This window comes from Sinohyriopsis cumingii, unplaced genomic scaffold (assembly GCF_028554795.1).
Source record: "Sinohyriopsis cumingii isolate HCF-2022 unplaced genomic scaffold, ASM2855479v2 utg000972l, whole genome shotgun sequence".
Taxonomy (NCBI): domain Eukaryota; kingdom Metazoa; phylum Mollusca; class Bivalvia; order Unionida; family Unionidae; genus Sinohyriopsis; species Sinohyriopsis cumingii.
Window position 1 is genome coordinate 106,693 of NW_028315949.1, and position 144,179 is coordinate 250,871.

The window sequence follows — 144,179 nt, forward strand, 5'->3', positions numbered from 1 at the left end:
ATTTCAGAAAATGATGTTGTTTGCTACACCTGTAGCAATTTTATCCATAGGCTGGACACCTACTTTTTGCTTGTAGTTCGCCACATTTAACACAGATTAATAATCTTGAATCTTTTTTCATGTATGTCGGTTCCGCTTTCTTTGTGCAATTTTCGTTTCTCTTTTCGTCACTTTCATACCATGAACTTCTGATGCAGCTGCTTCATTTTGCATATTTTGAATCTGCTTTTATTATTCTTTATCTGCTCCATTATTATTTTGTAGCGTGTGAAGTGCGTGCTCAGCCATTTGACAACCTCATCATCAGCAAGGTGCAGAGCCGGCAGTCCACCGGGGAACTTTGTCAGTGGACAGTTGTCCACAATGTGTGACATGGTCTGAATAGCTCTGTAGCAACAGGAAGAGTTAGTGGCCTGGCCCCATCTTACAAGGTTGACTGCACAATAACTCTTTCCTGTCCGAACGCGATTCAGTGTGGTCCACAGATGACGTGGAAGGTTGAAGCCATGAGGGCAGACAGATGGCTCAGCTGGGAGGGAGCGGTTTGCAACATCCGTTGAAGACCACTTGGCACTCCATGCCGAAATAGCTGTGATATCCTCCGGCAACGGACCTAACCAGATTGGGCATCTCTAAGTCAAGCTGACTGCTGGATGTGAGGTGATGGCCATTAACAGTGGAAGTTTATCACTGGCATAGACCTTAGCCAACACTTTGGTGGTTGCTTCCTGGCGACGCAGCTGTGGAGAAGGAATGTTGCTTAGTACCGGCAGCCATGGTAAAGGAATAGGACATAGTGTTCCAGAGATTATGCGTATTGTTGTGTTGAGATGGACATCAATTAACTTAGTGTGGGCTGATCGTGCCCAGACAGGTGTGCAATACTCGGCTGTCGAATAACAGAGGGACAGTGCTGATGTCTTGAGTGTTTGAGTACTTGCGTCCCAGGTTGAACCAGTTAGTTTGCAGAGTAGGTTGTTTGGAATGCTAAGTTTTGCTGAAGATTACTTCAGGTGGTTGTAGAATGTCAGTGATCTGTTCAGAGTCACACCAAGGTATGTTGGTGTTGGGTCATGTTTTATTTGCTGCCCAAGGAGGAGGATGCAAAGTTCATTGTTCGCATTTGCATTGTTAAGGTGGAAGAAGCTGGAGAATGTCTTTGTTACGCTTGGCTGTAGATGCCATTTCTTGACGAAGTCCATCATATCGTCCAGGTCCTTGTGCAGTACCCCATCAAGCTCAGTAAATGAGCAACCTTTGGTCCTGAGAGCAATGTCATCTGCATGCACGAACGTGCGCGACTGTGTTACAAGTAAGTCATTGATATAGATATTGAACAAACTTGGCGAAAGAATAGATCCACATGGGAGTTAATTAGTCTGACGCCTCCACAAGCTGCAGCTCTCTCTGATGTACACTCAGAAGCGCATATTGCGAAGGAACAATTCAATAGTCTCAACTATCCAGAGCGGCGATACTCTGGAAATATTCAAAACCAGCTCTTCATGCCAGACCGTGTCATATTCCACTGTTAGATCCAGAAAAACAACTCCAGTTTTAAGGTTCCCGTGAAACCGGTTGTCAACAAATGTAATTCCTTGGAGAATCAGCTCTCCAGTACCTTAAAACAGGCTGAAATCATGGAGATCAGCCAATAACTCGCTGCATTGTTGGGATCTTTTCCAATCTTTGGGATCGTAATAATATTTGCCTGGAAGCACAAAGTCGGCATGCACTTTTCCCTAACAATCCGGGCGGTTTGTAGACATTAGTAATGTATACGTATCACGGCCGAATTTGGAATCAGGTGTTGATGAAATAAGATCAAAGCCTCCAATGGTGTATCGTTCTACTACCTGGTTCGATACGTGGTCTCCTGCAGGCTGATTATGTTAACATTATGACGGTTGGTTATAGTGCTGATCCTTGTTCGTGTAGCTGCTGAAAGACCATCGGTGTTAAGTTTAATTTCGTAGCGCAGGTCCGATGGAATGAAAGACAGCAGACATTGGCACGTAGGGGGCTTTTCTTGGTAGTGGCACGTAACCGGGATTTCTTGCTAAATTCGGTTTGCAAGTAGGATCATTCAGATTGCCAGTGCTTTTTGTAGTGTCAGTTGATCTTCTCGTAAAAGTCTTTCTTTTACGTTTTCAGAATTAGTCCCACAGACAATTCTATCTCTAATCATTTCATCCTGTAGAGTTTCAAATTTGCAGTGTTTTGCAATCAATTTAAAGTAATCTGCTTTTTTGATTCTTCGACTGCTCTGCATATAGCTAGTGCTTTTTGTAGTAGTGTCAGTTGATCTTCTCGTCAAAGTCTTTCTTTTGATTTGAACGTAATTGTTTAGCATTATGGTGTGCTCGTCTGTGTGTATTTCGGCGACAGTTTACAGTGAATAAAGATGCATTTATTCTGATCCGGATGATAAATCTGTGATCCATTGCACGTTGCATTGTTTACAGTACAGAAATGTCAGATACCCTATGACAAGAACTTCACCGTAAATTCGTCTTTGAAAGTATTTTAGATCAACATATAATGTATTATGATGTGGACACATTTTAATTTCAGTACTGTGTAACAAATGTATAAACTATATCGAAAGCAAATAATTGTGACCCGAGTCCAATACTGACCTAGACCGGTCATATAATGTGCCCTCTTTCCGCTTACTGATCATGCATAGAGGGGTATGCTCAGATCGGAAAATCACTCAGCCATTTCAGTCAGGTCGTGAAAAAGCCTCGGAAGAACCTGTAGAAATACACTTCGATAGGATGTGTTAGGTCATTCGCCGCTATCCACTTTGTCCAGTTCCTCCGCCATATTGTTCCAAGAGAAAGAAAGTAGTTCAGAATTTATTTCTCAATGACTAATAGCTACATATTAACTAAGATTAGAACAATGTTTCCTATATAGTGTCTACATTTGTCTTTTAGTACTGAATTTTCCACTGTGTCCATATCTTAACAAATCGTCTGTTAATCTGCAATGCCTTCATGTTGAAATTTAAATTCTTATCATAGGTTATAGTGCATATCTAAATCTATATCACCACTAAGATTAATGAGAAAGAGACTGCTCTAAAAATACAAGATTTGAAGATTTAGCTTCGCAACCTATCTAAACTTTACATGAAACTGATGAAAGTGAAAAGGAAAAAACGACTTACCTTGCTTTCATTTCCACAGTTTCCTTGAATATTGCTACAAAACATGAAACAGCTTCCGGTCTTCCATCGAGAATATAACACATAACCCCTTGTCAATGATTTGTCATTAACATATTTTTTCCTACAAAATGATTAAAATATCTCTGTAAACTTCCTCTATTGTAAACGCATGTATGGAACTGATGAAATGCACATTATAAAAATTGCCTAGCAACGGAACGCATATAATAGCAAAACCGGCCGTTAGATCGATTGATATCTATCCGCACAGTCATGCGATTTTTAGAGAAATAACGCACAATTTCGAGATTCCAAATTTTGAGGCGATATTCCAAGTTGTTGCCCAACATCGCATTTGAGAATATAGTCGATTCCCTACTTCATATGCTCTCTGAATTGCACTCTAAAATATACTGTAGAAATATTATAAACTTCCGAGAGAGTGACAGGCCTATGGTTAAGTTATTTGAGTTTGCAACATGCAAAATAGAGAGAATACTTCCATACATATGTGTTACTTTCAAGTACTGTGGCTGAAATTTCTTGGATAGCTATACTCGTGGATAGTGTACAAAATCTCAGCACACATATAATAGAAATGACTGATCCATGGGCTCAAAAAATCAGCCTGAATTGGTCTAAAGTACACCATCTTAATCAGCTATTAAAATGAGAAAAACTAATTTTTGCCAGACTAGACAATACCAGCTTCTGAAAGTGCCGTGAATGAATTGCAAAATATATGAAATGCAGAAATATTTCCAGAAAGCGAAAATGAACAAGCAGAGATAGCAGTTTTTGATAGCTGCATGTCTGAAGTAAGACCAAGCTGTGTTATCTATAACCCAAATTACACCCATTATATCATTCACCAAAATAAACTGAAGGAACAGTTCTTTAACAATACCTTAGATATATAAGGTCCTTATTAAACAGCATATTTAACAAGTGAGGAAATCCAGGCATTTTGTTTCTCATTTCAATTATACAAAATACGAAACTACAGAGTGTTAAGAAGGCGGAGTGCAACGCACTGGAACATACGAATCAGGGAACCGGACTATGAGAACTCGCATCGGACAGCACAGTAGCGCTAGACGAAATCAGAATTGGAACATTTCGACCTTTGCTATCGTAACGTATGTGATGCAATTCGCCAGAGGCGAATCACCAAGCACGTCAAATTGATGCGTATTCCTGTAACTACTTCCAAGGTTTCGTCACCACCGGATGGAAATGACTGAGCAATACTCAGATGGAGACACCCTCTTCACCGAGAGCAACGTTGCACGGTTATTTCCTTCAAGTCGATGTGACGGTAAAGACCGATGATATTCGTGTTGTCTCTTCAAGACTCACGGTACTGATTAAGCTTCTATATTAAACTTATGGAAACATCATGACATTTAAAAGCCATTAACTTTAACTTTAACTTTCTTAATGTTCGTCATCAAACCGATATTTTTCAGTATAGAAATACCTTTGATGTAAGCTTTTTATAGAGAAAAACATGAACCGTGGCATCGTTTGGATCTACATGTGTTTGAAATATGTGTTTTCAATAACGCAGCAAACATAAGGGGACTATGTGCAGTAACAAGTTTTCCAAGCTAAAGTCTGTAAATAAACCGAGTCTCCTTCAATAAAACATTGTCTTTATTTCTTTTCATTTGCACCTAGGAAAAGCTCTCAGAAGATTAATTGTACATTCATTTTACTTTCTTTATCGACCAATCCTTGCCAAACAAATCTACTCAAAGGAAAATTACAATAACATAGCTCAGATAGGTTGTTCGTTTTTGGTCCTTGGATATTGTACTACTTTACTGGGTCTGCTCAAAATAGATGTTTGCAAATTTTCATTATTATTGCTTGTACCTAAATTAAGGTGCGATTATTCAAGGAGCATTGTTTTATAAGTTGCATTAAAGTTTACAATGAATTTGTTCGTTTATTTTTCAAATTGTCAAAAAATAGTGAAATTAAGATGATGTAAATTGTAAAACGGCTGCCCATTGCGTTGAAGGAAGATTCAGTTAAGACGTTCTTAGGGTTTTCACCGTCTAAAATTAGAAAATGACTACGAGTTATATGGTCATATGGTGTCTCAGAGTGTAGTCTGAGAGGCAAATAGCATGTAGACCTCAAGATGCTTCGACGTTAATTATAGTGGTTAGAAAAGACTATTTATTACTGTCGTCATGGGGTGAAATCTTTTTGATGGACAGTAATATAATCTCCTCGGAGTAAAGCAGTTTTGATCCGCGATTATTAGAGCAGTTGATAGAGTGGGTCATTTGCTGTGTAACGGGATCATGAGTGTCGTCTAAGGGATGTGTTATCGCTATAATGCTCTCTCTCTCTCTCTCTCTCTCTGTTCTTAAATACGCGAAGCAATCATAATTGCTTTGGCCAAGTATGCCGGAAAGTTGTATCATTTGCACCTCAACTACGTGTGCACTGTTGCATAACGGTCATGCAAATTCACAGTCATCCCTTTGTTAAAACTTAAAAACAAACAGTGATTGTAGTAACCTAGCTTTCAATGCTAAAGATGTTGTGCAAGTTTTGGCATTGTGCACCGTACAGACAAAGCAAGCAAGACACCCTTCAACACTACTTCCTGTTCCTTCGTTCATGGCACAGACCTTCATATCTGTATCCAAATAAAAGCGCGCAAGACAAATAATGTTGGGTTCAGTTTCATTGTATGCTTCACGCAATGTTTCACTTGCGTCCTCTTATTCTAAAGTGCGAATTCAGTTCTTATATCTAACCTGTGGCGTTCTGTCGTATTGGGGTGGGGTTCTCCCAATATAATTTAATTAAATTAAATTGAAAGTTCCACCCTGGCTCGTTAGGTTAGAAAGTTAAATTAGTGATGATGTAGATTTACAGCTCTGAGCCCCCAGTCAGCAATGCCGACGGTTAAATTATAGAGAACACGAAGATGAAATTCAATCAATAACAATTTAATAAATGTGATAATTTAAAAACGATAACTTCCAATCACTCGTCTTTCCCTCGACCAAGTGACAGCCTAATTCATCCCGTGATTTACAGTGTGAGTTCGATTTTCCCCCTGTCCTTGCATCTACTCATCTATTTCTTCCCGCTGATTCCTTCCTTCTTTCCGTTCCTCTAACTCCTCCTTTGTTTCCCTCTCTACTATCTCCTCCTCCAACTTCTCCTTTCTTCTCCTTTCCCTCTCTATTATCTCCTCCAATTCCGCTCCCAGACTTCAACTTCACCTTTCTTCTCCTTCCCTCCTTTCCTCCGTCTCTCTATCTGAGACTACGGGACCAAACTTTAACTGGTCTGTCCCTCAAAGCTTCCTGTGAAAAACCACAAGGCGTTAACAAATGTTTTATCGAACCTCACCTCACACTATAACGACAATTAACCATCAGATAGCTGTCACTGTTTCGGCCACGCATGCATACACATCGAAATTCCCACACACTTCTTGCAGGGTAAACAATGGCGTAATAACACAGTATCAGCGAATTGTTATACAGACATCAATACATTGCGTCACGTCAGTATATACACATATATATTTAATCTCATCGTACTACAATCTGACAAAGTCAGACGCATGTCTGTACATTACAAATATTCAACAATGGCAAAATCTATAATCATATGAACATATGTGTTAGCCTACTATAAAATACCCACATAGTAAATTACAATATTAACTCTTACGACGGCTGGCAAGCTATATAATTCTTTACAAATATCAACTCATTTCTTCAAAATAGGCAAACATATTAACAAAACAAAGTAATTCTTCGTACTACGATTCTAGTACTAATAAAGTATACATACGACCTACAATTAAAATGCAGTCGCATTCCACAAAGACCGAACAAATATCTACTGACCTTTTGAAGCTTTCTGTACTTAGAATTTCCCGCTCTAAGATTTTCCCGCAAAATAACGAATGTCTATTCGGAGTTACGCAAACCTCTTCTCTGGGTAATTTCTCTCAGCGAACTAACTTTTGCCGGAAAACTCAGGGATATCATTCTACCCAAATCAAGGTCTCCCCCCATCTCGATTCTGATTGGGTGGCGCTGTGCCCCTGTCCAATCGTCTTAGCGGCCAGTTCAACCTGTCTGTCTGTTTGCAGGGGAAAGAAGTTAGGACACTCCCACTTCTTCAGGCAATTTCTTTTGATCTTGGAAACATTTCGACACCTAGGTGATAACTGGCTATCGGGCGCCTCGCAACTCCGATGTCCGGTTTTTCGATTCTGGCCACAACAATCTTACGTAACTGATTAGTGCTAGCCTTCGGCAATGTTCGACATCAAACAATGACCCGTCAGAATTACCTTGATTATACATGTTTCAAACTGGGCTACTCTGGGTCGGGGTAAACATGACATAACCCATAATGACCGTAACATATTGATAGCGGCCTCTAAGCTTGCAAAATAAGCTATGATACAATGGGTTTGTCTCCTATAATAGTTAGATATTGATGTTTGAACAATATCATAATATTATCTGAATGTTAAGTTTAATATCGAGGGATACGATCACATTCCGCACCATAAATGAATATATCGGTTTTATAAATGTGATGCTGTTACAGAATGCCATTTTGTTTGTGAGTGTAGGGTTTTTAAAGTGAATCGTAAATTGCATTTACTTACATATTTGTTTGCAAAACCTTCAGAGAATACTTTTATGTCTTCACTGCAAAGCAGGAACCAACGTACAATGAACAAAAATGCCTTAATTTTGGCACTTAAGTATATATAAAGGTACTACATGATTCGTGTAATGTAAACAAATGACGAATAAAATGACTTAGGTCATTATTGTCTGTGTAAGTTTATTTTTTTTTCTCTCTTTGTCACGTGCTTGTTATTTTTTAGCTACCCCTCAAATTACAATGTACGTTTTATTCAATGAGCCTAAATATAGATGGGAACAATCAAGAAACTTCTAATACTTTTCATGAATAATAACGATATGGGTCATTATATGATTTGTAAATCATTTTTTTAATATTCAAGTGTTTATTGTTTGAAAATGTTAGGTGTAGTATGTAAGTATGTATTATATGTATTATGTATGATAGTGGCCTCCATTGCCCCAGTAACGACAAAATGTATTATTATTATATATATATATATATATATATATAGAGAGAGAGAGAGAGAGAGAGAGAGAGAGAGAAGAATGCAAAAGGATCCTATATAGGACATTAATGTATGACCATATAAATAACAACAATGAAATATAAATAAATATATATAAATAAATATATATATATATATATATATATATATATATATATATATATATATATATATATATATACACACACTTGATGTCTCTAGTACTGCCTGTCACCAATGGCATTACCAAAAATTGGAATACAGTAGTATTTACTTTTTCCACACATCTATAATAATAATAATAATAATAATAATAATAATAATCAACATCATTATCGACTCTTAAGCTCTACTCCCTGTCTTGTTTTTTCCTGACGAGCGAAAGCACATGCTCTGAATCTGCAGCGTACAGTGCCTTCAAGACCTTTCCCAGCAATGTTTTTTATTTTATTTCCCAAGACACCTGTCAGAATGGAAAGACTCTGATTCTCTCACAAACCCTTATATCGGCTTTCTGTGTTTGCAACAATGATTCCACCGATGTTAATTTTTGTGCTTTGCTCTTTCCGAATGTTTTGGCGTTTGAAGGTGTCGTTCAAGATTTGTTCTGTCATCGCATGCAATCTTTATATCTGCATCACAAACACTACATTACATTGTAATCCACTTAGTTCAAGACGTTGGTAACTACTGATTACATTTATGAAAAAAGTATTTTGTTTCTTCTATAATTGTGATTTATCCACTGATTCACTGTACTATGACATTTATTGAAACAGAAAAACCCTGCTCTTATATTTATTTTTCAATTTTTATGAAGCACACATGTAGTTGAGTTTCACCATTTGGAGAATGGAAATATTCCATATCCTCTGAATATGATTCCCTGTAGATCAAATAGAAATACATTAACTGGTAGTGAAGGCGAAACTAAAGACAGTAAAATACAAATGGAGATAACAGGAGCAGATGTATGGAGCAATTATTCATAATTCCAGAAATAAATGATCAGAAATTATGAAACTCTTGGAAATCATGTTAGTTTTGAATGCATCTACACGCAATGTGGACAAGGGTTAAGTCTGATGAGCTAAATCAAAATTATAAAGTCAAGAAGAACAAAAACCACGACAGACTTCAAATACTTATGTGAACTCTACTGATACAGTCAAAAACTGGGATATTGGTAAAGCAAATATAAACTGTTTGATATCAGGAACGGGAGGAAATATCTTTTTAGTTAAATGAAATCCGAATTTGAGTAAGCAAAGACACATATATTGTTTGAAAACACTGTAAAGCATGAACTATTTTAGTCCCTGGTACTAATTTACATAAGGACATAGCGAAAGACTACCTAACAAGTAGCTGCTGAAATAATGAAATATGAACAAGGTCGGAATTATAAGATCATCCAACAATCAAGAAATGTACAGCATTTTTGAAAGCTCATCATCTATCTTTACACTAAGTTTCACAGCTTCAGTTTCTCTGTTTGGCGTTCATCATCATACTGTAGAGAGTCATAGCTCCACTTTCAGAAACACGAACACCAAACTACTAGATTTATGATGGCTGCCTCAGAATGTTCCAGAGGGCATTTGGAGAATAAATTCAAGACGATGTCTAAATAGACTTCGGTGTCGAGAAAGAACGGTTGTGTTTACATTTGAAGGAAATGGAGACTGTTTTACATTACAACAGAAAATGGAAGGTTTTGGCATCTGCAGGATGTGCAGAGAGCCGGTAGGCTTAGTCCACCTGGTAAATATTTTCTCCAACAATCATAGTGCGATGGTCATCGAGCGCAATTAATAGTATTACATAGATGATAATAAATGAGTCACAATATCTATCAAATAATTTAATAGCTCCTTTTATTTGGTCATAGGGAAAATGCTATTTCATATGAGATATACCACTTACCTTCTCTCAAGCACGAATTGTTTTGTTTTTCATGCATATAAGTATAACTATAATGAAACAGTATGGATACTGTTGCACACGTGCGCTATTTCAAAGAGTACTGACGTGGTTTTGTGACTAAAACAAGGTATTTTTGCATCCCAAATGATCTAAAAAGCGTACACCCAAACAATCGACATCGCTCTTTTGAGATCTTATAATATAAGCCTATAGTAAATTACTGGAAATTCAAATTCGATCAAAAACAACACAAATTTTTGCATTTAGACAGTCTGGTACTATTGTTCAAACTTCACTGAAGGTCTTGTTTGATTTTTCTCAGTACAGAAAATGATCTCCTGCAGATGGATTTCTGGAAGAGCGTGTCAAACATAACGGGTGGTGTTGCTATGTCGATAGATGTGCACACCAAAATGTTTGATCTCGAGACGGTGTTTGCAATGTGTACAACAAATAAAATGATCTCCCTTGTGGCTGCACTTCACAAGATAAAAATTCCGTTAAAGTAATTCTAAACTTAATTTTGCTGGGTATTTCTCACCGTGTAGATGTCCTATCCTTCCTTGAATCACAGCTGAGATTCAACAGTTAGCCTCAATAAATCACATTAATACAAAAATAACTAAAACAAAATAATTGCGTTTTGCATTTTATATACTGAGTAAAATCCGAGTTCGAAAGAAACATTGCTGATGATCACGATCCTGCAAACAACGTTAAAAAATGGTTTAAACATTCTCATTCAGAGCAATTATATGTAATAGTTTTAGATTTGCATCTTTTTCATTTACGCAAGTTCACAAGAAGTTTGTTGTTTCCTTTAATGCACTTCACCCTTGCAAATTAGCTTAACTATTTCTCCCACAGCAGTCTTCAAAGGACTTAAAATGGCATTGTCTGTGCTATTCTCAGCCAGTAAGTAATCTATGAAAAGGTCGTTGCCTATCGCCGACTGCCCTACCTTTTGATGCATCTGTGATGATATGTTGTATAAATTGGCCGGGGGGTAGTTTTACATTGCATCTATGCAGGACTGTTTACTGTTTATCCAAACGACATGCTAGGTATATATATATATATATATATATATATATATATATATATATATATATATATATTCTTTTTGATGAAAATCATGTATTTCAAACCTCGACTATATCGGTGAATTTAAGTGTAAAACAATCATGTTTCTCAAATGACACATTATGTTATGGCAGGTATGCTGTTGCAAAAACAAATGTGAACTTAAATGATTTTTTAAAATTTTGATAATTTAGAACATAGATGGTAGCGGTCAGGATTTATATACTTTTTAAATTTTGGGCATTTACAGCACTTATTAAGAGTTTTCATATAAAGTTGAGAAATTAGAATTATCAGGTTATGGTGGTCACCCATTAAATTGCATGCTCCTTAGCTGTCAGCTGAGTTACAGTAGCCAATCGAAAGTGTTCTTTTGGAGCTAATATTACTAAAGACGCAGGATAAATCTTACAGAGCGAAAATACAGGTGAGAGGATTTAGCTGCTTCTAAATGGTATAACTTTACAAGGATTTAATTACTGATGTTATGTAGATATTTTAGAGAGGAAATGGAGACTGGAGGATGGGTAGTCTACTGTTTAAAAATAATTCAAGTAATGGCATGTTAGACAGAAATGAAAATTTAAACGTTGATTCAGTCTGAAACATGATTGCAATTAATGAAATCAAGAGTATTTGAATGTGGTCATGTTTTTGTATATTCCGCAAGTCTCCTTACAACCTCGTGTTTACCATGTTTCTGTACAACGGAGTACCTTGTTGTCACTCTGGAAGTGAAATGTCAGATATGATTTTGATTAGATTTCCAATATACGCATACATGATCAAGACCTCGGGTGGTTTCGATCATCAAAGTGATCACACATTTGGTGATATATTGTCCCATAGTCTCATATAACTACCGTGTACGCCTGACAACGTTTCTAATGTAATGCGATACAATTTCGGAATTATTTTGGTATTTTGAAATAATATATTCTTTAATGGACAGCCAGTTTGTCAAATATTGATATCACAGTGAAATAACATTTTTTTAGAAGAAATACAAACTTTATGAACTTTGCACTTGTTTTGATCAAACTGTGTAAGGGTTGATGAGTAGTGGCGGGTGTTTGCGTGCAAAGTTGAAATGTTTATTTGCTTGCTTTTACTATTGTTTTATTATGTAACAAACCTTAGATCGTGATAAATGCAAAGTCGAACATGACACTTCAGTTTAAGCTCAGTTAGTCTCTATTTTACTTCTCTCTTCAAATGGCGAAAGAAACAATCAATGCTTTATGTCGAATGGAAAGTGATACAACTTTTTGATGCGTCTTTTTATCGAGATGTGTTATTGTAATATACAACAACTGCTATAGTGATACCAGGGGAAATTCATGTAATGAATAGCATTGATACGGTACATCATCTTACCCTATCACGACACTTACACAGAACTGTGGTTAGAAATTAAAAGAACAACAAAGTGCGCCACGTCATCGTTGCTTTGAACCGGTTATATGTTTCATCATTTTCGACCTCTTGGCAACGTTTCACACAACAACGTAGGCACGATATTTCCTTAAGTTTTTGTGTACCACATTCGTAAGTGATTACATGTGTTTCACTAAAGCGAATTGCGTACGTGTTTATTTTTATAAGTTTCATTTACATTTTTATGTAACTTTATAGTAAGCCCGAGGCAGGCGTAAGTGGCAAGACTTTGATGAGAATGAGAGTGACAGGGTGAGAGAGGGTCAAGTTGTGAGCTTCGCCCTAACGTTACAGTATATACCATCTGGTGGGACCTTCTCTTACAAAGGTATTTGAAAACATATTGCTTAAACGATTTTTGTAATAAAATATGTAAACATTAATATGGGTATGATACAATTTACTTTGTTGATTAACCCAAGAAAATAAACAAGTGATACATTAAGTCATAAATTTTAATAACATTCAGTTAACAAATTGCAACAAATTACCGTTTAAAAAGAAATATCACGATGAGGAAGTGGTGATATTCACGAATTGTTTAGGGTGTTTTAACGCAGATTTAACAAGTTTAGCCATATCGCTACGATGTCTGCAGTGTGGCAGTTTATAGTGATTTTTGGCACTGGGGTGATATGCAGCACTATTTATATATTTATCGTGTACAGTGTGTGCTCAGCCATCTCACAGTGGCATGATCAGCAAGGTACAGAGCCTGTAGTCTACCGGGGAACATTGTCAGTGGACAGTTATTCATAATGTGTGACATAGTCTGTAGAACTCCACAGCAAAACGATGAGTCAGTGGCCTGGCCTCATCGGACAATGTTGACTGCACAATGACCCTGTCTTGTCCAAATGCGGTTCAGCGTGGTCCTCAGATGACGTAGAAGGTTTATATTCAAAAACGTGTTCCATGGAATGTGATATATAATTAATTGACTTTGGTAAATATATAAATAAAACTGAGACAAAATATAAACCATTAGACTAAGTTCTTTTCAGATGCTTCCATTCGTTATGTATACAATTCATTTCCTGCGTGTTTACCTATGACGATGTCAACATTTCCAATCCTATTGTAATAGCAGCCGTTTTTTTTAAGATGTTGATAGGCTCGACATGGTGGTCAGAATAACTGGTGAAAGAAGAAATATGGAAAACCCATTTAAAAACCATTGATCCACGGTAATCTACTTTCAGCTTTCTCACACACGCACATGGTCAAACCCGAGTCTCGAACTCACGCGGAGAAAGGTAAGATGACAGTGTTCAGTATATTTTTGCCTTACTCTTTTCCTAATAATTGTCATTTGCTTGTGTCATTTGCAGAATAAATGTTAATGTTTTAGTACAAGTCTATATGATTTCTCATTTTATAATTAAATTGTATATTTGTTTCAGCCAAGACATTTATTCGTCTTGACCCTTTCTTTTTTATATGGCTTTTAATTGCCATTTGATCTTAATATGCATATTTGTTTCACGGGTGCTAGTTTACAAAGATAATGTTAACATTAATAACACAAAAAACACAAGAAAGAGGAAAATGCATCTTTCACGACAGCCATGTGAAATGTGTAAACAGTAAATGATACTGCTAATGACCTGACAATCTAATCAGGCCATATGCGCATGCATACAAATATTTTAGTAAAAGGTTCTTGCGCACTGTTGCCAAAATGTTCTCGAGAGAGACAGACTTACAGAAGTACGGACGTAAGTATGGGCTGGATGAAATCAAAATGTCCTCCCTGATTGAATTAGATAAGTGAACTTTGATTAACTTGTTTATATATATATATATATATATATATATATATATATATATATATATATATATATATATATATATATGTGTGTGTGTGTGTGTGTGTGTGTGTGTGTGTGTGTACCTATATGGATCAGACTTTATTGCTAATGAGTTATCTTTATGACTGTTTTCAGTGGACGACATATGCGTTTTACAAAAATAGTGTTTCGTAGTAAACGTTTCAGAACTTGTAGACCATAGTGGAAGATAAAACTACTTCTTGTGTATATAGATCTGAATTTAATACATTCAGACATGAACCTAATATTTAATCAAAATTTAGTTCTTTGCATATATGTATTTTTTAAGCAAATACAATTCTAAGAAGCTAGTTTTTTATATAATTAAAAAGATATTAATCAGATACAGTGATTAATTGAACGTAATCCTGTGATGACTGAATATACGAAGTATTTGTGTGTATGTGTGTCTGAGGAAAACAAAGTTCATTTTGAGACGATCCCCGATGTAAAGAAACGATCTACATCCGTCTTTATATAAGGTTTGAAGAGCTATGCACACTTGCATTCATGTATTTAAGGAAATTAAAGTCGATGAATAGAGTCATTATATAACTCATGTGATATGGAGAAATCAGGAAGTCTGGCTTAGCTGTTTCGTTCAACATGTAAGTGAACGTATATTTATATTTATCGACTTCTAGCTCGACAATCTCTCTCTCTATCTCTCTCTCTCTCTCTCACACACTCAGAGGCAGAGGCACGCGATTTATTTAATCAAGGTATTTAGTTCTATTTCTGAGGGGGAATTGAGTACTTATTTTCCCTATCGGAGTTATCTTCCTCTTCGTCCTATCAAGCTGGTGCCTTAATATATTTTGCCGTGTTATTATTCACCTCCCATACAAAAGAGTAGCTTAAGCAAAAGTTTTTCTTAGACTTCAGAAATGTGAAATACACATACGAAATAGCATAAGATTTTATTGCGATTAAAACGTACAAAAATCCTATATGTACACTTGTGCTGCTTCGTGAAAAAGAGCACAGGACATCACATTTCGGCGTATTAAAGAAAGCCTATGGCATCGAAAGGAATGATTGCGACGTCTATGTAAATACTTTCGCTGTTTCTTCAATGTGTGCAGTCTGCCTTAAACATATGAATTTATCATACAGCCACTGTGTTATTTAGATTTATACAGGCTTTATTGGTATTTTAAAGCACATGAACGCATGGAGGTTATTTAATGCTGTAGCAACTGGAGTAAAGTACCTTGCTAGAGAACATACCATGGTGGTAAACCCAGGTTGATCCGGTGTTAGGACTCGAATCCACGTCCTTTTGTCACGAGTATGAGACTCTAACTATTTAAATGTATATATCCATATCATATTTCCCAATATTGCATTCCTTTAATAACACATAGTGACATAATTAACGATATCACGAAGACATATGAAGGGAAGACATAATGAAAAAGTCATCTTAATGTAATTTCAAGTCAGTTTTTGTGCTAATTTTACGGTTTTTATAGAATAAACTTTGTATTTTTATTATGTGATACATATACCGTGTTGGTACATTTGCGATTATTTTAAATGAAATTTATGAATATTTTACGATGAGATTTGCTTCGTAAACTCTAATTCAATCTATTTCCAAAACCCGACAGAGAGAGAGAGAGAGACAGAGAAAAGATCGGAAGTTCAATCCTCTTGAAAGAGGTGTCACATGTTGATGTTGCAAATACAGCTACATGTTGGGGAATCTTGGCATGCGAGAGTACTCGGGATTGAGCTGTAAAGACAAAAGTCTGTTTGAGCTTCTGGCCAGCAAAACTGGTGTCAGCCCATGGCTGGGGCTTTATATACCAGTTTCTTAAGACAACGCCAAATATGGCGCGCGCCTAGCTCTTTGCGAAGGCCAGAATCTCAAGTGAGGCTTCGTAGTCTCTTACAGATTATCGTCTAGATCTATGTAAGTCATTAGACAGACAATTCTACAACGTCAGCGCGATTAGTAATAGCTTATGATTTTTTTAGGTTTCCGCAATGCGATACTTTACATGTAGTTTTTTTGTGTGCCGACTTTAGGATACAAGGGAAATGTATCATAAGGGCACAATCTGTATTAAGTAGTATATAATTGTAATACCGAAATAAATGGATTCAATCTCAATATATTTTAATAGAAATTTACTTTAAATATAATTTATCAACTTACTTTTAATACCATTTAGAGAAAATTTCAATCTTGTTACTTGTACTAAAACGTTCTGTCCTAATATTACTCTCCAGTTCATTTGCGCCGAGTCCTCGAGGCTCGAGAGAAAAAGAAATTACATTCATAAATAGAATGTAAAAGGTGACGGATCAAAACATACAATAATAAACAAAAATAAAACAATGTGAGAAATACTGTAAGTTCAAAAATACATTAGAAAAACACTGCAAATACCGAGTAACATAAAAAATATACAATGAGGAAAACAATGCAAGTATTCAGTAAAATATCAAAGGTACAATGAGAAAAAAAAACACTGCAAAGTACTCAGTAAAATGAAAAAAAAATACAATAAAGAGTAGTTTTGCAAAATATTTAATAAATTTCCAAATGCAATGAATAGAACATTTACCAATATCGGATAAAATTTTTAAAAAAAATACAATAAAAAGATCATGGTACGACATTAAATAAAAAGTTGCAGGAAAAGATGACCAGTAGGGTTTTAAAATATTTCAATAAAATTCTACGAAATCTACTTCTACAGCTGGGCTTATGAAATAATTATGACACTAATATCAGCATACATTTCTTGTTCACTTTATTTTACTTTATGTATGTTTATATTTCTATTTTTTTTCACTTTGGTTTTGTATCGGCAGAACATATCAATGGATGTCTACGGTTATTGTGTTGATGCTGATATAGTTGAATTGAGGCTGAGAGATGGTGAGGGAATTATCTAAAACAAATTACTAGATGGCTGTTAAGTGCGTAGAAATAATATCGAAGAGATAAACTGATTATAATGATGTGGATTAAGACTTTCCAAAATTATTTAATGCATGAGGCAACAAATATTTTAATTTGAAAAAAAAATCTAGAATGTGTGATACGATGCGGTAATATGCCAGGTAAACCAAGTAACTGTGTAACGTGTGTTCATGATGCATTCATTAAAACTGGAATTAATAATTCGTCTTAAAGGTCCGGACGAAATTGGGATACGTAGCGAATTATATAGGTCACAATCTTTATGTGTTGCTAAATATTACCTAAACAGTAATGCGGATCCCTTGGCGTTATTGAATAACATATATAATAGGTAGATACGATCGTTTCGATTTGATTTATAGATTCCGTAAAAACATGCGGTGGAATCGGTATAGCAGGTAACTTGCCTGCTGCCGTGTGACTAATTTGCTGAGACTCAACAATTTGAGCAGCAATCATTTCTTCCATTCTCTAATACTTTTCACGCATGTTTTCGACAGTGACGAGCATCGCTTGCTCTAAAAATGGTAACGTTTTCGACTTTTGACCAATAGCCGTTACACGTTGTGTTTCTTTTTTAATTTTAAAAATCGATTATTGACCTGTTGGGTATAGGAGGAGACATCACCTCCATATCGAACAATAGCACCGATAATTTATTATTATTCTATTGCGTCAGCATATTTATGTGACTTGCTAATGTTGCAACGTTTCTCATTGTTAACATTCCAAATAGGTATTTACCTATTTTATTAATGAAGGGCACAACTTATCTCTGTGACACATGTTAAAGTTGAAAAGCACCTTTCTGAAATTAATTCTTTCAATAACAAGATTGTTTTATTAAACTGTACATTCATTATAAGACGTATTGCATTTAGCTGTGAAAGACAATATTCGATAAATTCAACTGAACAATTTCGTGAGAGTCTGATGTAAAAGTATGAATCCACTTATAGACTGAACCATACAATAGTGAGAGAGGCTAAAGATAACTCATAGTTCAAATTGTTTTTGTTCTGATAGTGCGGACCCTGAATTCAGAGTTAAAAAGAAACACAATCCTACGAACCGAATCCATATTCCATCCATACCTTAAAGAGAAAGAAAAGATCTAAGAGATTTGGCGCCAGAAAGAAGAAAAAGAAATAGAAGGTATGAGGAAAGAATGGAATGGAGGAGGATGTGACTATCTCTCCCGTAAACAAAGGAATTCCCTTCAGAATTTCTTATTGAATTCAATGACGAAATATTCGACCTAGTCGTTTGCGACGTGTATTCGATTGTGTGTGTGTGTGTGTTCTGTGAAATGCTTATTTTAATGCCTGCGAAACATTCTCCATTGGTTGCCATGATGGCGTGGATCCATCGGTCCACTTAACCAGGTAATGTTTCTTTCCAGAAATCCATTTGGATTTTAAAAGTTTATCAACTGAGTACCATTCCGAACTGTTGTCAGCTGGTGCGTCACCATTGCTCGTTTCATCATGTCGTGGCTGAGTCGACTGAGGGACTGTGTTAGCTGCATGCGGGGTTGGCGGTCGATAATCTGTAGGGTCTTTATAATACATAAGCCTGTTGGCATGTACAAGTGATTTCATTTCTTTATTGTCGGAACAACGGCGTAATCTGAAGGTGTTATTCGGACCTAATTGAATGATGTAATACGGACCCTCCCATCGTGGGTAAAGCTTTTTTGATAATCCTACCGGTATGTGTGCGGTTTGTAGGTGTACATAATCTCCAACGCGAAAGGGCGGTTTCTTTGCTTTCTGGCCAAACCTCTGTTTCGTTGTGTCTTGCGTTTCGCAGGTGTTTGCTTTAGTTAATTCTTGAACTATGTTTAATCTTTAAATTAACTGATATATATATTGTTGTGTTTGTTTCTGGACAGTCTCTCGAGGTGTAAGAGACACATCTAAAGGTAAAGTCATTTCCTTACCCAATACTATGTAATAGGGCGAATAACCAGTTGAGTTGAGAGCTGGACTCATTCGGAATGCCATCATTATGCTGGGCAATAACGACGGCCAATCATCTTGTTGTTTACTACAGTAAGCACGAAGCGATTGACTAATGGTGATGTTTTTTCGTTCGCACGCGGCATTAGTTTGAGGGTGATATGAACTGGTATGGTGACGTGTTACTTGAAATAGTTCACAGAGTGCTAATACAATTTGGGACATGAAGTTTCGTCTACGATCACTGACAAGAGTTCGCGGTGCGCCATAACGTGTGAATATTTCATTATACAAAACACTCGCGATGTCCGTTGCTGTCTGAGTACGTAAGGGAAAGGCTTCACACCAATGTGACAAACTATCTGTCACCAATAAGATATACTGGTAGCCTTCCTTACATTTTGGCATGCACAACATGTCCATGTGCAACTAGGAAATACGTCTTCCGGAGGCAATGGGTGCAATGGGGCCTTTCGAGCATTTGTGTCCCATTTAATGAGTTGACATTGAGAGCATGATGTAATGTAGTCATAAACATTTTGATACATTTTAGGCCAAAAGTATTTTTGTTTGATAGCTTGACATGTTTTTTGGACACCTAAATGACAACCTCCTGCTTTTGAATCGTGATAAGACAGAAGAACATCTTATCTTAAATATGTTGGTAGGGCAACTTGTTTTATGAGTTGATCTGAGGAAGTTTTGTGTTTTGCTCGAGGCTGGAAAAAAATGATGTAAGACACCATTGACAAGTTCATACTGACTTGCTTCATACGAAATGGCTGTTGCGCGATGAGTATTTTCTGGTAATATTCCTTGCTCTAAGTAAACATACATGTCCTTGAAATCAGGGCACTCGCGCTGAAATTGAACAATATCTGGTAGTTCTGGAGGAGAATCACTGAGTGTGGTGTCATTTGTGTGTACTGCGGATAGAGTTGGAGTATCTTCGTTAGTGTAGTAAAATGCAATTTCTGTTAATTCTTTTTGAATACTGTGAACTGCTGGCTCTGATTGAGTAGTCTGTGTGTCTATGTAATCTGGAGATTTCTTCGCTTCTCTGTGAGTGTTATCAATTTGTTCGTAGTGTCGACGTGAGAGTTCGTCAGCATTTGTGTTTTTATGTCCTGGAGTGTATATGACGTCAAAGTCGTATTCTTGCAAGCGAAGTGACCAACGAATTAGTCTACCTGATGTGTGTTTAACTGTCTTAAGCCCCACTAATGCTTTGTGATCTGTAATGACAGTGAATTTCTGATGTGATAGGTAAACATGATATGTTCTGATACCTTCCAAAACAGCTAAACATTCTTGTTCTGTAACTGACCATCGTTTTTGGGCGTCTGATAAAGCTCTACCACCGTAAGCTATAACATGTTCTTTGTCATCTGTCCCTATTTGAGACAGAATATATCCTAGAACGGTGCCGTTAGCATCACATGTGAGCCTAAATGGTTTGTTAAAGACAGGATAAGCCAAGATAGGCGTTGAAGTCAAAGCTGTCTTAAGAGTTTCAAATGCCTTTTGACACTTATCTGTCCAATGAAATGCACTGTCTTTTGTCAACAATTTATTTAACGGTGTTGCTATGGTAGAATAACCGTGAACAAATTTTCTGTAGTAGTTGCACAAACCTAGAAAACTCCTAACATTTTTCGGTGTTTTAGGAACAGGAAATTGTGTAACTGTATTTATTTTAGATTCATCTACCTTGATACCTTTTGTTGAGAATTTATGGCCAAGATAAACAATTTCAGATGCTGCAAATACACATTTTGACGGCTTAAGTGTCAAGTTTCATAGATGTAATCGGCCAAATATAAGGTCTCTATGTTTGAGGTGTTCTTCAAATGAGTTGGAAAAACTAATTATGTCATCTATGTATGCAAGACATGTTGACCACGGTATCCCTCTAAGAACATGACTTAAAAGAACACAATAGGTGGCGGGGGCATTTCTGAGTCCATACGGCATTACATTCCATTCGTAAAGACCACGTGATGTTATAAAAGCGCTTTTATGTTTTGATAATGGGTCCATAGAAATTTGCCAAAATGCTGAATTTAAATCTAAAGTACTGAAAAGACATGGCTGAGTTTGTCCAACTGCATCGATGACGTGTTCTAATCAAGGAAGAGGGAAGGTCATCGGTTGTGTCACCTGATTAAGTTTCCTATAATCAATAGCAAAACGATAGTCACCATTTTTTGTTTTGACCAATACAACTGGGGATGCATAACTAGATGAACTGGGTTCAATTAATTGATGTTCTAATAATTCCTCAACCTGTCTATCAATTTCCTTATTGATGTGTGGTGCCGCACGATAAAGTTGACAACGAACTGGCATAGAGTCACCTGTTTCTATTCGGTGCGTGAATACATTAGTATTGCCTAACTCATTTAAGCTCACTGCGAAAACATCCCTATGTTGATTTAAAAATGAGTGAAGTTCCTGTTTTTGGTTTTCTGTCAAATCTGAAGAGTGTAAATCACAATTAATTGGTTCGCGTGATTTGCTAGGCTGTGTATTCATGATATTAGGTGTGTCATTCCTATCAAGAGTGTACTCATTAATGGTAAATATTGTTTGTGGGTGTAGTACATCGACGCATGCTAATACTGTATTGGCACGTACATGCATAGTCATTGGAGTTGGGTTGATAATTTGTAAAAAGTTCTTTTTAGAAACTGTTAAAAGTGTTCTAGCTGGAATAATTGTAGAGTTTGACCTACTGTAAGTCGGTTCTAGTAAAACAGGTGTTCCCTTGGGAATTTTACAGATACTTACTGCAATAGTACCAACTGAGTTAGGTCGGATCATTGTGTGTTTCGTGGCGCGTGCCAAACCACCCTGGTTAGGAATCAAATTTATGGTTACAGTATCGTCTAACAATGAGAGCGTTTGTGTATCTAGATTCACGATAGCTTTGTGTTTAGTCAAAAAATCAATACCTAGAATAATCCAATGATTTAAATTAGATATAACATAGAATGAATGAGAGAAGCGTATGCCTGCTATTTTCAAATTGAGTTGAACCAGACCTGAAACACTATGACGTTCACCACCGGCTCATACAGTTTTGGAAATATTTGATGGTTTGTTGTGACTTGAATTCAAACCTACGCGGTAAAGAAATTTTTCATTAATTGCTGAGATATTTACGCCTGAATCAACAAGTGCTTTAGTTATCTTGTCTCTCACGTAGGTAGGAATGCGATTTTTATGAATTGGCACTACCAAGCTAACTTGGGGCTGTTGAGTTCGCTTGTGGCAAGATTGTGTCCCTTTATTTGGCTCGAATTCATATTGGTGTTGTGATGAGAAGCATACTCGTGAAAAATGACATGTTTTATGATAAGAGTAACACTGTTTATTTTGTGCACGACATACGCGACGTGATGTACAGAGTCTACCACATCCAAGACAGTATTTTTGGGTACGACTATGTGGTTGTGACTGGTAGCGCGCACCATGAGGTAACTGATATGTGTAGTTATCGTGAGAATAGTGTACTGAGCTGCAGGAAAATGTTGGAATTTTGGCTGGCTGGTAAGACAAATTATGATGTTGAGACCGAAATGGTTCTTTATTGACATGTACAAAGATTGAGAGAATGAATTGTTTTCTATGTTCTGCTCTGAGTTGACTGCCTTAATTCCATCTTTAAGTTGTTTAAGTTCCTCTAAAATTCAGTTAAGTATAGGCCAATCATAGGTATCAGTAGTGGCAATAGATTTCTCTGCTAAATTTGCGGCTTGACGTAAATAGTCCATATTTTATTTTTATTTTTATTCAGTACAATTTCTCTAATGGCTGGTTTTAAACCTTGCACTGCGACTGCTAACTATATTTGATTTGGGATAGTTTGGTTATTAAGACGACTTAGATAGTTCATAACCATTTCAGAAGACTCTTGGCGAGTTTGTAAAATTGATAAATCTAAAATGATATCGTCAGTGTGAAACCTGGATGTAAATGCAGCTACTAGATTAGACCAGATATTTATAACGGTATCAGGTAGTGATTCATACCATATTAAAGCATGCTGCTGAAGATGAAAGGGAAAAGCATTTAGAACTTTATCTTCTGATAGTTCATAAAACTTAGCCCATCGTATAAAATGATCTAACCATTTAACAGGATTCTGAGATTTGTCACCTTTAAAAATATCTAATGTGATAACAGACATACCTGTATGTGAGAATCTGATGTTTCCAAAGACAAAATGTACTCCAAGAAAACGGTCTATAGCATTATGAGTCGCTTTAACTCAGAGTGTTCTAGGCACTGACAGTATCTGTTATGTCCAATTAGTTTTCCAAGTAAGAGTTCTGTTAGGATTCTTTAGAACTGGCGGAGGTCACTGAGGGCTGCTACTGCTGAACTTGTGTTATGTGGGGCTGTATTCGGTAGTCGTCTGCTTAATGTACTAGCTTTAGTTTTCAATCGTTGTCTACGTAGTATCAAGGGAATCATAGTCGAATGGAGTGTAAGTCACTGGAACTGACGTGCGTTGGTAATGGCGTACACAACGTTACTGGGAAGTTGCGGTTAGTTGCTGGACATTCAAACAGAAGCAAAGTAGAATGAACCAAGGATCGGCCATGTGGGTAGATTAGTGCTGTAGCTGTTCTATGCGAGGCAGCTGCATACATAAGCAACATGAGGTCTGCTAGTCGTAAAGGTTTTGGTGCGAGTCTCTCTCGTGAATCATCATTATGCGGAGTGACACTTTATCTATGTTTTCCACTTCATTTTATTCTCCACCAACTTTTACGATGTGGGATTTTCCGCCGGCTTTTACGAGAAGATTTGCTTCGTAAACTCTAATTCAATCTGTTTCCAAAACCCGAGAGAGAGAGAGAGAGAGAGAGAGAGAGAGAGAGAGAGAGAGAGAGAGAAAGAACGGAAGTTCAATCCTCTTGAAAGAGGTGTCACATTTTGATGTTGCAAATACAGCTACATGTTGGGGAATCTTGGCATGCGAGAGTACTCGGGATTGAGCTGTATAAGACAAAAGTCTGTTTGAGCTTCTGGCCAGCAAAACTGGTGTCAGCTCGTGGCTGGGGCTTTATACACCAGTTTCTTAAGACAACGCCAAATATGGCGCGCGCCTAGCTCTTTGCGAAGGCCAGAATCTCAAGTGAGGCTTCGTAGTCTCTTACAGATTATCGTCTAGATCTATGTACGTCATTAGACAGACAATTCTACAACGTCAGCGCGATTAGTAATAGCTTATGACTTTTTTAGGTTTCCGCAATGCGGTACTTTACATGTAGTTTTTTTGTGTGCCGACTTTAGGATACAAGGGAAATGTATCATAAAGGAACAATCTGTATTAAGTAGTATATAATTGTAATACCGAAATAAATGGATTCAATCTCAATATATTTTAATAGAAATTTACTTTAAATATAATTTATCAACTTACTTTTAATACCATTTAGAGAAAATTTCAATCTTGTTACTTGCAATAAAAATTCTGTCCTAATAAATAAGTTGAATATTTTCAATCTTTTGAGAGTCTTTAATAATTAAACTCGTTATTTTTATGAATTTCAATTGAAATAAGCTGTTGTGTAAAATCTTCCCTATTTGTTCCGACTATTTTGCATGTCATTGTAATCCTTCATTTAAATATTATTGTGTTACGAAAGAGATGATTCATGTTTCCTATGAGACACTTGCCAATTTGTTACTCATTTCATCCCTATTACACAGTCCTATGACATAGATAGTTGAGTAGAGTATCAGTGAGCAGGCTGCTTCTGGTTCTGTTATCGTCACCTTGTCAAATAGATTAAATAGTTTGACGAAGTTAAATATTCTTCTCCCTCGGCATTGTAACCACATGCCTCCACACACGTACTTGCTTACAAATTGCAGGCATTCAAAAACAGGCAATCAGAGAGAGAAAGAGTATTTATAATTATTTACGGTATTGCGTCCTGATAATAACCATGATATACTTTATTGTTAATGATTAATTGACTGTATTGCCTACAAATCCTACGTCCAGAGAGAATCATACAGATATTACTAATTAGCTGGTGTTCATTTGATTTCTGAAAAAGTTTTTGAATTTCTCTAATTTTTCCAGTAACAAGTCAGTCGCAAAATAAAACAATTGTAAGTTTGAAACAAATGTTCATAGGAAACCTACCGGTCTCTCAACGATTCCAGTAATAAATCCCCTTAGGACAGAAACCCACTAACATGGATGGACAAAAACCCCTAGGACAATTGTCATTCAGGGGGGAGGACAAACGCCTCTTGATCTTTAATAGTTACAACATTATGCATTCCCATTGCTCATTTTCATAGAACTGTTTATGCATTTGCTCAAGATTGTAATAATTTATTTATTGTACCTATTTTTGTTATTATATACAATGGTTTCCTTTGCACTCATTATAAATTTTTATAGTGTGTAATCTAGTTTGTATCTTGTGTAAAGACAACGAAACAATTTAATAACATTATTTTATATATCTTTACTTATTAAACATAATAAGTAAATTTGTTGAACCTATCTGTATATCTCATATTAGACTACAAATCTTTACTAAACAAAATAATCCAACACGCATTATTGTAATCATCTTAATACCTATTTAAATACACAATATCTTACAAATGAACAGATTTAAATTGCATGTCACTGATACAAACCATATGGTTCCAACAAATGTAGGTGTATATTGATGACAGACTAAAAGTATATTGCATAGTGCTAGCTTGCTATTGATAGGTGTTATTGGAACGAAAGTACTCCCACATGATACCTTTTGTTACTTTCACATTCAGTTAGTGATGTGGTCGTATTCGTATATGTTGTAGTAGGAAACAATATCCCGACGATCCCAAAGTTGCTCTGGGCAAATAACAATCATTTTTTTACTTTGTTCTAGGCTACATATTTTTGTAGAAGGAAGAAATTACCTATTTATCATACCTAGAGCGCAGAATTATGTACGATCTATAAATAGATGCTTACATACGTGTAGACAAATACCATTAATATAACTATTAGTAAATATATTTACGAGATTAGGCCTTTTCATATTGTACAGATCGATCAGATTGTACTTAAAGAATCAAGTTAATTGATATTGGATGAGTTAGGTCGCATTAATAGGTATTTTGAAATATTAAACTGAGTAGTACGATCTGTCACGTGAGGTATATTCCAGCATAGTCGTATTAGACACATTAAATATGTATATAAGGAGAGAACGGGGCATTCAGATTTCGTTCTTCTTTTTGTAATTATTCTTTCTTTTTTTTTGGTGTTTCTATTTTAAAATCAAGTATGCAGCCGTGTTTTATCCTGTACTTAGATGTTATATGAGACGAAAAGCATTTGTTTGCATTGTGCAGTGGAAATAGAAGATGCTTATTGGAATATATTATTTTGTAACTATTGCGAAGGTGTTTTAGACAACGCCATTTTGACAATGTCACGATTCTCGGCGAACTAGCACATCTTCGGTTCTGCAATTTGTACGGAACTTTTTAATTTGGAATTTGATTCACTTCATAATACCTTAAGTTGATCTTACATTTTCATTTACAACTTTGATAATTAAAGTAATTGTTAAGATTTACAAACCTTGTTGCTTTTGCTTCTTTCTGTTAGTAACATAATGACAATAGAGTCGTATCAGGGTGAAATTAACTCTATATGGCTGACTCCACTGCCTGTGGTGGATTGTTTCACACATTTGACTCAAAAGTATCCATCCTGAAATAAGGCTACTGATAATCTATATAGAGTAAAATAAAAGCAGAGGTGTATTCATGAATATTTATTCAGCCGATTTGTCTTCACTATAATACAATATTAATGTTTTAAAAAGTGGGAGATATAATGTACTTTAATGCCATGGAACTCACAACAAAGGAACCATTTGCAAATGTATGATACACGATATCTGTTGAATAGGAAACATGTATGTATCAATTCCGAAAACAAAGCCGTGAAAAATAAAACAAATATAAAAATATGGAAAAATTTTAAGAATACACAGTAAAGACAAGGATTGTTGAACAGTGGTAGCACGTCACTGCATTCTAATAGAACGTGTACAGTAATATACATGTGTAACCTGCACCTCTTTGTATCATCAGAAGGGTTGAGCTTTCGACTGCAATACCTCAAAACATGGTTTAACTATATCGAAGACTTTTTTCATTCTTTAACGAACCATATTTCACTAACACAAACACTAACACAAATACATCCAGCCTCCATCAGTTTCCATTTACAGGTTAGAAACTAAGCATCATTGATTGATGCATGTTCAAAAGTAGGATAAATCACTCAAAAAGTACTTAAAGAAGAATCGTAACAACAGAACGACGATGAACTGGCTAAACATGTAAGTACTCGATAGGTACATCCTTTTTACATTATTTCATATCTTATACGCACTTATATACTACATTTATATATATATATATATATATATATATATATATATATATATATATATATATATATATATATATATATATATATATATACATGTATAGGAAGAGAAAGATTTTCAAGACGGTTACCATGATGACCATATTGAACGTCAGATTGTCACCATTTTTATTTATGACCAACTAGACTTGATAAACCCTTGTTTTAGTAAAACTCATATGCTTATGTGACCATTTTATTCATTAGAAGTAATAGGAAGATTTTCAGGCTAGCATACATGGCGCCTTTTTCGTTTTGGCTTATCTAGATATCATCCGATGTCTTGCGGTGAACACCCGAGTTCATATGTCTTTCCATTTATCAGGAACAGCGATAATATTATTGCAAAAATGATAATTGATTGTTCTGGCCGTACTGGATGTCTGGGCGGCAGCATTAAGAATGAAGTAGACCTCATAGGAAAGCTTTTGGCCAATACCCTAAGATTAATGTGAGTGTAAAATATCATCCCAAGCCTTGAAGTAGCAAAAATAAAATTTGTTTAACTGATGGGCAATTGGCGGTCGTGTTGTCCTATAACCTTTCCTGGCCTAGTACCATTCGAACTAAAGGACTAGATAACACATGCTTCAAAATTCGAATTGATGTTCATATTCCTTTTCCAATATTGCCATTTTTGCAGATGATGGGCTGTTTAGGCATGGGGATATTCTTATAGCAAAAAGTGGGTGTTGGTGAGCATGCGGCAGGGGTAGGTAAGGGTCATATTCATGATTTGAAATTGGAATATAACTGTTATAACTTGTTGATAGATTGGCAGATGATCTACATGTGAAGACAGATTTAAAATATATATTATGTGAGAAGAAGCTATTTAAAAAAGAATAAAATCAATGACACCAGCACGCGAGTAGCAAATCAACAATTTTGTGACACATAATCGCCTCACCTCTCACCATTAATGCATTCGCCAAGGATGTCAGCAGTGATCAGAAAAAATATGTGCTAAGTGGTTTTCAGTCTTGTTTCTGTTAGAAATAACCACACACATGAAGTAGACTCCGAATTATAGTGTGTTATGAGTATTGTTCAAATATATGATTAATATGTACTATATAATCATGTGAATTATTAGTTAGTAGTAGTAGTGCAAACAACAAGTTTATGCTATACTCGATTTTCTCTACTCGAATCTCCCCGATTCGATGCTCACGTGTATAATCTGACTCACGTTTTGTTGATAAGATAATCACTACAAGAAATAACTATCCCTCTAAGGGACTGGCACTCTTTTGTACAAACATTATTTCCAGAAGTCTAACATAGCTTAGTCTTTTTAGCTGCTGAGTGATGCGAGAATCTCATATTCTTGAGCAATAATAGTATTTGCACATTTCACGCTGTGCTGGCTATAATAGACGTCAGATTGGCAGCTGGGTCAACTAGAAGTCTTTCCGTGAAAATATCACCGCATCTTGATCATCTGTTGTTCAAGCATTTAGGCAGCCATATATATATATATATATATATATATATATATATATATATATATATATATATATATATATATATATATATATATATATATATATATATATATATATATATATCATATGATAATTATATGATATTAAATTAACAGTTTAGAAAATATTGATATTGTATTCACTTTTACGTTTCCTATTTTCTTAATAAAATCATGCAAAATGATGTTTGGTGCATTCAAAAGGATTAATCACGTTGAAACGTAATCACCTCATGTTCCAATGGTGAGAAAAACATTATAACATTTTTTAAACTGTTAGACTTGACTGAAAATTGAGATAACTTTTCACCTCATCCCATTCAGATGGTCTTTATGACTGATGATCTTTATATAAGATGTTTATATAGTAGAAAGACTTATCAGAGTCTGGCTTGTGCTTGACATGAGACTCATGATTTTTCCAGTATAGAGTCTTGACTGATTAAGGTATGTTCACATAGAAGTTTTGAAATAGCTTTCAGAAGATCTAATGGGATGGTATGTTGTTTATCATCTATCCCTTTCTTAGGAGTAGTTTGTAATCGCTAATATCACTTTGAAGTTAAATTTCTTAGTTTATTTTTAATAAACATGATTGAAAAACCAATAGTGAAACCAACAAGCTTTGGTCATGACATATTAAGCAAAGAAATTTTGGTACCTTAATGATATGGTCAAAAGGTTTCGAAATCGTAAAATGGAAAACCTTCAGCCTTTTTTGAATTTGCATGGAAAAAGCACGAAAATTTAATGGGATACAGCCAAGAAGGTAGGCAAGATTATGATAACCTCACAAAACTTATATTGACTGAAGACTTCAAAAACTGTATCAAAAGTGACGTCAGAACCCATCTTGTGAGAAAAGATTGAAACTATAGAGAAAAAGGCACCTAGTACAGCTGATTAAAATAAATAAATCTTCCACTCATCAGGTTTTTAATTAAAACAAACTAATCCAGTCTCAAGCTAGTATTCGAGTATTTCCATGTCTCAAACTGGTAAACTATTAGATAAATTCCTGATAAGACCGATCAGAAATCATTATCTCCCCCTAAGTGCACATATATATGGTAAGTAGAAAGGGAATATTATTTATAATTGCTGTGGGTTGAAATTTATGCACTTTTTAATACGTGGAGTCTGTCTAGAGGACTATGAACTTCACAGGGTGTATAGACTGGACAACTACCTCGAGGGATAGACTGAGTTGCTGCCTTGAATATGGCTCTTTGGAAGCGGTGGTATGATTCCTTGATTGGGATGCAGCGAAATGATATGATGACTATGCTACGCTCCAGTATGTGAGTGTACTTCATCCAATCTGCTTTGCGGAAGTTTCAGCGCCGCTGTGAAGAGCTGTGTACAGCATTGCATTCATATTCATCGATAAGTGGAACACAATGACAGTCAGTGTTAGCATCCGATGTCAATTGGTCTAACATCCCGTCGGCAAATTCCCCAACCTTATCAGCACAGTCATAATCCATCAAGTTTACACTAATAAAGCTGATCTAGTTCATCGATCTAAATTTCATTTCCGCATCTAACAACACCAATATTGTATATATGAATGATACTTGAGTAGTTTCGTCTATAGTCCTATATATTGTTGATGGCTCACCACTATGGGCATTATTGATAAATATTGACGTTGCATCCAGTTACCACTAAAACAGGCTGAGAAAACTACAGAATATATCAAGTTATCAACTGAAGTTTAAAGGTAAACTTAGTTTCAATCCTATCTTGAAGACAGACAAAAAGAATTTTTTGTTTTTGATAAACTTTTAGAGGAGAAACTACCCTCAAGTCACGTGTTCTACAAGGGCATTCTTGGGTCATTATTTTTTATGTCAAATATTTATATACTTAACTATCGACCACTACTATATTCACATATGAAATGACATTATATAATACCGTATCAGCTAATCAAGAGCTTGGCACTAAATTAAATGAGTATTTAAGGTAAACAACTGGTGCGGGCTCTTTGGTAGGAAGATATATGCAGCCAAGTCAAACGCAATCAACATAGGTATTCAATGCAAAACAAAGTAAACTGAGAAAGAAATCTTCAAAGTCATGCTGATAGCATATATTTTGATAGTATCTTGGTTTGGAAAGTTGACTAAGAAAACTTCGAAGTCGTGCACAATAGGAAATATTTTGATAGTATCATCAGCTGGAAAGCTGATAAAGTCATTAAAAAATGAACACTCTCCCTCATTTCTTGAACAGAATCAAATAGTTTCTTCTTTAAGAAGGGAGAAGACATTCTAATACGTCTATACTGTACATCAATCTACATCTAGTTTATTGCTGTTCTGTGTAATAGTGATGTAGAAAATCACACTGCTACACTTTTAAAAGACGACAGCTAGGATTATTATTGATAGTAATGTAGATACACCATGATCAACTATTTGGTTGGCTGGCTCCTGATTGTCCTATAAGTATTTAAAATTTTGTGGAAAATGTACATTTGTTTGAATTAAGATTCATTTTAAACAAATATTTATATTAACTTAAACCAAACTCTAAGTCTTATAAGAAGACATTTCCTTCTTCAAGAGCCAAACCATGGAATTACATTCTGTTTTTCTAAAAGAATCTGACTCATCCAATGGCTTTACAAAAACAATCATTTTTACGATTTTGTATGCTTCCCTATTATTTATCTTTTCTACAGTGTACTTTTGTAAACTCGTCTGTAATACCTTGTACAGGCTCATTAACATTCTTGATATGAATCCTGAAAATATTCACCTGTAATGCATTGCACGTATTATATAGCAGTAGAAGATCAATTGTCTAGATTTTGAAAGCTTTGTTGCATAAAGACGTATAAACTTGTAAATATTTTGCGTCGTATACATGTAACTGTATGAACAATGGCTTCTTAACAAAAGAGCTTCTGTGACTAAAGTCATTATTATCATTTTTATTATTATTATTATTATTATTATTATTATTATTAACCTATGAAGCTATCTATAATATTAGGCATCAATCTACTCGTGTTTCTTGCTTTTAGTAAAAGTGATGATGGTTTCGGTTTCATAAATGATTAAAACATTTGATATAGCCAGATCTTATTCTAGTGGAAGTGTTCAAGCTTTGCGGGACTCGTCAACCTGGTGTAAGGACTAGGTAGGACTATGCTATATGCTGCGGCATGATGCTCAAGTGCTAGACCACTATAAACTGCCATACTGCAGACATCGTAACGATATGACTGAAAAATTGTTAAAGCTACGTTAAAAATCTCAAACATAAACACACTAGGCACACAAAATTGTACTTGCTGTACTGTGAAAAGAAAGAAACAATATCTTACTGTATCAGTAATGTTGAAGATAATTAGGATCTGAAGCACTTCCTGCTTTGAACAGTTTTTGTTACACTTTCGATGTCGCTCATAGATGTTGCTTGATATGTTTAACCAGTGTTGCATTAACTATATAAATTTTTCTGTGAAATCAACGTTTGGGTCATTCTTTCCTTTTAATCTCACCTCATTTAAAGGACGACTGATTTGTAGTCAGAAACTTTAAAGCTATGATGAAAAGTTTTGATCTCCTATAACTCCTTCAGCACTTCGAAAAAAAAACATCCACTATTTGGTCTAAACTCTTCATATTGCAACAACAAGGTCACAATTATCAGTGTTTTGTGTGCACCTTAGACTCGATGCGCCTCACATATGATTGCACTGGTTGCGATGACTGCTGGAACAGTTCAGGTCCCCAGAAGACTGGTTCTGACCTGATTCTGTAAAATGATGATTGAACATGTAAATGTATCATTTCCTTCTTCTTTAATCTATATTTTTCAACTCTGTTAATTTTTATATGGTTTGATTTCAGCACTAAAACTATATGTGCAGTAGACGGATTACAAGGCTTATTTTTGTCCTACCACCAGTCTAATCACTTGTATGTTAAAGCCAAGCATGTACTACTAATAGCTAGCCCATGTTTTTATTATGCGTAAATCACAAGCTTCACTTTGCACACGAAGTTTTCAGCTTTCGAAATCAGTACAATAAGTACATGATGTTCAAAAAGGTAAGGCATATACGGGGGTAAATACTAAATATTTACTAGTCTTTGAAAAACCTGAAAATAAAATATCCCACAATTTCAGCTACATTGTACACCAAACTTTGATGATGGCTTGCACATTTGTGGAGAAAAGTCACGTATGTTGCCTGTGCTTAAAAGCAATGGTCTAAAATGAGTGAATTAAAGACAATTAGTTTAAATATAACTTGTAATCTACATTATTTGTTTTCAACAAAATTCATAAATGCATGCGCATGATCCTTTTAAATTTCAAGGTAACTATGATATATTGGTCGGTGCTGTTATATTGTATCCTAGTGCCTATACATAATAAAACAAAAACATTCTTGAACTTTTATGAAACATTATTCTTTTGCCTGAACTCAATTTCATGGATTGTTTAATAAACGTATCTATTCTTTCTTTGTTGGGTTTTATAATTTGTGCTTTTTGCAAAATATAGCGACCACAAAATCAATAAAATATGGGACCTACAATATTCACTTTATTCATAATATACTGTTCTTCATACACTTGGTTTTGATTCTAGTTCTAGTTATGTGTCAGGAACAGCAGAGTTTTATACCAGCATTGAAAGGTTACAACCAAAAAAGAATATGTCTATAATCTATCATTCAACTATATGTTAGCACAATTTCGTTATCGCTACTCCAACCTTACTACTATTAGGATTGCCATGCACCTTCGCACAGACATTCATCATATGATATAAATGGTCCTACATGAAAATGGTTCCACTCAGATATCCAGTATGAGCACCTCAGTGGTAATCTTGAAAATCTTCTTTCACTATTTCTTCCGAAGTAGTGAAGCAAGGACAGGCTACTGAAGTCATATCAACGTGGGGTTTTTGCTCTTACACATTTTATGATGCCAAGCTGGTTGTAAATGAAAATGGTGCTGATCTGACACCCAATATGGCTGCCAACGTGAAAATATTACTAATCATTCTTTTCCTGAATGGAAAATCATATTTACATGGGGTTTTCACCAAAAGAATTCTTATGATGTTTGGTTTTAACATAGATGTAATTTGTGATGATCTGAGGTCCAATATGGCCACTACTGTAGTCAATGCTGAAAATGTTCTTACTTCTCTTCATTGGATGCTTACATTGACAGGCAGGTTTGACTAGAAGACTTCTTTTGATATCTTGTTTGTCTGACATGAAGATGCTGCTGATATAATGTTCAATTTGGCCGCCAAGGCAACATCTTGAAAATCGAATAATTATTCCACCTGAATGTAATGTCGTATTTGTCATGATGTTTTCACCAGAAGACTTGTATGATGTCTGATTGGTCCTAAATGAAAATGGTGCTGATCTGATGTCTAAGATAATTGCAACTATGGCTAGCTTGACGATCTTATTATCACTACTTCACCTGAATGAAAGTTCTTATCAGCATGGTGTTTTCACGAAAATACTTCTTACAATGTTTTTGTGATCCTAAACAAAAATGATTCAATCTGACTTCCAATATGTAGCCATTTTGAAAATCTTCTTTTCTTTTATCCTTTTAAATGGAAAGACATTTGACATAGGGCTTTATTAGAAGAGATGGTATGGTGTATCGCTGGTTCTAAATCAAAATGACAAACACTCAATATGGTCTCAATGGTGGCGCTCTTGAAAATATCACACCACTTTCCAAGTGGATGGCTGTATGAAAATGGGGTTTTCAACATTAGACTTTTGTGATAACTAGTTGGTCCTAAATTAACATTTTGCTAGTTCTACATCCTGTATTATTTCGACGAGTGCTGTACTGAAAATCTTGTCACATCCCCAATTGAATCACTAAGCATGCCCAGTGGCAATGATACCACCTTTCAGTAGAGTCCAGCATCTGTTGGATGGATAACAATTTGTAGAGGTCTTGTTTTCAAGTTATTTCTTCGTTGCAAATGGTTTAAGTTTTTCATAACACATTCCATTCTGTTCTGTCATTTTAATACCGTTTGTGACAAATGGTAGAAACTTGGAAACTTGTTCCCTACTTTTCTGCAGTTTTAGGCTAATGATTTTTTTTGACAGATCTATGAAACGTTTACTGCTCATTCCTTTCCAGTAACTCCAAAGCTCTGTCACAAAAATAAGTCAGCTTATATCATTATAAGTCGTTGATGATTTTGAGATTATAAATAAACTAATTTGTACAATTTTCAGTTTTTATAAAATTCAGTTATTTGTATTATCGAAATGCAGCTCCGATTTCCCATCATTTACCAAAGTTGAGGTACCTAAGAGCTTGGAATAGAAGGTCATACAAAAACATGATTTGGTCATTTGAAGTGAAGTAATCAAACGAGCCATTGATTATTTATTGTTAGACCATGTCATTTCAGTATCTCATAGTCACACTGTGTTGCGTTTAAGAAATTTAAAACAAAACAAAATGTACGCATAGGTCATTACTACTATGTATTGCTTAACTATCAAAACTACTAGTAAAACTTTTGTGACTAAGGAGGAATACAAATATGTTACTATAAAAAGTGGAGGAGCTTTCTGCATGCTTGCCAGCTTTTTGGCAATGTACATGTGTTTAAGAATCCAAATACTTAAAGTCATCATTAAAGGAAGATCTGGATGCAATAATCTCCTTAGAATCTGTGTTCTCACCAAATCAGGTCCGAAAGCAAAGATCACTTTGCTCTGTATTGATAGTAAGACATTCTCCCATACATATTAAAGTATTAAAATTGAAAGCAAAACTCTGAGAGTTTTGCAAATTTGCTCATTAAAGTGGATAGTAGATATATGGAAAAAGAAATTTTATATTTTGGAATACGTTTTGATGCAACGTTTTGCAAGAAAGATGTTATGTATGCCTACCATTTTGTAATTCCTGGTTAATGATTTGATCTTATTTTTTAAATGTTTTTAGTCATGGCTGTAATTGGTACAGAATATCTTTAGTTAGTTTTGCTTAATTGACCTGAATCTGTTAATTGCATAATATTGCAGGGATTCTATAATTAGATGCTTACGTATATATTGTAAGTATTATTGATAATCTGGATAATAATACTTAAATGGCACCTTCGGCTTAATTTCTCGTTGGCTATTGAGTTTAACCGTTTCTAGAATGATTCACTTGCTTTCAATTGGTTGATTAATAGCACAATCACGTTTGACGCACATTCAGTAGTGTATTCTGTCACGTGAGGGCTATTCGATAAACGATCGCAATAGACAGCGTATATAAAGAGAGAACTGAGCAATCACGTTCAGTCCGATTTTAGATTTTAGATTCTGCTTATATTTTATTCGAGAGGAAAAACATTTGTTTGGACTGTTCAGTGTTAATAGAACGTCCTCATTATTTAGACAATAATATTATCATGCAATTGATATATATTATTCGACTGAATTCTGGACTACACCATCTTGACAATGTCACGGTTCTTGGAGGACCAACACATTTCCGGTTTTGAAAATTGTGAGGAACTTTTCATTTATTTAGTGCTTTTAGAGATATTACCACTTTGTATTCACTTCATAATGCTGCAAGTTTCTCACAATTTTCTTTTATATCTTTGGGACATTAAATTGTTTTTTAAGTTTTAGGAAACTTGTTCATTTTGCATATGAAAACAGAGTCGTAACAAAGCTTACTTACATTTTTTATTGGTATATTTCAAAATACATCGAGGTATTTAGAAGTAAAATAGCAGAATCATCCCTGTACTTTGAAAACTGCTAGTTACTGGGGCTGAGTCATATGCTTTGGGTATCCTTGACAATGATTACATTTATTATACAGTTCTGAGTCAGGTTGAACAAAAAGTAAAAAGTAGGGCACATGTTAAATTTAAAACAAAAATAAACAAAATAGATCAGTCAAATTATAAAAATTCGAAGGTATACAATTTTTAATGACCAAATTTAAAACACCCTTGTCTAACATATGCAGTTTTCAGGGTAAAAGTTAATATTTGTATTCGGTAAATTAAAATAATTTGTGACACTCAAATTTATATGAATTACAATAGTTATACGTCTGTCTAATGATACATTCTGTGTTTTGTTATATGATCACATGTTTGACTCATATGTTATGGGAGAGTATCAAAAAGGAAACAGCTTTGAATTTTAAAATGCATGTTTTTTAATCATTTATTATTCTGCTGCATTTGTGTTATAATTCAGTAATTGTTGAAATAAACAATATCACCAGAGGGAATTAACCGGAAAAAGCTGAAATATATTGCATTAAAAATGACCACTAATTTAGAAGGACAGATAAGATGTGACTTGTCTATAGAGGTAAACGTCTTAGACCATTTGACCACGCTGTGTCGCCCGCTAATTGACTGAACATGTTACCACTTAATTGAAGTTACAATTGTGATTCGACTTTTAGCTCTAATGGTCATAGAATATAATATGTGACGCTTTTTTGTCCATTTTCTAGCAACCGTTGGGACATGTTTGTTATTGCTACTCCTCCTAACCTTATGGGGATTTCCGCACAACTTAAATATATTCCTCTCAAGGTTGATTGACGCTAAATAAAACAGGTGCTTTGTGGACATTAAGAAAAACTGCCATAGCAATTATCTTGAAAATTGTAATAACTAGGCGTATTAATATGTGGTTTTCACTTAAGGATTTCATTAAAATTTCTTTAAAATTTCAGCAAAGATTGGTCCTAAGTGAATATGTTATCCGTAAGACATCTGTCATGTCTGCTACATTAGACATCATATAAATGTTATTACTAATCTCCCTGTATATAGTTGGGAAGATGAAGGAATCTACCTGCCATTGTACAAGTACATGTAGACCGCTCCGGATACCTAGAGGTAAGAGCGTCCGCCTCGGATGTGGTAGGTCGTGAGTTCGATCCCTGGCGTAGTCATACCAAAGACTTACAAAATTGGTACTAACAGCTGCCTCGCTTGGCGCTCAGCATTAAGAGGTTAGTGTTAGGAATGGTCGGCCTGGTGGCAGGATAATGTGACTAGGTGGGACATCATGCTACATGTCTGCGACATGATGCCCTAGTGCTAAACATCACTATAAACTGTCACATTGCAGATGTCGTAGCGATATGACTGAAAAATTGTTAAAGCTACGTTAAAAATCCAAATCACACACACACACACACATACGTACATGTATATTCGCGGCTCAATCAAAAAGAGTGTCAACTTGAAAAGCTAGTGAGTGCTGCCTTTACAATTGAAATGATTATGGGGACAGATGCACTGGTAGAAAACTTGTAAACGGTCAACGGGGACCTTATGGAGCATTTTATTATCAAACGTTGGATACTCGAGTACCTGGGTACCCGTTCACAGCTCTACCCACAAGTGAACACTTTTTAATGAAGGAGGTTTGATAATTGACCTAATTGACCTTGTGGTCAACTCAAACATCCTTGCTTGTATTTCTGTAAATCTCTGAACTTATAAACACTTTGATGTTTGAAATTTGACGAAACTCTGTTTAATTTGTGTTTCAGTGAACAAGTTGATTATCCGCGCAGCGATATTGATTTTAAGGTCAATAGTTTCGATTTCGGTTTTTATCCGTACTATTTTTGTGCATGATAAAAGAAAAAGGCATGGATGAATAAAAATCATGAATCCCAATGTATACACAATCTGATGAATGCATTAAATGATAACCACTCCAGTAACTATGTAACAAAATTAAGATCCATAACCAAAGCATGCAGATGTTCAGCAGTCTTGCGATCAGTCCCCAGTATAAATTCATTGATAAATCTCAACCAAATAAATCCGTTGTTGCTTGCATATTCATACACCCCTAGAGTCCGTTTTATCCTTAAGCAAGGTCGTGGACATGTCCGAATCTTGTTCAGGATAAAGGTAGGTGTTTTTCTTTCCAATGGTCATGGGTCGTAACATCAGAGGAGGATATATACGATCATGTAGACGATATTATGATAAGCGAAATATTCTTATAATGTGTAAATGTTATATTGATATGTTTGGACAAACGACATCTTACGGTGTACTTGTTTTCATGGTATATTGCAAGTCTGAGTAAATATGTAGATGGAATGTCATAGAGATAATTTCAGTTATTATATTACAGACAGACAATCTTCAGCCTATTAACATATATTTAAAGTACACCCTTTAGCGCATTTTTCCTTTTGCAGTTCGGTGACATTAGAAAAATTACGATCTGATTGAATGTACTAAAAAATCGCAGAATAATTTGTGAAATCTCAGATACGCTGACTGTATCACTGATATGATCATGTTGTGATTTCCACTATAGAATCAGGACGCTAGCTCTACCCATAAATATCCAACACCCTACCTCTCTTGTGACCATCAGTCAAGCTCAAGGTCATTTGAATATAAATTAATCCTGTATCAGGCAGGGTAATAATCAATATATACTCCTTGAAATTTATTGTTCATATGAATATTACAAATCTGTTTTGCTTCAGAAAACTATTAGATGTAGAGAAATATTTGAACCAAGCTCACATTATTCTGGTGGAGAACGCTTTGTAGACTGCACAAAGGCTGTAATGTAATTGTGTCCACCTTTCATAGAATGAGAGTTATTGCAATGAATCTATAACCTGTATAGCTTGCATGATAGTTTATAATGAATATTTATGGCATGTGACTACATGCAGCTAGAAATTTGTTGGTCCAGCACAATATATGTATCTCATAAACTTTGTATATTTTAAATGCTGACTTTACATCTTATTAATTGTTGTTGCTTTTTCAAGGTGCATGGTAAATAAAAAGTGTTAGGAAGTTCTATGGAGGACTGAAAAAGCAAGACAAAAAAGCTGATGCAACAGCTCAGATAATTGGTCCGCATAAGTTTTAACTGTTTCGAGTCTCTGGGACATTGTGCTTGGTTTAGACATTTTTACGTTTTACACTGTTGATTAACCATTCTTTATGAGCATTTGGTTCTGTTCGTCACCACAAATGTTCATCGCTGATTTGTTGTTGATCGCAGATTTACATTACCTTAATATTTTCATCATGGTAACAAATGTTCAATATGTTTTGGGCCCTGAAGTAAGGAAAGTTATGATGTCGTACCAGAAAAGACCTTGGATACTTTGATGGTATATGATTTATATATATCTATATATATCTATATATATATATATATATATATATATATATATATATATATATATATATATATATATATATAAAAGAAGCTGACACTGTATTAAAAACATTTTTTACTTTTTTAATTTTAATTTATATATATTTTATAAACTTCTAAAAAAAATACCCGAGGTACTTAATATATTAATATTGGGAAGGTTTCTCTTCTTAGAGTTGTTCTTGTGATTCTTTATAATTGCGTATTTAGATTCTGTCACCTCTCTTCTAGTTCTTAATATTTTCATTTTTAAAAAGGGCTTTACATTCCTAATTTTTTGAAGAAATTCTCATATTTAAACGCTTAGCTCTTTCCCATTATATAGAACCATGACTGGATTTGGCAACAATGTTTGCAAACTAACATTTTGTTGGTTACAATTTGCAAATTACTAGCAAACAAGAGAACTAAAATTTTCTTGCAATTTATATTTTTGATGCACATTTAATTTTGCTTTCAACTATGAAAATATGACAACTATCAAGATGGTGTGTGTCCTAAGGAAATGGAAATTTGCTGCCATCATACAATCATGTAAACACGGTGCCTGTGACCACATAGTGGTATTGTGCTATGTACCATACCATGTTATATCTAGCCAAGTCTGTGAAAGTAAGTAAAAGTTAAATGTATATCCTCTCAGGTATGTAATAAGGAGTTGGAGGAGGGAGTGTATGTTGCAAAACTATGTATTTTGTTGAGACATTTATTAACTTAAGGGATTTTAAACAGTTATATATATATATATATATATATATATATATATATATATATATATATATATATATATATATATATATATATATATATATATATATATTTATATATATATATATATATATATATATATATATATATATATATATATATATATATATATGTAAATGATGGTAGACTATTAGTGTACACTAAAGTTAAGTGAGAGACGGATTCAGAATGAACAATTCCATAGTGCAACTCATTTGAAGTTAACCAGATCTTCAAAAATGTTAATGTGAAATGTTCAGCAGTTACTTGAACACGCGAGAAAACTGTTATTGCAATAATATAAAGTGCTTTTTACCACTAAGTTACGTGGGCAAAACTGTCAAAGCAGTACTATTATCCAGTTTTTATAGCACTATTTTGTGCTATTAGTTGCCGGTGTCCTTCTCAAATGTTATGTAAACCCCAGTATAGGAGTGGGGAGGACACTGACCACTTTATTTATCCTATGTGGGAGATAAATATTCATTTGTACATACATAAATGACACATGGGAACTAAATGTAAACACCAGCTGATCTCATAGCAAAAATTTACAGTAAAACTATGATCAAAAAGCATGATCTCTATACTTTTCTTGCTACATCCATTCGAATGCATGTTCTTAATTTGTTGCTGACACACACAGCTTGGGAAGCATTATTTCTTAAACTTTCGTAAATGCTTGACATTATCAAAGGAATTTATGAATGTTGTTTTTTGTTAGTTTTTTTTGCCAGTAATAAAGTGTATGTATCAGACATCAGGAATGTTTTAAAGGAAGCGTGTATTTATGTTTAGAAAATACTTTAAGTGTAAATTCTTACAAGAGTTCAAACGTTTGACCTCATAATATACACAAACAGTTTTCTATAAATGTCTATAGTTACATGGACTTGATATGATAATTAGCCATTTGATGCTATCAATAAAGAAGGATCTTCGAAAAAACAGCTGAGTCAGTGATTTAAGGACAGAAACGTTTAGAAAATAAACCAATCGGGTCAAACAAAATATGTGTGTATCTGGTCGGCCGATTGTCTCCGTTTCTCTTTGCCGAGCGTACCACTTGCCCACCCACACCCCACCCCGCCATGTCAAAATTAAATAATCATTAAACATTCCTGAAATTTATTAGTGTAGCTAATTGAGCTGGTGTAGCCAAGTACACGAAGCTTTTAGTGCAGTATATATACTAATCCTTATAAGATATATTACAAAGATACCTACCTACCCTAATTATAAAACCAGTGCTAGAGGAAACATACATATTTTTCCCTTATTAATTCAAATTTTATTTATACTTGCATATATGACTTTCCGTGACAGCATAGGAAAAACAGAGAATTGTATGTTTCATTATAATACCAAATCATGTACTGCTGCTTCTTAAATGGTCCTGTTCCAATCAATGATCCTCAGCGGTTCAGGCTGGTCAACCCATTTGACTTGACTTCAAGTCTTACTAAAATGGCCTTATATTAAAGACGTACAGAATAATAGCAAACATTATGAAAATACAGTTGTTTCAATCAACTTCAGATGCTGGTTTCTATGTGCTTGTTCCAATCCAGTTCATATTACATTCAACGGAGAGTATAGTAGAACCATTCTAACATCACAAACGTACCTCAGATGTTTTAATCTGATCATACTTGTGCATGCAAAATGCATGCATTATTATGTACTTTGTTATATAACATTTTCTAAAAATAAAGTAAAAAGAAAAACATCATGTTGAAGATGCAAACGACAATAACTCTTAAAAAAGTTTAAACAATCAGCACATAGGTATACAAAGAAATATTCAGATTCTTAGGCAAAAGGGGCAGCAAATTCAATAGTTCAACATCATGAGTTTATATGAATATATGGAATGTGGAATGAAGTTCTTGGTCTGAATCTTAAATGTTCTTGAAATTTGTTTTTGTTCATGAAATACAGTTAATGAGGTTAATTTAAAGAACAAATTAAGTACAGTACATCTAACAAGATTTTCCATATCCCCGCACGTTACGGGGGGTGGGGGGGTAGAGAGTGAGTGGAGAGGATTAGGCAAAAGAACAGAGAATAGCTCTGCATACAGTGCTTTCTCCTGGATTAACATAGTATGAGTGGACATGGTCTCGAAATATGGACGTGGTTTACCAATTATGACCCCAGCAAACATGCAATGAAGAGGTTCAGATGGGAAGAGAAACGCATTTATTAGCAATGTTATCTCTTTCAGGAACAATTTGCTTCCTTTTAATCCTGACAAAAGTTTAATATTTAGTTGATTATAAACATTTCTTAGTTATAATAAGAGATAATGTATAACACACAATGCTGGGACAAATTGTGGATAATATTAACATAGTGACAGTACCTCTGAAATTGTGCAATGAATCTAATGATTTTGTTTCAATTAATGTCCTCACTTCTGCTGCAGCTTACTTAATAAACGTTTTTAATGATCATATTAAGGTCATTGATATTGTACTCTGCACTGCAACGAACAATTTAAAAAAGAAAATTAATAACAAAATTGCTTTCGAACAATACTGAAGTGAAAAATTATTGCAAAGTTCCTATGGTTACCTAGTGCACTAGTTCTCATTAACGTAACGTACGATTTCGTCCTTATAGGGTAGTTGAAACTTGCGAAATCAATTTTTTTTCCTTTGCTGTATGAGCATTAATTAATAAATTTCCTGTATGCTAAATAAACGTGATTAAGATTTCGAATCATTATTTTACGTGGACTGTACTATATGTATCAATTATCACAGTAACCTTGTTCCTGCATTTGTATTGTCACAAATAGGTCGCAACGTGAAGGTTGACTTGTGGGGTACATGTTTTGAAAAAATGCTAAAAATAAAAACCTAGCACAATAGAAGCCATCAATGTGGCTTGTTTTCTGTTCAATTCACATGTTAAGTTCATGCGCAAACTGACAAACCTAAAAGCACAAAAGCAGCTCTTCCGCAGGTTTGTTGTTTATTTGTTGCCACTATGTTGGCAATAAGAAATGTACATGGGAATAAGTGAATTATACTGTACATGTATAACCACGAGTTATTCTATTATGTGATTCTCATAAAGGAAATGGATAACTATCAGCAAGGAAATCTTGTGAAATAGTCAAAGTTTTGCACTTATCTGTTTATCGTCCTCCATTCCTTGCATCGTTTAGATTAATTGTTTCAAATGGACAATGGTTTTGCTCACACTTCTTACAAAAATGTAATGTAATCTTTTGTTAGTAACAACGAGACCTACAACACTCAATCGTTCGGTCCCCTTTCTGTGGAACTATATTGTATATTGTATCAAAATTAATTCGAGGCTTTTACAAATTACCACAAACTTTGAAGCAACTCACTGAAATGAGATAATATATTCCCATTTGATCTATGTAATACCGGTATACGTCTTCTTTACCCGAGTAGCAATTACCATTTCCTTGAAATACTCGGTCAACTTAATTAAAATTTCTTTTCTGGAAGATTCGATGATCAGAATCAAGACTGTATCCTTAGCTTAAACAGAAGTAAACGTGTTTACAATTAATACTGATCCGAATGTGTATGGCACAATCCTAGAGAAATATTAGCTATGTGCTATATTGTTTACAAAATCAATCTCACTGGTCAGGTACACCATTAACTTGATTTTTGGACAAACGTAAAGTGCAAAATACAGATATACATAACATATAATCATGTATAAAAGCCAATAAAAATACTAATTAAATATGCATAAAAAATGCATTGACTTGAACAGTGTAAATGCATCGTGCTGTTTAACATGAAAAGTGATCCTTTAATACATGGACAATTAAATTACAGATTACATCCACTTTTGTTTAAAAATAAAACAACAGAAAATATTGAATTACTCTTAAATGCAAACCACGTAATGACCCAGTCACAAGACATGTACAAAACTTTTAATAAGTTCAATTCTGTCTGTATATGAACTGTACAGTTAAAGTGACTATCCGAATGGATATTTTGTATTGTGTCATTCGTCACAAGATAAATTTATTTCAAGTAATAAAATGGAACTGTCAGTGTCCTTTTAACTTCAAATCAGAGCAATGCAATGTTGCTAAGCATGTACCACCGTCCCCTATAGAAAAGTTACGGCCTCCCGCGAATAAAGACTTGACTTTAGCGGATTTACAGCATAATTAAAGCTATATATATATATATATATATATATATATATATATATATATATATATATATATATATATATATATATATATATATATATATATATATATATATATATATATATATTATCAACACTGTCATACAATATTCGCATTAGATGATTATGTCAATTTCAGGTTGCGAAAAGTGCGTTTCTGTCACATTAAGCCATCTTTATTGGCGAGTTGTACATAACAGTTACAATTATGGTCTTTTCATTAACAATAGAAGCATGTCAATACTAATCTGACAACAATATATTGCTAAAATGAAGAACGATGTGTACAATTGTAAAACCTGAGATGTTAAGATATTCTAATTTATAACACGTTTACACCATTTCGCATACCATGTGCATGCCTGTTTTATGATTTTTAAGGGAAAATATTAAAACAAAACTTTTTATCATGATAGCGAAAATAAGCAATCAACAATCATATTAAAAATGATGTGTGAATAACCTAATCGTAAAACAGATCGAATTGTTATAATTATGTCGATGCAGATATTAAAGTATGCAGTGTTCTTTGGGACTGTTTGAGCATTTGCCTATTGAGACAAAAACACATTCAATCTAATTTATGGATTAGTATTTGACATGTTTATGTGTGTACTGTACACTGCTTTGTGAGTAGTTATCATGGCTGAGTAGATCGTGTATGTGACTCTCTTGTTCATTTGCATTCAATGCAATAGAAATCACTAAACCAATTCGAAATAAACCAATTCGAAATAAATGTGGTTCATACTTCATGTACTAAATGCAAAAGGTGATAAATGACATCCATACAAAGTGTTTCTTCTCAGAATTATTCATGATTGTTTTGTACTATTTATGACAGAGATTCAAAGACTAACAAAAAATAAAATTTGATTGCTTTATGGTTAAAAATGATGATACAGATGATGTCATTACTGCAATTGATATGTAATTTATTTGCGCAAAAGTCATGTTAGAGAAATGTACTTTTATCATCCGTCATTTTATCCACAGAGAGAACGAGAGGAGAGGGGAAGAGAGATGGACATATTTGATTCGCAAAGTAGTATACCACATACAGAAACCTGTCAGATGCTATTCAAAGATTTCATGTTTTTGCTTTGTCTAAATGGCCAAATACTCCAACAATCACAAACAAGAAACTGCATAGAAATAATTATAAGATTTATATATATGTTTTGACTAAGTTATTAATACATCATTTTTTATATGATACAAATTTGTTGTTATATTGTTTCCTAAGTGAAATAAGCAAATAATAATATACATGTAAAGACGTCAATGCAACATGCCTTAAATTTGTTGAACATCTAAGATTCTACGGGTTATTATTGATTTCAATAATACGTTGATGTCAGATTAATTAGAAACAATTACCAAACTTCCTTTGTTAATGCCTAGATCATAATTGGTGCTGTTAAGTGCAAGACACTAGTATACGCCGAAATATGGTGGACCGGCTTTTTCTTACTCCTCTCCACTCTTTATATACCCCACTGCAACGAACAAATCACATGAGCCATACTCTACAAGAACTTGTAAAACTCGTGTGTCAGAGATGCTTATTACTTTTTCAGAAATAAAATAAATCTAGTCTAGCTATTGCAAAGTGGAAATCAAAGCTAATAATATGTATACATGTTTAGACACTTTATATGCCTCAAATTAATCGACCTCAATCATAATTTAATGACAATTTGAGAGGGACAGACACACTCACACGAACATGAAGTCGAGCTATTTTGTATAGTTCCAGACTCACGAGCAATACACATCACTAACTAGAAAGTCAAAACTCTTTCAAGACCTACCACACAGTAGGCAACAACCACAAATGTTGTTATGTCAGACTTGTGTTCTGCAAACTTTGTCAAACACCCCTGATCCACCCATGGGGCAGTTGAACCAAACATACTAATGCAATTGCAAATTAAAACTCCATAACGTTTCAGTCAGAGTGGTTCATTCTAGAATAATATTAATGTCCAACTAATTTGCACTTTCGATTTCCAATGAAAAGTCCAAACACATGATTTTCCTCTATCTAAGTAGAACATACAATACGTCTGCATAATTACAACAGGATCTCAATACGTGTGAATGACTCAAAAACTTGGAATGAATCTGATTGCTTAACTTTCCCCTTCTATATACCGTATATTGCGACTTAACTTCGCTCTAGACCCAACGTGACATCATACACTATTGATTTTGCGTCAATTAATAATATTCGCGTACATCACACAACTAAAGGGAAGCCACAGAATAATTCTGTAAACATAGATATCCCATCCGTCACAGATAAACGACCCCACGAACCCGGGTATACATTCGCAGCTTTAGTGGTATTCTTGTTATTTAAAGCTTGGAGATTTGGTGCCATCACCAGAATTAAAATTTTAATATTTGAAGTGGTTATTCTACATTCTATTTGCATAAATCCATGTGATACTGATGTGAAATTTTGACTGCTTTGAGAAAGTGGTTCTTAGATACCTTTGTAGTGGAATTTTCACCATTTTATTTTGGCATGCAGTAATAGTGTCATGGGGTTATTAATGCATAACGGAGAAGGGACATGCAATTAAGATGGTTTCTGAAGATATCGTTTTGAAAATAACTACACAAAAGTTTAAAATAGCATGCTGTGGTTCCACAGATCTCTTCAAATGAGCACATTTTCTTTTATAAGCCAAATATTGTGAAGGTGTGACATGATACGTACAATATCATACATTATTAATTTATCATCTGTCCTTTATTTACTTATGAAATGTGATAACGTTACGAGATTTATACATTTTCTACAAAAGCCTGCGTCTGTGGAGAACAAAGAACTGTCTGCTAAGTTACCAATCCTTTATTTTGGCGGAGGGAGAGTGGATCATCTTGGATGTTCGTTCAAACCAGAATTGTTTTCGATTACCAAAAACTAATTAATTCTTTTCAACTAATATACATGATTAAATAAGTTTTGTGTCCAAATGTTTAATTTTGGGGTGAAATATTCCAGTCCCCATCCTGTTTTGAAAATCAAATGGGCGGTCCTTGAATTTAATGTGACAAGGAAAACAATATCGGAACCCAGTATAACCTACAAATTAATATTACTCTTTTAATTTTTATTTTGTTTCAATTGTTAACCTAGTAAGCCTTACGTTTAAAGTATGTTTTATTAACCACGATATAATTTAATTTATTTCATAAAAAGTAGTCAAACGGTGTGACCAATTTAAAATGTTTCCCTTTATACTTTATAATTTAGTATCAATAAGATAGTGGTATATGGAATTACCTTGTTCATCTATGTCCATGCTGAAACTCCTATACAAATTCACTTATTAACAATAAAAGTTCAAAGTGGGTACACGTGCGATTAGAATGTGTTTACCGGATAGATAAACAGAAGGAGTTCATCTTTTTATTATTTTATTATATGAGAGATGCGATAACGTAAACGTTCAGTCTGTAAAACATTGATAAGCACCCAAGATCCCATTACATAATGAAATTGCTTGCTTATCCACAGCTCTGAAACTGCGCATAAATCTGATTTACATAAAGGAGAATACATTACTCTATTTAACTCTTTCTTCCCACGGGCGAAAGTAGTAGATAGCATTTTTTTATCACATAAATTAGTGTGAAAGTATAAACATCCACGCATGCCATTGATTCTTTAGATTATGATTTGTATTTTTCACATGACCATATTATCCGTCCATAAGCTTTACCGTTAGACTCGGAAAGCATGTACTACGTACGTCGAAGGTTGAACGTATTTAAACACGATTTTCAGCCTTTTCAGATCAAGCACAAGCTTAGTTTGAATTTTTTTAAAAACAAACTAAGGCAAAGCAACTTGTTTGAAAATGTATAGAGTAGTGATCCTTTCATTAACTCTCATTCTACCATGTAGTAACAAGCAAGTGAATTCCATTGGAACATTTAGGGAAGTAATACTGCAGTGTCGTCTATACAATCAAGGAGCATGTAGAAATAATATGATTTTGCTCATTCCAGACTGAGAATATCCTGTCGGAAGTTAAAGAAGACACAAAAGCTGCTCGTCAGATCGTAGACACAAAAGCTGAAGGTCCGATCAAAGAGTTGATTTTTCCCTCAGGGTGCGCACCAGGAAATGTGCCAACCAGTTCAGACAGAAGTTGACATGCAGGTGGAGATATTCAAAGACACAGAAAATAAGGAAAAGGAATTATATCATAGAAATCCAGTAGTACGTAGATTGCATAACAATTAGTATTCTTAATATGAAGTTTGGTAAATCAGTCATTTCCTATCGGGTTCATGCAGGTATGACATGATGTAACATCGCCTAGGTTCTGCTGATAAGCAGATACCCAACGCCACCACCGCATGACTGCAGTGGATTCAAAGTTTTTGATTGGCAATCGACTCTGACCCTACACCCCAACACAGATCTGTAAATATCATCAATAAGGTGGGAATGTTCAGATGAAACTCGAATTAACACTGTAGATGCTACTAATAATAGACGCAGGAAGTTTCTTTTCATCATCTAAGCATCAAAGGTCACAAACAAAAGCATATTTTATTGAGATCTCTGGGAATTTATATAGCTGCTTCTTCCATCAATCGTTTAAAGTGTGAACACATGTTTTCATTCCTAATTACAACAAATGTGGTAACCAAAAATATGTCGTAAGTTTCACAATTATAGGTAATTGCTAATTTTATTACGTAGACGTTTCAACTGATAATTAGATAAAAGTGCATGTTTCAGTGTTTCAATATTGTACAGAATCCATTCCCAAGCCCTCACCTAACTCCAAAGCCATGGCTCACTAAAGAACGTATAGAAAATATTAGACAACACTTCGAATCATAGTGAAAATGTAAGACTCGTCCAACTCCAGAAACTGTACGATTATGGAATGTAAAAGAACATCATTGGAAAAATATGATTCTACATTAAAATCTCATTCATCTGTAAAAAGAAAGCATAGGACAGGATAAGAAAAAAATTGTAAGGCAAAATACAACTCATTCAGACATCTAAAAAAAAAAAACTTCAATTCTAAACATGACATAGAAAATGTACTTGCTGATAGTGTCTCTAAAACTTCACTATTGTCTCATTCCTCAGCAGGCTTTCGTAGACTAAATAGCTAAAAAAGGACGATAGTCAAAATTTAAATCTATTAAGCTGATAACTCAGGAATATATAATCAGCCATTTTCACTTGAGGAGCTTATGGAAGCTTTGACTAAGGCCCATGATACGTCATCTGTGCCTGGCGAAAGATCTTACCAGTTTTTTTAAAGACAAACCACAACCATTATTACTCATTGTTTTGGTAATCTTCAGTGATATTTGGATTATCCTTAATGTACCAGAAACGTTGGAAATGAGCAACAGTAATACGATTCCCAAACCAGCTAAGGATAGAATAGATCCTGTCAACTAGAGTCCCATTGTTCAATTTTTTTGAAAAAAAATTCACAGAAGAGCGGAATAATGAATGACTACCACAATCTTCTCCAGAAGGCTGACTTCCCGATTTTATATCTAGCTTTCTGTAAACAAACAGTGAAGGGTATGCCTCAGGTCAGTATTTTATCGGTAACGCTTTTCAACATTAATGTTAATAGCACTGCGAAGTGTTTGGCTTCAGATGTGGATTGCTCCCTATATGTTGATAATTTCATAATAAGTTATCGTTCGAAGTATATGCATACAATTGAAAGACAACAACAAGAAAATATACACAAGATTGAAAATTGGGCCAATGCCAATGATTTCAGATTATGACTGTCAAATACATTATCCATGCATTTATGTAAGTTACGAAGACATCATGACGAACCTAAACTAGCGTTGGACTGGAAAACTTTACTAGTTGTCGAGGAACTGAAGTTGTTAGGTATTGTATACGACAGAAACGCACCTTTATTCCACACATCAAGGGTCTGAAAGCTAAATGTTTGACATTTCTAGATCTAATTAAAGTAGTAGCGTACGCTGCCTGAGTTGTTGATATTATTTTCAGCTTACATATAACTTTTATTCGATCCAAAGTGAACTATGTCTTTGGTGTTTATGCTTCAACCAGAATGTTATAATTAAAGGTACTTGACCCAATTCACCACCAAGGATGAGAATAGCTCTATGAGAATTTCGGACGATTACATGTAAAATTCCTTTCGCTGAGGCGGATGAGCCAAGTGTATCACATCGTAAAAAAATGTTTTCTATACAATATGCCCCCAAATATAGATCGAACCCTTTGAACCCTGCTTTTTGGCCTATAGCCCAGCCCAAATACAAAATGTTATACCAGAATCAACCAAATGCCTTACCCACCATTAGCATTAGAATACTATCCAGCTTTGACAATACATATTTGACCTTTCTAAAATCCAGAAGTCCATTTACGAAACACACCCGTGGTTACTCAAAAAATGTACTTTTGACGATACACGACAGAACAAACCAGAGACAAACCCTTCCATCTTTCACTTCTCTCATTAGAAATTTCTCAACGAAAATAATAATTACGCAATAATTTATACTCATGGGTCAAAGGATAAGGAAGAGGCTGTTTCAGTCTTCGTTAATGGAAATCACAAAAGCGGGGTTCGCTTGCCAGATGGCACATCGATTATTTTTCAGACGAAATCAGAGAAATAGACCTTGCACTGAAATATGTCGCTAGAAAGCAGACATTAAACTCCGTCACCTTCTCTGATTCACTTTCAGTATTTCACTCACTACAAAATACAAAGCTGGAAATCCATTACTGACTGATATTTTCATGACACATTCCAGACTGTGTACCTCATACAATATTGCATACTGTTATGTCCCAGCCTTATCATTATTAAATGTAATGAAAAAGCAGACGCGCTGCTGAAATGGCCATATTCCATCAGCCATGTGATTGAACACACATTACACTGATTGTAATCTTAATATTAAAAGTCTTTACTTAGTAAGTGGCAATCATTAGGGAATGGTGCAGTGAATATAAAACTTAATATAGTCTCATCAACTCTAGTCGACTCGGCTCCTTCCTACAGACCCGTCCTTACGCTGGAGGTAGTCATCGCAAGAATCAGAATCGGTAATGAATAATTCATTGTGAGGCTCTTTTTGGTGGATTCTTTCGATCTCCAACTCCAACCCACACGCGATCGTTACCACAATCTTCAATATATGAAGGAGCTTTTCGATAAAGAATACGTCTCTTGCATTTTAAATTTCTTTAAAGAAGTAAACATATATTCTAAAATATACCATTCCTGCATACACTTTGAACATTTTCACGTAACATATATACCAGTGGTTCCCAAAGTGGGTAATACCGCCCACCTGGGGGACGGTGGGATTATCGAGTGGAGAGTTAAGGCTGAATAAATATTGTTACTGGGTAAGGTAGCTGATGATAACTAAGGGGGTGATGGCCAGAAAACGTTTGGGAACCACTTATTTATACCGTTGTTTATCCCAATTAGCCTTTTTATCTACTGACTCATTGACTCGCGCCTTTTACATTCCAAGCTTACTGTTTCTGCATATAATACAGTAAGCAATAAATATCATCACGTGGGTCTGTAGGACATTTATGATGTGCATGTCTTTGACATTAATTGTATTAAGCATTCATTTTTATATCGTTTGCATAATTTCTATTTCACATCAATATTTTCCCATTGTTTACTTAATAAGGTTTGAAATAAAGAAATGTACTCATTTTTCCAGGAAAAAAAATTTCCAGAAGGAATTTGGCAAGGAGATGATGTTAATTTGAAACGAAATGAAGCTTCAGAGAGACATGCGAACAGGCCCATTTATTATATTAACCCGAATTCCGACGATCAATGTGCCACATATATGCTACAAGCATATGACATATATTGGCTGATATATATGCAGATATACATTTGGATAAGAAAGCTCGGTAAATGATTTTTGCAACCTCTTCAGCAATCATGTTCATCAAGTATATTAAATAGTATTGCATCAATGGATGATACATGAAACAGCTTAATAGCTTTATTTGGGGACAGGTAACATTTAGTCTCATATAAAATAAAATATGGTTGAAGGCAAACCTGGCTTTCACAACGTAACAGTTGACCATTCATTAATTGATCTCTTCACGCATTAAAATATGACTTGAATATATGACTTGAATGAATCAGCATGAACACTCTTGCAAATAAAATAATCTAAGACAATGATTTGTAAACTAATGATGTAATTTATGTTCGTACATGTTATGAAATTACTGCGTGTCTTTTGTTACACTCTTCAGATTATTCTGATCCAAGCAAGAGTAGCAGTTATTTCTTCAACAAGACTGACATATTTTGTATGGAAATTTAATCTTGATGTGTTGGATATAATAATGCATGATTCGTTTAAGAACCAAACACTGAACAAGATACTAAGTTATTTAGCTGAGAAATAAACACTGCTAAAAGTTAATGGTTATTATCAGTGATCATATTTGCAAGACAAATGTTTTGGGTTTTAGATTGTCAACAGCGATGCAGATGACATTTAATCTGCCCGTGCCATGTTCATCATGAAGTCGACATGGTGGCCAGAATGATTATGTAACTTTATCCGCAGTATTGTCTACAATAGACACTTAATGGAACTCACAGCAATATAAGTATTATATAATGGTGGTCCCCCATAATATATCGTGTGGTGCATACTTATCCGCTGTACCCAGTACTGTTTGATCTTTTAAAGCTGTATACTACAGTATGCTTTAAAATATTTACAGATTGGCTTGCTAAAATGCATTACCGTTTATGAGAGATGCAGGATAAACCTTTTTGGGCAACTCGTATGTGAATATATAGCTATTTCTAAACATAGCATTGTTTTATAATGATTTCAATTTCCATCGCTATGTCGATATTTAAGAGAGAGGGAGTCCCCTGAAACAACGTAAAATGCAAAACATTGACAATCTGCTACAAATTGAAAATATAAAGGTTGAAGCATTTGAAAAGGTGATTGCATAGACTAGTCATTTAATGAATCGAAGAGTATGTGAAATGTTATACTTTTATACCACCAGAAGAGAATGAAATAGGAGAAATTATCTTGTTCATCCATCCTTCCTTCTATGCATATTTCCATTTTTGTTCATTCTTCTTCTCAGAATTTATTTGTTCAAATAGTCCTGCAATTTATAATGGACTGCCATGAAACCTGATAAAGGTTATTGTCATTGGCTGAAGTTGTGTATGTCGATAAATCACTTGGCTCTGACTGCTCTTGCTTATATTGTTGCAATTTAGTAGTGTGGGTTAAAACAGTGTCTGACAGTATCTCATTCAAACAATTAGTTCTACAATTTGTCTAGCAGTTTTTATAGATTCATTTGAATCATTTTATATTATGTTTATCATCGAAAGATTCACACATATTGATAAATCCTTGCCTGCCTATGTCTTTCCTTAAGGTTATTGCCATTCCTAACTTCAGCTGAATGAAATGAATTGTCATAATTTTGTGAAGATACAGCAAAGTTTACACAATTTTTTGATTTGACATAGTCTCGATAAAATTTGTGTGGTTTACTATTTATGACACCTGCAAGCATGCTCTAAAGAGTTTCAGGGACATGACATGCTTATTTAATGTGCGATCCGATCACATGAAAACAAAACAGCAGCAGCTCTTCTGCAGGTATATTTTCTTTGCATTATGATGACAATAAACAATTTACTTGGGAATGAGAAATGACACGGACTTATCACAGGCTTGGCGCTGTTTGATTTTTAGAAAAAGGAAATCAGTGAGGGTACGAAAATCTTGTTAATACAGCTAATATTTAAAGTTTTTGCATTTATCATTTTCTGTCTTCCATTCCTTGCGTTAGTTAGATCACGTAAGCAAAGATTATATTTGAATGATGAGAGAAAGCTTGAAATAAGATTAATTATTTAAATGGGACAAGGTGCTTTCACTGAGCTACTCACAAAGGTGTAATTCAACCTATTGTTATTAACAATGAGATATACAACATTTGATCATTTGGCTCCCTTTCTGCAGAAATACCTAGTAACGGAATTAATTCATGCCTTTGTGCAATTTACCAACAGACATTATAAGTAGCAAAACTGTACAAAATATCAAGCCTTACCTGAATCTGGATAAATATTTATTGTGTGTAAATACTGAACATCAGGTGTAAAACGGTATATTTATATCACGAAGTAAACTTGAGCACCAGATGAAATTAATACGTTTTTCTATCTTTGGTCATTTTTCTATTGCATAATATGCAAAATACAGAAAATTGAGAGGAATCTCGTCAGAGGTATATCTATATCATAACTATTGTTACGTCGTTGTCTAAATTTCACATACACTATGGAATCTAAATCGCTACTGTGCAAGTTGTCATAATCAGTGGTAATTAACATTAGAAACACTTTTTGTACATTCTTTGGTAACGTAACAGCTTCTTAAGTACTCCATGACTCTCAAGCTTTCCTTACTTGGCAATATCACGCCAAAATAGATGTTAGTACAATGAAAGTTTGTTTATGATTTTGTTTTGAAACGTATTTCACCAAAATGCGTTTAAAAAGTAAACTAAAATGCTTATCAACATTTTAAAACAAAAATGTTATTTTTTCGATGCTCGACATGTCAACAGTTTAAGACGATCTTCAGAATTAAAATGTAAAAATACTCAACCTAGTAAAGATCTATGCATATTCAAAATTAATCGCGAAAAGTTTATAAGTAGTAAGGAAAATAATAATGTACAAGGCACTGTGTCAAGGAGGAAAAACAAAAAACAAAAAAGAAAGCAATTTTCCATCAGTACATGCAAACTTGTGACTCCGTGTCTGTTACACACTTGATCCACATTGTTACAGTAAAACTGTAGCTGTAAAGCTATATAACAGATGCAGAGACATTCTCAATATCATTCAGAGAAATTAGTTGATTTTTTAGGTTCACAATAATGAGATGCTGCAATAGTCACAAATAAGAAACTGGATACTTTAATATAAGCTTCAAAATAATTATAAGAAATGGATTAGTATTGCAATTATGTTATTGAAATATCATTTCCATATGATTTACTACTTTTTCCAAGAAGATTTGAACAATTTTAAATATAATCTTCCATAGAAACTTGAGTAAATACTATTATAAGTGTAGAGATAGTACTTTAATGCATAATATCCTAAATCTGACATTTGACAATTTTCCACATTTTAATGTATTATTCATGGCAGCAATCAATTGATTTCCTCTTAATTTTGAACTATGATCATACTTTCGCTGTTGATGGCGCGACCATGACTGGGGCAGCTGTTAAGTACAATGCACCAAGTCAGAAGGCTTTGTATGTTAGAAATGCGCCTTTCCGAAGCTGAAAGTACCATTATCTTTTGATGCAGACTTTGTAATATTGTAGACAATCGGCACAGCTTTGATTTTGTAGAACATCTGCTGAAGCCAAGTCTTTGTTACGGAGAAACCTTATAAATTTCCAAGGAGGCAGGGTGGGGTGGGTGGTTTTAAATGTTTGAAAACAATAACTTTGCATAGATGTGTAGGATAAGACATTATTCAATTCCTTATTTTACTTGAAACAAATGTAACTTGTGATGAAGGAAAAAACATGTCTCATTCGGAAAGAATGTTATAGCCCCATCAGTGAAATGATCAATCCCTTATAGTACACTTGATTAAATTTGTATATTTATCCTCACAAATGTGCCACTACTGTTTAATGACTTATCACATGGTTTATATTTCTGTGTTCATTCGTCTTTGTCTGTTTGTTTAGCTTCTTTCAAAGTGGAAGTGGTTGTCCTTTCGAATTTAATTGTCAGTATCTCAGAGGATTACGTTTCCTTTGTAACAGTAAGATAAATGTATGCTGTTCAAGAGAAGCTCTAGAAGGTTTGTTTCTCTTCAAGTCAGTGCATACGTTTGCCCAGATTTCTTTGAATAAAGTAGAAGGATAAGTTGATCAACGTTTTTTAAATGTATTTGAGCTAAAAATACAAGACTTATGAAAATACTTTCTTTTCCCAAATATGTGATTGTAGTAACGGTCACTGAATGCTCATTGATATTTGGTTTGAAATCACTCTTGACGTCTCATTCTTTCCATGGATGGTCTTCATTCATTGGCTGTTCACATATTGCAACTCAGTGGCACAGTTGCCATCAGAATACCTGCTAAGGTGTGCAGATGATTTGTAAGTATTTATTCCTCCGTGGTGGATTGGTGTGAAAGTGGAGTGTATTAGGTCGCCCACCGGGAATCAAATAATAATGTATTCTGTATTACAAGAAATGTTTGATATATCGTTGTTAAATTTAGGACATATTGCATAGAGCGCTTATTAATTAAAGATAAAGATATATATTAGCTAATCTTTTTATGAACAATATATTCTAAAGGTTCGGGCTTTCAATTATTTTAATATTTCTCAACTAAAAAGTTGATAGTGCGGTAGGTGTTTTACCTTGATGATTAGGCAAATTCATTTTGTCTGTATTTCCAGTCATTACTGCATGTAACATACATTTTGGTGTACGGTTTACATTTAGAATTAATATTCGACATGGATAGTTGTATGTGGTGCTTGCAATGGTTATTCCAGACTATTTTTCTTGGTTAATATGATGGAGAATGCTATCGAAGTAGTTTCTTTCGGCTCTTATCGAGTTTTAGCAGGACATACTGTTGTGGCTAGCTATGTATGCTAGTTGTCATGTGCACTGGAATGATTCATAACCCTAGACAACGTACTTCCTTGTGTATCACTTGCATACGACTTTAAATAGTAGTGATCAAAATCTGCCATTAGTAAAAGTTCAGAATAGAAATAATTGCATATTGACCCTAAGCTGATGGTGCAATATGCGACAGCCATGCTGGTACTATAAAAATATAGTGTTTTAATATCACTTTTTATTAATATAAAACGATTCATTCTTATCAGACAGCCAGTATAAATGTGGAAAAATACATATCATGCACGAGTTTTGACAATCAACATTTATTCTGTATATTACTCTGTCACCAAACATCGATATCTATTACTGCAAAACAGTTTAGCAGAATGTGATTGTGTTTGTGTGAAAGTAATTACTCTCAAACCAAGAAGTATTTGTATTTTGGAAAAAGACGTAACATGTACAAATTCAGAAGAGGTTATAATTAAAGGATTCATTTTCGCAACTGCGAGAGTAATTCAAAATGCTTATCCTAGCAAAACCTAGGGAAATGAATGCAGCAGTCCCTTTACTTTGTGCTTTGTCCAAGTGTCATTAGTTCTTTCTCTTTTACTTTGTCTTTTAATTCTAATGCATTGGACACAGGGTTCATACGGTCTATGATGGTCTTTGAGAGTCTGGGAAAAATAAGGTAGCATTTTCAAGACAATGACGGTTTAGGAAAATCGAGCAGATTAACCTGGAGGCTTTAAAAGCCTTTGAAAATTGAAATAAACCTAAACATTTTAATTTCTTCCCATAATCACAAATACAATTGTCCAAGATTGTTAGATACGGATGTAGTCGAGTTTTCCTGGTTTCTTTCTTTTGATGACCCATTCAGTTTTATTTCATCATTACATAACTTATACAAAAAATGTTAGCGAAAATAGTCTTGGAAATCTATGCTAGTGGTCTTTGAAAGTTTGGGAAAAGTCTTCGAATTTATCATTTCAGAATTATGTATGAACCCTGGGACTTTACCTTTCATCTAAGTCAGGAATGAATTGCAGTTTAAAATTTTTCAGTATAAGCATCATGATGAAAAGTTATAGATTCTCTTTATTTATAAATTGCAGAAGTGCTTGTCATTATAGGTGGTAAAGATGTAGCAGCTAAGGGCAAGAAAATGAAATTTGGACATCTGGTGAGTTGATTAATGAGTTTTAATAGCTAAGTAATTCTGAATTCAAGATTAGAAAGACTAACGTATTCTGATACAGCCCAACATCTTATTAAGTATCAATTCTTGCTTCCAACCAGTATCAGATTTACCTGACACAGTTTCTACTTGCATTGTAGCCATCTCTCATAAATAGTATTACGACTTTGTGATCTTAAAATAGGTAACAGAAAAAGCAGAAACAACAAGTTCAGTAAAATTCAACAAATAACTGATTTATTCAGAAAACAAAGTGAAGTAAATGCCAGTTAATGCTAAATATTATGTCCAAATGTATAGAGTGCGTAAAATGAATTCCATATCTTGAATGTGCCGAAGTACCAAAGGTCTTGAATATACTGATATACCAATAGTCTTGATGTATTACAATGATATAATTCAGTATGTCTTTGAATGAATTTACAATAAACTCAATGTTTAATCCAAAAATGTCAATGAGTGCTTTATAATTTTAATGAATAACTTTAATAATTCCTCTCAAAGTATATATAAACACAAGTAAAAATGTTTCCACAAACAACGATATCAAAAAAGGAATGAATAATTGCTTTCTTACGCTTCCTTATATATAGACTGATTTATAAAACAACACATTTCCGTCGACCTATGTCTTTTCCAACGGAAATTTCTATCAAATTCCTAAACAATATCAGAACTGGTTATTTAACATCCAGCAAAGAAACCTGACATATTGTTTTTTTCCGTTGTTCTGAACTCAAATCCAAGTAAACAGGTTGTTCAAAAATCATCTTTATCTTAAAGTACAATCTACAATCATGGACAAAACTTAGCTATATAATGTGGTTTACAAACGACCCTAGCAATCTACAATCACGGACAAAGATTAAGCACACAATATAAATATACATACCACCTTTCATCAAATGAAAGAAAGATTTATACAATAAGTATATACATCTCAATAATAATGCTTCAGTGCACTCTTGCTTAAATGTATGTATACTATAGAAAACTCATTCATATTACTGTAGAGTTCCTACCGCGGTCGTATATATACAGGTAAGTTTTCGTTGCATTTGTTTGTCATATCTAATTATTTGATTAATGTAAGCGACGCTTCACTCATTTTTTTCTAAGACGTATAAGCAAGCAGTTGGCCTTTCCTACGGGTACATTTTATTTGAATTGATATTTTAGCATCCTATTCGCAGGCATTAATAGCGATGTTTCAGGTACTTTTCCTGGGCAGGTCACATGCATCTTGCTGGGTAATTGTCATATTGCATACCTCTGCAGGAACACTCCAGAATGTATCAAGCAGGTCGCGTGCGGCTCTACACCTGTATATTTTGTCTGCTCCATTGTTTTTCTACGGGTTTATGCTATGGGCAAGACCAGACTGAGAACCAGTCTATACATGTAGTTTACTCTGGTAGTACTACGATAACTAAACGGGAAGACATAGATGCCCAACATGAGGAACGAGAATGTCGTCAGTTTGAACGCAAGGGTTCAATACCGTTTGACTTGATTGGAAGTAAGAGAGCAAACAACAGTCTCAGTTACCATCTTACATATCATTATTAAGGACCGCTTATGTGGATCAATATCCCGTACCCTATCTGAATCTCAAGAACTGGACAACTTCCTGATAGCCAAGATGATTATGTTCCATCACGACCAGATTGTACCATATATATCTGATCACAGTGGTCCATAATCACAATCAATCATACATTATCAGCCAACAGAAGAACGAGCTTTGTTAAGTTTCATGACATGCCACTAGGCATCTTCAGCATATCATATCCTGCTTAATGCCTCAGTATCCAAGAATCCATTTTATACAGGCACTCTTACGTACCAGTCTAACTTGTATAGTACCCCTATTGCATTTGCTATTTACCAAGTCCAGCTTGGTGCCTCAGTATGGAATAGGAGTTGTTTAATTTTGTTATCAAGCGATTGCCACCCTAACGGACCATATATTTAGCAACAGCTTGAAAGTGGTGGTATCTAATTCAAGACGTGTTACGGGTATAGTATGCTACAATTCTTGACATTCTTCTCCAGCTACTTCACGCATACGATGCGTCATCCTCAACGACTTTATTCAAAGATGACTATACTTGATCTTAAGTCCCCTTTTTTTTAAAATGATACTATGATGCGTGAAGACTCAGCCTTACGGGCATGGATTGAATGGTGGATTTCCGCCTACCGCCATCCGAGTTTTGCCATTCAATCCCTCTTCAACAACTGCTTGGTCTATAGTTCTACCATTAGTTAGTCAATGGCTGAAGGATGAATCTACCTTCAATTGCTTTCACAGCCTGGAAGAGTTGTTAACATTATGAGCTCCATAGCATACATCAATGCTTTTCGTGCAGATACCTTCCCTCAAACGTTAGGTGGTGGTTCAATAGTTCCTACACACCAGTTTTCCATTTGGATTGAAGCAATCAATCGAGATATCGGAACATTGGGGATGATCAAAAAGTCCTATGTATGCATTTATGGAACTTATTTTAATGACAAGCAGCAGTTGGTGCGCAGTGTCACGGCCATGGGTAAATCTTGAATTCAGTATATATTCCAATCTCTCAATACGCGGAATACAGTTCATCTTCTCCTGCCCCATTTACCACAGGATATACACGGGAGTCTGTTTCTTGAATGTTCGCATCTTGAACATAGTGGCCCAGCAAACTCTGGCCAAGGCAGCTACGAACTTATAACTGATAGAACAAGAAGTAGTACTTTCTGCCTCCACCTTTATTAAAACCATCATAAGGCCAAGCTACGCTCGCAACCTTTAACATCTAATTTCCTTTTTTAATGATCAGGTTGATAAAATAACAAGCCACCAAGGATTTTTTCCCTGTGATTTCAGCTACAGTTGAGGGATTTGTAAGGCAATCAAGAAAAAGATTCCCGTGATGTCCCTAGAAAATCGGCCTCTGTGAAGCTGTAATATCCAATTTAAAGTTCTCCATAACGAAAGTGGCCAAGAAGCTGAGAGCATCCTTATCTCAAAATGTTATCATCGTAGTGGCGACTTTATCACAGATCCTGGTTTTATGATGTGTCCAATCCTTATAAGTATCACTGTCAATGCACCACGTTCTCTGTCTAGAGTTCCCTAGAATGTGTCACATTTCGCTGCTCATAGTGCTCAGCTCACTCAATCATCTCATTTGTATGGATTGTACTATAGCAAACTCATTTTAATTTACAGTATAGCTTCCACCTGTTTTGATTACATACAGGTAGGCTTTCTATACATGCATTACTCGTATCATCCACTTCATAGTTACTATAGGGGCGTTTCAGTCATATTAGCTATAAAGGCATTCAAATATGGCCTTCTTACAGGTAAAACATTTGTTGATTTGATAATTTAGCCCCAACGTATTAATAGCAAGACTCTAATTCTCCACCTGTTCAGACCATGTGCACCCTTTTACAGTTGATTTTCATAGTGTTGCTCTGCAAAGATATTTCAAAGTTTATATATCGTGTGCTCCGTTTCTGTCTTACATATTTAGACCATAGATAAGACCAGGCTGACAACCATGCTACAAGTGTAGCTTACTCTAATTGTCATTCTGTGAAAGCAGACTTGCATATTATAGAAAGAAGGCAATGGGCGGCAATTATGTGGGTACTGAAGGGGAAGGCATAGAAGCTTATGATGCGCGACGATGACATTATCAGCCAAATGTAGTGAGTCAAGTACTTTACAGGTAGCACAAGAGAGGTTGGTTTAACAACCATTATCCAGAAGCGTATAAAAATGGCAAAATGTTCCCTTGTCAATTTAGATCTTCAAGACTCAGCCTTACAAACCTGGACTGAAGAAGTTGCTCACATATTCTCTGAAAGGTTCTTTCGTCCTCATTCCTCTACACCACCTCTTCTTAACTTAATGACATTTTGGGCTGCTTACACATCATTACAAGCCCAAAGACCTCGTTTCCCTCCATGACAACCTCCCAAATGTAAATGATGCTACTGAATGGGGCAGATTTGCCATGACACAATATGGACCTGATAAATGGTTTCAGGTATCATGTTCAGTGCAAGTCCTTTCTAGCCGATGATTCCTTCAACTTAAGTTGTGGCACCCTTCACTTGGTTACCAACCTGAGCACAATCAATTTGGTTCATGATGATTGGAACAAGGGGTTCTATTCAATCAGTATGGACTTTAAAGATGCGTGGCCGAACATCTGCACTTTAAATGCTTTGAGGATGTTCCTGCACTTCGCATACAAACACTATATTCTTCTAAAACAAGAAATGAGTTATATCTTGGAGCAAGACACATTGTTATGTATATTTGATTTAATTTATATTGATTTAATATAATTATTTGTTTCTCTTAACTTTTTTATTCAATTGCATGATAATGTAATGTAACTTTATTTACTGGATTTGATATTTTCCAGAAATTCAGTTCAGTTTGACCTGACTATATTTCGTAAACACTAATAATAGAAACTTTGCATCTAATGCTGACCTAGTTCTTGACCTTGATTCAGAAATAAGTGACAGTTGAAGTAAACAACTCTTTTAAAATTATTTCACAGAGTAATGTTCATAAAGTGAAATCGAGGCCATACTGGTTTTTCCAGTGAATTGACCCACATCCGGGAATCTGTTTCCGTCGTAGCTAGATTTATTATTGATGTATTGAGAAACAATAGTCATTATGTGCCTTAATACTTGAGAACTTAAAGTGGTTTATGTTGTGACCAATTTTTTGGGCTAATTATTTTGTTTTCTTTAAATTATTTGGATTCCAAGAGACTTAGGTTTCCCTGGAAAATCTTGTGCTCTAAATTAATTCTTTTACAAGGACAGTTATCTAAACTTACAAAGAATTCAATCACTGGAATATTGTTTTCTATGATTCAACAAAAAGACTGTTGACAGATCAGTACGACGCTGACCACAGCATACGTCATCGCCTTCCTTTTTGGACTTCATCGGGATTCAAACTCAGTTTCATAATGACTTTTTACTACTAGGACTTCTATTTTTTAATTTTTTTAAATTCTTGGATTATTTTTGGATTTGGTTCGAAAAACCATAAGTTCTTTTTCTAATTTTCCCTTGTTTTTCTAAAGATATAACTTATTTGTTAAATTGTACAAAGCTTGTTGTCTTCACTCTTTTCCTGTTGCGTTTTGAACGAGCCTAAACGTAACAGTATCACTTATCATTCTTTTTCTGATCTCAGCCTCGTTGTTGATTTTTTTAAAAGTTTGGCCATGTAAGTATTAAATCCAACATTCAAGTAAATGGAGTAAGTCTCCCTCAGGAATAGTGGATTCTTTACATGTACTTAAACAAAATCCATCCACCAAAGAATTCCTTCAACTGCTGGCTTTGTCAACGCAGAAGTGGACGTCTTAGTCCTAGATCACATTCTTTATGGGGCTTCAATTATATTGTTTCTGTGGTCCAAATGGAGACGAAAGCTTTGACCGTTAGATTAACTTTGACAGTCTGTAGAATATGTGGTTCCATCTCAAAGGCTGAGAAACCTCACTGGTTTTGCATGGGTGAAATCTCTTCAGTCATGATCTATAAACACAGAAATCTGAGGCAGGGTGTGTGTGCAAATCTCATTCTATATTTATGGGACAACAATGGAGTGTGGTCCCCACAGGTTAATTATTTACATGTCAACATGCGTGACAAGAAAACCGTTCCAAAAGCTTTTCATTGGTGGCTGGAAAACCTATATGGGAATGGAGTTCTTATCCTCTCTGACAACTCTGCTGTGGCCATATCTCAAATGACAGAGTGGAACCAAGTCAACAGACCTTTGTAATTTGTTTTTACTTTTCTAACGTGGTGTCTTCAAGGAAATATCAATGCCCACGTTTGACGTATCCTAGGCTGGATAATGTATTAGAAGACTTGTCCTGAAAGAATCGATTAGTGGAAACATAATGGTCTCTTCGTTCTTCGTTTTTCACTCACTAAGTGCCCCAAAGATACTAATTGTTTTGGTTCAGTCAGGAACGCAAGAAATATCCTCTAAGGATGAAGTTATGCCCCTCTGCTATGCATCAATATTAATCATGATATAGAACTACGATATGATACATTATCGATAGGCATTAAGTTGTTGTCCTTTTCATCTTTAAAAGTTGTGTCTGCAGTAGCTGGTGCTGTTTTAGATGTTTTAGATGTATTGACATATTCTTTGTATTTACAGTATGCAGATAACAGACAGAAATTCACGTGTCATCCACTCTCCTTCATGACAAGCTTTTATACCAATGAAATCACTTCCACACAAATGCCATGTTGTCAGTAATTTTAATTCAACCTTTTAGGCCTTGCCAGACTGCTCTATTTGATCAGATGCAGTACTCATGGTGGCCACCAACACCTTTGTTTTACACTGCTGAATGCCCTAAAAACACCTTTACTTAAATTTGGAAGGCATTTCTCTATTAGCTTCAAAATAGAAGAAATAGAGCAACTTCCACTTGCAAGTAAAATCCTGTCTACACCGAATCTGAGTGTGGGAGCAGAGATGACTAAGAATCGTATCCTTCACTTTCTACTTACTGCAGATGCAAAACAACTGTAGTGGCCAAGGTCGGAATCAAACAGTTTTCACAACTGTGGTGTGGAAATCACTCGTGCTAGATGATCCTCCACCTTAAAGGTGAACGACGGTAATGGAATATATTCTCGCAATGTTGTGCATGTGAACACTCTATACAACTGCAGGCATGCACAAATCAGTAGCTAACTTCCTATGACTCTTGGACAAGAAAGAGCATCTGTCACAATTCAAACCTATTGTTGCATGATAACCAGTCGAAAGTGATACCAAAGAAGAGAACATATCGGACAAAGCAAGACCTACCAAATCGTCAGTCGAAATATGATTACACATATTCAATGACATTGATTCATTGGCCATGTAGACTCCGTCATGAGTGTTAACCTGGCTAACAATGTACTATTTGCACCACTCTTGAGAACTTCATTGGTTTATCTCTCATATATAACCTGCCTCCTCACTGCTTTGACAAAAAGCATGCAGAATCAACAAATACATACCTATTAGTGTATCCGTCTAGACACAGTTCACGCCTGCCGGGTCAGCATCATTCATTACGGCCCCTGAATTCACTACCAGTAACGGGCGACCATTAGTTCCTAATGAGACTTTGCTATTACATTCTTGTTTATTAAGGACACTACATTTCACTATTATGTACAGGACCCAGTACATGCTCTGAACAATGATACTTAAGGAAAAGAGAACAATTGTGTCCAGGGAGATCACGCGTCTTAACCCTCACAGAAGGAAATCATGATATATCAACACAGACACTTCATCCTGGATCCACATATTGGAAAATAATCACAAACAAAATGAATATGTTATGTATCTCGGCTGACAAAGCTAAGGCATTTCTTGCCACAAGCTCTGCAGCTGAGTGAAACTGTTCATAAGCTCTTACTATATTATCCATGCTGTGGGATAGAGATCTGAGATTTTATCTCAGAGATCCTTCAACTTTAAAGGCTCAAGTGATCTGGCGGGATATATAACCGTGGCGCCACAGGTTACCTTCTCGGCTCATTCAACAGCTTCATAAGGATGCAGATTCACAATGTTTGCTGGATTTGCGTAAGGGAAATATGTTTCCCTTTCAAAACTGCTCCACGACATATGGTGTTTCTTTTCCTGCTAGGTTATCAACGAGAAGTCTCACCTACATTAGAAGACTGTATATGGTCTCTAAAGGGTATGGGGATGTATCTACCTCCACCTCTTGCCTATGCTCCTAAGGTATTATGATCAATAAAAATTGAGATGAAACCAATTTCCTTTTAGCTTAAGTGTTTTGATTAGTGAGGGCTGGATTTGTGATGCAGAAGTAGTTCACCTAAGGTAATATGTGTAATTATTATCAAAGAAACATATTTTAGTAGACACATTTGATTGGGTTTAATGCCATTTGTTGGCACAGGATAGGCTATACGCGTCGGCCAGTATATCTGATGGAGGAAGAACCTAGATAAATCCTGGGAATAACCACCAACCCATGTGAAGCTACTAGCATATTCACATACCCACATTGGCCAAGCCTGAGACTCGACCCACGAGAGCAGACGTGAGATGTCGGTGATCTGTAAGGGCTCGCGCCTTAGACCACTTGGCCATCAGAGACCCCTGTTTTAGTTATGTAATACGTTTTAGTTTCTGTTGCAAACATTCACTCACCTGTCCCATTTTAATATCCTGTTCTCTTCATTCAGTTCAGAGAGGATAGTACCCATATGTGATCTGTGATGCATGTGCTAGGCAGGGATATTGATCGTTTCAGTTCTAACACCTTCCAATATTAAATGGAATAATGGGTCATGTAGAGTCATGTATTATGGAAGTAGGACTATGCATCCAGAAACGTTAGGCAATGCAATATAAGCAGTTAAGTATTAAATAATTAAGATTAGTTTACCATACCAACCTACCCCCTACAATTGTTTTAATGTTACTAACTGTTTATAATTATATAAATGCATTTCATATATTAAGGGCAATTGTTCACAAATTAAGTTCAGTTGTTATCTTATATTTTAGCTTTTATAATAGAACCCATTTCGGCCACTGCTATTCTGCTGAAATAGTTCCAGATTTAATAACCATTATTAATCCCATTATCCTGATCCTCTAGTTTTCCAGTAGCTGGACCTAAACTGTTTACCTCTGTTAAACAGATGAATCTTAATAAACAGCAACAAACAAACAATTGTCAGTGGGAATTGAGTTAGAAAGCATGATTCAGTAATGGCTACATTTGCTTCCCGTTCAGTGCAAATTTGCATCAATTAATATCAAATGTAAATTATAATAAGTAATTATATAGTTGAACCTGTCTTGAAAGACCACTTTAATGACAGACTTCAAGTCTTGAGGGACCAGATTCTCAATGCACATATTTATTAATTTATATAAAGCTTTGACATGAGAGATCACCAGTCTTGAAAAATCATGCTTTTTAGCTCTACTGGACGTAGACCAGAAGCGTTTATGGTATAGCCTGAAAGGATGCTCTTATCTGCATGGGGTTTTTGCAAATACAATTCTGATGCTGTTTATATGGTTTTAAATGAGAACAATGTTGATTTTCATTCGTATGGCAACCACTGTGGCTATCTTGTTTGAATTAAATTCAGTGTTTCGTTCAGTCAGTATGATAAATTTAAAATAAAAATGTAATAAAATCTGCAGTAATATATTACCGTACTGTACAAGATCAACAAATTTGTGATCAGGGAATGACTGAATATGTCTTCCACACCTGTTTTATACCTGTTGAATTAACATTACATCTTTACACTTATCATCCACATTGTATTTCAAAATCTCAAAAATGATATAATTGTCAAGTCTATATTCGTTGTTAATAGGTAAATAATTATGAAGCATCATATACTCTCTTTATACCATAACGATATGGTTCATTAGGTGTGATTTTCTGGGGTTCCACATAAATAAGTGCTGAGCAAAATATATGTTATGATTCAGCAGATTCAGCATCTCATTGTAATTTTGTCCATAGAGTTATCATTGTTAGAGTTTTCTTTAAATGTTTTCAATTTTAGTGATAGATTTAGGTTTACGGTCACGGTATGGCTCGCAGGTATTGACCTTCTCTCATGAACAGAGATCTTCATATGGTGACTTTATTCTAGTGCTCAGTCAGAATATTTTTTGTGCATTACCCAGTTCAAACACGATGAGAGGAACTGATGGGTTATGTTATCTTTCCTAGATTTAACAGGGAGAAGGAGGCATTTGAGCTCCAAACACTAGCTCAGCCTGCTTCATACAAAGTCTAAGCACATGTACCGGGCCCTCATTGAAAACTTCTTTAGTTGTGTCAATACAGGAGAGAGGTCGTATGATGACTTTTTGATTGCCCACAAATAACCAACTCCTGTCAACGAGACTGTGTTGCGTCATAAGGACTACACCAGTATCTGAGCTGCAGTGAGGTCCTAATAAAGGCTCAAATTTGAACTAAACCAAGTCAGAACTAAGGAAAGATTTCATTTAGAAAAACAAAGGGAGTGACTTAGGCCTATGGAAGTCAAAGCTGAACAACATGTCAGAGAGGTCTTTTTCATGACTCAAGATCATCCTTACTTTGCTGATGGAACATTTTCTTAATAGTATTTGGAACTAATGAAAGTAAAAAGACAGCTAACTGTAGGACAGAGACAGTCAAAGTTATGTTTTTGACTTTGCATCATTCCATGAAAGCAATCCACTTTTCATTTCTGACCTTTATAGAGGAGGCCTCCTCGCTCATGAAATTCTTTCCACAATCGAAGGATTGATTTTTTTATCTGCTGAAATTCTCACTAGACAAGAGAGAAACATGAAGAAGATGATCTGGGCAAGGATGGAACATATGGGTCAAAGGTGTTTGAGAAGATTCGGCCTGGCTGAGAGCTAGCTTGGTAAATCTACCACTAGACTGGGAAGTTCCTTGATCCAAGATTTGTCCCAGGAAAGAGTTGCAATCAGAATCATTTTACACTTCAGGCCACTCAGTTTCTGTATAATATTTAAAACTAAGATAATGGGGTGGGGTAAGCAAAACACCATAGACCTTCCCAACTGAGACAAAAAGCATAACAGACCAAGCCTTGGGATCCAGTTCTGTGGATATGAAAGTGGTCAGTTTGTAAATGCACCAGGTTGTCAAAAGATCAATCAGCTGATGCCGCGATTGCTGGCAAATCTGACTAATGTATGTTGGGACCAATGTGAATGGATAATTTTTTCCCTCCTTGTCAGAGAATCAACCAAGACACAGAGTCTACTGGAAATATGTGTGATAAGGATGTCGTTGTTGAATTGTGTATACCGATGGCAGAATGCTCATACTAGAATGTAGAGATGGCTTGATTTGGCACCATCCTGTTTGAGAAAGTACATCACAGCCAACGAGGTGTCTCACATGAGAAGCTCCATATTGTTCCAGATATGCCCATCATCCCGAATTTGGCATGAATGTCCCGTGTTGCTGACCCTGTTCTCGAATCATGCCGCCGTATACAAAAATCAAGATTTTTCGTAAACAAATAAAGTGAAAGAAAAATTTGGAGGAAGTTCTACAACTTACGTCTGAAGCTGAGGAAGTGATTATGACCAAGCGGAGCTAGCAGTGGTTTATACGAGAACATATGAAGTGAGCCCAAGATGTATACACTAGAACCCAAATTACAAGCAACAATCATACATCAAAATAAAGGGAATATAATGTTCTTTTAACAACACCGAAGACATACAAAGGCTTACTTAAATAGCTAATATAACCAGTGAGGAAATCCTGTGAATTCATTTTCTTTAAACAATCTAACCGTAGGAAAAATATAAAACTGCAGGTATTTATGGAAAGATTCAGGTCAAACTGAATTTTCTGGAAAATATCAAATTTCTTGAAAACAAAATTGTATTACACTGACATGCAAAGAAAATTAAAAGATTCCAAAACCCACAAACAATGAAATGAAATCAAACACAAATTAAATCAAATATAAATTAAATCAAATATACGTAACAATGGACCAAAATTAAAGTGTATGTTCCTCTGCTTAAATAACTTGTGTTCCTACCATGCAATGTAAGCGCCATATTGGCCAAGTCCGTAACAACGTCCGCAAACATACATGGTTTTTGACAATTTCCCTCTTCATGAAAAGTCCCAGTCTTGAAGGAAATCACCTTCATACCCTATTATCACAGATCCCAGTAGAACGAAAATTCTAATCTTTTTGCTGCTGAATTGAGAACATTGGCCATGATGACACATGGATATGATATAAGGTTTCCAGGGGCTTGGTATCACATTCAGTGCACCTACTCCTATACCCAGGGTTCCTTCAGCTTCAGATGTGGCAATCTCCAATTGGTCATCAACCTAAGCTCAATCATTCAACTCATTTGTACTCTTTGGTTCACAATGGATTATAAATGCCACCGATGGAGGAGACTCGGCAATCTATGTGGACATGCAATACGAATGACTTCACATCCCCACTCAAACAGCTTCCAGGAAGTTCCTGTTATTTGTCTACAAAAATACAAAACAGCAAGTTATATCTTCGACCAAGACATGATATCATGTGTGTTACTTTCCTTCTCATGCTCAGTCTCTTTGCCAGCAAGGACATCTCTAACCTCATGCCAGTTTAAGATTTGAATCAGCTAGGCCTGAGCTCAACATTCAAGTAAACAGTATGTCTCCCACAGGAATGAAAATTCAATTGGTACAATCATGGATTTCTTGATTATACAGAACAATCTACCTGCTAGAGAATTCTTTCAATTACTGGGTTTGCTGAACGTGGCAGCAGACATATTAGTCCTTGATCACACTTGGGTTCCACTTCACTGATCTTTTGGTCTAAATGAAGGCCACAAGATTGACAATTTGACCAATTTTGACAATCTGCCCAGTATGAAGTTCCACCTTGAAAGTAGGAAAATCTCACTGAACTCAAGTTGGAGATACCACTGTAATTTAAACCTTCAGCAATCACAATCTGAACAGGTAAAACACAGGGAATGGAAGGGGGTGGGTGGGCAAGTCTTATATCATTATACGCTACCATTGGAGTGTGGCTGCCTCAGGATCATTATTTACATATTAACTTTCTTAGGAACCTATCTGGGATGGAGTTTATATTTGGTATAACTTATCCACTATGGTGACTTATCTCAAAAGGCAAGGTGGAACAAAATATCCAGACCTTTATGTTCTTCTTTGGGATTTTCTAAATGGGTGTTTTCAATGACAGTCTGCATCCATATTTGACATATAGGATGGCTAAATGTTTTAATGGACTTGTCATAACAAGAACAAAAACTTACAAACAAAATGGTCAGTGCATCCCCTCCTTTTTCATTGAATGGTTGTCTAAAGTAATCAGCCAATGTTGGACTTATTTTTTTTGACAAGGTGGAAAGCCAAAATCTCATCTTTATCTGATTGGTCCTGGATCCAAGGCCTGGACATTCACACTCATTGTATAAATTGAAATGGCAAAAATGTGTATGCTTCTCATCCAGTGTCTCTGGTTCCATAGGTGATACAGAATACAGGAAGCAACATACTGGATTGTCGCCTAATCCCGATTACTCCACTCAGATGGGAAATCTTGGATCAATGACTTCATCAATCTAGCAAATGAAACAAGATATTCCCTCATCTGCTCAAACAACCACTACTGCACGTGTTTCATCATAGCCCAGGGTTCCTGAATATGTTTAAAAATATTAAAAATGGCACTCCTTTTTATTAAAATGAATAATGTATTATTTATAAATGCAAAACATATAAATAAGAAATGCTGTTGGAGAAAATATATCATTGTAGGCTAGTTTAATCTATATGCATGGTTGTAATTAAGAAACAGAGTACATTTTTTATACATGTACTCATAGGCATTTGTTTGTATAAAGCAGCTGTTTTTTTCTCTTAAGAAAGGTTATTAAATAGTTTTTGTAAAAGCTACACTTATGTAAAAATTTATCTGTAGAGAAGTTTTCTTTCTAAAATATTTGAAACATTCGAATTTTATAAATAATTAGAATAAACTTTGATATGTTTGGAGAAATAGAACTTGACAGTTGTTTGTTTTGTTCTGCCTGAACAATTGTCTTTTTTTCTACATTTATTGTGCAAGTTATGGCATTTCATATACTTAGTATGATTATTCAAAACATTTTTCAAATTTATATTTTGTATTGTTGGTGTTTAATAAAAATGTTACCCCAATATGCATTTCTCCAGAAACAGTTCTAGACCGATGGTTTTAGCAAAAACACAAACCCAGTGAATTATAATTTCAATTGTGCAAAAGTGACAATGTTCCAGGGACCAAAAATTAAAGCTTGTGTTCCTCTGATTACATAGGTTGTGTTCCTACGATACATTATAAGAATGTATTGTGAACATACAAAGTTATATATATCTGATAAGTGACAGTTTCAGCAACATACGTTCTTACCTTTCTTACCTTTCGCCATCTATTTGCTCACCATGGTTTAGTTAATATTTGCATTTGTCATTTCAGACGCTGATGGGGCATCTATGTTCCATGAACATAATTTTAACTTAATTATGAACCTGACCATTTTATTACATTCTGTGTTCTATTTTGTTCAATACAAACCATTAATTTGGATGGTAAATAATATTTTAATGGAATGCTCTTTCACAGTTTTAAACTGTACAGAACAATTTTTTCATGCAAGTAGTTGATGTTGTGCATTATTTTATAAGAGAAAATATTGTTGCCACTGTTTCTTTTTCAAATACATTACACGACCATTATATCATAGAAAGAAACACTTCTGCATCTCTAATCAATCCTTCCCAAGCTAAAACTTTATAGCTAAGAAGCTAAAAGTTATCTGCTCATCTAGGTTGTAGTTAGATAGAGTGATCTGCCATTGATACAGGGAATGGCCCCCAATACCTGTGATGTCTTCATTTACCACCTCCACTATGAATAGCAAGATCACTACAGATGGTGATGCCTCACCAAATACATAAAAGCGAATTTGCAGTGATAATGCGTGGTCTTTCCTACAGGTAACGTGTTACTAGAGTTGATAATTTAGCATCCACTTTGTAAGTATTAAAAGTGACGCTCTAATTCTCTTCTTGTATAGCCCACGTGCACCACTTTATGTGTAATTGTTGCATATAGCCGGGCATGGGCTACAATACACCTCTCTCTCTTTGTATGCATGTATGTATGTATGTATGTATGTATGTATGTACCTTTCTCTCTCTCTCTCTCTCTCTCTCTCTTTATATATATATATATATATATATATACATATATATATATATATATATATATATATATATATATATATATATATATATATATATATATATATATATTATCCGCTCTATTTGTGTCTTACAGGTTTAGACCATTGGTGACACCAGACTGACAACCACTCTATACCCATAGCTTACTGTGATTCTGTGAATAGATGTCAGAGTTTGCAAGGGATCAAAACCATATTATTGACTGGGCAGTGAGACAGAGAGCAACAACAGCCATAGTTGCCATCTTGCATATCGGAAGTATGGGCCAGCTACATTGATCAATATTCTGTGCCCTGTCCCAACTTCAAGAACTGGACAGTTTATGTCCCCCAAGATGGCCCTCTTTCCCACAAACGGACTCAGTCATATACAACTGTTGGGCCATGACCACAATCGATGAAAATCTATCATACAGTATCAGCTACCAGAAAAATGAACTTTGTCCAGTTCCACAGTTGCATAGTGTCGCTTGATCCTTCTTGCATACAGTCACCAGCTTTGTGCCTTAGTACCAAGAACCCAGTTTCTTAAACCCAGTTATACAATGATTTTACTCACATGGTGCTGCTATGCACTTCCTGCACAACATACAGTTCATACAGGCACTCTCATGGATCACTCTGACCCATATAATGCTGCTAGGCACTTTCAGTTTATGACACTCAGTTTATAACAGACACTAGTATAGAACTGTCTAACCTGTGGACAACAAAATGTCACGCATATATTGTCACTTTGACATTCTTCTGTACGATGTTCATCTTGGTGCAAAAGTTTCCAAGAGATATTGCTTCATTTGTCTTGAAGGCTTTGCCACCCAAAGGAAACCTCCTACTTAGCAACAGCTTGGAAGTTAACAGAATATAACTCATGAAGTGCTGCAGATGTAATGAACCACCCTCCTCGACATTTTTATCCAGATACTTCGCAGATAGTACAAGAAACCTTGGCTTCGCTACCTTAATCCAAAGATGATGAACACTTGCTCTTAAGTTCCCTCACTATTAAATCTTAATATGATGCATGAAGGCTCAATCTTATCCGCCAGGACTGAAAACATTCTCCATCCTCTCCCTTCAAGGTTCTGTCCTCCTCATTCCTCTATAAGAGTGATTCCCAACATGTGGGCTGTGGAACCCCTGGCAGGCCTTGGGGTTATTTGAAAGTACAACTATTAACATCTAGATGTCCATGAAATGGTTTGAAAGTTAAGAAGGGGTCCTGATACTTGTGAAGGTTATCAGTCTGGTATACTGTTCCGACATCAGTTGATCATGGGCTAATAAATAATCTATTTTGAATTGATTCCACAGTCTGGCAGAGTTACTGACATTTTGAGCTGCATACTGTCCCAAGCATATGCCTATCCTTTTTCTCAGATGTGCCTTACGTAGAATAGTAGTCAATATTTATATAGCCATACGCACCAGTTTCCCATTTTGATACCCGGCATTTGATGAGTGAGATGTGGCCATGTTAAAGGCCATCATGTAGTCAAACTATGAAGGCAATATTTGTCATTAAATCTCCAATTTAATGGTCAGGTTGTTTAAATCTGCAAACAAACCACCCAGGATACTTTTGTTCACTCTGTTGCAGTGTCAGTTACAGCAGAGGAATTTGCAAGACAATGGAGAGAAGATGATAGTGACATCCCCAGCGCAAAGGCCACTTAAAAGCAGTCCTACCGAATTTACAACTGTCAAGAACCACAATTCTCCTGAATTAAAGTGGACAAGAGGCAAATGGAGGGTGACTGTTTTTGACAGTTTTTCCCTCAACAAGGCCCCTCCTGTCTCAAAGAACGTTATCTTCATACCCCCTTATCACAGATCCTGGTAGGAGTAATACTACAATCTTTTGATGCCGAATTGGAAAGATTAGCCTTGACATTTGGATCTGATGAATGGTTTATGGTGATTCACTATTACATTCAGCTCACCACCACCTTTCCAAATGGTTAATTCAGCTACAAATGCATCACTTTTCACTCGTTTGTCAATGAAGGATCCATCATTCAACTCATCTATGGTCAGTGGTTCACAATGGAATGCAATAAATTTGTTATAAATGCCGTCCATTGTGGATACTACGTAATTAGTGCGGATTTGCAAGAGGAGTGACTTCACATCCCCACACAATTATCATCATGGATGTTCTTGTGATTTGGCCTACATATTCTTCAGTTACAAAACAGCATACAAGTTATATCTTGGATCAATACATTTTATTATTCTTTACTCCCTCTCTTCTTCTTCTCATTTTTCTTGACAGCAAGTGCATCTCCAGCCTTGTACATTTTCAGCTAGGACTGAATTCAACATTCAAGTAAACAGTGCACGTTTCCCTCAGAAATGAGAATTTAATGTCAGTGATGGATTCCTTGCGTATACAGATCAAGCCACCAGATAGAGAATTCATGTGACTGCTGGGTTTGCTAAATGCAGCAATGGCTGTCTTAGGCCTGAAGCAACCATTACTACAAGTGTTTCATCCCAGCCCAAAATGTCTGAACCTGCACACCAGGATTTTATTAAAATGCACTCTCGGGAACAGACCTTTTCACAACCAGTTGTGGAGAAATTTATCAAGTGAGATGGCACTCCAGCCAAAAGACTTACGAAGGCAGTATAATAGATCTCACAGTGGTGTGCATAGGAATACTTTTATACCACTGCATGCGTCCATACCTCAATAGCTATCTTCCAGTCACATTTAAACCTACCATTTCATGATAACTGTGTCTTTGCATTATAGCGAAAGAGAGGATATCAGAAAAATCAAAGACCTATCCAATCATCTGTCAATTTTTGATTAAGCAGGCCCAATGACATTTGATCCCTGTCCAAGGGGAATCAATCAAGGGTACTAATCTGGCTAAACCAGACACAATTTGAACTGCTCTCAAGAGTTTCATTTGTTTACCTCTCGTATTAGACATGCCTACTCTCTGCATTAGCGAATGGCAGGCAGAATCAGCAAAATGCTTGCCTTATTCTGTGCTCCCGTATTATCCATTCCATGGGATGGAGATCTGACTAAATTTCTCAGACTTTTATCTCAGAAATCTTTCATCCTATAAGCCTAGTCTCGATCTGTTGGGGCCTATAACCATGGAACAAACAGTTACCTTCACAGATCGTTCGACAACTTCATCAGAAATAGGCTTCATGACTAATGCTGGTTTCGAGGAGGAGGTATTTAATCTTTCGAAGCTGCTCTGTGACATATATAGTCCATTTTCCAGTCGGGTTATCTGGAAGCGGTCTCACATACCAGAGACGGTCTTTCCAAGGCAATGTGATTTATCTCCCTCCACCTCTTACCTATGCTCCTTTGCTATTACGACATGATAACATATTTGAAGAAGAAATAAGTTTATTCTAGTGACGTGTTTCTTAATAATACTTGATGATATTACACATACAGGCTCCTCAGTTAATTCCATATAGAGAATGTGCCTTCCACTCCAGAGGTAACTGAAGAATTCATTGGATTTAGCTCCAATGCTGGTATCAAGGGGAGATCACTCTACTTAACTGTCACCTAGGTGGGCATATAAGTTCTAGCATTTTAGCTAAAATGTTTTGCTGGGAGGGCCAATCACAGCTCCGGTGGCCTAGTGGCCTAGAGCATCCACCTCGGATGCAGGAGGTTGTGGCTTTGATCCCCTGCTGAGTTGTACCAAAGACTTATACAAATGGTACTAATGCTACCTAGCTTGGCGCTCAGCATTAAGATTTCACTGTTAGGACAGGTTGGCCTGGTGTCAGAATAATGATGCCCCAGTGCTAGACATCACTATAAAATGCCACATTGCAGACATTGTAGTGATATGACTGAAAATGTGTTAAAGCTACATTAAAAATCCAAACTGTACACACACAACCAAAGATTCAATCAATCACTATGCAATCCTTTCAAAGGCAGCACATTATGTCCAATATTTTCCATTCAATAACTTTTAATGAATTAAAATAAAATTTGGTATTTGGCATTATATTTATAAACTCAGATTCACCTGTATATGTTTTCCACATTTCTTCTAAATGTGGCTGACGTATGGCCTTGGTGTAGCTCATAAATTTGCCCATGTGTCAAAAATAACATTTTTGATCAGTAACATTCGAAGGACTTCATTTATTTCAGTGCTATAAAAACTACCTTGAAAGACCAATAATATGGAAGGCCATTTTTCATAGATGAATCATATTTATATAATAATATGATGACCTGTAATAAGAGACCACTTCTCTTGAAAGAAGACATTTTGGTGGCAGAAAGGATGGTCTTTTGACAGATTCATTTAATAATGATTTATATTGAAGTAATGAACATCAGTCTCAAATTTTATATATGTTTATCAGAATACACCTTGTTTATCTTCAATTTTGCCTTTTATAAATAATTCTGGAATGTTCAGCAACTTTTGAATATAGTTTCAGATTGAATCCAAATTGACACTGAAGGTTATATTAACAACTAAGCTTCTCTTTGATTGCCATTTACTTACAGTAAAATTTCACTTAGAATTTTATCCTTACACCATAAATTCAATTTTGATGCAATAAATTTTAACGAAGTTCATGGATAAAATCTTAATTTGGTTGAATCAAATGTTTATTGTCAAGACCTAGGACTTGGTTTGGCAGTTTTTGGGGTGTTTTTTCTTGGGTTTTCTTTTCTAAATTATCATGTTTTGCTTTGAAATATCTTCATAATGTATACACAGTTGTTCAATTGTCCCTTACTATATCACTTTTCACATTATCCTTTCTTTGCAGGTGAAATATGTTGCAGCTTCCAAAAGGTATGTTTAGCTCTACTGGTCGCAGACCAGAAGAGCTTATGGGGTGGTTCGGCATTTGTCCAGCTGTTAGCACAATTTTTTATATCTCTCCTCTTCCAATTCTATTAAGTGTATTGCCATGAAACATTTCACAAATCTTCATCCCATGGTATTTTTGGTCCTAAATACTGTGTGATTTTATTTTCTGTTTTAGAGTGTAATTCCAATTTTCTCCTGGCCAGAACCTGATTTTCCTTGATATGATTCATTTTTGTATCATCTCCAATCCAGTTTATAAGTAATGGTCTGTCCTTTGCATTCTGCGATAATTTAACTGCATTAAGATGACAATTTTTAATAGCATTTGTTATGTATGTTTTTTAACGGACACTCTTTGTAAAGACTATTCTGATGTCAAGAACGTTCTGACTGATCCAATGTTTCAACTCATCCAAGTAATCGCTGTGTATCATACACGGATGCAAATAAACCATGTTTGCCAAATATTCCATTTCCATTTATCGATTGAGACACATAAACAAACATATGATGAAAGTTTGACAAACTAGTGGAATTGGGAATGGCTTGAAAGCAGTGTTGATCGGAACATAGTTGGTCAGTTTGTAAGAAAACTGAAAGCCAGAGGACTAGCAGTTTGTGATATTTGCCAGAAAGATCTTAGCTACTATTGCTGACTCCACAGTAGCGTCTAACATGTTAATGAGGAGATGGACTATAATGTGTTGGAAGTTAGAGACTTCTAAACATAATCCTATCGAACATTTAAGTAGAGACAGCATATAGGCAGGTGTGGAAAGGATGATATTGTTGTGTTACATATATTTGATTTAATTTGTGTTTGATTGGATTTGATTGTTTTTGGGTTTTTTATTTTCTTTACATGTCAATATAATGTAATTTTGTTTACTAGGAATTTGATATTTTCCAGAAAATTCAGTTTGACCTCAGTTTTCCTTAGATACCTAATAATAGAAACACTTGTTTCTATTTTTGACATAGTTCCTGATCATGATTGAGGGTCAAGTAAACAACATTTTTCTAGGAGTAAAATAATTGGTTCTTATCAAGGACATACAGGAGCTATTTGACTTTTACATGTAAATATGATAACGTCATCCTCTCTTTTGCATTATATTTCGCAATTAGGCATTTCCGAAATAGCGAAATACTAAGTATTAATACTAATGCTTAGAGAGAGAGAGATTTCAGTGTCCATGGCTTTTAAACACTTGATGTCAAGTTGTTTTCTGTTGTGACCAGAACTGAAGTTTGAGTTGTTCAGATATATGTTAATTTTTTTCTTCCAAGTATTTGGACTCTAGAAAATGAATTCGTTTCTTTGGAAATATTATTGTATTCATACGGAATTCTTGAACAAGGACATTTATTGAAAATTCTGTTTGGATTTCAAAGACCAGAGGATAAATTATTGTGTTTGTACAAGGAACTGTAGAGTCAACATGGTACAGGCATACGTCATCGTCTTCCACCTTGGATTCTTCGTCGGGACTCAAACTTGAAATCATTAGAACATTTCAATATTAGGACTGCAACAACATTATTCATGGATTATTCTTGTATTAATTTTGATTTGATTCTGGAAAGCGTAAATTCTCATATTTTTCATTTTTACAGTATTTTTCGAGGGAAATAAATTATTTTATATATTTTTAAAAACTTGTTTTCACTCTTTCTTTGGTTACTGTTTATTCTAGCCTAAACACGTAAGATAAGAGTTGCCACATACCCATGTTTATCAAAGAAGTTCATGTTTGTAGACCTATGTTTATCAAAAATAGTCATGTTTGTAGAGTTATTTTCTTGTTCCACATGTAGAGTCATACTTCAGTGTGATGATTGATATTATTGATTCCAAAGTGGAATCAGGGAGGATGAACATAGAAATCTATAACTCAGCACGGAACATCAAATATGATCGGAAGCATCAGGAGAAACCGCAATACAGCATTTTAATAATCATTTCTAATACGAGAGGGTAGATGCAACTCAGTGTTAGAATGTACAAACTGCATGTAGATAATACATGGAGTAGCTTGAAAGGAAAATAAAATTAATTTTAAGAATGACAAGGAAAATAAATTAAACCTTTACTAAGGCTGTAGAGAAGAAATATATGTCTGTCAAAATAGACATCTTCGATCTTGTTATTGTTACTCCTCAGAATTGATATTCATAACAACATAATATTTTCACTAAAAGACTTCTAATGTCTGTTTGGTCCAAAATGAAAATGGTGCCAATTTGAGGTCCAATATGTCCACCAAAGCATGGGGTTTTCACCAGAACATTTATCATTGGTCCTAATGAAAATGATACTACTTGTGCATCAAGTATAGCTTTCAGAGAAGTAGACAACTTGTGCGTTTTGCTATCTCTTCTTTTAAATGGATGGTCACATCAACATGGTTTTTCATAAAGACTGTAATTTTGTGTCTAGTCGATTCTAAATGAAAAAGGTGCGACTGAGACAGCCAATAGGCTCACCAAAGTGGACCGCTATTAAAGATTATCACCACTCCTGAATGAATTGTCATATCAGCATGGGGTTTTCACTGAAAAACGTGTCATATCTAGTCGGTTATAAATGAAATTGGTACCATTCTGATGTCCAGTATTGCATCCACAATGACATCTGGAAAATGATATTTTATCGCTGATTATCATAGATGGCTGGTCAGATCAACAGAGTGCTTTCATCAGAAGATTTGTTTTTATGCATATTTGTACTTTAATGGACATAATGTGGTTCTGATATCTAGTATAGAGACCAGGGCAACCATATTGAAAATCTTGTTATTATTACTGCTTCAAAATAAAGGTCATGTCAACATGGGTTTACACTAGAATCTTGAAATATTGTTATTTCAATTCTTTAAGAAACATCAATTGGTCAATTTGTAGTTGTCAACAGATGAGTTCATATGATTATGTAAACTGACCATCAATATGCCTGCTATGGCACCGTTCTTGAAGATATTGTTATCTATATTCCGCACAAAATGGCAATATCAAGATGTGGTTTTCACCAATAGACGTTTATGACACCTAGTTGGTCCTAAATGAAAATGGTGCAAATCAGACATGTGCTATGGCTGCCATGATGACACTCTTGAAAGTCTTGTTCTCACTACTCTCCCTGAATAGATGGTAAGTTTGAAATGGTATTTTAATTATTTCTATTGTCTGTTTGGCATGAAATGAAAATTTTGCTAACCTGACATTTACTAAAGCAGCTAAAAATATTATTATTGCTGTTTATTAAAGATGGTCAGGTCTTTACTAGGTTGTTTTTGTGCCCAACAGATAGAGTCATTACAATGTCAGGAATGAATGTTATTAGCATTTTTCATGATACACCAGAAATCAGTTTGAGAGTTACTTTTCGAAAACTTTAGTTAGAACGAGAGACAAAAGTTTGCTCCTTTTGCCAGAAATGTTTTTTTTTCTTCTCTCATTTTAAGAAAAGAAAAGACCCAACTACTTTTGTAAGAAATCTCTGATAATATTTATAAAACTGAAGGTGAATATATTAATTAAATAATGGTTGAAAGAACAATTATATTTATTCAAAAAATTCTTGTTTCAGGATTTTGACCAATCCTGCACCTCAAGCTACAGGCGGTATCCCCAATGAGAACCCTTTCTGCCATATTAATGGAGAGTACCTGAATGATGGCATCTACATCAAGTAAGATATTAAGTTTGTTAAATTTAACTTGGACTGAACTCAGTCTGGGTTGGCTGCCTTAATGTGTCCTTGGGGAAAGGTAATGAATGACACTAAAGCTGTTGCATTTTAACTGGTTTCATAGCTGATTTCAGAACTTTCGTGGTTTGTGTTTTATTCACATTATTATCTTATATTCTGAGCATGGCTTTCAGGTTTCAAGATTGTGAATTCATATAGGGTGGGTCTGCCAAATCCGTGAAAATAATAATTGCAAATTTAAGATGATCAAGACATTGAAGGAATACACATGTATTTTTATTATCTGTCATTCCATTTATTCAGACTACTTTAGTTGTTGTTGTTGTGGAATTAATGCCATTTTACACCACATGATAGTCCACACATGGCAACCAGTATAACTGGTGGAAGGATTTCCCTGAAAAATCTTGGGGAAAAGCCATCAACACATGGGAAGCTACTGACAAACTTTCTCACATACCCACATAGGCCAAGTCCAATACTCAAACCCACGCGGACTGAGGTAAGATGGCAGTGATCGGCAAAGGCAAGCACTTTAAACCCACGATCCCAACACATTAATGAAAACTAAAATAATTGACTTCTTCTTCTTGTAGGTTGAGTTCCTTCACGTGCCTTGTCTATAATTAGCTAAGCAATTCTAATCCCAAAATTAAGATTATGATTTGTGCTCAAGCTGGTCCCAAAATAGTACCAGGAACAAAAGAAAAAAAGAATGCAACCAAAAATACAAATGTCAGTTGACATTGGAGTGTCAACTGTGTTGAAGAAACTTATGAAAATGGCATTGTTATGCTGTGAAGAAGGCTTTTTAGGGCCTAATGGAGATGGATATTATACTGGTGAACTAAGAACATGGTTTCTCTTTTTTCTGTTCTTTAGAGATGAGAACAAATATGAAATTTTCACAAGTGCAAGTTGGTTACATAAAGTATAAAAAAAAGTTCGGCTGTAGTATTTGTAGGAGTTTGAAGATGCAGAAAATTTGCAAAATTTGAGATTTTGGATGAACACTTCCCATTTCAGTAACTTTATTGTTTATTTCAACATTTCATTATGTTGTGTATACATGTTGCAGGGAACATATAGCGGTTATGTTATGACCATAAATAGGCTTACAAACCCTTTATTGTATCACTAATTAGGGGGCATAAATCAGCCATTATCCAAGCTTGTCCTTTGTACAAATGATGCTGATCTGCCAACAAATATGGCCACCATTACATCAAATAGAAAGGCCCGGAAATAACTCTTTCTCAAAAACCACTCAACAGAATCTGACCATCACTCTGGCATGAAGGTCTTTCAGATGCATATAAGTAATACTGATCCACAATTAAGCATGGCAACCATTACAAGAAAAGCATTCCAACAACTTTATATTGGAAAAACCCTTTAGCAAAATTTGATGAACTTTGCAGGAAGCATTGTGGCATATAATGACCTTTAGATACATGCAAATGACGCTGATGTGCCATCAAATATTAATGGAGATACCAAGAAATGGAAAAACATTTTAACAACATATTTTATCAACAGCATTGGAAGACATTTTTACAGAAAGTATCCTACTAACTCAGTTCTTGTCCGGCTGCTCCTGCACTTGAAAGTTAGGGAGATGTTTATCAGTGAGTGATCTCAGACCCACTTGGTTCTCTTGCTAAGCTTTGATACTGCATGCACAACAGTGTTTGAAGACAGGTCCAGATGGCTTATTTACAGTTCAAGGAGGTAGAGAAAAAGCAAGAGCAAATTAATTATCTTGCAATCAGATCTTGTCATTAAATTGACAAACCAGCCTATTCTAGTAGAAAGTTGTGAGTTGATCTGAGCTGTTTGACCATAACCACCATTGGGATGGCCTACTAAGCTACTTGCAGGATTGCCATGAAACTTTACACAAACATTCACCCCAATGTTTAGTTGGTCCTAAATTACAATAGGAACCATTTTGAAAATATTATCACTACTGAACCTTGGTGGATTATCGTATCAACATGAAGATTTCACTAATAGACTTTTCATGGTGTCTCGTCGGTACTAAGTAAACACTGGTGCTTTTCTGTCAGCAGCATCTTGAAAAACATCTTGTTGTTGCTACTTCTTCTGAACAGGAAGTCATATCTACATAAGGTTTTCACAGTGCCCATTACATACACAGATAAATGTGGTAAACAGGCTGCCCACTTCCCACTTTCCATGCTTAGAAACTGGCCTTTAACATTGGTAGACTTTGTTGTGGCAGACTTTAATCTTCTCTTTCATAGTAGGGTGCCCATAGCTATGGTATAGCACTGCGCCCACACAGAATTTAAGACTTCACATTTGTAGGCACACAGCTTTATAAACGGGTGGTATAGTCATTAGATTTTACCTGTATGCTTCCATGCTTTATTAGACTTGTTAATTTCTGGGTCAACCTTTTAGTGACTTAGCTCTGCACAGACATTGCATTCTAAGACAGTTGCAGTGCTACAGCTCTATCCGTTTTGCTCTATTGTATCTTAGCAGATTTGAACTAAGGGCAAAGCACAAACAATATACAGCTCAGACCAAAGACATCACCAGTCTGCGTGATGATTTTTTCCTCGGTGTAAATTTTTTATGGGAAGAAGGGAGCTAATTCTACGTACCCTTTCGCCACGAAGCGCCAAACATTGAAACGATCGGAAACAGCTCTGGTACCCAAGTCACCACGGCCACAAGATTTGTCATTTGTGGAACTCCCCTATACATTGCCTCCTCGGGGTATAACTTGATTCTTCCTACAGAATGGGACAGATCTAACAAACAGTCAAGTTCCCTCTCATTCAGCAGACATACGGACACGTTATATGGATGGCCTATTTCCATTGTGACTAGTCTAGGCCATATACTAGGGATCACGAAGTGCCAAGCATCAGTATTACGGACTCAGTCAATAACAGCCCGTGCTAACAGTACATCAAACCAAACTTACAGAGATGTGTGCTGGGAACAGTATAACTCATACCACCTTGCAATACTGATTCGGCATGATACCATGAGTAGATCCTCATGCTTCAACAGATGTCGCTTCATAATTCTTCTACACTCTACAACAAGAAGAGTCTCTTTACTCAGTGACTGCCTTAAAGTCATGGTTTCCAATTAAGAGCCTTATATGAGTTTAATGAGCAACAGACCTTGTCCCTCATTGTCATGTAAATCTCATGCCTTACGGGGGACCGTAGCCTCAATTCACACAACCAAGATGCTGCTGCTTGTTCTACCAGTACCGTCATCTATTCTACCCTACACGATGGCATGGGAAGATTCTGCCTTCCGAACCTCCATGGATGACGTTTTTCCACCCCCAGAGTTTTGTCCTCCTCCGACAACTCCATCAACAACAGGGAACAGTGCTGCAGCACCTGTTGATCTTACGATGAATGTTAGGTTCTGACTTTGGTTATGTTCACACTTTGGGAGAGTTATGTACTTTCTAGCCAGCTTAATCATCAATTCATCGGAGGTTGTGACATTTGCACTTCACCAGCTTTTCATTCTGAACCCCAGCATTGACAGAGATCTTGCCAGGTTGGAGATGACACAGCCACACTCCATACATATGGATCAGATGGCCTTTGTTGACACTATGCAGTTAGTGGGCACTATCGTTACCATGACTTTGTTGTTGGACTTTTGTTCTCTTGGGATATCTTCCAACCGACGGACCATATCTTCTCCACTCAAAATATCCCAGGGCATGCATGGGAGTCGGTCTCAAGCTAAGAGCATGGCCTTTATCCTCTACCTTCTGTTTAACGTCCTGATGGATGAAGTATGCTAACAAGCCATCAAGAAAACACATTTCCCTCCCTTCTACAAACACAACGTCAATGCACGGATGGTAGGGGGAATCGACAAAAGCACACAAGGGCCACTCATAGGACACGAACCTCTGAAATCCGCACTATCGAAGCACCAACAATTTCATACCATTCAGATATGGCACAGAGTGGGTTGTATCATTCGTTCCACTCCTTTTTCTTGGTCCCAGAGGCAAACGACCTAAGCACCCTCAATCCATTTATCCATGCCCCTTGGTTCCCACTGGAAATACCACAGCGCATTTTAAACAATATCCATAACGGAGACTTTGCCATCACTGTTGGTTTAGATGGCGTATACCTTTATGCCTCTCTCCATAAGGTTCCCACAAGGTTCCTGCGATCCACCTATAACATCGTCTATCAATTCAGGGCACCCCAATTGAGGCTAAACATCAGCCCCAGGGATTTCCCTCGTCTGACAAATCAAGTAATGGCACATGTCCGGGTCATATCTATGGTGAAAACATCAATTTACCTGGACAACACCCTCCAGAAACATCAGCAGGTTAGTTCTAACCAGTCATAATAGCCCTTGTTACCAATGTGGACTTCTCATCAAAAACAAAATCTGACCTAGTAGCATCACTATGATTCGTTCACCCAGGTATGGACTTCAGTACACAGGCACCATATTTTGTCTCTCTCTGGATTGGGCATTGAAGCGATCCGTGGTAGCACCTTCTTTAAGGAATTATATCTGCACAAGATTGTTCCACTTGGCAGCGGATATTATGGTCCTAGGTCGCCTTCTACTGCATTGCTACTGTTTTTTTCTGCACGAATTGAGTCATCTTGTTTGCTCTCTAGATCATCCTCTCAAAATCTGCACCCAACTGAGGCACCATTGGTGGAAATGGAAGCAACCTAACCTGGAACACAACGAATATGCTTCTACATGTCCACCTGCTCAAACTTACAGTCTGTACCAATGCAAGTACGAAAGGCTGGGGAGCCCTCCCACCACACCATCGGTGCATGCTCTCCCAGGAACGACATCTTCATATCCATAATTCTGGAGAGGATAGCCATTGTGTAAGCCTTTCATTGGGGGCAAGAATATTTAGATGGCAAGGAGTTCTCATTCTGTCGAACAACTCAACAGTGGTGACTTATCTTAACAACAAGGATTATCTAAATTGTACATTGTGATTTATCTCCAGCAACTAGGAGGACTAAAATTCCCAGACCTTTGCATCATGGTGTGGGACTTATCTTAAACATCAATGAGGAACTCAGTCATACAATGGTGATTTATCTTCAACTTTGAGGACCCCAGTCCCCAGACCTTTGTGTCGTGGAGTGGGACTTTTTGAAGCGGTGTTGTCATCAACAAGCCATACAGGGTCAACAAATCATGGGACTCTTCAATGAACTGAGCAACCCTTCGTCACAGAACAATTGACTAGTACAGAAGGAATGATCTCTCTATCCCTCGGTTCTTACTCAGATTTGTACCCAATTAGACCCGACCATTGGTGGGCCTGTTTGCGAAAATTGGGAATGCCTAAACCCCAGGACTTATCCGACCTTCTCAGCAACCTTGTGTATACACGGCCAGATATGTTAACCCTAGACCCAAAGGAGAACCTATCTTGGGTATTAACCTAGCTAGATAGACACCTTCTGAACCATTTTCAGTGGCTTCTCTGACACTCCTTTTCATACAAGAACTGCTTTATTTTGACATTAGGCAGAATTCTTGAAATACATGCACTATCAGCAGACCAAGTTTACATGCAGGTTCTGACAAGATGGGTCATTCTTATTCATGATGGCATCCTCTTTAATTGCTGAGAACCGTATCTCTTCCAGGGGTGCTAAACGTTTGCCACGAACCCTCTGTTTCATCTGTACACATCAACTAATGGCCTCCTTCAAGGTGAAGTCTGGGTTTTCAGGTGATTCAGTAATACAAACAGAGCCATTGCATTGAGGAAGATCATGCCTCTTTCTGCTTCTCATAAAAGTACAGGAGTATTGATCGGATCAGACTGTCACATCCTGGAGTAAGGGGGTTATTCACTCGTCACACAGTGAAATAACCCCAACTCAGTGAACCTTTGCACATTTCAGCTCAAGAGGTTTTAGTAGTCCCAACCAACCTAACATCAGACCGAAACTTTGCTAAGCGATATCAGTCAGGCTGTGGGATGGAGATCGGAGTCCACATTCTGCAGCTTTTATCTCCAGGATCTGTGATCCCAGAGAGGCTAATATGATCTGGTAGGACCTATATCCGCAACTCACCAGTTATCCTTTCCAGATCAATCAGCAGCTTCCTAAGACGTGGCTTCATGACTTCACCTGAATTTGTGGGGGGAAATTTTTCCCTTTCGAAGCCATGTCCTGACAGATGGAGTCTCTTCCAGTCAGGTTATCTAGAAGTTGTCTCAATACCTTAGGTGACCTTGGATGGTATCTCAATACCTTAGGGGACCGGAGATGTTATCTCCAGGTTAAGGGGATGTACCTCCCTCCACCTTATACCTATTCTTCTAAGACAGGGGTCGGCAACCTATTTTATATAGTGTGCCACTTTTCCGGATTATTTACAGAATTAACGAGCGCGTGTCACCAGTAAAAGAGTAACACAGTTAAAAATAAGATTTTTACCTGCCCTTTGTGTGCAATAAGAAAACTCTTGACATGCCACCTTGTGGTAAACATGCCATATGTTGCTGACCCCTGTCCTAAGGTATTATGATTGGGTAATGTATTTGAAGAAGGAACAAATTTTTCCTAATAAAATATGTTTCTTCATAAATACTTACCCAATCATAATACACATACACCCTCCCAGCATCCCCGCACCTATATCCATAGGAGAGTGCCCTCCGCTCGCTAATAACTTGGATATTAGTACACTGTGCCACCAAGTCTTATATGTAAGGGGATAATCTATCTGCCCCACCACCAAATAGGTCGGCATACAAATTTTAGCTCCCTTTAGCTAAAAGTAGTATCCTCCTCCATATATCAGAAATAAAAAAAACAATGTGTCACAGTTTCTGACTGTGCATTGCCTCTGTGCAATGTTTGTAGCAGATTTTAGTTTCTTGGTTTTAACATCACTTTTTGAACATATTATTAGTAATATGTTGCTAAGGAAATGGGAGATGAGTGTTTTTCCAAGCAGCCAACATGGGCTGGCCTGAATGGGTATTGAGTCACAATCATTGGATTATGAATCTGACCCGCTGCCATTTTAGCATGACACAGTTATTCCCATAATTCCATTATCATAGGTCATGTTTAATAGAAATGTCTATACAAGTATTCACAGTATTCCATGGGAAAGTCAGATAAACAGTATTCATGTTATTGTAGATCATGTGTAATGGAAGTCTGATGAAAATTATCAGTATTCCATTACTAAAGGTCTTCTGCAATGGATGTCTGATAAAATTTATTATCAGTATTCCATTATTGCAGGTAATGTTTAATGAGAGTCTGATAAAAGTATTTACAGCATGGATTAGACACGTTGGATAAGAATTAATAGCAACATTATATTGTTGCATGTCATGTTTGATTACTTGTCCGAAACAATTATTCATAATTTTCCATTATATCATGTTATGTTTAATTAAACTATTCACAGTTTTCAATGATAGGGTTTGCATAGTCATTAAATGCCATTGAAGGTCGTTGAGAAATGAATATCTCAATTCGTTTTCCATGCTTTTGCCAGGATATGACACTATTAGAAGAAAATGTGTTTAAAAAAATGTCTATTATGTACAACCAAAAGTTTAAAAATTTCTCGCTTATTACTAGTACTGATGTAGTGACGTTTAATTTATCATACTACTTGTACAGATCATTTGCTGAGATATGCTTTCCATCCAAATAAAATCATGTGAAAATGTTACTATTCAGAAATAAGTGTTGAGGTAAATCAAGAATTTGTATCTCACGTGTATTAAAGAAAATGCTGCATTCCATTTGTGTACATCATAAATAGAATTTTATATTACTGTGTGAGGATTGGAAATAGATTGATTTTATCCATCTGCTAGCCATTCCGTCATTATCAGAATCCATAGGAAGTAAGTAAACAATGTGCATAGCATGACTTTCACATGATGTAATTAATGCATGCATATTCAGCAATAGTTAGCTTCAAGACAAAAGAAAACAAGAAGTTCCTGAGAAAAGATACGACCTAGAAACAGTGCTTAGTGTAGTGTTCAAGCAAAATGTATAACTCATGAAAACACTCGGGACTGCTATTTTGATATAGTGTTCATAGGGTTAATGCAAACAACTTCATTTAAATCTTTGCCATCAATGTTGTCTGTATCATAAATGCCAGTTTAAACCTTGTCAGGGTGTTCAACAAATTGTTTGAATGACAATTTGGGTGCAGGTTGGTGACATGGCTTCATGCAAAGCAGAGTTGTGTTGAAGGCTGAAATATTATGGATCTCAGCAGCCTTTATCAAGGCAGAAACCAAACTGGCAGATGAAGCAGAAGAGAAAGAAACAATCAAAACATTGTCTCAGTCCAGCAGATTCAGCTGAAAAGAAAAAGAAAAACAACAGCAACTGAAAACAGGGCTGCAGCAGGAGGAGAAAGTACAACAGCTAAAGACCAGTGTTTTAAACTTTGTGTCCAGTTACAATGGCTTATTTATAATTTGCCTTTGATATTTCATTATATATATATATATATATATATATATATATATATATATATATATATATATATATATATATATATATATATATATCGCTAGGCACTAAGCATTAAGAGATTAGTGTTAGGACTGGTCAGCCTGGTCTCAAGATAATGTGACTGAGTGGGACATGATGCTACAAGTCTGCAGCATGATGCCCCCGTGCTAGATATCACTTTAAACTGCCACACTGCATACATCTTAGCGATATGACTGGAAAATTGTTAAAGCTACATTAAAAATCATAATCAAACACACACACACACACACACACACACACACACACACACACACACACACACATATATATATATATATATATATATATATATATATATATATATATATATATATATATATATATATATATATATATATATATTGCTTTTATTTGTATCTTTTGTATTTAAATTTACAGAAAGTTGAAAACTTGATATTGAGAGTAGTTCATCAAAAACTGACAACTGGTCAGTAAAAAACCCATCAAAAAAGACAATGAATTTAAGTTCTCCTGATCTGTATGATCCCTGCATTATTGGATGTCGACTTTAATGAGCAAATTAACAATATTTGATTATTGCAGGTCTAAATATGACTCAACATTCATCAACCTATACAGAAAGATCATCAGAAATGAGACTTGCAGAATGATGACGAGTATAGATATCGTAGTATCTGAAGCAAAGCATTTGTTTGGAGTTGTAAGAACACATATTTTCTTTGACTTACTGGATGCTGGATTGTTTCATTTTGGATCAGCAGGAGATGTTTCTGACTTCGTACCTAATATGGCTGAGTCCGCTGTCAGGCAGCATGTTATTTCATTCTTTGAACATGCAAGTGACACAATCAACAGACTGAGGACATTATTATTAGGGTACGTATAATCTCACTACTCTTGTAATTTTAGGCATTTAGCAAACTAAATTGCCTATATATAGTTCTGTGGTGTCAAACTGACTTGTTGTGGTATTTTGATGCTTCTTTCTTACATTTAGTGTTAAAAGTGTGACTTTTATCAGGAACATATATCTTGCATAGATATGGTTTTATGTTGGCATCAGTGTGGATAACAGTATGTACATATATGTACGCTCCCATTCTTTCTTCCTAGGTCTCAATGGAACAGTTTACAGTGAATTCATATCACTAACCTGATTGGAGGGGGTTGCTTGAATAACTGTGTACATATACATTAGTTGTCTGTTGGTAGTTACATTTCTTCTCAAAGGTTTCATGCATATATTATAAATACTAAAATTAAATATTGTTATATCTGGAATAATGTAACTTAGGGCTACATCTTGATGGATATTACACCCTCATTGCAAATGTAGGTTGTTGTAACCTATATTTCACATTTGTGGACATTGGTTAAATATTGTGTTTTATTTCTCAGACTCTCTTCACTTTAGAATCATCGTACTGTTTGCATATGTCTCTGCTAGTACCATACCTTATCACAAAATATGTCACTATGACCTTTTCCTGGTATAGGTTAAGCTTTTTACCCCATGATCAGCTTTTTCCTGATTTTTTTTTTTTTTTTTTTTTTTTTTTTTTTTACACTCTAGTACATTGCAACAAGAGAAGTGCATGGTAATTTGTATTTAAGTTTTTGGTCAAGATTTTGCATTTAGCTTATGATCATATAAGCTTTAGACATTTCAAGCATATTATTCAATATAGAATCATGCAGCTTTGCGAGTGAATCTATCTTGATAAATTCTACATCCTTATAGCAGAAAGAGGATCACATTACATATTTCATGCTTGCGTGACTTATTGTGTTAGGTTCGTTTATTGGTTGATTTGTATCTTGCAATCATGAAACCTGATAATTGGATGCATCTCTATTACTACTACCAGATATTACAGCCAAAGAAAGTTATTGTATCCTATATTTTATGCTTTGATAACATGAGCTTAAACTATTACTATCTTTGATGGAGTCTTCCATGTTTGACCTATATACATCCTAGCCTACTCAGAAGGCCGTTTATTATTACATATTGTACATTTGGAAGTAAGAATAAACTTGTTTATTCAGTTTATATGTTCCTATTTATGCATAGTATGGTGTCTTAGGTTTTCTTCAGCAGATTTACTGTATATTTGACATATGAATGACTTTAGGAATTAAATAGGTGAAAAATGTGCTGCATACTCTTTCATGTGAGACCTCTTTTGTGGTGGCAAATCAAGGTAATTATGAATGCATTGACTGTTTGTGGCTGCCACTCTTGCATACGATAAGCTTTGGACCTTAACCTGTCAAATTTGTACTTCTAACAGTCAAACCATTATTATACTTGTCAAGAAGATTTTAGGAGCAAATGATTTAGCATTATACTCTGCCTTGATATAATGAATAATAATGTACTTTTTATTGTTTTATTGTCTTTTATGACCTGTCTTAGTAGACAGAAAAGTAGATGGGTGAGTGAATGGGTAGCTGGATGGTAGATAGCTAACTAGGTAGGTCATTTCATGGTCTATCAACACAGTATTGGTTTATATATTGCAAATGAAAAGTTAAAACATGAAAAATTTCAGCGTAAAAAAATGCATTGAAAATTTTGGTTAGAAAAGACAATATTTCAATATCAGGCTTATTCTAGTCTCACCTTATTTTGTGTATGAGAATGTTTGCATTGGCTACTGGAGATTACTCAGAGCTGCATAGAAGCGAGCTATGTAATCACTGGGTATGTTCTGATTGGATTATGCCATGGCAAAGGCATCATAACATAGCATTCTGTGGAATTTTTGTTGAGCATAGATATGACTGTGAAAATGACTAAATACAATAATCATTTTATTGTCATAAAGGTACCATCTATTAAGAATTTATTAATCCTTGATATAATAAACATTTTGTTACCTTGCTTTTACTCCAATAATTGTATCTTCATCTTTGCACAGAAAATTGTGAAAATGCATTTAATAGCAAACAGCGTGATCGCGTGTTTCTGACTGAAACCCAAGACTAAGCGTTTATAACAGGAAAGGCTGATTTTGATAAAGTGATAAAGAACCTTATTTAGACATAATGTGTAATGCAAGATCCATATTGAGACTTCTGCATTGAGCATTGTATAAACAAGAGCATCTGGTTATATGATCCACAACTGAGTGATTATATCTGAAAATCATTTGATCAAACTATATAGGCACACATGATGTAGCTGTTCTTATTCTACATTATTATCACCCTGGAACTAAGATAATGGTGACATGACATAATTGTCTGAAGGTGATGACTTTAGGAGCTGTAAAAACGAATGTTACTTTACTTGTCCAGAATAAAGGCTGCAATTCAGTTTTAAAGTTGTGTGATATAGCAGTTTTAGAACAGGATCACAAAATTAATTGCAGTAGAAGTTTTCTCTTTAAATAGATTAGCCTCTGAAAGACAACTGAAAAGTGGATGCTGTACAATATCAATCAAGGCTAGAGAATATTTACCCAAATGTTGTTTCTGTTCATTTATTTATAGACAAGGTAATACTGTGTAGTGCTTGGCGATTTAAACTGTCAATACATATATTATGCATGTTTAACAATATTAAAACCATACTCAGGGTGTTTACAGATTCTGGTTACATAGAAAGAGCATGGGGGGGGGGGTCTGTGGGGCATTTATGATCTGCATGTCAAACTGACATTATTTAATTTTAAGGCATTCATTTTACATTGTCAGTCTTCCATTTCACTTTAGTCATAATATCATTTGTTTCCTTAGTAATGTTTTAGGTCATGCAGTTTACTCAGTATCTCATACTGTGTTGTTTTGTTTTTCAGTTGTCCAGATAGTAAAATATTGCAGCAAATGCCAGAGCCAATGTTCGTATCTTTATTGCAGTCTGTCATTGTCTCTTTCCTTTCAAAAAATAAAGGAACCAAAGAAATAAGATTGATCGCGGTTGAACCAAGGTTGTTTGAGATAGCACCTGGGGAAGGAATTCCAGTGGATAACTTAGTTAGATTTAGGCAAGGAGATGAAATGGTTATGAATAGGTTTGTTGATGCTGGACTTGAAATAATGCAACGAGACAACAGGCCCAACAGTTCTGTTTACTTTCCTACTGATTGTCGACTTCTCATTTACATTCCAACAGAAAATGGAAGCTATTGGCATAAGAAGGATATGCTGAGAGACAATAGGATACGTCGACATGGTAAATAATTGTTCTAATGTCTTCAGCAATTACAACCTAATGGTCATCAAGTGCATCCAGCAGTATTACAGAGAGGACAGAAGTGGACGATACATCAAACAGCTTACTACATTCTTTCATTAAGATACAGAGAAACGGTTTCTTATAAGTTGTGATACTTATTTATTCTCATTCATGATAGATTTTACATTCATTTAAATGCAACTTGTATGAATTGTGCATTGATAATTTCAAGCCAGCATTTGACTGTCATGATTGTTATTACTCTATGTTGAGTATGTAGTGAACTGTTATGTATATTTAATTTGTTTTGTGTGCTTGACCTTTCGACATGATTGAGGATAGAGTTTCTGTTTATTCCTGTTTTTTGGTATGCTTGTAAGTTATAAATAAGTTGTTTACTGATATCTGAATTCAAGGTCTGGCCTTATTTACAAACTTGTATTGTTCTATAAGTGAACTTGTGACATTTGTTTTATATAAGGTTATGGTAAACAAAATTATTCATTTCTGTTTTAATTTTGGTCTGTGGAATCACCATTAGTTATGCTGAGTTACATTTTGAGAGTTATCATTTATTTAAATTATTTCATTGGAATTACAAGGTGCTCATTGACTGTTTGGACTAATACACTACTATGGAATTATTGAGGACTTATTCAAAGACATCCTGGATTATATCATTGTGGTACTTTAAGACTATTGGTACTTCAACTCATTCAAGGCTATTAGTATATCAACACATTGAAGATTATTGGAATTCATTTGGAACAGTCTATATGTTTTGGATTTGTGATATAATATTTATATTTATTTGGAATTTAATTAACAATGCCATAAGTGGCTTTTAAATTTTCACTTTGTATTCTATTGTGAAATACATTATTTGTTACTTTTATTAAACACGTTGATTTTTCTTCTTTCTGTCTTATAGTTTATGATTATAGAATCATAACAAAACAGATTAAGTTTTATCGCTTTTACTCAACTGTTGTAGCAATATAATTGATATGTCATGTTGGATGCAAACTACTTCATTTGGTACTTACCTGCTGGCTCAAATTCAGCAGCCAGTTGAGAATGTTCTTAATTACCTGTATTAAGTATACAAGTGTTCAAGGACACAACCAGCTAGTATGCATCAATTTGGTACCAACAGGATTTCCATGCTAGCAGGAGATTGGGGATAAAGCTGTGACAAAGAATAGGTTTATTCCCACCTGGGGAAAATCCCATTAATTTTGCAAATATTGAAAAGTAAAAATGGGGACCTTTCATCTGCCACCTGATTGCACAAAAATACCTGAGTTGCAATTAAACTGATTGGGAGTTAGATTTTTTTCCAGTTAAGAGGAGATACAGTTGTTGTTTGTATCATTTCTTACTTCCCAGTAATATGTTTGCATGGGTTCTGCTGAAGTTTTGTGCTTTGCAAGGAGTTAAATTTTGAAAAGAAACAGGATTTCCTCTCGTTTTCATGGCCGGAGATAAATTGAGAAAAATTTATCTGAAAACTTTTAAAATAGGCTTGTGCTAATTCATTTATTGTTCTTTCAGAAGTTAGTAGTTTCTGCTTAGCCAAAACTTATTTTACCTACCACAAATGTGTATATACACATCATAAATGTGCCATGCATACACAGTGACTGATAAATATGCTTGCAACAACAAGCAATGCTATCTACTGTTGTGGATATATCTGCTTGCTGTTTTAGGGCCCTAGACCTCAGTGACAGGTCCATTGTGGATGTCCATGCTACACTTGATTTTATTCATCAATAATGGATTGTTCTTGCAATGAATGACATCAAATGCAAAACATAGCTTCCAAACATGGGAATTTTCTGGAATGTTCTACTGTGAGATAGTTCATACATGCAGTTGTTGACAGTACAAATTATGGCTTGTTCTAGCAATTCAGAATTGTAATATTCAGGTTTCTCAAGGACAAAACTGAGATGCAATAAGATGATGAAGAGGGTGCAAGTCACTTAGTTCACTGAAAGTGTTGGTCCTACTTTAAAATCATCCAGTTATAAGGAAAAGAACTTAAACATTTAGCTCATATCCCCAAATCATCAGCTAAAATGTTGTCATCTATAATACAAAAAAATCGGTATGTAGGGTCTTTCAATCAGCTTATTTCAAATTACCATCTCCTTCCACTGTACATCTTAATGGCCATAATGTTACATATATCAATAGTTATATGTATTTGAGTCATATTCTAAAATCCATTCAGTCAGATGATGAAGATATGATGAGACAGTACATATTTATGTACTCAAACAAACATTCATCTACGTAAATTTAGAAATTGTTCTTTGAATATCAAAATTAGATTATTCAAATCTCATTGCTGTACAGAGTATTGCAATCCACTGTGGACACACTTTAGTGAATGTATGAAAAGAAAACTAGTTACTAGTTAAAATAATAATCTTCATTTTCTATTGAGACTTCCAAGATGGAACAGTGCCTCTAATATGTTTGAAAGCTACATTGTATTCAGTTTTGAAGCAGTGATTTGAAAATATGTGTTCTTGATGATGACAAGAATATCTAATGCTACGAATTGTATCTTGAAATCTCTGTGGACTTGTGACATTCATTTAAATTCTCATATTATAAATAGATGAAAAAAAATTACTCTTTATATATCTAACATAATTTCATTCTTATAAATACTGGACAAAATCTGTTGCTGTAGATTTGTCTGTATGTTTGTACATAAAATATCTATATCTTTTATGTTTCAAAATACTTTTATTTTATATTGTATTTTAATTCTGATGTATGGACTATGCAGTTCCACTCCAACCTCACTTTGTGGTAAAATGTAATGTCAGATCTTAATAAATACTTAGAAATCTACCAACTGATGGAAAATGATGAACTTGACAATGATACTGTCAGTAGATCACATTAAATGTAGATACAAGAACACAAACCTGAGCTGATTTTGAAGAAAATAATCTCTTATTCTTTCTATACCAAGGTATATAACTTTGAATGGCTTTCTAAAACCTATGTATTAGCATATTTTATTAAGCACAAATGAAGTTGACCTGCATATTCTGTAAATTTTAATGAAGTGAAAACAAATTTATTTTAATTTTATTAGTTATATTTGTTTCTCAGGGATCCATCCCATTATTTCAGACATGGACAAATGTCTCATTTAAATGTTAAGGGAGACTCTCAAAATGAAATCAGGTATTGATTTGAAGAATGCAACTCTTTTGAAGCTAAAGAGTTGTTGATTCTCCTCAGTAAATATCATTAGTGAACCTTGGACAAGATCAATTGCATCCAGAAAAAAACCCTGGAAATTTTCGTTTCACAAAGTGTGTGAATCCTGTCCCGAAGATGCAGAATATGCCTTTTTGGTGCAAAGAATCCTATGAAAATATTTTGCTATGTATGTACGAATGAGATTGTGCTAAAATAAGAATAAAATGACAGCATATGTGAGTACTATAAGATTTATAGTTGCTACAGAAATGAAAATAAAAATGTTCAAACAATCTGAAACTAGTTGGCATCGACTATTAAAATAATGAATAAAGAATATGATAAATGTGATGATGTTTGATTTTTATTCTGAAAGCTTCTTTACAATCTTTTTGCTCAACCCATGACTCTGCAAAGATGCCTTTTGATGCAACCCAATTAGTATACATAATGGCATATATGATGCTGTTAATGGCAAACCAGATAATGTTACTCAGCAGGTCAAAATTAAGTTTCCACTTCCATAACTATGCCTTACATGGGTGACAAAACAATCTGAAGTAAGTTATTAGTTTAACCCCAGGATTAAAGCAACTATGCAGTTCATTCATCTGTAAATATGTGCTCAGTAGCCTGCAGTTGCAATTTGAAGTCATTTAAAAAATGTCATATTTCACAGGAAAGATTTTTTATAATATATATGAATATATGCCATAAATTGAACCAGTTCAGTCAGTTATTATCAAGGTTTCATCAAATTCGAGAAAGTTTAGAGCAAGATTAAAATATTTAAACGGAAATTTCTGTAAATGTATTCACTGCTTAGGTTTATCCCATTTCAGCAAGAAGATATGTCCAAGAAGCATTGATTCTCACAAATATTGATTTTAGATGCTTTAGAAACATTTAGTTGCTAAGTTTAACACCATGCACTACGAGAAACATACCTATGAGGTTCTTGAATATTCATCTATTTTTAGTAACAAGAAAAAGTCATTATTCACATGGCATGGTAATTTAGGACATAAAAAGCAGCTTCAGACACATCCTAGTCTTGTATGTACAAGATGTTAATGTATGAATTGTTGCCCCAATTGTTATTTGTGGCCCAACAAGATTTGGGACTTGGTCACCAGGCCTAATGGGCCAAGAAGAAGGGTCGTGCTTCTCCCTTTTCTTAGGAGCATAGTCTCAATTCCCAGGAGGGGGCTATGACACTCCATTTGTATGGAAGTAGTCTGTGGCTACAGCACGTGCCAGTGTATGGAAGATGCCAACTTCAATGACAGCATTTCTTATTGTATAGAAGTCAATTGATTCAATGAGAGCAGTGACTCGAGTTTTTTTATGTTGTGCAGAATTTTTCTATCTGTCGCACTTCCTCCTGTGCAGAATTAGGTAGGATGAATGAGAGTGGTATCAGGAGTAAAGAAGTCACCCTCCTACCGAAGTTGTAATCTCTGAGGGAGGGATTTTTGGTACTTTTCTGCATATAGAATTTGCCAGCTCTAGATAGTGAGCCCCGCATTTCCAAAGCAAGGGAAGGACAATCTTTGTCTCGTACTATTAGACCTTGATTTCAATCAAGCTCTTGTTCATCAGAGTTGAGTTCTCCAAAAAAAGATTTTCTAAGAAGGCACAGTTCTTCAGACAGCCATTGCCTGGTCACGGGGCACTAGACATCATTCGGTACGTGGTGTGTTAGATGATGGCAAAGATCTGCACCAGAGGCCAGTTACAATGATAAGTGTCTAGTTACAGTTACAGAAGTTCTATCACCAGTCACTGGTTACCGCTCGCAGGGCACTGGGCAACAGACATTGAAGTTTGGATAGGGGCCATCCATTTATTACACACACATGGAGGGGGAGGGGGTTAACCCAAATGCATAATATTACGTAAGGGGGGGATCTACTGATAATGTAAACGGGGGGTGGGGTGAAACCTCAATAATAATTTGTCTAATACGTAACCTGGTCAACATTTGAAATTTAGCGGACACTAGACAAACTTTTTAAAGTTACGCAGCTTATTTCGGTGGACTGTTTTATTAAACACATTGATATTATTAATCCTTGATCATTTCTGTGTGGATTAAATATAGGCCATTCTACAGAATTCGAGGGGGTGCGTCAAGCGTATATACACAAGTGGGGGTGTGTAAAAAAGGTATGCATGTGTACAGGGAGGGGAGGGGTTACGTTTTGCCAGATTTTTTCGTACGTACTAAATGGATGTCCCCATACCAGACACCAGGCGTTGTCACAAGGGAATGTAAAAACTTTTTGTCACTGAGCACTTTGCAGCAACCTCCAGACATATTCCACAGGTAGGTCATGAGGTGCCAAACATCAGTCAATATGTGCCCCTGAAGAGTATGGTGCTGATATTGTTTCGAGAGTCGGGTTCCCAGTCATGAAGCACCATGTGTCACTCAGAACATGGACTGCCAGGTACCAACCACTGTTTAACATATGCTAGTTGTTAGACATGGTTCTTTGTACATGTACCAGGTTTTGAGTTTAAACCACGTCTAAAAGAGGACATCAGTTCAGTCAACATCTGCCTCATCTATGCTTTAAGAACGTAATGGGAATAGGCTTGAATATTATTCATAATGGGGAAATTCTTATCAAGAACGTACCTTCTTTAAGGAGAGAGGTGAAGTGAAATAGTCCTTCTTCACTAAGGGAGTGAAGACAGTAAAATGAACTATCACTTTTTGTTTTTGGTGGCTCCAGATGAGATCTGAGAAACGTCAATTATATCTGCTCCTCTCGTCTTTTGGGTTTACCTTTATCCCAACAAATGGGTCAGATGACGGAAGAGGAAGAGACGTGAACCTTTTACAAGGCAATATGGCAAATGAAGTTGAATGCCTACTTCTCCAAGATCTTTGTCCCAGGTCTTTGGGACAGTAGTCATAAAGGTCGCAAGTTCTACTCCATACAAACACAAATAAGCAGAAAGATAAAGGTCCCTAAGGTAGCAAACCCACAGGAGACGAAAATAATAACCAAGCTAAAAATTGGAATAACGTTATTAGCCAATTGCTTTGGGAGGTTTCTACCAAACAATATTACCAGGATTATTAACTGCCCACACTGCCCTATCCCAGGAAACCTCTAACATGTCTTTAATGAATACCCACAATACAGTGTAACTTGAAAAAATTTCAGAGCTCACTAGACGAACTTTAAAGCCCCACTTACCGGCTAGATTCATACACCCATGAAATTCTAAATACAAATTGATATTTAACAATCCCCTGAGCTTCATTTCTGACATAAAAAAAGAAAATATAGGCAGTAACCTAGAAAAAATACTATAACACAATGTAAACTACACAACATTTTGACATTTATTAAAAATAAAAATAACGGAATCAATATCAAACATAAATAGGAATCGCAATGCATTCAGATAATAACAAACTAAACAGATTCAATGGGAATAACACCAATATAATGGATCATAAATAGAGACAACTTCTCCCGGTCTAAGCTGGTTGTGAGGGTGACCATAGTGGTCACACTGTCCTTCCGTTTCATTTCTTCCAATGTGGATTTAAGTGGTTCTAGTAAAGCTGTAGGAACATTTCTTGGTGGATTAATGGCAGGTTTCACACTTTGTCAATTGCGATATGATAGTTGTGTTTCAGGCACTCTAGACCTTTGAATACACAGGGATATTCTTCCACGATATGATTGTCCTTATTCCTGTGAACATTGCAAACAACTTGTATTGAATCCAAGAATAGGCGGTTGGTTGGGTTTTGTAATATAAAAATCAAATTCTTGATTCATGCAATTTAGTTTGCATTTGCCTACGACAATTAGTTTGTCAACAGAGTAGCTTGTGAGACGGGTCTTGACTGGTTTTACTTCAACATTGTCAATGTTCATTGTCTCACAAATGTAATTTGGAATGATGGTTACCTGCGAGCCAGTGTCAATTTTAAATTTTACTTCAGTGCCAGGAAGAGTCAGAGTGACGTAGCATTATTTTTCACTGATTTCAGTGTTTGCCTTTGTCACAGTTCCTACAAAAGATGTTTCTTCCTCTTCACTTGGGTATTTTTGTATACCGTCAACCTTTATTGTCTTACAGAATTTCAGAAAATGATGTTGTTTTCTACACCTGTAGCAAGTTTATCCATAGGCTGGACACCTACCTTTTACATGTAATTTCCCACATTTACCACAGTTGAATAATCTTGAGTCTTATTTCATGCTTGTCGTTTCTGCTTTCTTTGTTTGTGCCATTTTCTTTTCTGATGCCACTGCTTCATTTTGCTTATTTTGAATCTGCTTTCTGGATTCTTCGTCTGATCTGCAGACAGCCAGTGTTTCTGTAGTGCCAGTTGTTCTCTTAAAAGTCTTTCTTTTACTTTTTCAGAATTAGTCCCTCAGACAATTATATCTCTAATCATTTCATCCTGTAGATTTTCAAATTTGCAGTTGCAATCAATTTAATTTCAGATACATATTGGTCAATGGTTTCATTCTTTTGTAGGATTCTTGTATTGAATCTGTGTCTCTCTACTGTAATATACTGCTTTGGATTGCAAAAGTCCTCAAACTTCTTGATAAGTGGATCAATTTGTTCAGTTTCATTGGCCTCGAATGTAAATGTGCTGTAAATGTCTCTACCATCCTGATAAATAATGTGTAGGAAAGCACTGATTTGTTTCGAGTCTTCTTTATCTGCAAGCGCAACATCTAAGTAAAACTGCATAGTCTGCTTTCTGTGAGTGTGTCTAAGACAGGAAATCTTTAATGTCAGGCTCATTCTGTCGGCCTAAATTCCACACTTAATCTTCTAATGCGTAAATTTGGCTTATATACGGCACTTAGGGGTTCCCATTTTTTTCCTGTTCTTTGAGGGATCTGTTTCTCTGTTTGGAATTCATAGAATAAGCTATGCCTAATTCATGCTCAGGTGTAACTGAATCTAATACCCTGTCAAAATTTCCTTTACGTGAGAATACATTTTCTCACCCATCAAAGAACCGTCTCACTTGTTGGATCTAGGCTGTGGGTGTTTGTCTAATTTAGAGTTCCGATGGGTAGTTCAATTCCGCAGGGCCTGTGTTCTTGGAAAGAAATTTTCTTTTGTATCGAGAGTCCAGATATGTTGGCTGTTTTTCTATCACTTCACTGTGCCATTTGTACAGACAACACTTCGGCGTAGCATACTTCAAACAACAATGCATCATACGTGCGACTTTTTGTATGCTTGGCAGTTTGAAACGTCCTCCACTGGACAACTTTGAAAGATTTTACTCAAGAGTGTGCTTCATTCTGCGAAAAGGAATGTTCTGGCGGATACTTTGTGGAGACAGTTGCTAGCAGTCCTTGTAAAATGGTATCTACACCAATCACTAGCAGAGACACTTGGTTTCTGCGAGTGAGGTCACTGGTAGACGTTTTGGAATTGAAGTTGAACAAACTCTTGTTTCGTGTCTTATCAGACCCTGATGAGAGGGCACGGGAAGTGAACGTCTCAGTCTCATGTTGACTGTACGCCTATGCCTTCGAACATGTCAAGGTAATCACTCTAGGTCTTCATATTCAGTACCTCCAAGTCAGAGTAGAACCTCATAGCTCAATAGTGGCCCAGAGATTATTTTTAACTTTCTCCGTGACCTGTTATGGATAATCTGAAGGAATTACTGCTAAATAGGGATCTAATGTCGCAACACAAATTTTATCCGGTGTCCATCACTCATTTTGCTCCCCCACAATGCCTTTCTCACATCAAATGATCTATCTGTAAAGACTAGTTTTTTTTTAGCAACTTTGTCAATTCATGACTCAGTCTTGAAGGCAACTGTCCTTCAATGTTATAATAACAAGTGGAGAAATTCTCTCAGGTACAGTAGGAAATATATTGATGTTACCTTACGTAATTTACCTGGTGTGGAATACTGTATTTGTTCAGAAGGATAGAGCCAGAAAAATGTATGGCAGTGTTTCAATAGAAGAAATAGATTGGGTTAAGTTATAGTTTGTCCCATCAACACCACCAAAAACGAAAAGAATACATGTTTTCATTTTAACCAGATTTTGATGAAGTTACTTTTGACTTATAAACGGTGATCTAATTAACATACATGATTATTGTAATCCAAGATAAATATCTACAGTATATCTTATAGAGAGGAGGAAGAAGTGTGATCATTTTTCGTGGATGGATAATTTTGCAATACTATTGCCCTATCGTTCCTTGGATGAGTAAAATCAACAACATAATATTATAACGGTATAAAACATTGGAAGGTATGTGAAACATTGGGGATGGTGTAAGTTTCAAGAGATATGACAGGAACAATAAGCTATTGTTCTTTGACAGGAACCACATTTATCAACAGAGTTCACTTCTCAAAGCACCACCACAATGGTAATAACGGTATAAAATGTTAGAAGACAAACAGTGCTTAGAGAAACTTTTCTTTATGGACATGTTCATAACCTAGATAAAACCTATATAAAAATTGGCAACTGTTTTCGACAAAACGATTGTTCATGTTGGTTTTCACGGTAATTTTAGCACATTGTTGACTATACCATGCAATCAAATCAGAGCCAAGTGCATTTCCCAAGGCACACACATTAGCAAGAAAGTTATTGTTAATATTTGCACATATGGTAAAACAAATATTGGTAGTTTATTTAGAAATGTACGATTAATAATAGTACAGCTGGGTAACAAAAAACATTTTGTATTTCTGGTATTTATGAACTTACCACGATACATACAATGATATACAGCAATTATATTAGAGACCAAACATTTAGTGTTCTTGGGCAGAGGCATCATATTTTGTTGTTGAATTTCCGTCTGTCAATAGCTGAAAAAAATGTCTTGCTCTTTTTTATAGCAAACATAACACCATATTATATCCATGATATTATTAAGAAAAAATATTAATTGTGTTGAGATTAAAGAAAATAAAATATTTCAGTTTCAAAGGGACTAATAGCCCCTCCCCCCAAAAATACAAATAAAAAATTAAATGACCATTACTTTATAATAGATGAATCAGCTACGTGTACAAGCTCTAAAAGCTTTAATTAAAGTGAGATAGCTAGGGTTACATTATTGCAGATAATGTGAAAGACATCTTGTTTATATTAGATGTGATGTGACTTTGATTTTTAACGTAGCTTTAACAATTTTTCAGTCATATCGCTATGATGTCTGCAGTGTGGCAGTTTATAGTGATGTCTAGCACTGGGTCATCATGCCGCCGACATGTAGTATGATGTCCCACCCAGTCACATTATCCTGACACCGGGCCGACCAGTCCTAACACTAACCTCTTAATGCTGAGCGCCAAGCGAGGCAGCTGTTAGTACCATTTTTGTAAGTCTTTGGTATGACTCGGCCGGGGATCGAACCCACGACCTGCCGCATCCAAGGCGGACGCTCTAACCACTAGGCCACCGGAGCGGTGCTGCTGATATTAGAGAGACCATTGATTAAAAAATGTGAAGTGCTGATACCGAAGACTACAATTTTCTCTCAACGCCAGGGATATAATAGGCAGGGTAACTTTGATTAGGATGCCAGCAACATGGGCAAGATATTTGTCAGAGAAGCCCAGCAAACGTGAAACACTTAGTAAGCGAGAAAAAATTATTGGATTTCAGAAATTACGTAAAGTTCAGACATAAAACGAGTGCAATTGTTTTAGTCTTACAAAGGAATACGTAGACTTAACACATTTACATACACTAGTAAATAACTAAAAGATAACATAGGTTGTTTATTGTGATGTTGTTGTTTTGGGTTTTTTTTAGATCCCAAAGTTGGATTTGGCCCAAAGATGTTTCACCGCATCTCATTCGCCACCACGTTCACATGTAACGTATCAGACATGTAATTAAAGGGTCATAAATATAATTATATTTGTAAAAGTCATCATTAATTAGTGACAGAGTTTATCTCCCCGTTACTTTGCATCTCTCTCTCTCTCTCTCTCTCTCTCTCTCTCTCTCTCTCTCTCTCTCTCCTTTGGGTTAAAACTACATGTATTGTATTCAATCATGATGACGCAATGCAACGTGAAGTAGGTTGCACCTTAAACTTAAACATTTTGTACAGTGTATGGTGTCAACTTTGGAGATCGAAGAGCAAGTTTTATATTAACATGCAGAAATTACATTTGATTACTTTAAAAGTGTATATATAAGATCGTGTGCAAGGAAATGGTGCATAAGTGAATGTATTATTCATGCTGTTTCATGACATGATTTGGACGGTTTTTCCAGTCCCACATGTGGGCGCTATAGTGACATGAACAAACTCACTGGCTATATTGTTCATTGCTGTGTTACATGTCATTGCAGACATTGAATTAAAAAACACCCAACCGAGTATGGCTAATATAATACTGAGTGAAATCAGAAATAAATTTTAATGTAGTAAATATCAGATTCAATTAAAAAAGATCGCTTAATATACTTTACAGTTTACTTGTTTTTTTTTTGTACATGAAATACATAAATATTCATTAAACAGTACAAAATAGTATGAAAATAATTAGTTCATCATATTGTTGAAAATATTGTGTACAAAATTATAAAGACCCGATAGTGTGGATAATTGCAAAATGTGTACATAATCATCAATATTAAATTAACGTTCCTAACTCATGAAACTTCCAAAAAGCAGATGCACTAGTGGAATTATATTTTTTCTTCAATTTACTGAAATATATGTGTATTGGAATATATAAGTTTGGAAATGAATATCTGCAAAACCGATATAGGTATTCCATTATCAGTTTTGTATTAGTGCACCTCGTTATCTATTTAAAATATGTCACAATATGAGGGTAATTTCTATCCTTATCCATCTTTTTGCACGGTGTACCTTGTGTTAAAGGTCCCCGTTCAGCATAACCTATAACCAACGATGGAGCGGTAATAAAATGGAAAACGGCAGTTACACAAAAATACATACTCCTTTAAGTTCAAATTTCATGTACACAAATATATGAGTTCTTTTAACAGAAGTCAAGATTATATGCGCAAGAACCCACAATTTAACTCGCGCGCACCTTGCGCTGCCATTTTGATTCTCTAACAAACATTTGTCAATATCAGTCATCACGTATATTCAAAATAAAAATCTGATTTAATGGTCGATAAGGATATCTATTTCATCAAAATCATGCATAGATAAGTGCCCCAGGAGCACGAAAGACAAATTAAATCTTAAAGTTCCCTGATATATATTGAAAGACGGAATGGTGAAGTTGAACAACAATCATTCATATTGCTATCAAATAGAAATGCGGGTATTTTTGATAAACAGACAATATTGTGATTTTAAAAATATTTTTTGTATGGTGTCCCCAACATTTGCATTTTCAAAGAGTATTTCCGAACACAGATCATCTGATACGTAATTAAAATTTCATAGTATGTGTATTATGTCAGAACTTTTATGTACAAACACTTTCCACGAAAGCATGTGCTTGTGCCAAAGACAACTGACAGACCAATTTAAATTAGTACTGTCAAATATTGTATTTGTGGTAAAGATCATGGACAAAAGATGATACTGAATTAAAGCGAAAACTGTTCAAAGACGAAACTTGTACCAAAAGGAACATGACTTTGTGTCGAATGTCAAAACCGAATATCACTGAAATGCGTTTAGAAATATAAAAAGTATCTATTAACGGTTGGTAAAAAATGATTGATTTCAGCTCATGAATATTGAAAATCATTTCATGTTTCAACTTCTTTGGGAATCCATCTGTTTATGCAATTGTTTATTGACAGATCTCTTTGTTTATGAACGAATAACAAAGATGGTTGAAATTTCATTGGGTTTGTTTGTAAGAAAATGGGGAAAAGACACCCAGAATAATTACTTGAGGTCATACTTGTCCCTGTACGAAGCCACGAGACAGTTAGGGACCAACACCAGTCACGGCATTTCGTACGACGATTATGCAGGAGGTTACACTTTATGGACTTTCGATTTCAGACCTGACCAAGGCAGTGACGAGGGACATTTCCACCCTATAAAACCTGGTCAACTGCGTGTGGAACTTCAGTTTGCAGAAGCTCTACCCCAAGCGGTGAACGTCATCTTTTATGCCGAACTCGACAATACGATAGAAATTAACAGTTTGAGAGAAGTCATTCTGGACTATTAGAAGCAATGAAAGACTGTTATCCCTTTTTGAATACTGGAGAATCTTTGAAATAGGAGGAGTCCGTGGAAGCAGAACCCCAAGGCAAAGACAAAAAGGACATGGTATGTTTTGATTACAAGGTCCACTGCTCCTGAACTCGGTGCACCCCTGAGAAAACCTCTTGACTGTGTCTCACCAGAGGCAATGAGGGACGAGTACAAACCGTGACAACAGATGAATAATACTTGTCATTGAATAATACTTGTTTGTTTACTAAATGACCACACTCGATTACATCCACACAAAAAAAAAAGATCGAGAATAGCGTTAAGGTGCACTAAAAGTTAATCAACACTGATTGGAAAATAGTATACTAAGGTATACAGTACAGCTAAATAAACCAACAAGTAACACTCATACACACAATAAAAAAAACACTCTGATAGTTTACTATAATAAAAAAGTTTTAAAAAAACTTTTTTTTTGTAACATTAATTCTTTCCAAATTAAACACTAGGATTAAATAAGGTAACTAAACCAAATAAATTTGATCTAACTAGTGCTGTCCAACACAAACACGATGGAGATAATAATAACACTACAACCACACACAGCACCACATATGGACGAAACTGACTTTGGTAAAGTCACTACGCGATATCATGAAACTAATAAATACAAGGGAGGGAAACCAACCCTGAGACTCAATAGCCTCTTGGGGTGGGAGTACCAGCCTAAGTTCTAGACCAGTGCGGCCGTGACCCAGGCAGATTGCCAGTCCAAGCACAGGGAAGGGACATGACGGACCGGCCTACACTACAACTAAGCAAATAGCAATTTGATGAACAAAACCGAGAGCAACCCGTACAACATTTATGAAACTAACACTAAAAACAAAAACACAAACAATATCAGCGACAGAGAAACCTACACATCATTTTTTGGATAAATAAGGGTGTCACATCTGTGTCCTTACCAGCTGTATGTGCTGGGACGAGAACCAGAAGTGTCAACAACACCCCACCTCACCCCCCCCCCCAAAAAAAATAGAAACAATATTGGTAGATACGATATCCTCCATACCATAAATGAATATCTCCTTGTTGTAAAAGTGATGATGAAACGGAATAGTAGTAAATAGGGTCACCCTAGGGACAATGGGAATTACCATTACAGACACCCCTGGGTCACTCTGGGGACTATGTAAATTTAGCATGGAGAAAAATCGTGGGTCACTCTAGGGACAAGGGGAATTAGCATTACATGGGACAAGGGGAATTGAACATGGGAATAGAGTTTGGGCTTGTCTAGGAACAAGGGGAATTTAATTTCATAGTACATTTAACATTATCAAATAATAAGCACATGAGTGAAATAAGAATAAATATGATTTACAAACCACATAATGAACTATATCAGTATTATTCATCGACATTATTAGAAGATTTGTGGTGCTTCTAAATTCCTATCTATGTTTAGGATTGTTGAATTAAATGTACATTTGCTTCTTTGCAGAGCAGTTAAAGAAATAATAACAAGCACGTGCAATTGAGAGAAAAAAATAAACATACATAATAAAAAAACTATATTATTATTACTCGTCATTTGTTTACATTCAAGAAATCATGGGGTACTTTTAGATGCAAATATAAACACACACTGGTTCATTGTACGTTAGTTTCTGTTTTGCAGTGCAGATGAAGAAAAAAACGTATTATTTGAAGGGTTTACAAATGATATTTAGGTAAATGCAGTTTATGAAGCATTTAAAAAGTCTATCCTCGCAAACAAATTGATATTCCGAGTAGTAAATAGGGTCACCCTAGGGACAATGGGAATTACCATTACAGACACCCCTGGGTCACTCTGGGGACTATGTAAATTTAACATGGAGAAAAATCGTGGGTCACTCTAGGGACAAGGGGAATTAGCATTACATGGGAATAGAGTTTGGGTCTGCCTAGGGACAAGGTAAATTGAACATGGGGAATAGAGTTTGGGCTTGTCTAGGGACAATGGGAATTTAACATGGGAATAGAGTTTGGGTCTGTCTAGGGACAATGGAATTTAACATGGGGAATAGAGTTTGGGCTTGTCTAGGGACAAGGGGAATTGAACATGGGAATAGAGTTTGGGCTTGTCTAGGGACAAGGGGAATTGAACATGGGGAATAGAGTTTGGGTTTGTCTAGGAACAAGGGGAATTCAACAGGGGAATAGATAATGGGACTGTCTAGGGACAATGGGAAATTGAACATGGGGAATAGATCGTGGGACTGTCTAGGGACAATGGGAAATTTAACATTACGGAAACCCCTGGGGGATATAGGCTCAAGAGAATTTAACATATGGAAATTGAACATGGTGGGTCTGAATAGCGTCAAGGGGAATTGAACATAGGGACAATGATGGTAGAGGGTCAAACACAACAGAGACAGAGACATACATACACTAGTACAAGCGTGAGATTTATATATAAAGCATTACAAAGACCTGAAATCTTGCTGGGGTGTTCAAAAATTTGCATAATTGTAATGATGCTATAAATAGCTATGATCAAGGAAATGCTCAACGACAAAATGGATGTGACTAAAAGTAACGCTAAAATGATGAAGTTGTCCCAGAATTTAAAAGAAAATAAACATATCCCCGAAAAGTAAGTTACAATGGTTTAGACTAAAATGGATAAAATTAGTAACTACTTACAATATCAACTAGTGTGACGATCGTGGATAAATACCTATGTATCTATAATCAGCTGAAATTCCTATGAAATCCCACTATCTATTTATAGTTCCAACTTGTGGGTTATTCCTTTGGAAAATCCCACTATCTTTTTATAGCCTCAGCTTGAGTGACGTTCCTGTTTATGAATTCTAGTATATATGTATAGCTACAAAATGTGGAAATCCCCAAGTCCATATTTATAGTCTCAAAATTTCCAGCGTCAGTGACGTCACTGTACTGAACACTAGGGGATAAATGGCAACAGTGTTGCAAGTGGCTGACCTGAATACGCGCTACTGTAGGTAGGTAGGTAGAGTGTATCTGATAGGGATAAAGTGAGTTTTATAGGGACAAATAGAGACCAATACAAACACACACACACACACACAAAACATACGCGCGCAGACACACGCACACACAAACGCACACACACACACACACACATACACACACACAGAGGGAAGAGGAAAAAACAAACCCCAAATATACTATCAACACAGAGGGGAGATAATACAAACCCCAAATAAACTATCTACACAAACGTACGCGAACGCATACAAACCCCAAATATACTATCCACACTCGGGAGGAAGAAAAAAAAAACAACCAAACATACGATCTACACAACGTACGCGAACACACACACACACACACACACTATAAAATGGATAAAATTAGTAACTACTTACAATATCAACTTGTGTGACGATCGTTGATAAATACCTATGTATCTATAATCAGCTGAAATTCCTATGAAATCCCACTATCTATTTATAGCTCCAACTTGTGGGTTATTCCTTTGGAATATCGCACTATCTTTTTATAGCCTCAGCTTGAGTGACGTTCCTGTTTATGAATTCTAGTATATATGTATAGCTACAAAATGTGGAAATCCCCAAGTCCATATTTATAGTCTCAAAATTTCCAGCGTCAGTGACGTCACTGTACTGAACACTAGGGGATAAATGGCAACAGTGTTGCAAGTGGCTGACCTGAATACGCGCTACTGTAGGTAGGTAGGTAGAGTGTATCTGATAGGGATAAAGTGAGTTTTATAGGGACAAATAGAGACCAATACAAACAAACACACACACACACACACAACATACGCGCGCAGACACACGCACACACACACACACAGAGGGAAGAGGTTAAAACAAACCCCAAATATACGATCAACACAGAGGGGAGATAATACAAACCCCAAATAAACTATCTACACAAACGTACGCGAACGCATACAAACCCCAAATATACTATCCACACTCGGGAGGAAGAAAAAAAAAACAACCAAATATACGATCTACACAACGTACGCGAACACACACACACACACACACACACACACTATAAAATGGATAAAATTAGTAACTACTTGCAATATCAACTAGTGTGACGATCGTGGATAAATACCTATGTATCTATAATCAGCTGAAATTCCTATGAAATCCCACTATCTATTTATAGTTCCAACTTGTGGGTTATTCCTTTGGAAAATCCCACTATCTTTTCATAGCCTCAGTTTGAGTGACGTTCCTGTTTATGAATTCTAGTATATATGTATAGCTACAAAATGTGGAAATCCCCAAGCCCATATTTATAGTCTCAAAATTTCCAGCCTCAGTGACGTCACTGTACTGAACACTAGGGGATAAATGGCAACAGTGTTGCAAGTGGCTGACCTGAATACGCGCTACTGTAGGTAGGTAGGTAGAGTGTATCTGATAGGGATAAAGTGAGTTTTATAGGGACAAACAGAGACCAATACACACACACACACACACACAACATACGCGCGCAGACACACACACACACACGCACACACACACACACACACACACAGAGGGAAGAGGAAAAAACAAAATCCAAATATGCTATGAACACAGAAGGGAGATAATGCAAACCACAAATAAACTATCCACACAAACGTACGCGAACGCATACAAACCCCAAATTAACTATCCACACAAACGTACGCGAACGCATACAATCCCCAAATATACTATCCATACAAACGTACGCGAACGCATACAAACCCCAAATATACTATCCATACAAACGTACGCGAACGCATACAAACCCCAAATATACTATCCACACTCGGGAGGAAGAAGAAAAAAACAACCAAATATACGATCTACACAACGTACGCTAACACACACACACACACACACACACACACACACACACACGCACACCACAGAGGGAAGAAGAAAACCATTATACACTATCCACATGGAGTGAAGAAATAACCCTTTATATATATACTATCAACAGAGAGTGAAGAAAATAGCCCATTATATTCCATCAACACAGAGTGAAGAAGAAAAAAGTTTTTTGAAAGCACCTAAGCCCTCACCTGCAATGACCAACTCTGCCAAACACCTACACCCCACCCCACCCCACTCCCAACACTACAAAACCCATTTAACCCGTTATTTTATGGCATCAGTGTGTGCTTTAGGAAACATCAAGACACAAAATGATGGATGAATAGACTGACTATTGTTTACGGACTTGCATGCCTAAAGAGCGTGCGTGAAGGAAAACATCCTTCCATTTCAATTCTAACTAAAACATGATCCAGAGGGATAGAGAGAGGTGAAAGAGCACAATTTCATAAAGTGTGAGTAAAAACAAAACACGCCATCCTTATTATACAATGTCAAGACCAAGAGACACTTACGTTTTCTTTCTGGTCTATTCTCTTTTAGAAGGTAGTATGAAATTTCACATCAGGGCCAACGCATCGGCTCACATTGTCAATTTTTTCCATTTCCATGTCTTTACTGGCACAAGTTCTTCATCATCTTCAATTTCTTCTTCTTCTTCTGAATCCCTCTTCTCTGTTTCGTCTTGTTTCTGTTTCTTCTCTTTTCTCGTAGGGCACTCTGAATTCCAGTGTCCTTTCTCCTGACAACGATATTAGGTATCTTGACTTTTGTCTCTCTTTCTTAGACGAAGCAGGTATTTTGGAGACAAATACCCATTTACCTTTGCAGATATAGCAAACTTCATTAGTACACACTTTCGTATGACTCTCATCAAATCAACGACCAAAAGAATAAGTTTTGTTGCCACTTTCGCCTGTGAATTATGCTTTCGTATGACTTTTAGCAAATATTTGACCAGCAGGTCGATCTGTGCTGACTCTTCCATCTTCTTGATCGTTTGAGAGTGGAATGAATACTCTGACGCTAAGACACTCTCCTTATATACAGGGACCTGCTGCGTATGAATCCTAGTCAAATGTAATTTTGCAATAAGATGAAACGATTTCATTGAGGAAGTAAAAAGCAATGATGTACCGTATCGCCTCACACAAAACCTGAAGTGTTAGCTCAGATCCGTGTCAGCGATTTCGAAGACGACATAACTGAGCTTTCATCAATGCTCTCCATTTTCTGCCACAAAACCACGAGTCCTGATTCACGCCAAAAGAAATTTCGTTCGGTCCATAAAAATAGTGTCACATCTGAGAAACGCAAAAACGAACTTCCAGAAAACTGAGAACGACGGCTTACACCTACAACGTGAAATGTATGAGTTCATGTAGTGCGTAAAACTTAGTCAAATTAAATTTTTATAGTCAAGACGAAACGATCTCTTTTCGAAGAAGAAAGCAGACACCAAGCGACAATGGCGATCCGTGTCACACAACACTTTTCAAAATGTATATGATCAGAGGTTTGTTCTAGCGATCTGCACGGTTAAATTAAATGTTGATGTATTTTGTAATAAGACGGACACAATTTCCATGGGATCGCCCATGGAACCATTGTTCGTGCATTAGTTTAATTTTTTAAAATATTTTTTTATATAAATCGCTTATAGGATAGACCCAGTAAAGCATGGCCATTCTCGTCACTGTGTGAATAGCTACTCAAGTCAATTGGAAGTGAACGCGGTAAGAAAATAAGTATAGCCAATGAAATGGCTTACAACGGGTGATGCATTGTTTTGTTCTAGGACTGTGTGGCATAATAATCCTATGTTCTTGCGTTGTTACCATTACAGTGCAGACAGACTGAAATGTGAACTTACAAGCCCTCTTTGTGTGTGTTGTACCATTTCTTCTTACCACATCAAAATACTGAGCGTCACAGTATTGGTTCGCGTTTTCAAGCTGACCATGTTTTTATATCTCACTTAAACATTTTAACATAAACACTCACACTCACATCGGTAGAGTCAGAACAGACGTGTTACAGTATTGAGGGGCATGTTATCTTTTTTTTTTTCAAACTAATAAATTTGGGGTTTATATGAAGTAAAGAACCGAAAGTACAGTGAAATTCAAGGATGATGACCCAATCTGTCTGTCTATTGATGCGTGTATTTACTTAAGAAGAAATGTGACCTCTAAAACACAAAGAGATACGGCAAGCATGATTAGAATGAACATAACGATGTTTTCCTTCACGCCCGTGTAATTTAGAGCTTCAATCCTCTTTGGAGACAAACTTGGTCTCCTTTTGTAGGGCTTGAAATAATAAAAAACCTGAAACAATCTTAAGCACTTTGCTATAGATAATTTCATCAACAGACTAAACAACATAAATACCGTTACAACACTAGAAAGCCTTAAATCTTCTATCAAAAAGAAATGCATCAAAAAATTAAAGATTAACGATAACTAACCAATGAAACCGAATTTAACAAAGGCAGTGACATGTGAAGAAATGGCTCTCACTTTGGAAAGGTAGGCGAATGTACTCCGTCATGCACCATCAACTTGAAAAAAATTATAAACAGAGAGAAACCTGAATTCAAAATTCAGTTGTTTTTTTTCTTCAAAATTGTTTCGTTTCTTTTTTCTTTTTTTTTTGGAACAAATCTAAGCACTAATATAGAGTGGAAAAGGGAAAATGCACATACAAGCTTTGATATTTCTGAAAAAATGAGGGGATATTCCTAACGTTCATAACCACCTATGGACTTGGACTTGTCTGTGACTTATCCACAAAACAAGATGTACATATTTCTGGTCAAGCTGCAAGTGTGTGCGTGTTTTTGAAAATGGTAAAAATTGGATATACAATTTTCTCGTGACACTTATAAAGTGAAGAGTCTGTGCAAGTGTCAAAAGCCAAAGTCATATAAGTTTTGTATTTTGTACGGCTTGTAAAGATTTCCACTTTAGAAAATGTGAAGTATCACAAGTTATTATCACAAACAGAAGTGGAAGATAGGGGCTTGCAAGAAAGAAAATAACCCAGACAGTTGGTGTCATCAAAAGTGTTAGAGACGGTACCCGAACTTGCTTGCTTGCTTGCTTGAATTAAAGTGATTTTCGCTCTAATGGAGCATATATCACTGGTTTAATAACGCACCGCGTGATTTTTAATTACTCCTGGGGAAGGAAAGAGAGCCTCATCTCCCAGGCTTTTATGTACTCACAGACTACTTTTAAATTTAGCCACTCAGGTGTAGGACTAACTAGTCCTTAACGACCTGACTGAAAGGCTTTAAACATGAGTGGGAATAGTCTCACCACACACTCATTTTTCTGTCCGAGCGTGGTAAAGGAGGAAGAAAGGTGCTCAAAAAGACAGCCATGGGTGTTAAGTACTCAACAAAACGCTAGCCCGTACTTATTTCAAATCAAGTCCCGTTTTTGCTAATGGACAGTAAAAAGTACGAATAATGTGTTAACCACTTGTGCAATTAGTTCAAATCTAACGAGTCTGTTAAATTTCTTACTTCCTAACATATCTATCTAATATTAGTACTTAGTGTACATAAAAATAGCCATACTGATCTTATTTAAATTATTATGTCTAAGAGACATACACCAGTTTGGTCACTGTTAGGTTTAAAAAGTTAAGTTTGTTGCGGTGTTCCAATGGGTCAAGTTTGTTTCGAGAATAGTTTAGTCAAGGAGGGATACCAAGCCAAATATGGTTCCCTAGTTAATATAAAGCAATCTTTTGGAGCCCTAAAAAAGGCTGTTTATTCTGTTAGAAGGTGACACGTGTCTCTTTTGCTTTCACGTTCTTTCCCGCACTCCTAGTTTCATGATTCTTGATATCAGGAAATGCGTAGCCATGATGGGCGGCAATGTAAACAGCGGCTTCTACCAGTTGACTGAGGGGGTATCCAGTGTAGGTTTGTCTGTAGAATTGGGGAAGAACTCTGACCCTAATCCCCATTGAGAAGGTCTTGGTTTAAAGGTGTCTAGAGATTTGTAGGCAACGTATTGTATGGCTCTAATAAACTACCCTGCTTTGTTGACGTCATACAATGCTTGATCTAGTCCCATTTCGGTGTATTTCTCAACGAGGGTCAGCGTCCCCCTCCTCCTCCTCAACCGCCTCAATTTCCTCTTCTGGTTCTGATACTAATTCTTCAGTTGAGGTAGATAGTTTCAAATCCGCTGCTATGGTGTCTGTCGCTGTTATTGTTGTTGTGTTGTTCTTTCAGCTGAGATTGCCTGTAGTATCGGAGTGAGAAAAGAACGTTGTTGTTGTTGTAGGGTTTAACGCCATTTTTCAGCACGCGATAGGCTATACATGGCGGCCAGTATTAATGGTGGAGGAAGAACCCGGGAAAAACCCGGAAAGAACCACCGACCCACGAGAAGCTACTGGCAAGCTTTCTCACATACCCACATTAGCCGAATCCGAGACTCGAACCCACGCAGACAAAGGTGAGATGACAGTGATCCGTAACGGAGAGCGCTTTAGACCACCCGGCCACTCGGGGCCCCAGAAAAGAATGTAGTGCCTCCGATAATTACATTTGAGTTTGCCATACCGTTTGTCTAACATAATTGGCCCTTTGTTTTTGCCACCACTCTTTCCGGGGCAGGTTGTTTGTTAGGTATAGTCGGCTGTTAACTAGATGTTATTTGTGTTCTCGAGGTGGGTGGAGTGCTAACTGGCTAGGTCTGCATTTCTTGCTCCCGCTACTGTTGCGTATATTTCTTCCCTCCACACCGAGTTCTGGGCCTAATTCTTTTAATTTCGTTGTACCCGAACTTACATTATCCATATTATCACCAACAAAAAAAAAACAAAAAAAAAAAAAAAAACGCACAAGCCTAAAAGAAACACTCACTCGCTTTTTTACAGAACATTACTATTTTTAAAATTTTGATAAGCGACGGAAACGAAGGACTTAGAGTCGCACTTTCTAACCAAGATAAAGAAATCATGTGCTGATAGACTCACTTCTGTATTTTTTCTTCTAACTGACTAACATATCATAGGCAATGGAATGTTATTTCTTTTCGAGAGTATGGGGTAGCCCTGAATTTTTTTTTTTGGAACTTGAAGCTATGGCGGTCGCTTAGGTTATAAGATGGCGGCCTCCTCTGACGACAGGCTTTCTCACAGGATAAGGTCTGCTTCTTCGAAAAAGAGAAGAAGAACTCTTTGGTGTCGATACAACTGTTGACAAAGCCTCTGTCAGGTTCATGCTGCTGCTGTTCCTGCTCTCTCTCTGCTGTTTATGAAGTCTGTACTTCTCCATCCATTCTTCTTTCTCCTTCTTGAATTCCTCCTTGAAGAGCTCTTCTTTCAGGTCTTCAGTGACTTTTAGCATTCTCACATTTTCTATCTCTTCTGGCTTCGGTATCAGACTGTGTCTGACCCTATGCAAATTCACGTAGGCTTCGTTTAGCTTAGCTAGTTTGGAGCACATCTTCGTAGAAGGATGAGTTAACAATGGATGGGCAGACTGGAAACTTCCCCGGTTCTTAAAGTCAAAGCGCGGACGTGTAGGAAAACATTACTACACGGTTTTCGAGCCCCGAACGTTCAAATAGTGTTATGGGAGGGATAGAGAGAAGTCAAAGAGCATGAATCAAGATTCCTATAGCCAAACAAACCACAAAGGCATTTTTTTTTCAAAACACAACATTTTTTTTTATTCACACTAACAAACAACTCTAACATTTTTTTTAACAATAATCCAACACTATAACATCAAACATTTTTTTCAAATACCAAATATTTTTTTTCAATTCACACTCTACTTTAAACAGGGCTGACAACGTTGTGAATGAAATTGTGATTTCCACTGTTGGAAGTCATTAGGCCATTGATGGACACTACGTTTCCTAGTTAGAGACAAAAGAAAAGCATACTGGTCACAAAACCATCGATGTACTTTCACATCGTTTCTAGAAGAATGACGAGGATCAAAATGAGTTACTAAATGTTCTAAAGAATAGCCCAGGCTGCAATGATGCAGAAAATATACACAGTACTGTCCACACACCAAGGAATATGTGCCTTGTTATTTCACATTATTTAATCGTGTGGTCTGAGCATTTCTTCTCATAAAGTCAATGATATCGTCTTCCAAAGGGGGCAGTCCATAGGAATCAAAATATTCCACACATCCTTCTTGAGGAAAGTAGACGGCTACCCAGTGGGTTCCTCGGAGATGACTGTCGTCCGTGTTGATCACATAAGCTTGATGGTTTTGAAGTGTGCAATGAGGGAGTTCATCTTTAGCACAGACGACAGGATTCCAAGAAGCAGTGTACAAACTGTGGTTCAAAAGGTAATAAAGTTCTCAGGTATCCATTTTTTCTTTTTTTTTTTTCTTCTTCACAGGTAATGATAAGTGATCAATTCGATCCTGACTTTTTGCTTGAAAATGTCTGACAAGTAACCGTTTTTTCGCCTTGTCTCCCAACTCTGATCCAACAGAGCTTCGATGCAATGGATCTCTTGAGTTGTTAATGGAGGACAATAATGTTCACGCAAGCCTTTATACCACTGTTGTAACACGTCTTCTTCCGAGATGAGACTCCAAGCTTGGTCCAGATATTCGTCCAATTTTTCTTCTTGACTCAGCATCAGGCATTTATCGTGTTGAATTTCACTGGGATGATAGTTATGACATCCATAGCAATCTTTCTTGATCAATTCCTTAATTTTTTTTTCTGTCAAGACTATAGCATAACAGGAAACTAAATGTGATTTTTGTTCTGGCCATCTAGACTTCATCATGATGACTTCTTCGTCTTTGTCTTGGGGTTCTCCTTCCTCAGGATCTTCACATTCCATGTCCAAAGAATCCCTACTATACAAACATTGATAAAAGTCTTCCATGACTTCTAATAGTCTAGAATGACTTCTCTCAAACTGTTGGTTTATATCGTATTGTCCAATTCAGCATACAGGATGACGTTCACCGTATTATCTGCGCGTAGATTTTCTGCAAACTGAAATTCCACACGCATCTGGCCGGATTTTATAGGGTGAAAATGTCCCTCCTCGCTGTCTTGACTTACAATTCGTTAGAGAACCGTTTTCGAAAATGGAGTTTCACTGTAACTTTCCCTTTGGAGAATGGAATATTTTGTCCCAGATCTCCTTTTATAGCAATGTTGACAGTGTCTGAATACGACTTACTGAAGGCCAAATAGTGAGGATGTACAAATTCAGGGTGTACGTGATAGGTGTTTGCACCTTCCTGGTCATTGTTTGTGGTACTATCCACTTTGAAAGGAATGACACGCAGTAACGGAACAGAGGTGTGTCCCACCACGTTGTACTCCACCACATCGGAATACACAAAGATCAAATTAAGTCCTTGGTTCAGTTCTACCGGGTTTCAAAAAGCTCTGTAAAAATCCATATTACTTTTGATCTTGGGGCTCATATTGTTTGCGACCATTGTTGGATGTCCACCCAAAATTTCAAACAAACTAGCATTGAACCTGAGGGACAATGTGATCGTATCTTGAAATTTGATCATGAGACGATGAGCCACTTTATGGTACTCAATCTTCACACTTTTTTGGGCTCTGTTCAGTGCTTTGCCAAAGGCTAAGTTGAACCTGTCCGCAATAGTGTCCACCAAATGTTCACCACTAAAATAATAACCTGAAGGAATTTTCAAGGTGTAGATAATGAAGGCTGGATTGCTGGCTGGTCTTGTGTCCCCTAAAAACCCGATTTTGTTGATTTCTTCCTCCAATTGGGCATTCAGGATTTCCACCTCAAAAAAATTTTGCTTTTCGGTGATGTTTTTGATTTGTGTAGGGTAAATTATTTCCACTAAAGCCACTTCCCAATGGGCTTCGTGATCTAACTGGATGGTCTGAGGTAATTAGGCCGTGTAACAGCACAACGTGTTCTTGGGAAACACCTCCATGGAACTGTCACTGGGTAAGGTTAAGTAAAATTGGTTGTTATTGCTCATAATTCCAGAGTTCTGTGGCTCTCCGAGGCGATACTGGAAGTTAGAGGAGTGTCTCCGCCCAAAATGGGGTTGTTGTTGGAATGGTGACTGGCACTGACACTGGACACAAGGTTCCCGTTGTTCCCGTTCGAGGAGAATTTCAGGGAGGGATTAGGAAGCAGGTAACCGATGTAACTGCTCAATACAATGGTCCACAAGTGTTTGTCTCCTTGTTGCAAACTCAAATTGGCAATGGCTGCACCGATGACACAATACACCACGAAGGTTTGGCAGAAAAAGGCGATTTGCGTTTTAGGCACACGTTTTCCATACCACACCCACAAGGGTTGTGTTTGTAAATCTTGCAGAGAAGAATTGGGTGAAGGCGTGATCGCAGTAGCTAAATCTGTGTGAAAGGGCATGATGGTCACTTCTTTTTATAGTGCGAAGCGTCGATGCAAGAATCAAAACTGGGTGGATATCCTTTCCAACGTACTTTGACTTCTTTGACACGTCGTTTGCCCACTTTACGGTTTCTGCGTTTGACAATGACTTTGATGTCGTACACGTCGTCTTTTTTGGTGACACGACTTGATTTGAAATAAGTACGGGCTAGCGTTTTGTTGAGTACTTAACACCCATGGCTGTCTTTTTGAGCACCTTTTTTCCTCCTTTACCACGCTCGGACAGAAAAATGAGTGTGGTGAGACTATTCCCACTCATGTTTAAAGCCTTTCAGTCAGGTCGTTAAGGACTAGTTAGTCCTACACCTGAGTGGCTAAATTTAAAAGTAGTCTGTGAGTACATAAAAGCCTGGGAGATGAGGCTCTCTTTCCTTCCCCAGGAGTAATTAAAAATCACGCGGTGCGTTATTAAACCAGTGATATATGCTCCATTAGAGCGAAAATCACTTTAATTCAAGTAAGCAAGCAAGCAAGTTCGGGTACCGTCTCTAACACTTTTGATGACACCAACTGTCTGGGTTATTTTCTTTCTTGCAAACCCCTATGTTCCACTTCTGTTTGTGATAATAACTTGTGATACTTCACATTTTCTAAAGTGGAAATCTTTACAAGCCGTACAAAATACAAAACTTATATGACTTTGGCTTTTGACACTTGCACAGACTCTTCACTTTATAAGTGTCACGAGAAAATTGTATATCCAATTTTTACCATTTTCAAAAACACGCACACACTTGCAGCTTGACCAGAAATATGTACATCTTGTTTTGTGGATAAGTCACAGACAAGTCCAAGTCCATAGGTGGTTATGAACGTTAGGAATATCCCCTCATTTTTTCAGAAATATCAAAGCTTGTATGTGCATTTTCCCTTTTCCACTCTATATTAGTGCTTAGATTTGTTCCAAAAAAAAAAAGAAAAAAGAAACGAAACAATTTTGAAGAAAAAAAACAACTGAATTTTGAATTCAGGTTTCTCTCTGTTTATAATTTTTTTCAAGTTGATGGTGCATGACGGAGTACATTCGCCTACCTTTCCAAAGTGAGAGCCATTTCTTCACATGTCACTGCCTTTGTTAAATTCGGTTTCATTGGTTAGTTATCGTTAATCTTTAATTTTTTGATGCATTTCTTTTTGATAGAAGATTTAAGGCTTTCTAGTGTTGTAACGGTATTTATGTTGTTTAGTCTGTTGATGAAATTATCTATAGCAAAGTGCTTAAGATTGTTTCAGGTTTTTTATTATTTCAAGCCCTACAAAAGGAGACCAAGTTTGTCTCCAAAGAGGATTGAAGCTCTAAATTACACGGGCGTGAAGGAAAACATCGTTATGTTCATTCTAATCATGCTTGCCGTATCTCTTTGTGTTTTAGAGGTCACATTTCTTCTTAAGTAAATACACTCATCAATAGACAGACAGATTAGGTCATCATCCTTGAATTTCACTGTACTTTCGGTTCTTTACTTCATACAAACCCCAAATTTATTAGTTTGAAAAAAAAAAAGATAACATGCCCCTCAATACTGTAACACGTCTGTTCTGACTCTACCGATGTGAGTGTGAGTGTTTATGTTAAAATGTTTAAGTGAGATATAAAAAAATGGTCAGCTTGAAAACGCGAACCAATACTGTGACGCTCAGTATTTTGATGTGGTAAGAAGAAATGGTACAACACACACAAAGAGGGCTTGTAAGTTCACATTTCAGTCTGTCTGCACTGTAATGGTAACAACGCAAGAACATAGGATTATTATGCCACACAGTCCTAGAACAAAACAATGCATCACCCGTTGTAAGCCATTTCATTGGCTATACTTATTTTCTTACCGCGTTCACTTCCAATTGACTTGAGTAGCTATTCACACAGTGACGAGAATGGCCATGCTTTACTGGGTCTATCCTATAAGCGATTTATATAAAAAAATATTTTAAAAAATTAAACTAATGCACGAACAATGGTTCCATGGGCGATCCCATGGAAATTGTGTCCGTCTTATTACAAAATACATCAACATTTAATTTAACCGTGCAGATCGCTAGAACAAACCTCTGATCATATACATTTTGAAAAGTGTTGTGTGACACGGATCGCCATTGTCGCTTGGTGTCTGCTTTCTTCTTCGAAAAGAGATCGTTTCGTCTTGACTATAAAAATTTAATTTGACTAAGTTTTACGCACTACTTGAACTCATACATTTCACGTTGTAGGTGTAAGCCGTCGTTCTCAGTTTTCTGGAAGTTCGTTTTTGCGTTTCTCGGATGTGACACTATTTTTTATGGACCGAACGAAATTTCTTTTGGCGTGAATCAGGACTCGTGGTTTTGTGGCAGAAAATGGAGAGCATTGATGAAAGCTCAGTTATGTCGTCTTCGAAATCGCTGACACGGATCTGAGCTAACACTTCAGGTTTTGTGTGAGGCGATACGGTACATCATTGCTTTTTACTTCCTCAATGAAATCGTTTCATCTTATTGCAAAATTACATTTGACTAGGATTCATACGCAGCAGGTCCCTGTATATAAGGAGAGTGTCTTAGCGTCAGAGTATTCATTCCACTTTCAAACGATCAAGAAGATGGAAGAGTCAGCACAGATCGACCTGCTGGTCAAATATTTGCTAAAAGTCATACGAAAGCATAATTCACAGGCGAAAGTGGCAACAAAACTTACTCTTTTGGTCGTTGATTTGATGAGAGTCATACGAAAGTGTGTACTAATGAAGTTTGCTATATCTGCAAAGGTAAATGGGTATTTGTCTCCAAAATACCTACTTCGTCTAAGAAAGAGAGACAAAAGTCAAGATACCTAATATCGTTGTCAGGAGAAAGGACACTAGAATTCAGAGTGCCCTACGAGAAAAGAGAAGAAACAGAAACAAGACGAAACAGAGAAGAGGGATTCAGAAGAAGAAGAAGAAGAAATTGAAGATGATGAAGAACTTGTGCCAGTAAAGACATGGAAATGGAAAAAATTGACAATGTGAGCCGATGCGTTGGCCCTGATGTGAAATTTCATACTACCTTCTAAAAGAGAATAGACCAGAAAGAAAACGTAAGTGTCTCTTGGTCTTGACATTGTATAATAAGGATGGCGTGTTTTGTTTTTACTCACACTTTATGAAATTGTGCTCTTTCACCTCTCTCTATCCCTCTGGATCATGTTTTAGTTAGAATTGAAATGGAAGGATGTTTTCCTTCACGCACGCTCTTTAGGCATGCAAGTCCGTAAACAATAGTCAGTCTATTCATCCATCATTTTGTGTCTTGATGTTTCCTAAAGCACACACTGATGCCATAAAATAACGGGTTAAATGGGTTTTGTAGTGTTGGGAGTGGGGTGGGGTGGGGTGTAGGTGTTTGGCAGAGTTGGTCATTGCAGGTGAGGGCTTAGGTGCTTTCAAAAAACTTTTTTCTTCTTCACTCTGTGTTGATGGAATATAATGGGCTATTTTCTTCACTCTCTGTTGATAGTATATATATAAAGGGTTATTTCTTCACTCCATGTGGATAGTGTATAATGGTTTTCTTCTTCCCTCTGTGGTGTGTGTGTGTGTGTGTGTGTGTGTGTGTGTGTTAGCGTACGTTGTGTAGATCGTATATTTGGTTGTTTTTTTCTTCTTCCTCCCGAGTGTGGATAGTATATTTGGGGTTTGTATGCGTTCGCGTACGTTTGTATAGATAGTATATTTGGGGTTTGTATGCGTTCGCGTACGTTTGTATGGATAGTATATTTGGGGTTTGTATGCGTTCGCGTACGTTTGTGTGGATAGTTTATTTGGGGTTTGTATGCGTATGTTGTGTGTGTGTGTGTGTGTGTGTGTATTGGTCTCTGTTTGTCCCTATAAAACTCACTTTATCCCTATCAGATACACTCTACCTACCTACCTACAGTAGCGCGTATTCAGGTCAGCCACTTGCAACACTGTTGCCATTTATCCCCTAGTGTTCAGTACAGTGACGTCACTGAGGCTGGAAATTTTGAGACTATAAATATGGACTTGGGGATTTCCACATTTTGTAGCTATACATATATACTAGAATTCATAAACAGGAACGTCACTCAAGCTGAGGCTATAAAAAGATAGTGCGATTTTCCAAAGGAATAACCCACAAGTTGGAGCTATAAATAGATAGTGGGATTTCATAGGAATTTCAGCTGATTATAGATACATAGGTATTTATCAACGATCGTCACACAAGTTGATATTGTAAGTAGTTACTAATTTTATCCATTTTATAGTGTGTGTGTGTGTGTGTGTGTGTGTTCGCGTACGTTGTGTAGATCGTATATTTGGTTGTTTGTTTTTTTTTGTTCCTCCCGAGTGTGGATAGTATATTTGGGGTTTGTATGCGTTCGCGTACGTTTGTGTAGATAGTTTATTTGGGGTTTGTATTATCTCCCCTCTGTGTTGATAGTATATTTGGGGTTTGTTTTCTCCTCTTCCCTCTGTGTGTGTGTATGTGTGTGTGTGTGTGCGTGTGTGTGTGTGCGTGTGTCTGCGCGCGTATGTTGTGTTTGTGTGTGTGTGTGTGTGTGTGTGTGTGTTTGTTTTGGTCTCTATTTGTCCCTATAAAACTCACTTTATCCCTATCAGATACACTCTACCTACCTACCTACAGTAGCGCGTATTCAGGTCAGCCACTTGCAACACTGTTGCCATTTATCCCCTAGTGTTCAGTACAGTGACGTCACTGACGCTGGAAATTTTGAGACTATAAATATGGACTTGGGGATTTCCACATTTTGTAGCTATACATATATACTAGAATTCATAAACAGGAACGTCACTCAAGCTGAGGCTATAAAAAGATAGTGCGATTTTCCAAAGGAATAACCCACAAGTTGGAACTATAAATAGATAGTGGGATTTCATAGGAATTTCAGCTGATTATAGATACATAGGTATTTATCCACGATCGTCACACTAGTTGATATTGTAAGTAGTTACTAATTTTATCCATTTTAGTCTAAACCATTGTAACTTAATTTTCGGGGATATGTTTATTTTCCTTTAAATTCTGGGACAATTTCGTCATTTTAGCGTTACTTTTAGTCACATCCATTTTGTCGTTGAGCATTTCCTTGATTATAGCTATTTATAGCATCATTACAATTATGCAAATTTTTGAACACCCCAGCAAGATTTCAGGTCTTTGTAATGCTTTATATATAAATCTCACGCTTGTACTAGTGTATGTATGTCTCTGTCTCTGTTGTGTTTGACCCTCTACCATCATTGTCCCTAGACAGTCCCACCATGTTCAATTCCCCTTGACGCTTTTCAGACCCACCATGTTCAATTTCCATATGTTAAATTCTCTTGAGCCTATATCCCCCCAGGGGTTTCCGTAATGTTAAATTTCCCATTGTCCCTAGACAGTCCCACGATCTATTCCCCATGTTCAATTTCCCATTGTCCCTAGACAGTCCCACTATCTATTCCCCTGTTGAATTCCCCTTGTCCCTAGACAAACCCAAACTCTATTCCCCATGTTCAATTCCCTTTGTCCCTAGACAAGCCCAAACTCTATTCCCATGTTCAATTCCCCTTGTCCCTAGACAAGCCCAAACTCTATTCCCCATGTTAAATTCCATTGTCCCTAGACAGACCCAAACTCTATTCCCATGTTAAATTCCCATTGTCCCTAGACAAGCCCAAACTCTATTCCCCATGTTCAATTTACCTTGTCCCTAGGCAGACCCAAACTCTATTCCCATGTAATGCTAATTCCCCTTGTCCCTAGAGTGACCCACGATTTTTCTCCATGTTAAATTTACATAGTCCCCAGAGTGACCCAGGGGTGTCTGTAATGGTAATTCCCATTGTCCCTAGGGTGACCCTATTTACTACTCGGAATATCAATTTGTTTGCGAGGATAGACTTTTTAAATGCTTCATAAACTGCATTTACCTAAATATCATTTGTAAACCCTTCAAATAATACGTTTTTTTCTTCATCTGCACTGCAAAACAGAAACTAACGTACAATGAACCAGTGTGTGTTTATATTTGCATCTAAAAGTACCCCATGATTTCTTGAATGTAAACAAATGACGAGTAATAATAATATAGTTTTTTTTTATTATGTATGTTTATTTTTTTCTCTCAATTGCACGTGCTTGTTATTATTTCTTTAACTGCTCTGCAAAGAAGCAAATGTACATTTAATTCAACAATCCTAAACATAGATAGGAATTTAGAAGCACCACAAATCTTCTAATAATGTCGATGAATAATACTGATATAGTTCATTATGTGGTTTGTAAATCATATTTATTCTTATTTCACTCATGTGCTTATTATTTGATAATGTTAAATGTACTATGAAATATAGTTCAATGTCCTACATTACCCCAGTAGCAGCAGAGAGGGTGAACAGACCATAGAATTCCGACAAAACAAATAAAACAAACAAATAAATCATCTCGTAGAAAGGTCCAGATTTTACAAATGAACTTTCCTTGAGATGTTTATTTTTGCAATGACCGATTGTACTAATAAAACCTCAGTTTGAAATAGTATCTGAAAAAATAAAGTACTCTACGTGTTTATTTATTTCTTGTTTATTTTTTTGACGACCAACGTTGGTAGGTACCCTCTCTGCTGCTATTAATTTACCACCATACCAAGTTTGATGAATATTTTTCAACGCGTTCTCGCTGTCGTTTTTCCTCATCTGTTTCATCTTCATCTGAATCTTCGGAATTTGTTCTATGTTTCAAGTAATATTCAAGTTCTGATGGTGGTTTTTCTATTTTTGGATTTATGTTCTTTCTGTGTTTATAATATATCATCAAACTTCTGTATCGATCTCCACCGCAATTTTTGCAAATCTGATATAATCCTCTAACGCCGTTGTTACATCCAACACAACTTCGTGGACCAGCATGAGAATTTTTCTTTATAAGATAATTATGTTTCTTGCAATATTCTCCACGGCACCTTTTGTTGCATTTATCTGTTGTTCCTTGACGCAGCCACGCACAGTTGTTCATTATATTAATGATATCTGTTTAATTAAATTTAATTTTATCATCACCCCTGTTACCCAAATATTTTATCAATACCCACAAGATATCTTGTACTTGGATCATGTAAATTTATTGTTATAAATCCATGTGGGGTAGCTTGCGCTCGTGAGAAGAAATTTTTGAATTTAATTATATCCATGTCACCACCACACCAGGTTTGATGAATATTTCGCAACGTGTGTGTGTCTACGCCATTAAACACAACTAAAATGTTGCAGTTGTCTCTGATCACTTTTGGTATTTGTGTATATCGTTGAGTAACATAGATCACGTCTGTATTTTTATGTCTCCCTCGGGAAAATATTCTGGCTGGATTTGATTGTTTATCTAGCATCACATCGTCGTATACAACTAAATTATTAATAAATCCGTCTATGGAATCTACGGATGGTGCTTCATCAATATCGGTTATAAACTCTATAACATCATTATCTTCATCCAGTAATCGCGCGTTTTCATTGAAATCTTTAAGTACATCATAACATCTCTGATCATCAACGGATGGTGCTACTAAATACAACTTATCCCATTTCAACCATCTCATTATCAGATTAAGTAATAATTGCGTCTTACCCGATCCAGATGGTCCTATGATAATCATTCTGATGGAGTTCGGTAGCGCAGGATGATGCTTAACTGGCTCTCGTTGCCGAGTTGCTGAGAAATCAATTATATCCATATATGTTATAACATGAATTTATATTGTTTACGTTGTAGAGTTAAAACTCCAACTATTGATTTAGCTACAGTTACAACAAAAAATAAAAAAATAGCGTACGGTGGAAAATGTTCTGTATGCTGTAGAAAGAAATTTTCATTTTTACCTAATAAGCGCGGTGGTGATATTGCTAATTTGATGTCAAAGTTTCCAGGTGCTCCATGGGCTAAATACAGTGGAGAAAAACATCTACCAGGATATAATTATTGCGGTCCTGGTACTCGACTTGATATCAGGCTCGATAATCAAGATCAACCAAAACCAGGCGAGGAACCAATAAACGCTATTGACCGAGCTTGTCATGCTCATGATGTAGCTTATAAAAGTCAAAATCTACAAGATAGGCATATTGCAGATGTAAAATTAATTCATTCATTAAATTCTATAAAAAATAAAAATATTAGAGAATCATTAGCTAATTGGTTAGTAAGATCCTCGATGAAAGGTAAATTAGCGATTGGAGCTGGTAATTAATAATGGAATCAATTTATTATTCACCGAGAGGATACTGGAGAGGCAAAGCAGCAATTGGTAAACTTGCTGATGCAGCATCGGTTAAACATTCTACTGCTAGCGCGTGGTTGTCCAGGCAGGCAATATGGCAAATTTATCTACCACGTCCTAAACAAATTCAGTACGCGTATTTCGATGTCAGTGTTCCTAATGAAGTTCATCAAGCTGATATTCTGTTTTTACCGCATGATACTGTGCGTGGAAAAACGTACAAATACGCGCTAACCGTAGTTGATGTTGCAAGTAGATATAAAGAAGCAGAGCCGCTATCGGCGAAAACATCATCTGAAGTAGCCGATGCGTTTGAACGAATTTATCAACGAGGACTCGGACCACGAGGTGGTCTACGATGGCCACAGCTACTACAGGTTGATCCTGGCAAGGAATTTCTTGGTCCAGTATCATCGCTGATGAAACAACATAATACCAAAATACGACGAGGTCATACTGCAATTCATCGTGATCAAGCAATTGTTGAGCGATTTAATCGAACACTTGCTGAACGGTTATTTGGATATCAATACGCGAGGGAATTTATTCAGGATAAAAGATCGAGCGAATGGGTTGCAAGATTACCAAACGTGATAGCTGCATTAAATAACGAGATCACACGAACAACCAACATGAAACCCATTAGCGCGGTCACAAAAATAAATATACCAACACAACGAAAAGATGCTGGAAAACAAAAACTATTAGGTGATGTCACAGTCAGATATTTATATGAGCCTGGTGAACTTGAAGGTGGTAAAGCGAGAGCAACTGATCCTATTTGGAGTGTTACCACACACAAAATATCTACCATGACAAGATCCACTGGAAGAAACGTAGGCGTTTCCAGACCTGCAATCTACAGATTAGATTCGGCCGCTCCTCAACGTGGATTTACACGTGAACAACTACAAATAATTCCCGCGGATACACAACTACCACCGCGATCACTCCGGTGATTTCGATCACTTAACTAGCGCCTCTACGTCGATTACACTCAAGACAGGTTAACATGGTATTTTCTCGTGTATGACCGCGACTATTATCTTTTCTATCTACGGTAAATTGTCTTGAATCATTACTCGAATACCGCCATAACATTATACAATTACAACATGCGCAATGATTGTTCTGCTGCTGTTTTAACTCAATAATAAATTCAACATCAAGATCAAAGTCACGTTTATTTTTTTTGTCAGATTGTTTGTATCTGATTAATTTTTTTCTTATTATATCATCATCGATGATGTTAAATTTATCAACGATTTCAGGAATTATAATTCTACGTAATTGAGATATATTTCTGACCCTCGATACCGCTAAATAAACTAAATTTGACCACTCGATGCGATCGTCTACAATCCAGACTCGTGTATCAGAAATAGTTAATCCCTGAGACGAGTGGATCGTCATAGCGTATCCCAATACCCATGGAGATTTGTCAGCGCGTAATGCATCTTCGACCACACTGATATCAACGGCGACAATATCATTTAATACGAGATTCTGTTTCCTTGACTCTGTCTGTCCTGGAATATCAACATTAATATTCTGTTTTCGTGTATCTGATGGTCTATAACACAACGGTACGGGTAATTCTGAATATTGTTCTTTATGTAGTTGAAATAACTGTTGTTGTAAAGCGTCTCTGATTATTTTTCTACTTGCTACGATCAAATCGTTGGGTCTCCATGAGTTCAAAAAATCACTCATTGATGTCTCTGAGATCACTGCACGTATTATTTCACACTGAATTTTGTTTGATTGTAATCTGATTAATTTTTTAAACTCCTTCAAATTTGCATCAAGAGCTCTATGATCATCATCTATTTCTTCATAATAATCAACAAAAGTTTTTAACCAATCATGTGGAGATGGTCCAACAAAGGGCGGCGGTTGACCATGATCGCCACACATTATTATGGCGGTATTTTTCGTCAACAACCAATCAAGAAACATTTTTAATGTATCCAATGACACCGTGCATATCTCATCCCAAATAATTATTTTAGGTATATATTTTTCTCCCATCCGTTCAGGAGTCCATGTATCTCCGCGCCATCGGAAGAAACTATGATACGTACACGATTGTACTTGCCGCTGTTTCATCTCACGTGCAAGTCTATGTGTGGGTGTCAGCACGATTATATCTGAATTTCTAAAAACATTAATCGTTCGAGTTGTTTTGCCGCATCCACCAGGTCCATTGAGATATACTGTCTTATATCTAGTTATTGGATCACTCAACGATGGTGCCTTTGACATTTCTGATATTTTATTACCCTCACGATAAACATCTCTCATTGGAACATCTGCTGATTCTGTGTAATTGTGTAATAGTTCCTTTTTTATTCTCCACGAACCCCATCGTTCATCATTACTTGTAAATTTCATAACAGGTTCTAAATATTTACTTGAAATATAAAACGAGTCCGTTGCGACTCTGACTGCGGTCTCAGGAAATCTATTAATCATCGATAATAAATTTATAGAAACATAAGCCAACATGGAAGATCTTAGATGAGTATATTGCGGGGATACGTCATTTATGTAACTAACGATCGTACCCAATTTTGTTCCGTCGGATAAATAAACACTCTCTCGATTTACAAATGTATTTTTCGCCGTTGTATCAGCGATTATAAAATCGTACTCGGCATCATCTAAAATTAATCGTGCGTGATGTCTTTTATAATCATATGCACCACCTTGAGTAAATTTACCTATAATTTTTCTACCGAGATCTTTTGCGGTTTTGAGTTTATTAGGAATATCATCCTTAAACTCGCTAATAACTTCAGAATCTGACATGGGCAACCAAACTTTGGTCTGTGCATGATATGATATAATTGCCTCACTGACCACCAACGATGTCAGTATCATACAATCTAGCATATATCGCAACAAAACTATAGGTGCCCAACGTTTTTCACAAAAATGTCTGCCAAACCAAACATAACAAATCTTGTGAAGATTTTCGTTAAACTCGAATGATTCAATACAGGCGAATCCAGTCAGATCAAAATCAGGTAATGGTCCATTAATTGCCACTCGCGTCATCTCGTTTGTAGGGTGACCAAATCTTTCAAAGTACGTAGAACAATCTCCGTATCCCAGAAAACTTCCTGGATAACATGCAACCATATCAACCGAAATAACATCATTGTAATTGTATTTGGTATTCCATAATCCGCCATGTCCATATTCGACGCAACTTGCGCGTACGTCCTCGAGTAAATCAAATCGTGTTGGTTTCCATGAATTTCGTTCTCTGGCGAAATGAGCCGCAACAGATGGAACGGTAAAGCAATTAGTTAGTAATTTGTCAGTATTTTCCGCGTGCTTGCACTGTAAAAACGTCGCAAGATTTTTCATCTCGTCATGGAGGGATTCTGTGCGATATATTTCACCGTTCGGTTTGACAAACTGATCAAATTCACCCTCCTCATTACTTTTAAATAACCATACCGATACAGGATCGGTTTTACTTATTTCTTTAATAAAATCAAACATACTATCTGCCACAGATAATTCTGTGTGATAAAATCTAACAGTTCGATCACGTGGAAATATTGTTACTGCGTTAGTCCATGCGTGCGCGTTATGATCGATAATATTTATTGGAGCTCCCTTCGATTTATATTTCGACTGGTACAGTACTTCTCCCGTTATTGTCGCCACAGTTATTGGAAATTTTAATATTTTTCCTAACTCAGCAACATCTTTTATTGTAGCACCGGTATCCTTAACTGAATCAGCCCACGAGTTTATTTTTTCACGCCTAAAATCAGTTAATCCATTTCCACGCATCGCGTTTGTAAAGTGTTCTATTACTCGTTCAGCCACACAATTTAACCTTGAAAATTTCATCGGCGCTAGTTTATCAACGTTAGGTTTTTTATTTATCTCATAGATTCCATAAATAACTGCTGTTACAGGATATGCTCGCTCATAATACGGTTTATCAATACCAGTCAATAGACCCGGTCTGGAATTTTTACTTAATATGATAGTTTTATTATTACCAAGGACAGGATCATATTTGTCACGGATAATCCAACTATCTGTTTCTGTTAATACAATAAATTTTACTCTGAAGAAATATTTTTGATCGCCCTCGTATTCAGCGATGTAGTTAAAGATAGTTGCCGCTCGCTTGTCGTTCATTGTGGCGTCCGTGACAGTGTTGCGTATAATCTTGAACGTTGACCATGTATGAGATGCACCATCCGTGTAAAATTCTTTCTTGGCGTCGTGAATTTTCGAGATCAAACTTTTATTTTTCGGATCAACCAGATCTCGTACTGGCAAGTCAGAAGATAATCTGTCAAGGTTGAATTTATGCTTAACAGGCCTAGTTTGGGATAATCTCTCAAACTCGTTCATATAATTAAAACAAATATTTAAATAAAGAAAATTATATATATATATATACAATGTCCCAATGTAGATGGTTGATGATCGGCTCAGTAAATCGATGCAACAAATCCTGTAGAAAGGAATTTTGTTGGATGCACTCACAAAACATACGACGAGGAAGTCTAGGACCAATACCATGTCTACGGTGTGGTATTGGAGTGCGAGGAAAGACAGAATTATGTGGGAAGTGTGGCGGGAAACGGTTCAGAGAACTTAAAAGATATTATGACAAAAAAAATAATAGCGGTGAAAACGCTATAAAATCCGTGGAGGATTATATATCAAGATTTCAGACAAACAATGATTTAAACATATAATATTATTATAATGGAGCAAAATATATTTGTCCCACATCCTGTCATAACAAACTATCAATCAAATATTAATGGTATCATCAGACACTGCAAGTTGAAGAGACCAGTTGGTTGTATTAATAATGTTGGTTATCTTAGATTTACAGTTGGGAAGAAACATTATCTATGTCATAGATTTACGTACGAGTGTCACAAGGGTTTGATCAAAGACGGTCTTGTTATTGATCATATTGACGGGGACACTCAAAACAATAATTTATCCAACCTTCGTGTTGTCACATACAGCGAGAATAATACACGTGGAAATACAGGAAGATATAAGACAATCGGAAAGAGGGCGGTAATTTCTACAAACATAGAAACCGGTAAAGAAATTATGTTTCAGTCTATGGACGCGGCTGCGACATATTTTGATATTAACTCGCGTTCAGTACAAAAAGTAGCAGATAATATAACCAGATCTACTTTATCGAAAAAATATAAACAGAAAATTATCTTTAAGTATCAATAACTATCATCACCACATTATTAACTATCATCACCACATTATTAACTATCATCACAACATTGTTAACTATCATCACCACATTGAATTAATTTTTTTAATTTATGTCACAGTAGGTCCTCCATACACTACTGAATTTTTGATTACATAAGGGGAGATTACTTTGTAATATATAGTTTTCTTCGTAGATGGTTGGTTTTTTATGATCGTAATTAGTCAGTTTAACTAATTACATCGTATAGTGCCGACGAACCTAACTCATTAGACTCATAAGTATTATTTATGGTTTTTAAATATTTCCCCATCATACAACACATGATAATATTATTGATCCGTAGGAAGCTGTGTGTGAAACAGAAACCGTTGCTCATTGTAATCGACCTGCATTTGTTCATTAATGCCACTGTTATTATTGATTCTCAGTCTACTTAGGAAACCCGCTACAAATACAGAAACTATTATTATTGATTCTCGGTCTACTTGGGAAACCCGCTACAAATACAGAAACTATTATTCAGAAACTGTTATAAATACAGAAACTGTTATTATTCAGAAACCGCTACAAATACAGAAACTATTATTCAGAAACCGCTACAAATACAGAAACTGTTAAATACAGAAACTGTTATTATTCAGAAACTGTTAAATACAGAAACTGTTATTATTCAGAAACTGTTATAAATACAGAAACTGTTATTATTCAGAAACCGCTGTTTACTGTAAATATTGGTTCCTTAGCTATATATTAACTTCCGAAACATATGTTCGTAACAATGTTTGATAGCTCGATCAGTATGGTATTGGACTGTGACGCTCGCGGTCCAGGATCGAATCCCCATGGCTGACAATTTGTCGGTGGTGCGCATAATTGCGATTTTTATAATAGTGGGGGGAACCGCAAGAACCTCCCCGCTCAGCAAATTCACAACCACAATATTGACTTGTGGTTGATACATATTTTCGTATCACCCACTGGATTAATTATTGTGGGTGTGATTTTGCTGAGCGTACATGTTTGTACTGTCCTTAGTTAGTGCCGTTTCATTCATAATCTGAGCTCGCTAATACACTCGATAGGGGCTCTTCATTCATTGTATATAACCATTTCATTGTATATATGTTATATGTATGTCCGATAAACTTGGTAGATTGCGGTGGCAAGCTACGAGTTTAATGAGGACTGTGCTGTCCTTGTGCTGTCCTTAGTTAGTGCCGTTTCATTCATAATCTGAGCTCGCTAATACACTCGATAGGGGCTCTTCATTCATTGTATATAACCATTTCATTGTATATAACCATTCATTGTATATATGTTATATGTATGTCCGATAAACTTGGTAGATTGCGGTGGCAAGCTACGAGTTTAACGAGGACTGTGCTGTCCTTGTGCTGTCCTTAGTTAGTTATATGTTATATGTATATCCTCTAAACTTGGTAGATTGCGGTGGCAAGCTACGAGTTTAATGAGGACTGTGCCGTCCTCCCTCTTGGGCCTCTAGACCGTTGTTTGGCGGGTTAGGGGCTCTCGTAGAGGGAATATTTGCCTAATGAACTTGGTAGATTGCGGTGGCAAGCTATGAGTTCTTGGTTGTGCTGTCCCTGAAATATCCCGACGAACTCGCTAATACACTCGATAGGTGTTCTAGGGATATTTTTTTTATTTTAAAGATTTATATATTATATAATGAACCATGAAAATATCAATGATGTAATTGTCGCTATTAAAAAATTAAAAAAAGATGGAATTAATATATCTGATGAACTTAATCCTGAAAAAATAGTTTCTGACTTTGAGATTTTACAAGAACGTAAAACCATGGGGACACACACACTATCATCTGAATACAGGCTCATGAAACGGATTCAATCGGCAATGTTTCAGTCGCTAGCTACCGTAGAAGATGATCATGTGAAGGAGTTCGTTCCTCTTTCTACCGCCGTAGAAAGAATTAAGTCGTTATTATCCCACGAGTATGAGGCAAAGAAAACGATTAGTACTCGCATAAGACTATTAAGAAAAATAATGTTAGATCGTGAAACGATCCAAGGTAACTTCGTTACTGGTGAAACGATCCAAAGTAGTAATTTTGAAGATGACTGAGATCTTTGATCAGAAATATTATTTCTGAATTTGATGGGTTAGTAATTTGTTTTTTTTTACTGAAATTTAACAAATTTGTACAAATTTCTTAATTTTGACTACCATTTACCGCATCAAAAACATAAAATTGTACAAATTTCTTAATTTTGACTACCATTTACCCCATCAAAAACATAAAATTGTACAAATTTCTTAATTTTGACTACCATTTACCCCATCAAAAACATAAAATTGTACAAATTTCTTAATTTTACAAATTATTTATTTCTGAATTAATTTATTTATTTACTGAATTAATTTATTTTTTTTTTACTAAAATCAAGAAAAATGCACGAACTACTTGATTCTGACGGGGTAGTTGGTAGTCAAAATCAAAGAAAAATGCACGAACTACTTGATTTCTGACGGGGTAGTTGGTAGTCAAAATCAGGAAAATTGAGCAATTTCGTTGTATTTTAGTATAAAAAAAATAAAAATCTCAGTAAAATTAATATTATTAATAAATAAAATTAATTTATAATAAATAAAATTTGTTAGGAACAATTTGACAAGGTTAGAACTTTCTTGATTTTGACGGGGTAGTTGGTAGTCAAAATCAAGTAGTTCGTGCATTTTTATGTTTCTGAGGGGGTAGTTGGTAGTCAAAATCAAGTAGTTCGTGCATTTTTATGTTTCTGAGGGGGTAGTTGGTAGTCAAAATCAAGTAATTTGTACAATTTCAGTAAAAATCAGGAAAATTAATAAATATTATTTTTTTTGTGATAGAAATTTTAATTTTACTTTCATCGACTAGGTTTTTTAGTTGCCTGGGCCGATTAATTTGTACCAAACACAAATTTGTGCCAGTAATAATAAAATATTTTTTTAAGTTGATCGAATTTGATTCTGATCTCTGTTACAAATGTTCTTCTAACTGTTAAGAAATCCTCGCGTGTAAAAACCCTCCATTACATGAAGATCTACGACAAAAGTCCTTACGACGGAAGTCTTTACGACAAAAGTCTTACGACTTTACATACAGATTTATTACAAGCTCTTCTTCACGTATGTCAATCAAGCGATTAAGGTGGTCTGTGAGTTTAAAATTGATTCGTGTTAACATATTATTGTGACACCGCAAATACACGGGATTAGTTGGTTCTTGCACGATTAAATTTCCAGGGGGAACTTGTGGTGTGAACGTGTACAGGATGTATCCTTGTTGAGCCTGATTTGATCTTCCGAGATCTATTTGATAGCTGCCATCGATTACGTCACAAACCAGATTGACCGCGACCGTCGGTGTTATATTAACGATCCGCGGAGATACGTGTCTTCCGCCGCCGTGTGGATCATTATCATGTCTAAGAACAGTTGGAGGTGGAATTAATTTTCTCCATGCATCGAGTAGTTTAGGAAAAAACTCATCAATGACATCACTGACAGATTTTCTTAACTCGGTTACACTATACCCGGGAAATTTATAATTCGGTACATCGGCTTCTGTTAATTTATATTTTTCTAACCATTTATATACATCAGGATTTTCAGGTGATTTTAAAAGACTAACCGTCGCCTGAACTATTCGGTTATTAATATATTCCATATCTGATATAAGCTGATTTAATATTTCCACACGCGTGATGATTTTTTCACGCGATGACGCTGATATGTCAAAAATATGTTCGTTAAAATATTGATTTAGTTGATCTAGTTGTTTTTTACACTCTTGATTGATTTCCTGAAAATATTCAATAATCGTATCTCGATAAAAACCCCTAAAATGTCCTGTTTCTCCCGGATTTTTAAAAAACCATGCCTCAATTTCACCGAAGAAGGTAAAATCGTGAAGCATTGATTTATTTTTTATAATACGTAGTTGTTCCCCGTATGATGGATTAATTTCATGATATAATTGTCTATCCGTGACATAATCAGACTTTTTCGGTTCTGGTGGTATCGGTGTTATCGGTGGTGATATTTAAGGCCAACCTAGTACGGATCTTATCGTGGACTGATAAATATCAACGGCATAATCTGGCGAGTTTATTTCAACCGTCGAGGACAACGTCGGCTCATGAACATTAATTGATATTTTTGATTCTTTTCCTGTTATTGATTTTATTCTACGCGCAAATTCCTCACCGATCTCTTCAATCTGGTAACTGCCGGTTGGTATTCCAACAACAATCCAGTCAGGTGTTCCATCGGGTTTGTTGTTGTTAGTAAATACGAGCGAATTATTTGCTGGTGTACCATTAAATGATTTTGATCTGATATTTGGCCAGCTGTAATATACTCGTAATTGCGCTAGTGCTATTTCTTTTACTGGAATTGCAGTAGGAAAATTAACACTAAATTCAGGATTAGTTGAACTTACCGAGATCATCGTTATCTTTGGCGGAGTTGTGTTGGTCACGATCTGCTGGAGTAATTCTGTCATTATTGATACTTGTATCTTTAATACCTTCGTCGTATATTTTGGTCATCATTGAAAATTCGAAATCAGATATAATTCCATCACTGAGACTCGCTGATAACAACGAGGATAATTTCGAGTATGCTACCGTCGCTGTATGTAATTTTATTGTGTAATCGGATAATTTTTCGTTCGTGCAAGTACATATTTTTTTTGTGATGATACCAAGCACACCTGCAATAGTTGTTGCTGCTGAAATACAGATAGTTACAGCTACTGGTGCCATCGTTGTCAACGCTGATAATATTACACCGGTTCCAGCAACAACAGCGGATACTGAATAAACAATCACATCAACGATAACCAATCGTCGTCGATATTTTTTTACTTTTACGGTATATTGATCAACTTGATCTTTTAGCGCAGCCTGCCATTCACGCGCTTGATTGTATCTGTATTGTGCACCGTCCATATATATTTTTATACAGTAACCAATTGAGGTGTTTCAGCTACAAATTCCAAACACCACCAGAAGGATGTTGCGGTTAATTTCTTATCATCTGCTTCCAGAATAAATATTTCTTCGGTTCCGCTATTTAATACAACAGATACAACCCCGGAAAACCTGTCTGTGGAATGACGCCATGGAAACGTTGTAAATATTTCAAATTTTGCAGCACTAAACACAGACAGCCTGTACACGCCAGTGACTGTTGCAGTATATTTGATGGTATTATTTTGCTGCGACCATGTTGCAAATCCCGATGATACCGTGCATACGATGTTTGTAATATGCCCGGGAGTTATTGCAGCTGGAATTTTAATCAAATTTGTTTTGTTGACAATCTCAGGAATTCCCGCTACGACGTCTTGCTGTGTTTGTTTGATCGTGTCTAGGTCAGTTTTGATATCAACGAGTTTCATGTCAATGGCGCGTGGAGTACCGAAGAATTTATCTATGGTATCATCGGTTTTTTGAAAATTTCTTCGAAATCTTCCAAAAGCTCCTGCGTGAACGTCATACTCAGCCCGTAACGTGGATAATTTACCGTCTACGGTGTCGACGTATTTTTTTGTTGCTGCGTCTTCGTCAGATGTTGGATCTCTTAAAACAACTATTTTATTTTCGTTCATGCTGAGTTCACCCGTCATTGTGTCACCGGTGTTTTTCATACGATTAGCAACACTTCTTTCAATTTCATCTCTGATGGTTTTAAGTGACATACTTGAATCTCTGATTTTGCCGCTATCAGTAAACACGGGAATATTATCTGTAACTGCACCAAGTACTCGCCGGACTATATCATTCCATTTGATATTGCTGGTTTTTAGTTTACCATATCGATCTTGAAAAATAACAACCTCATCTGGATCAACTCCAGCAAAGTTCATAATATCAGCGAGGTCATCCTTGGTCGCATACTTTGACAGATCAACGTCGGATTTTATTTTCTTACTAGTAGAAGAACTTCCGTAAATGTCAACCATTATAATAAGATTCGTTGTTTAAAATGCTTTACGCGCAACAAAAATCGGTTGCTTGTATAATCGTGCACGACTTTATGTGGCGGCCTGGATGATTTTGATATAGCGTCGAGTACATTAATTACTTCACGGCCGCATATTGGCGGATCTGTCATTGTTTGTGTGGGTAGCGTTGAATACCAAACTTTGGAACCTCTAGTTGTTGCGTGGAGTGGTGCGACATACTTGATAAATTCAACAGGTGGAGCTAACCCGTACGAATCAAAATAAACAATTCCACGCGGATCAACCGCGTATGATACCCAATGAGTACCGGGTCCGGAACGTTTGTCAAGATTAATAATACCTGTTTCTAGTTTGTTTGGTTGTTTCGGTAATTGATCTCGCATAAAAACACCTCTAAAGGCAGATATTTTTAATTTTTTAGCAGCATCAAATAAATCAAAATTTGATGCTGGAACGTCTAACGAAATGATCCTGGAAGCCTTAGGCCTCTCCCCCAACGAGATCCTGGTAATCTTAGACCGCGTCCCTTTTTTTTGTATCCCCGCCCTGTTGCTTTCTTTAGTGCCATTCCAGCGGCTGTTCCAACAGCACCTAACGCGGCCGCTTTTGCTACGGCTGGAGCAGCTGCAGCTATTAATGCCGGAATGGCTGCAAGTAGTGGAAATATACCACCCGTTTTAACCATGTCTTTGATGGCGCTCGGGGAGAGATGGAATTGAACTCCAGTTTTTGATTCTAGGGCTTTATTGAAATGTTTAATCTGATTATTTGTCAACGATAATTTGTTTGGACCACCACTAATATGATCTCGTTTTAGTGATATTTTAGTTCCGCATTTGTTGGCGGTTTTTGATTGAAGCTTTTTTACCTGACCCGGTGTCAGAGTAACATTAACATGACTATACGACATTTTTATATAAAATATATTTTTCTAAATAACACGATTAAAGATTTTCCACCGGTGCATCAACGATCCTCATTCGACCACTGCCACCTTCAAGTAACATGGCCTTGTCGCTAAGTATGACCGCGATCGCTCTGTAGAAGCCGGGAACAACTGGTGGACCGGGTATATCAGGAGGAGGGTTAGTAACATGAGCTCGAAAGTGTATATCAACAACAGATTGTTTGGATAAATCAAGATGTTCTAGTGAAAAATAATAAATCGGATATAGACCTGTAAAATCTAGTTGTGATATTTGCAAGCCGGTATCTATAGTTTGATCACGTCCCATGAATGACATTAAACGATGATATGCGCGCGCTACATGATTTTGAACAAAATTTAGTTGTATATCCTCGGCTGGTTCTTGATGTCCATTTATCCGTAAGGAAACTTCATTAACTCCAAGGTTGTCAAATATCATATGTGAACGTTGTTGATTATTCGTCCGAGCATTATCTTGTAGTGCAATAAAAATATGTCGTGGTGCAGAAACACCCTGTTGTGATGCTATATGCCATGTAAATAAACCATTAATATTGCTTTGAGCAGCATCTGTGGTTACTGTTAACCATGATAGCAATGATTTACCGCCTTGATCCATAAAAGATAGTAATTTTTGTTCCTCAGTAATAGATGGAGTCATTACTGGCATCCACAATGAAAGTTTTGATATATTTACTTTACCAGCATCAGCAACACCAGCACCTCGCCAGATTGCATCATTATCATCACTTTTTCTTACGAGCACAATTGTGTGGTTAGCTCCAAAGATGACTTTTCTAACATTTCTGCAAAATCCAAAGATGTGAGATAATGGAATTGCACACGAAAAATTTCTATTATCTCCCGACAGCGCTGCTTGGCGTGTTGCAAATCCCAAGTTGAAAGTCGCGCTATCACCTTTTACAATATCAAAAGCAGCAGCTGGTCTGGCTGCGTATTCAGGACCATCAGCAATCGGTTGTGGATCAGATGCAGTATTTTGTGGTGTCCGTATTTTAGCATACCTGATATGATCAGCGTTGTCAGTAATATCCTTAGCAAACATCATTGTTGGACCAGCCGATCTTGTAAAGTCGTCAGAATATCTCGTCAGACCAATTATTGTTGTAGCAACATCAACATCCTTCTGAATTGATTCAATATTTTTTCCATCAATCATGTATGTGGCGCTATCAAACAGTGCCATAATCCCGTTGTTGACAAAACCAACACGCAAATTAGCAGCATATGGCGTATTAGCTACAACATTCGTTACAAGTCTACCTTCTACTTCAATAAACGCCTCAGCGGGCAAGAAATATCTACTTGTATCATGAACCTGTAATTCGATTCTCCCCTGATGATTTGGTTGTCTTGCG

At 36.0% G+C, this 144,179-nt stretch overlaps 1 protein-coding gene across 5 annotated transcripts; it reads left to right on the forward strand.

Annotated features, from left to right (window-relative positions):
• The first annotated feature begins 15,069 nt into the window (after positions 1–15,069).
• On the forward strand, positions 15,070–99,255 carry LOC149772924 (uncharacterized). Of its 5 annotated transcripts, none has more exons than XM_089947089.1 (9): positions 15,121–15,195; positions 18,552–18,680; positions 49,631–49,844; positions 53,351–53,549; positions 59,446–59,513; positions 79,201–79,226; positions 82,834–82,935; positions 92,073–92,366; positions 95,294–99,255. In XM_089947089.1, exons 3-9 carry the CDS (start codon positions 49,749–49,751, stop codon positions 95,676–95,678), a joined length of 1,170 nt encoding a protein of 389 aa, XP_089803215.1. In that variant the 5' UTR covers positions 15,121–15,195; positions 18,552–18,680; positions 49,631–49,748; the 3' UTR covers positions 95,679–99,255. The 5 variants fall into 5 exon arrangements, with proteins under 5 accessions (XP_089803216.1, XP_089803215.1, XP_089803218.1 ...); XM_089947092.1 differs by having other exon boundaries at positions 59,464–59,513; XM_089947093.1 differs by having other exon boundaries at positions 49,631–49,784.
• The last annotated feature ends 44,924 nt before the right edge of the window (positions 99,256–144,179 follow it).

Bases quoted from the DNA above. Each gene is read 5' to 3' on its own strand.
- LOC149772924 (XM_089947090.1), top strand. From the start codon at position 49,749: ATGTGCCAACCAGTTCAGACAGAAGTTGACATGCAGGTGGAGATATTC. The intron at 59,514-79,200 runs GTGAGTTGATTA...CTTTCTTTGCAG, and splicing joins AAATGAAATTTGGACATCTG to GTGAAATATGTTGCAGCTTC. The intron at 92,367-95,293 runs GTACGTATAATC...TTTGTTTTTCAG, and splicing joins CTGAGGACATTATTATTAGG to TTGTCCAGATAGTAAAATAT.